Here is a 124,771-nt window from a genome sequence, read left to right on the forward strand (position 1 = left end):
TCAGTCATATGTATTTGTTTTCATTGAAATAATACTATAATTTACAGATGATGTTGGTTAGTTTTTAAAATTCAATGAAACCCTGCGAAAACCATGCCATAATAGATAATAGTCAAAAAATATTCATCTATAAATATCTAAAATTATGCAATTAAATCATACATAACTTTGGATATTTTATAGACAAAATAATATTTTTTATCTTTTATAGTTTGGTTAGGCAGGGTTTAAAGAATTTAAAATAATGAACAAACAATATGTGTCATATTTTTCTTAATCCAACGAAAACAAATATGTATGAATGTAAAAGTGTGCACAATTTTGTCATATCACCCGAAGTATACCAAAACTATTAACGGTGTCGTTTAGTCAGAGTTTAATTGATTTTTAAAAACTAACCAACACAGTCTGTAAATTATAGTCTTAGTTCAATAAAAACAAATGTGTATGACTAACAAAGTTTAATGTGCACTATTTATGGCGGATCTTAACAGCCTATATCCACCCTTCGCTACTGCCATCATCACATCACCATCTTCAATTCTAAAAGTTTCACATGGGTTTCCAGAGTGGAGGTTGCAATAACAGGTTTTTGTTTTTATGAGAGATGGATGTTTATCACTTGTCAATATATTAAGTCCATACTCTGGGTCCAATCACACATTGAAAAACAACATGTCAGTTTGTTAGATTCGGGAGTCAAACTGGAATTCACGATAGTATAAGTCGGCACATAACTACTAGCTCATCGACAATTCATCACAAAATCTTTCACCCTCCTGCGCATCTGTGTTATACACAAGACTGCTATCGAGGGTAGTTTTGTATCGAAGTATTAGCACTTATTGTAACAATTACTACAATAAGTTACTTGTAATTGTTACAATAAGTGCTATGTTTTAACTGTACCTCTCTTGGGTGTGATAAATTTTAGAGCGAGATTTTCACTGTTTAGACGGAGTCAAAGTATTAGCACTTATAGTAACAATTATAATACTTCAATACAAACATAAACCCCCCCCCCCATATCACCTTCGTCACGAATCATCACATTATATCAGGCCCCTACCCCCATTCAGGGTGTGACATCATATATGGACGACCCCTAGATACATATAATTATATAATAACAAAACAATATTCCCATACATATTATTCTATGTGAGATAACAAAGTATAAAATGGTGTAATTCTTCTTCATCCAAGTCAGCAGTGATTCAGAAGCATCTTTAGGAATGAGGAATAAATTATTGCCACCCTGTAAAAAACAGAAAACACATTATAAATTAAGAGAAATGTTACCTTCTGTTCACCATTTGCCTAATTTTTTAAAAGCTTTTTCTGTGATCCATACGTGCGTTACGTGTTCACAATTTGCAAAAAAAAAATCACATTTGGGTCACCAGTGTCTCTCTTAAGGCTTAATTACATTGGCAGACGCGCAAATCCAACACGATCCAACAATCCACGCCGACCGTCATGACCAACGTCTTTACACTATAAGCAATTACACGCAACGATTCGATCGCGTTGGTCCTTGCTTTTGCTTGCTATTATTAAAAACATAGGTTGACCGAAAACTATTTCTTCGTTAGATTGGTGGCTACACTGAATAGTTTTCCCTCGCAATTTTACGTCAGAACTCAGCTGTCAAACCTAACCTCGCTAGCTTCAGATATTTTCGTACGTTCTCGGCAATCTTCGCTTGAATCTTCGTGAATCGTGGCAGACGGAAATAGGATTGGTTCCAATTTGCTCACGATCGTTCACGGTCCCGGAAAACCATAGATAATAGATTTTGGCAATCGTGGCAGATGATCGGGACAGACGCAATCTGCCAACGTAGTTTGAGCATTAGCATCCCCCCAGGTCAAATCCACCCCTATGACATCAAGTGCACACAAGTTGGTGTAATATACAGCTAATTGTATTTTTTTGGTCGGTATCGACTTTGTTTTATGTCCTGTGTAACTCCTGCTCTAAGGTCAAGGTAAGGAGAAGAGGTACTCACTTTCCACTGGTAACAGTGTTGAGTAAATTGACGATATACCGCGGGCACATGTCAGGATGCATGACGCGTGCGTGGTAGAGCAGTCCTTGGCACAAAGCGTACAGCAGCTCCGGCAGTGGCAGATGCTCTGGGATAATTTTGTACTCATACAGTCGACTGCACAGGATCTAGACCAGATTAAAATAAATATATATAATAAATCAGACATTCTGTATAAAAGTGACACAGAAGGTTCGAGAAACCAACTGCAAACGAAACTGAAAAACACAACCCCTAAAGGCAGACTGCCTGAAATGCCTGTGGGCATATACCATGACACAAAAAAGTTTAGCAGTCGTGCCGGGAGTAACCTCCCAAGATCTTAGTTGGTGTCTTAGTATCGTTACGATTATTCAACAAATTTCGTAAGACTCAGCTGCAAAGAAATGGCATCAGTTATTCAAGTTATTCCCGGAACAATAGACTAAAAGTATTTACAACATCTAATTGCTATACCAAACGGGTATTTTCTCAGATGGATTTAAAATGGTCAGATGCAAGAAACAGAGTTCTGTTGAGTTGATAAAATCGGAATTACTTATTCAATTCAACATGATATACTCATGTGCTAAATTTTACCAATACTTTAAGCGCAGCAGATAGAAACTCTTCAGCGAAGTACAAATAGGCGAGTGTCGGGAAAAAACATTGTTTAATATTATTATTTTGATAGTTAAAGAGTTTTGTAGTTTGTGTTGTGTCATTTATGATTGATATTATAGAAATATTGAATTATGCACTTTTTGGGTTGTCTCACTTTTTGCTCCTAAATCCCATCCCGATTTCACATGTCACATGGTAAAAATCTCAATTGCAATTCTCGACTGTGCGTAATTCTTATTATTCTTGTTAAGATTCAGAATTCTCGAAAAATTCTGATTCCTGTATATCGAGAATATTTTATTTTGAAACTTCGAAATGATTTCCTAAAGAGCACCTAAACTTGAATAATTGCAAATAATTGTCCATGCATTTACACGTAAATTTAACATATTATAGTATGTGGCTCCACTATAAAAATTAACAGATTTAATCTTAAAAAGTGCGGTGAAATATTGAATCAGCTATCCGACTAATGACATTTAAGATTTAAAAAACCAGGTCCTAACCCAAAGTTTTCAAATTGAACTATGGAGCAAAACACAGTATACATGCATTAAAATCAGAATAAACATGCTCATTTGGTGTAAGTAATTTAATTATAGAAGTCCTTACATGTAAAATGGAGGTAATCGATGCGAGTGATATGGAGAGGTTGGGGTTGAACCAGAACGCTGATCCAGCGAGGAATCCGGCCGGCAGAGCGTGCTTCGTGGAATCTCTTCGATGCCGTCGACACAATATACATGTCACCAACTGAAAAATATAATAATAATTTCCATCATAACGGAATACTTCTGATCTAATATAATATTAGGGTAAAAATGATCGTGTCCGGAAACTTGTACGTATGCAGTTCACCGTATCACACTTCACCGTGAAATGTATCGGAAATATATGGCCATATATTAAAGACCGTCCAAACTGTTTGGGTCGTATAGTACTGACATAAAATTCATGTCTAAATAAAACACCGTTCTTGTCAGTTTACACTTTACAGGAAGCCAGCAGCAAACAAATTTTGAAAATAGCCGATATACTGGATGATTTGTTAGGTTAGGTAAGGTTTTCATTCTTGAATTCATGAATTTTTCCAAAATCAGCTATGAAAATTGAATTAATGTTCATATTGAATCTAATAAAATTGGAGACATATAGAATATTGGTAAAGTGTGCCACGGTGAAATGCTTTACGTACAATTTACATGTAACCCTATCAATCTACCCTGGTATATTGAGAGTTAACTGTGCCTATATAAAACATTTTACTATGAACACAGTAGAACTTGCTATACATATAAAAATAAAACAGAACGCTATAAATAACAAAAATTCACAATAATTAATTCATATTGAATCTAATAAAATTGGAGACCGTATAGTATACGATCATCTCTTTCAGATAAGTAAGCTCACGGAAAACTGTGCCACGGTGAAATGTTTTAACTATAGCTCACATGTAACCAAAGATTTGAAGATGTGTTTTCTGAGATAATACTCTATCAGTATTTCCTTTCTTTTTATTATCGTCAGGGCCAGATTTTTCAAGTTCAACAAAGTGACAATTATTGTTATTGAACAGGTGTTATCAAGAATGCGGGGTCATCGGTTCTGATGTATTAAACAAATGAAATCAAATTTCAATTGAAGTTAATTAAACATTATTCCAAAAGACGAGTGGCGTTTATTACATTGTGTGGGCAGGATCAATGTTCTCATAACACATTGTAATGTGGGAAGACTATATTATCAAAGAATTTGAACTATACAGAATGAGTCTTAAGTTGTGATTATATTATGCTACACGTCGTGTACTATCACGTGACGTCACAGTAAGCTGCCGCTATGGGAAAAAAGTGTGTAACGTCGTTTTTCTTGGTGTTTAAAATGTTATCAGACTGATGCTCCCATCCCGTAGCACATTTTGAATCTTTAAACGAACATTGTCAGTTGGCAAAATCTGTCGAAATCACCACAACAGTAATGAGGTCACCCCATGTTGTACTGCACTGCATCGACACCTGCATAGCTCAATGAACGTTTTTATCATTTTCTACATGCCTACACATTTTGACTCATGTCGAAATCGTGTGTTTTTTGTTTTTAGCGATTGGCACTATGTATTTTCTAAAAGAATATTGTGCATTATCTACGGTCTGCAGGTTGGGTTCTGTTCAAAATATTATTGAATTTACAGTGATCGTGTTTGTTCAAAATATTCTGCAAAATGATGAAACCATAGACTAAATTTGTTGCCATGACAGCGTGACAGTACGCGACATGCATCTCAATATAATTACAACTTTAAACACTATTTCCATTACGGCATTAGAACACATTTAAATACTGAACAAATGAAGCATAGTTAAGTTGGTAAACTGCACAGATGTTAACATCACTAAGTTGGCATTTTCGATTTTGTTACTCAACCAATGGTTTTACAGATTTTTTTCAACTAAATAATAATGCCGAAGTGTTGTATTATTGGCTGCTTATGTACTAATCGTGACAAATTGTCTTTTCATACACCCTGCAAATTGGCAAATAATCCTTATAGTGGAAATATGAAGTTCTCTTTAAATAAATCTGCAATATGAAGTAACTTCCAGCTAACCTAACAGTAGACAGCAAGACTATTCTAAGATTAATATGATAAATTATCCTCGATAGTCACCGATAGTAGCCTTGTGTATAGAATAGAATATGCGCTGGAGTCTATATCAAATATTACAATACAAAGAATTCGGTAGGCTTTCATTTTATTAGCCCAAAATAAATAAATGTCCATGATAATAATATTATGTTAAAAGTAATTATATTGAAACGAAGATTAACATACCCGATAGATTCCAATGTATCCTCCGAGGAATAGTCCGAGGCTGAAGTGCTTTCTGGTGATGGTCCGGAGGGCTTTCATGGGAGAAGCGAGACGCGGAACCACTGTTCTCAGCATGGACATGGCGCATCCCAGACCAAACATTTGTACTGCGCCCTGGAAACACATGTCAAAATAATTGATAGGTATTAATTTTATCAAGGAAGTAAAACTATCAGTCGACGATGCAATCAGTTATCGATCTCTCGTAATTAGGTAATCACAGACAAGTTACAGAATCCATTGTCAAGAGATAACGTAACAATGTGTATTGCGGCATGAAGTGGACTTCCAACAATATTTAATTGGGAAATTAAAATAACTTTGACAGAATAGCAACACTGAGTTGTATTCCACGCACCGGAAAGAGGCAGCTGCTATCTTTCTTCTCACACCAGCTCTCGAGCAGGGCGGTCGCATTCTTTCTTCTTTTAACCCTTCAGTGGAACAGACGCATTTATCATTTTAGTCCGGACATATGATATACCAAGATTTGATCAACTCACGGTGCACACAATGAAGGCATGCAACCACGGTAGTCGGAATTAAGGAATTGTCCGTGTCGTTCGATTTGTAATCTGTGTATATTTGAATTGATAATGTTATTTGCTTGCGTGAAGTCCAGGATACGTAATTTGAATATACAAGCTAAAGTCAGTTTTATGCTGAAAGCAAGCTAATCATTCTGTATTTATAACTTTCAAAGTGTAAAATTGGTAGATAGTGAGTGTTTGTTAGTTTTTAAAATTCAATTAAACTCTGCGTAATCTAAGCCATAGTAGATAATAGTAAAAAAATATTTGGTTATCTATAAAACATCTAAAATTAAGTATTGCATTAAGCCAGTACTTCTCAAACTTTTTTATACCACGGCCCCCGAAATCCTCAAAAATTTTAGTCTTTAGGAACCAACAGTACTTTATTTAACATTAATTATTGTTATATGTACATTTTTATCATGATTTTTTAGATTATGGTGGATTTATTCCTTTTGGTGTCCCCAAAAGTTCCCTACAGAAAAGCAAATGGTCATAAATTTGGAAATCATACTGATATCTTACAAAAACAATTAACTGTACGTAGTTTGTAATATCAGTAGATTCAACGAGTTGTATTGAAAAGAAGTTGCTCTGTTTAATGCGAGATATTAATCACGTTTTCATGATTTTTTTCTTCAAATACTGAAATATTTCGCGGCTCCCTGGTAGGAGGTCCAGGGCCCCCCAGTTTGAGAAGTACTGCATTAAACCATACCATAGAGGAATATTTTTTATCAATTATCAATTAAGGGCTCAATGGATTTGAAAAAACTAACCAGCACCATCTGCCAATTGTATCCTTAGTTCAATGCAAACAAATAAGTGTGACTGACAAAGTTTAGTGTGCACTATTTATGTCGGATTTTCACAGCCTACCTCCACCCTTTGGCCACTGGTAGGTAATATGGTTTTTTTGGTTACATGTAAATTGTAAGTAAAACATTTCACCGTAGCACAGTTTGCCGTGATTCCATCGGAAAGAGATGACCGTATACTATACGGTCTACAATTTTATTAGATTCAATAAGAACATTAATTCAATTTTCATAGCCGATTTTGGCAAAATTCAAGAATGAAAACCTAATCTAACCTAACATACCTTAACCTAACAAATAATCCTGTATGTCGGCTATTTTTTAAATTTGTTTGCCGCTGGCTTATTGTAAACCGACAAGAACCGTGTTTTATTAAGACATGAATTTTATCTCAGTACTATACAAGCCAAAGAGATAGGACGGTCGTTAATATATGACCATATATTTCCGATACAAACATTAATTCACGGTGAAATGTGATACAGCGAACTGCATACGTAGAAATTTCCAGACACGGTTTTTCTTATATTGAATAAATTTATTACGTAAGCAAGAATTAACTGTATTCGATATCAGTGCGTATTTACCTTTGGTGTGTGTGTGTGTGCGTAGTGCCTGAAATTGCCGAAAGGCAAATCTCGGATCGCAAAAAAACGACTCAAATGGAATAGTACAAAACTTAAACCGTATTTTATTTACGGCAGAAATAAATTATTTTAAAAAATCTCCTCATAAAACTAATTTATTGTAAAAAAACCACACACAATAGCGAGTTTCTTATGTTGAGTGAGAATTATACTTTGGACAAAGTGAATATACATAATATAATAAACATTATATTTCTTTATAATCCGCAGAGCAAAGTTCGGCAATAATAATATAGTAGAAATAATAATTACTGTCAATATATTATGACAAGATATTTACAAAAATATCTGTACCACAAAGCCCAGTACCTATGTCTCAAGTCCGATTTTGTACCTAAAGGATCATATTATTATAAGAGACAATTCACTTTTTGAGTATATCAGTTGGTCTATTCTATACACAAGTCGGCTATCGACGGCTAAAGTGATAAATATAATCACTTTATCATATTTATGTATTGAGGCGTTTAATTGTTACATGTTACATCTAAACTGTCAAAAAGTGGTATGTTTTAACAGACCTTCTCTTGGCTGTGTTAACTTTTAGAGCAAGATAGACAGTTTTGACAGTTTAGATCATGGCCCCCACAAGGGGGGGGGGCTGATAGGGCTCTAGCCTGGGGGCCCGGGCTCATGGGGGCCCCGGCATGGCGAGTCAACCAAATAAGTGAGATAAACACACATCACAAATTTGCTCTAATAGTAAAAAAGGCTATTTCCCTTTAATAATGATTATATTTTAAAATATCTGATAGTGCGATGTAATTTTGAATTGTGTCATTACTTGATAATAAACTTCACAATTAGAGTGGATGTAAGTATTAGAAATACACTAAATACCCTTAATTTTACCGTGAACGCCATTTGGAAAACGCTACTGTAGTGCGTCATACTGCCTTTAACCTTGGCGATAGGTAGGGGGGCCCGACAAATATCCTAGCCTTGGGGATGCAGGGGCCATGGTTTAGACGGTTAACAATTAAATCCCTCAATACATAAATATGATAAACTACCGTCGATAGCCGCCTTGTGTATAGAATACCTTCGCTGAAATTTTTAAAATCATAAAGACAACATCATCAACCAAACATCAAACGCCTTAAAAATATTAAAATACATTTTCCATTTTGGCCATTTTAATTGACAGTGTTTTGTACTATTTCATTAAAAATTCTTGACCAATCAGAATTCAAAATCAATTTCTATTCGTCAACATATGGTATTAATTATCTACACAGAGAATCGACGTGACCTCAACTCAGTCTAAACCGTGTCTGGAAAATTGTAAGTTCACAGTTCACCGTGAGCTGGCATTGAGATTGTGTTGTTCGAAACAAGATTTTTTGTCTAAGTAATTTTTAATACTAATATGAACTGTCAAGTATTGGTGAGAAAACATTGAATTAATTAAAATTTATATAATAATTTTTTAAACTTTAATTAGTGTTTACAACAAATAATTCTAATCTGTAAATTTGTTAGTATAAATAACAGCACAATCTCAATGCTATACGGCCATCTGTTCTATTTTCACTAAACTGCATACGTACAGTTTACATGTAACCAATCTGAACTGAGCTGATTTATTCTGTATGTATGTTTGTTTGTCTTGTTTGTCTGTATGTTCAAAATGACAATATATCGATACAAGCGGAAATAATGAGTATTTACACCTATTTGTTGATTAGATATTACACGGGTGTTTCTCTAGTTAAACAAAATGTTACTAAAGTTGTCAGCCATTACCAAGTTGTACATTTAAGAGATGGCATACTGCCAACTACAGCCAATAGCGACAAAGATGCCACTTTACTACCAAGTCTGTATGCGTCACTGCGTTAGGTTACATGTGTTTTTTGAATGTCAACTAAATTAAAGTTGATGAGTTGCAGTTTCGTCGAGTTTGTATGTGCGAGCCCGCTAAGACTAAAATAAACAAAGTGACCAAGGATGTCATATCAAAAGAAAAAATGTTAATACTTCGTTACCCTACTTTGAAAAGGTTCTAATTGCGCTTGACCATGTTTTGAGCTATGAGCATTTGAAATTTGGAATGGTCATTATTTTGAATATAAAAAGACATGTAGATAGAACTTTGGCATACTGCTAATTCCCATATTTAACAATAGATGACTCTGAAATGAACGCATATGATAGAATATGGCTAATGGAACCTTTTCATACCAGAATGTCAGTTAGAACCTTTTCATAGTAAGGTAACAACTTGGTATCGGTATATCATATCGACACCAATTTTCTATACCCGCTTAGTATCTAAGATTCTTCTAAAACACATTTTTGACATCTTCGATGTATTGGAATCTGGCTTCGTTTAATCTACAAATGAGAAGTAATCAAACAAGAATGAGGCATTACCGTCATGACGTACTCCGTGCACTTCCCCGTGTGCGGACAGTATGAGGGGAATTTGTTCTTGGCTTCTTCGACCTGGCCATTATCAGAGGCAGGACTGCGGTTTACTTTCGGGGGTGTAAAGAACCTAAAAGGCAGTAATTAATATTATAATAATTTCCATCAGCACTTTAATGATATGAAATGATCTTCACCAATTGTCAGTATCATAAAATGTTACTAAATCCATTTGGAAAGTCTGGGAGATACATTAATGTGGCAACATGATACAAGAAAAATCAATAGACCATGATAAGGAATCTCTATTATACAGGTTGAGTACAATGTATAACACCAAAAACTCAATGGTTGGGCCCTATCATGGTCGCTCTCATCCTTATTTTCCCACCTACCTCAAATCCCAGTTATTGTCGCAAGACCAGGCGACCAGCAGTCACGGGTCATGAATAGCATTCAGTTAGCTCAAGTTACCTTAAGACAACGGGCGCGCGTAAGCTTGGTAAAGCTAAGCCGCCGTTTATACAGACTGATTCAGAAGTAATCCGTGGACCACGGTCGGGTCAGCTTGATATAGTGTGACCATCGTCCAAGCGATAATTCTGACTACCTAGCTATAATACCGGCTCTTGTCATTCATCAACCTCATTCATCAAAAGTGTACCGTCAAGTACCACGCAACAGGTAACCCAACAAACAAACCATACCAGCCAGCCTCAACATCAATAAGGTTACCTGGCACCCTAACATAACCCCCTTCCCCAGCATCCACATCCACCATCACAATCATTCCATCACAAAATTACAGCCCACTATGGAAAGCGCAACCACTCAGATGTATTTCTTTTTAATAATATATTACATACATCAGTAACGAAGAGTGGAGGTAGGCTTAAGATCCGACATAAATATTGCACACTAAACTGTGTCAGTCAGATGTATTTGTTTTCATTGAACTAAGACTACAAATTGCAGATAATGTAGGTCAGTTGTTAAAATTCAATTAAACACAGCGTAAACCAAGCCATAATAGATAATAATCAAAAAATATTCATGCATCTATAAAATATCTAAAATTATGCCATTAAATCATACATAATTTTGGATACTTTATAGATAGAAGAATATTTTATAATTACATATTATGGTTTGGTTTAGTGATTTAATGAATTTTCTGTGATATTATGTATTCTTAATTCAACGAAAACAAATAAGTATGACTGAAAAAGTATGCACTATTCTTGTCGATCGCCCATAGAACACCTAAAATATTATGGTTTGGTTAAGGCACGGTTTGATTGATTTTTGAAAACTAACCAACACTATCTGCAATTTGTAGTCTTAGTTAAATGCAAACAAATATGTATGACTGACAAAGTTAAGTGTGCACTACATCGGATAATCCCCACTCTTCGCCACAGACTTACATAGTAAGAATAATGATCCAGGTCAATCCAACCACGAAATCCAAAATGACTATTGACACAGTATTCACAAGATATTTGAATCAATTTCAATCAAGAAAGTTTATGAATACCATAATTTAGTTTTATAAATCAATTGTTTCATTTCTAAATTCAGAATCGATAGAAATTTACATGTTATTATTATCAACTGTAGAAAGGAAAAAGGGCGTAATCCTCAGATTTTTCAAAATAGGTTTTATTGCATAATAACATTGCACGTGACTAAATACACTTACGTCCAAAGGATGTAAGCTAAATTTAGCTAACAATTTTCAAAAAAAAGAAGGAAGTGACGCAGGAAAAACGACTTATCCAACATTTTTGTTGTTTTTTTTTTAATTAACTAATAATTAATATCAGATTAGTGATATAAAAACCAAATTATTAATTATCATGCACTTCAAGGTTTTATCTATTTTGTATTTTAACTTTGACCAAAAATCATATTTTCAGATTTTTTTGCCTCCTGTATAATTTGATTTGTGTTGATTACGTCCTTTTTTCTTTCACAGTCGATATATTTACATTATAGTATAGTTTCCTTAAATCCATAGTCAAGAAGTGTTACTTCTGTAGTGAACACAAACCACACATTATTTTTTTCAAACATTATCTATGGTCAAATAATACAAATAAACTTGCACAGTAATAATATTCACCACAACATGCGAATATAGGTCTTTTAAAAATTACCACAAAGTAATATTATTAATACATGCATATTGTATTGTTATCACCCACCACAAAAGTGACATCCGTTTTGACTTGTCCCTCTCTTGTCGCATTAAGTAAAATAGGAATGAGCTACCGATCATGAAGAGGAGCGTCTCTCGAGCTGGAGTCCTTTTCAAGAAACCTTTATATTCTAGTGTTCGCACCCAGTATTCCAACACCTAGAAATAGGTCAATGTATATTATATAAATGTTAATTATTAAGGGCACATTAATAAGGGATACAATATGTAAATCGTACCTATACAGTTTGCCGTAGCACTGTTCACAGTTGTTTCGAAAAGAGATGGGCGTATAGCATTGTTCGTGGAACATTTCACCACAAAGTAAATTGTATGTACATTAAAGGTGAGTTGGAAATACTGTCACCAGTTTGTGTACTCAAGTCTCGGATGAAACTACCCATACTCAGTATGTGTGGCCCAATAAACTTATTCCAAAAAACTTTTGATGATATCATCGCGAGTTGCTGTTCTGTGCGCCCGCCAGACTTTCAACACTATTCACATTAAATGCGCGCGAACGAGATAGCACTTGAATATAAGTATATTTTAATTTATTAGTCTATTGCATTCGAATGTATAAACAATAGATCATAAATTTTGTGTCGCAGCACAGTGGTGAGATGATGCACAGGCTTAGGCTTGTTATAATTATGACCGCTCATCAAAACATGTATAAAATAAAAAAATTACTGTTATTCATTTTTGTTAACAAAAATATTATAACCTAACAGAAAAACAACTCATAAATTTAAAATGTGTTTAAAATTTTATAATAAATGGGACATTTCGAAAAGCGGAGCTCAGCGTATTTTTAGCGATTCTATTGAAGCCGATACACAGTCTTGAGTTCCATGAGCCGATACGTATTTCAAAAATACTAATATGGAGTTTGTTTTAGTTCCAGCACGCCAAACGCTCTATATAGTATTCCAAATAAAGTGTGTTTTTTTTAGAGGTATAGAACTTTAAGCTGGCAGCACTTTTTTAATTGGTGGCCATTTTGTCAGCTGTTAAGTGATTTATGTTTAGTTTGGTTTGGCATTTCAACATGAATAAACTGACGCCTGAACAACGCTTCAAAATTGTGAAAATATATTTTAAAACAAGATTGCCGTTGATCCCGATTTTCATAAGCGAATTTTGTTTAGCGATGAAGCTCACTTTTGGTTGAATGGATACGTCAATAAACAAAACTGCCGTATTTGGAGTGATGATAATCCTCAAGTGTATGTTGAGACACCGTTACATCCAGAAAAATTGACTGTTTGGTGTGCTTTATGGGCTGGTGGAATAATTGGTTCGTACTTCTTTAAAAACGATGCTGGCCAGAACGTTACAGTCAATGGTGACCGCTATAGAGCCATGATTACTGACTTTTTCGTTCATCAATTGAACAACCATGATGTGCAGGAGCTGTGGTTTCAACAAGACGGCGCAACATGTCACACAGCTCGTGCCACAATTGATTTATTGAAGGAAACGTTTGGAAACCGCATAGTTTCACGTTTCGAACCCGTGAATTGGCCTCCAAGATTGTGCGATTTAACGCCGCTTGACTATTTTCTGTGGGGATATGTGAAGTCGCTAGTCTACGCCGATAAGCCCGAAACGATTGACCACTTGGAGGACAACATTCGCCGCGTTATTGCCGATATACGGCCACAAATGTTGGAAAAAGTCATCGAAAATTGGACCTCCAGATTAGACTACGTCCGAGCCAGCCGTGGCAGTCATATGCCAGAAGTCATATTTAAATTATAATGCCAGAAGAGCATCTTTCGAATTAAGTAAATTTCATGTCAATATAAAAAGTCATCTTTGTTTTATTCCATTTAAAAGTTCTATACCTCTAAAAAAAAACACCCTTTACTAGTAAGTATTTTGGAGCAAGTTTCGATACTAAGTATTTTTTTATACTGGTAGTAAGTATACTTAGTCTTCAAAATCGACCAGTTTTCCCACCTCTAGTGTACATTACAAAATTAGATGCGCTTGTTTGCAGACAGTAATGTTCAAATTTTATTAGATTCAATATGAACATTAATTTTATATTGATTGGTATCAAATATCTGACAATAACGCTGTCATTAACATTAGATATTTGGCAGGTACCTACGACTTGATATGAGTACATACTTGCTGGTAACCTACTTTTGAACCATTCAGAATTCTATATAAATACATACAATATGATCGTATTTTTAGTTTATTTACCGACCTACTTTTTTCTGTCTTTTGTCTGTCCCTTTCTTCTGGTTTTTATTAAGTATTTTTAAGTTTCTTTTATTTTTTTAACTGTTGTTTGATTTAATAATAATAATAATTTTTGTAGTAGGTACTTATTCCACTTTCAATTAATTAATTCATTAAATCGCACCGTGAGTGTAGAACCAAGGCATCTGCAAATTTTTCAATTTCGAGATTAAATGCAAAACAACTGCAAAATTCGCGAACTTGATAATGTAAAAGTGAAGTAACTGAAAGAACATGCAATATAATGTAGATATAAACCAAATATTATGGTTTTTTTTAGAAACTCTATTTCTCCTAACAAAACGAAGACTTCAAACCCTAATAGGTATATCCAAAATATGTCTTTTGCCGATGCCTTTGTTTTACACTCACGGTGCGAAATGCTTGCAAATTAAATTATTCATACCTTCCTGATAATTATCTGACAGCGTTAATTCTTAATTATCTAAAAATCAGTTGACTAGTGCTTAAGATAGTTTATTTAAATATGTAAGTAATACTATGCATATGGCTCTTACATTTTAGAGATTAATATTTGAGTCTTACCAAATTAAAAAATGTGCTGATTACAAGGTATCTTCGATGGGGGGGCTCAAAAAATATGCCAACGCCACCCAAGAAGCTCGGGAGGAACACAGTTGAGTAATAGTGGAATTTGCTAAATATAAGATTTCTGGAAAAAGAAAACATTTCATTATTTTTTTATTTAATAGTTTGACAGCAAAAACAATAATAATTGATCCTATGGCTGGAATAATAGTGTTATCAAAAAATCTTCATTCTACGATAATGGCAGTTAGTCGGCTCGCACATTGGAACTCGTCACGCCTAAAAACGTGTCGAATATGTCGATGTGACGTCATCGTTGTTTGTTGCCAAATGGAGCTTCGCAGATTGATCGAATGCAAATGTTTCGTTTGAAAAAAACATCTGGCTGTTGCATTCGACATGTTGCATCCTTCCCGGGCTCCGAGTCGGAGGGTCGAAGTCACAAAGAAACACCTACGAATTGGTCATTCCTATACTGGCTCGCCGATCACCGCATTGAAATATCAATACGTTTTGAAGGCTACGCGCGACTGAAGCTAGATAGATGTGTGAGGTTGTGTCATGCAACACTGGCCGCCCGTTCTCGGAAGTTTTGATTTATGGCGGTCAGCCACACGAGGCGAGTTGTGATGTGCGAGCCGGCTTAAACGTTTAGTCGTCTATGTATTATAGAAATAATCTTATATCAGATCATCAGCCAAGGTAGATCCACTGCAGGATGAACGCCTCCCCTAGGTCTTACACTTTTCTCAGTCCCTAGTTCTTCACTGCCACGTACATATATCGAACTTTATGAGTTTGCCTCTGTGGTTATTTATTGCCCCTTGGGTACCACTGTATGACAGCATTTCTCCAGCAGTCGTCCACTTGCCGAGCAAAATGTATTTCGTCTACTTGGCGACCTCTATGTATTGTGTATTTTTGTCTGCCTCCTTATCCATTGGTTTATTTTGTGGTTTTTCCGCATTACATGCACCTTTCCATGCCATGTTTTGATAATCGTAATTTAATTTTGATTTCTCTTACATTAATTAAAGCAAAATTCGTAATAAAAAACACTTAATTTTTGTTATTTTAATAATGACATTATGAATTCTCTTTAAAATTATTATATGGCATTAAGGTACTATTTATAGTATTTACTTTGATTCATAGCCATTTTTCTATTAGGTGTGTTTCTGAAGTGTGTCCAAATTATTTGCATCTGTACATGCATTATTTAATCTAATTTAGTTTAATTAAAGTATAATCCCACCAAATACCGACCATACAGATTTTCGTGGGGAATCTTTCTAATATGTAGGTACTGAATATTGCTGCCAAAAGTTGGTAAGTCTCGAAATCATGTTATGGAGTAATTGCAATTAAAAAGTTTGACGTGCCCTCCAAAATCAGACATAATGCTAATTTCTTTGCGTTATATGCGCATGTTCTATATATCAGATAACCTTGAATTTTTTCCCTAGCGTACATATTTATATAATATAGACACATAATACATTGTTAACTCTGAATACCTAAATTATCGACTTAACAAATTTTGGCAGCAACCCCATAATTATATTATTTATTAGTTTTATTTACCTTAATAAACAGTTGAATGTGACGAAAGTTGTGCCTACAAATAGACCGAACGCTCCCGAATATAAGTACGATTTGAATTGTTTCAGGAGATATTGTTTGTCGTTGATTTTCTTCCCTTTCAATATTAACTGCACCTGTAACAACAAGAAAAACAACCATTAGTAACCAAGTAACTGTACAAAATATTTTGATCTTTTTATGTAAGTAAGTAGTTAGGAGATCATTTGAATCATCCCAAAGATCCATTTCTGTCTCACATAATATAATGGCACAATTCAGGCAATCCACATTACGTATTTTTTTTAAAGAGATCATTGTGCCACCGCTGTGCAATTTGTATTTTATAAAGTTTCAAAGTAACTACAAATGGTATTTTATAATATGTTTGTTTGTGAAATGTACCAGTAGAAGTGTATTCTCTCTTTATCATAGGTGTTTGGTTTTTTAATTATTTTCATTGAAATTATGTTTAATTTATTTTTTATTATAAACTATCAAGGGATTCTTTTAAATTTAAATGACATTATTTGCCTTTGAATTCATGATGATTGATTTAATTCCTTATAACATACACTATTAATATTTATTTTATGCAATTAGGTGCATTTATGTTTTTTGAAAACCTAGGAAAATTTAATTGAATTATTATTGAACAGACAATTTCTTATAATGTCATAGAGTAGAACCTCGGTAAATCCAGATAATCGAAAACTATTTTTTTAGGAAATGTCACTTTTTTAATTACTTTTTTAATATATTTTTTTAAATCACAACTTTTTATTATAATCAATCATGCAAAACTGATGATCATTTAAATCCAGATAATCGAGGGTACAGCTGTGTTTAATTATTGCCAATATTATTTACATTAAATAACTTTGTCTTATAATCTGCGTAAATATTAGCTGTAACATTTGATAATGTCCTATTGAAGCGGACGAAATGGATCCGGGTTGATTTTAGTATACTAAGTATTTGAAATAAGAACTACATACATATTATTTTATTTTAATTAATAACGACCCATCCTTATCTGTATGTATGTACTACATAACGCGGTCTAGACTTATAGCGCCTGTACACGTGCATGGATTTACTTGCACCAATAGTGTGTATTTTAAACTATCGCAATAATAACTTTTTAGACGTAAAAGTACTGACTGTCTCGCAAATCTCATTCTTCAAGAGTGAACGAGACGAAATGTTGTCATTTTATTATACTATTTGACAGTCGTAAAAATTGGTTAACCTCAAAATGAGTCTGCACGGTGTAGTTGGTTTATTTCCGGCAGATTCGTCACTATCGTTCTACTGCGCAGGTTCAGATATCGAACAAATTCCAATCAACAATTCAGAAGCTTCCGAACTTTTTTGATTCATGCATGCAATTTTGCAACTCGCAGGATAATACATGTTTACACGTGCATTTTCTTGTAATACGCAATAATACGTACTGTCAGCAGTAAAACCATGCACGTGTAAATGGGGTTCAGCTCTTACTGTTTAGCTCTATAATTAAATCCATTATCTCCCAAATGTCTTTTTAATATACTAAGTATGTGAAAAAAGAACTACATACATATTATTGTATTTTATTTTAATTATTAACGGCCCACGTGCTCGTCGTAGGTCAAAATTGAGTTTTTATTGTATATTCAAACCATGATCCTGGACACTCCTTAAACGTTGTAGATAATCTATTTATATAATTTTGAAGCCTTATTATCCTTTATAGTTATTTTAAACATTTGATGACTGCATAAAGTATTTTTGTTACATAAAATAGTATTCTTTTAAACCTCTCGCTCTAATGTTTTAGAATATAGTCATATTTCGGTACATAATTGTGCAGTGGTGTTAAGATTTTTTACATTTATTAATTTTTAAACGCATTTATGAAACCATTAGTATAATTTATTATGAGATAATTTTTGTAAAATATTCACGATAAAAAATTATATTGATAATCTCTGTGATCCCAAATTTGACAAGAATTAGGCATTTTATTATTCAAAAAATCGGCAAGATTAACACATTTGAAGATGATTCTAAAGATATTTATTATAAGCTATGTCTTTGACCATTCAAGTGTGATAAACATCTTATGAATAATGATTGCTTTATAATAATTATTGACCTAAGAATAAGGTAGTGTTATTTTGAAATACGCCATTTCTTTTGTCATTCCCTAGTAGTTAAGCTACAACATACGGCCGTAGCCATAAATTGCCAAACTATAATTAAAGTAGGGAGTAAAATTATGTTAACGCGCGTGTTTGAGCATGTTCGACGAGCATGTCCCCCCTTAATGATCTATCCTTGTCCCTCCATACCTAACATATGTGTACCCGTCTGGTAAGGAGGTTACACAGAACAGATAATAAATAGAATTCCGATAGACCAATACAGTAAATTTTGAAGCAGAGTTTTGAATGTGTGAGTGCCCTACGAAAATGAACCACGCATTATAGACGTGCAATAGTGTGTGTAATACACCAATATTAAATGAGCGTCAATGCATAAACCGAGACCAGTTATCAGTATTCGACGTATGACATATTCTTGACACGTGTTTAAATTTATCCCGTATTCTTCCTTACTCGAGATCAGTTGCCTGCTTCTCCTTACGCGTTAGGTATTTCAGTTCCCATTATTTCTGACTTCCTTGGGAGGTTACTTGGTTGTGATTCGGTATCTTCAAAGAGTGTCTGAGAGGTGGGGTATCAGTATCTATTATCATTATGGTCCATTACATTTATGTGATCAATTAGGTATGAAACTATGCATTAATTACTTTGGTAGATAGGTATACAATATACTTAGATAAACAAATTTTATCATAGTAAGTAATTGAAAAGTAATACAGATAAGTGGATCACCACAAAAAAATTGAAAACAATAAAATAATGACAATAATTCAAAGATAACCTATTAATATTGTCATTAGATAATACTGCTTACATAACTATTATACTATTAACAATTTAGTTGACATTTAAAAGCATATTAGTTTAATGATTTAAGTGTACAATTATCATCATTTGCTTGATGAGACACTTTGCAAGAGTCATAATCATTAGTCTGTAAAAATTCAAGATAGATTTAAATGTTCACCAAAGCAATCCGAAGATATTGAGATAAATTCCTTCAATACGATAATTGTAAGCAGTGGCGACAAGTGGTTTCTAGTTATTTTTTATTGGTAGTGCACTGAAAAATGCTTACTTTTATCAAGATCTAGTTGGTGTTTTTTGTGGTGGATAAAATGTTTATAAGTCATCCGGAGGCTTCAGATTCGATTACTGGTTAAGTCATAATACATTTATGTGATTTTATCAAAGCCTCGGTGATGTTTCACTTTCACTATTATGATTGGGCCTTATGACATCAAAAAGAATATATGTGTCGCTGAGTTTCAAAACCCGCTATATCACTTTTTCATTATGTTGAGAAAATCAACAAAAACTTTTTGAACTAAAAAGGTTTTTGCATGTTTCAGTAGTGTTATAGCGGGATTTGATAGACACATTGATTTTGTTTCATAAATGACAGTTAATCGTAGCGGCTTTTGAAAGAGGCGATAAAATTTTCATGTAGAGATTTTAATAACGAATCCAACGATATATATATATCTTAATTATTTAAAAAAAAAAAAAAAACTGTTATAGCGGGTTTTGAAACTCAGCGACACATATATTATAATATCTATAAGCTAATAATGGTGATTCACTTGAACTGATTTTGTTATGCAAGACATGTGAGAGAACTTTAATTGGATCAGTTGAATATGTCCCACTGAAGCGGAAGAAACCGGTACTGACAATTAATTAATCATGTGGAGTAAGTACTACTACATAATATTGTGTTTTATTTCAATTAATACAATGTCTTTCCACTAATAATTGATAGAAGTTCACACCATTAAAATGCTAATTTCAACATTTGTCTAGTAGTCCTTTTTTTTACCTTCGTTTTCATATATTTTAATATTAAGAGAAAGGAGGTAAATTTATCAAAAATTCATAATAAAATTTAGCAATAAAAATAAATTTTCTAAATCTCTTTTTATGTAATCAATAATAATAAAATGTAAATTTGGCTAAAAGATAGTTTTAACTATTCAAAATCTGACAGGTACACGTTTCTCAGTCACTTTTGTCCTACATTTATTTTATATAACTACTTTCTACATAATGAAGCAAATATATTTTTTAAACTTTTTTCCGTATTTATAAAAAAATTACTATTAATGGTATTTTCGATGTGATAAATTATAAAAATGGCAGGTTATATAAATGATGTGGGCTGGAGGTTAGCATGCTCGCATCACAAATTGTCAGTAGCGCGGGTTCGAATACCGTGGCTGGGTGAAATTCAAATGTTTAACAATACGTGTTTCGATCCAAGGACTGGACCTAACGAATTGAATGAATAATTATTAACTACCAACTTCTACAATTAACTGAGGAGATTAATAATGATTTACCTATACTTTTCTTAAAACAAATTCAAATTCAAAAATTCAAAAGAAATCTTTTACTCTATAATAGATGTGTCGTTATCATTTATTTTAAATTAGATTTATAGTATATCAAATTCTCCATATGACACTTGATGCTATGATGCTGTCTTTACATTTTTTTTTTCGACCATGTCCGATCCTAATAGGATCATATGGGCCTCCACAAAGTAGAGGTTTGTATTGACAGATTTTTGTTTTTTACGAGAAATGGATGTCAGCCACTTGCTCAACCTATTAGGTCCATACCCTGACTCACACACAAATTGAAAAACAATATGTGTACTTGCCAGACCCAGGATTCGAACCTGAGACCCACGGCGTGATAGTCCAACGCTTATGCCGCGCGGCCACCGTGGGACATTTATTATATCAATCATTTTCTCTTGAATTTACAATAAATGTGCATGGTAGCGAAGAACTAGGGACTGAGAAGAGTGGAAGGAGGTATGAGGTCCGACGGTGGATCAATCTCAGCTGATGATGTTTTTCTTGAGTTACCGAGATATTTAATACCACCGGTCGGAACTGCTTACATAGGTTCTTCCTCACACTGGACCGGTTGGTTATGCAAACTCAATTTCAACGACAATTACATTTAGAAATAATAATCAATGTCTCATGAAATAAGTGGTGTATATTTGCTATGCCGTATGAGCGTATGCTATATAAAATGAAAAATATCAGCCAAAGTTAGAAGGGTTACCAAGTCAGGTATTACTTATTCAGGTAACTTTGATCAGACAGTATAACTTTGACTCATGTTGTTTCATTGATTTATATAGGATAGGCTTTGAGATAATTTCGCAAGTGTATATAATTGTTGACAGAAATGTTATGAAAATAACAACATTGACCAAAGATAGACCTATATTATGTCAAAGTTACCCATGGTTCGGGCGATTTTGGCCATTCAGTATAACTTTGACCTAAGTTGTTTTTATTATAAAATTCTATGAATATAATATTATACTTCAGTACACAATAATATCTTGTATAATTGCAACAATGCAATAACAATATGGGGCAAAGTTAGACAGATGTGTCAAAGTTACCCGGGTAGGATGTAAATCAATTTATTGAATGTGATCGTGTCCAATGGGCAAGAACTAACTAATCATTCATCATGGAGTCAATTTCACTCGGCGATAGTGACATAATGGCAGAATCAATTGATTATAACAGGGGCCATGGAATTGATTATATCGGAAATAGATTGGCGTCTGTATTAGTTATTCATTTTATTGCCGCAAGCATGTAACGCAAAGCAGCGACAATAAATTATGAGATCTTTTACATATTATGTACTAATGATTTTTCTTCCTTTTTTACAATTTAAATAATATAAAATATTATTTTGCCTACATAATCATTCAATATTTATTTATGTTTTTAGTGAATCCTTTCCTTATCTTTCTAGACATTTTTTTTTTGAAATCATTATCCACTAAGCATTAGTACCTATTAATGACGGAAAAGGTACATGTTAAAAAGACTAGCGCACAGGTAAAGCGACATGCATCGAACCACTGTAATTATATACCGAATCGTCCTAACATGCATGTGCTGTAATGTGGCCATGTAACAGTGACAGGTTTCGCGCCTTCATCGGCCGTCCATTGATATGTTTTTTCTTTACCTTTAGAATGTCATATGTTCCTGGAGAAAATCTTAGGCCCGTTTCAGACAGGACACCGGTGTCGCGCTCGATATAATATAGGAGGCCTTTGTATTCGAATAAAGGGGCCTTTGTATTATGTTTATTAACGCCCCAGAGCTAATGAGTCAACGCATAATTTCGCGCTATAAATTAGAACATAAAACTGGCTGCGGTAATAAAAACAAATGTATCGGCGGCTTGAGAATGTAGCGGCCGTCGGAAAAGTGTACCGGACACTCGTTGACTCATTGCTCTGGGGCGTTCATAAACATAATACAAAGGCCTCCTATATTATATCGAGCGCGACACCGGTGTCCCGTCTGAAACGGGCCTTAAGCTACAGAATTTGAATTTGGATTTGAACTGAGACATAATTTTTGGTCAACCAACAACCCTTATATTCAGGATTTTCCCTCAATTATATATCAATATTTCTACTATCTTTCAGGTAGTTTAAGTATCTGCTAGAGATTCGTTTTTCTCGTAATCGTAATTATTTACCGATTCAACAAAGTACCTATATAGTATGTGAAAAATTACGACGAACATAATATTTAGATGAACTATCATAGATATGTCAAACACGCGAGTCATTCGTATTGGAAAGTCAAAACAAAGACAATGGCTACAAACAAACCGGGGACATGGGTCAATGAGAAATTGGACAGTCTCAGAAAATAAAAACAAGAGAGACAACTTTCTCAACATGAGACGCATCCTTAGCAATCGAGACACAATCCTTTTCTATTGCATGGATGCTAAACCAGGAGATGTCACGGATGTGGCTGTCCAGTAGCGAAGGGTGGAGGTAGGCTATTAAGATCCGCTTAAAAAGTTTAGTAGACAAACTTTAGTGTAGACTATTTATGGTGGATCTTAACAGCCTACCTCCACCCTTTTCCACTGGGCTGTACATATACATCCTCAAGATTCCTTGCACTGACCGGGTGACAAATGTTGACGTTGAATATCTGCGTTATATCAAAAACAAGAAAACTACAGTACCTCGCCCACATCATGAGAGGACAAAAAATTGTCATCCAATGAAAGATTAATGGTAAACACAGCAGAAGATGACGCCGCATTACGCGCCTCCGTGATTGGTAAGAGTGCAGCTCAACCGAACCGTTCCGGGTAGTAAAATGATGAAGCAAAGGTAGCTCTGATGGTGGTCGACCTCCGTTTGGTGATGGCATGACAAGAAGAAGATGATCAAACCACCGTGCATCGATTTCAATCCGTCGACATACAAAATATTAATTTAGCTCCGGCTACCAAATCAACTGCATTAAAAACGATCCAAAAATGTCCTAAGTATTTCACTCACAAAACTCTACATTCTATGCGTAGGTACATAATATCATTGAATATTTAAAAAAAAATTAGGCATGCTTGATTTGTATGAATAAAATTAATTATTGCAACCAATCAATTATCCGAACATTTAATATTATGCAATTTATCAGACATAATGCAAAATTAATTTATTCATCTGCATTCAAATAACAAACCGAAAAACTGCTACATTTTTACCTCTAACTACAATTGCGACTAGCCGTTTGTATGAGATGCGTATTAGTACATGTTTCGTCGGTTTTAGGTGGGGCATAATATTATGGCGTGACATGCCGTGACAAACACATAATATTAATTATATTTAACGCTTACACTGAGTCATAGAAATGTGAAAAGATTGGTAATTGGCCCTACACGTGATTCGGCCAAGCCACGGTGACAATGTTTTACATGCGATTTGAAATAATTCATCGACGAAAATAATTGTTCGCAGTCGTATGTTTACACCTTACACAAAGTTGGTCATAATAGGGATTGATAATTTTTCATTGAATTAAATCAGGTAACGCTGGTAAAGATTTGTAATAATATGTACATTCTGATTCTGCAATAATAATATAACCTTTATTATTCGCATAAATTATATATTGCCATAAGTAATATATCGATAAAAAGTAATATTCAAATTATAAAATAAATAATCTGTTCGAACGTTGACAAAACAAGATACCTAGGTCTTGCCAGATGAAAATATATTTTTTCAGTAGATTATAAATTAAGCATAAAAACTAGGTACGTACCTAGGTACTAAATTTTGCAGACAAAATTCAAACTGTGCTCGCATGTCACACAAAAATTGCCTGGGCGCCACGTTCGCTATCTTGGACGTGCGACATAGTGTTTTATGAAAGCATCCATAATAGGGGATCCAATCCCGGGATCACGGACAATTTTCGATACCCATGGATCCCGGTATTAGTAAACATAATCCCGAAACCTTCGGGATTGATTTTTTTTATCAATCACAATCAATTATGTTAGTGAAGTTTATGTACCTGCACATGTCACAGGGGGAATCGTCGGATGCTCACGGATTATAAATAACCATTTTTTTTATTGCCATACGCAATCGTAAGAACATCAGAAATAATTACAAGATAAAAAGAACTTTTTATATACAACGTTTTTAAATTTTCCGTTGAACCATATAAACTTGACTTGACTAGCTTAAACGATCAAAAAAAATGTACTTGACATGTCATATTGATTTCCATAGTAACGCACGTATATATTAATAATTTAGTTGCTAGGACCCCAGACCCCTAGCAACCAATAATGGTGTCGAAATAACTTTTCATACAAAACAGAATTGACTGAAAATGAATTCAATTCTACTTAAAGATGGCTAAAAGTATTAAAATAATGCATTGGCACCGTGTTCTGGTATATTCTAAAAGTTTCAAATGACTAGCTAGTCGGGAAGTTAGTTAAAAATCGATTGCAAGATTTGTACCGGACAAAGAACCACCGGACAAATAAGAATACGAGCTAAGAAAAACGTTGTAAAATAATAAATTCGTTCATTTAAAATTTTAAAACCAGCTAGACGCCACTAACGTTCTGGCACGCGAACGGCGTCTAACCGCCAGTGCCACGGACGTGCAGGCAGGCACTTGTTTCTACTCTGAATTTAATGAATGTTATCTTTTTTTAAATAAATAAAAAAAAACTGTTTTACTTTCACACTATTATCTGTATTCTAATATTATTTACTCCATTAAACCCACTTATTTTCAAGATTGAACGTACACAATATTAACATTAAATTTCTTAAATAGTATAAATTATAGTACCTAATATACATTTTTGACCATTTTATCAATGCTATATAAAATAATAATGCTAACTATCGAAAAAAACGACAATCCCGGGATCGTCAAATTGTAATCCCGAAATTCCGGGATCAAAATTTTGACTCAGGGTTGGATTCCCTAATCCACATGATGTAATACTGCAGAGCTACATGTCTTGCTAAGACATCACACGACTGGTGAGTGACAGGAATTCTTGGCGATGCCGTGTGGTTGTCCATCACAGGCGACTCTTCAAGTTATGTCTTTTAGTGTCCATATTCCCTACCTGCGCAGCGGACATGGACAAATAAAATACCATAGTCCAACTCCAACGTTCTACCCAAGCAGTAAAACTTTTCGTTTTCAATGCTGTTGTTAATTGACTTAAGAATGTTTACCGGCCATTTTTAGCAGACACTCGATGCATTTACCTGTAACTGCGTGTTTAGAGAATTACATACTTACGTCAATATTGTTGGACATCTACGAGAAAAGTAAACGTTACCAGATACTCGTAAAACGATTACAATGGAAACTGGCTTGTACCTTTCAGAATAAAATCAACAGTTTTTTTTTCTGTTGAAGTTATGTTAGAATATTTAATTGTATTACAATGAGGATAATAATTATTAAAAGATTTCAAAGCACATTTTCAAGGTTTAGTGATTTCATCTAACCAAATAAATTTGACTTTAAATATGAGTCTTGTACACATTTTGTATTGGGTATTTCGAAAGACAGTTCGATTTTCGAATCGAATGATTCTATGTGCCGTTGTATTGGTAACAAGTTCATTATTTTTCTTCTTCTATTGGCAGCCCAAAAACAAAATGTCAGCTCGCATTCTGATTCAAATTATTTTTTTCACATATCGTGAACATTATGTTCACAACGTAACATTTAGAAACAAATAAATATTATTACAACTCAGTATTAAGTACATAAAATGAAATAAATCAGTATTTTAAGTTATTAAACAGTAGAAAAGTGTAAATACAAAAAAAATATAAATTAGATACAAGGAAGTACACCGAATGAGCGAAGTCTATAGCTTTTTAAATCCATTAGAATTTAAATTCAAATTCCATCAAGTAGGCACCCTCGATCGATATTATTAATAGTCTATAGTTTTCTTTACATAAATTTCTCTATTTTGTACATGACTATCTTAACAATAATGGTTAATGCGTTGCCTTTGGTGAAATGCATAAAATTGACAAGGAAGTATTTTTCCACAGCTATATTTTATATTCAAATGACTGCTTTGATATGTGAGATATATAAAATGTCTAATTGAAGTCGAAATGAATTTTACACTATCCAATCTATCTATATTTATACATCTATGATCCAATCCTATGAATTTACGTAGGTATTCCAGACATACATAATATTATAATCTAAAAATTATAGTGAAATATCTAATGTTTTAGAATATAGTCATGTATAGTATGACTATATTATTCTAAAACATTAGAGCGAGAGGTTTAAAAGAATACTATTTTATGTAATAAAAATACTTTATTCAGTCATTAAACGTTTAAAATAAATATAAAGGATAATGAGGCTTCAAAATTATATAAATAGATTATCATCTACAACGTTTAAGGAATGTCCAGGGTTATGCTCTGAAAATACCATAAAATCTCCATTTTGACCTACGCTGAGCATGTGGGCCCTTAAGTAGGTACCCACTTATGACAATAATTATTATACTTTTATTGGACATTAGACGATCAAACAAAAAAATTAAGCACATTTTTTTTGGAATTCAATTAAAAAGATGACAACCTGCCATTTATTAGATAATTATTAGAGAAAATGCCAATTTCATGAAATATTCAAATAGAAAACCACGGAAAACAGAATTAATATTATCGATAAATCATTGCCAAACCAAAGGTCATGCACAAAGGAAGCATTTAAAACCGATTGCGAGTTCAAACTGGTTTTACAAACCGACAACCTACTAAGAATGATGATAAAGCAATAGTAGAAATGTGTGAAAAAATAGCATTTATGCTAGTGACGAAGAGTGCCTGTTGGCCCCTCCAGCGATGTTTAACCTAAAATCCCAATTATTTTATTGATTAACATATTGCCTAATAATCAACTAACTATATACATGTACAATAATGTAAGTAGGTACTTAATTTTTATTTAGTAAGTTTAATAATTGGTATATTTTTAATCATATTAAGTAATTTGAATATATTTCATAAATTATTTTAACTAAGTATAAAATAGCAGCGACGAAGAGTGGAGGTAAATAGCGAACACTAAACTTTTTAGTCACTAAACGCCAATTATAGGCGAGTGGCTTACGCGTCGGCTTATAATGTTGTGGATCCCAAGTTTGAATCCTGGGTCTGGCAAATATACATATTATTGTTTTTCAATTTATGTTTGGAGTCAGACTATAGACCTAATAGGTTGAGCAAGTGGCCAACATCTATTTCACGTAAAAACAAAATTCTGTTAATACAAAACCTTCACTCTGTGGATGCCTATATCATGGCCCCCACATCCTGAAGCGGGCCCCCAGGCCACGATATTTGGCGGCCCTCCCAACCTATCGCTAAGGTTAAGGGCAATGTAGTGTTCTATAGTAGTGTTTCCCAACTGATATTCCGTAGAACTCCAGGGTTCCGCGTAAAATAAAGGGTTCCGTATTCCGTGTATTTTTTTAGCGATTTTTCGTATTTTTAAATAAATCTGCTTGAATTGTTGGCACTCAGCGTCATATGATGAAGCAATGAGCGCGACCCTCTTTTGCGATAGCCAAGTTACATCTGACCCTTCGCCATGTTGGATAAATAGTCATTTTCATTAGTCAGGAGACACTAAAAATAATTATAAAATAAAATTCTACTTGTCTTATAGCGCCGCAGGCGACTTTTTAAAAATTTACGGTGTGTTTATCTCATTTAACTAGTTGATCTGCCACGTCGGGCCCCTCATGAGCACGGCCCCCCAGGCTAGAGCCCTGTCAGCCCCCCCTTTGTGGGGGCCATGGCCTATATTATGATCTTATTAGAATTGGACATAGTCAAACGAAGAAACTTTTTTTAAAATTTGATTAAGCCCTGCCTTAAACCAACCCATAAATCAGGGAGGGGCAAACTTTTTGGATGGAGGGCCAAATTCAAGAATTCCAAATGAGCGGCGGGCCGCAAGTAAAATACCATTTTTAGATATACACTATTTATTATCACGAAAAATAAACATTACAAAAAAAATAATGAGAAGAATGAAACTATTGTACATTTTTGAAAATTTTTTAAAATTTAGGTGTTAATTTTGTAGTTGATATTCTCAAAACTGCTAGTAAATGGGCATCGGAGATATTTGATCGTAAAGAATTTTTATTGAGGTTCATGATCGAAAATGTTTGTTCACTTATATAGGTTGATCCAAAAAATTACGAATATTTTTCTTGCATACCTACTCTTTAAGTTGGTCGAATTTGTCTGAATTAAGGGCATTATAAAATTTGGAGATTTCTTCGCGACTATGCTATTCTCTTAAATCAGTGTCACACTGCAGATTAATAATCTCATGTTGTAGCTCTGTCGGTACACTATCAATATCTATTGAAATCGATGTTCAACGTAGAAAATAGTGGTTACATAGTGTGAGACGAGACGCAAGGAATACGTACTGAGATAATGCATTTACGAAACAACAAATTCTTCAAATTATGATCTATTGTCAATATTTTTAAAAAATATATAAAAAAGTTATTCGTAATCACAAGTACAATTATCGATGGCGGGCCGCGAAAAAATACCCGGCGGGCCGCAGTTTGCCCTCCCCTGCCATAAATGATAAAAAATACACTACAATCTATAAAATATCTAAAATTATGTATGATATTATAATGCCATAGTTTTAGTTATTTTTTTAGAAAAGAATATGATTTTCCTAATATTTATTATCGTTTGCTTTAGCCAGGGTTTAATTGATTTTTAAAAACTAACATATTGGTTACTTACAATCTGTAATTAATTGTATTCTTAGTTCAATGTAGGTATTAACAAATAAGTATTAGGTACTAACTACTGACAAAGTTTAGTGAGTAGTGTGTACTATGTATATCGGATTTCCACAGCCTATCTCCACTCTTCGCCACTGGTATGCATAGAGGTCATAATTAGTTTTTCATAATGTCGACATCTTTGCATTAGTTACCTAGTATAGAGTTTTCATCGTAGGTACACAGTTAAATTCGTGTGTGGTATAAATGAGGCTTCTGTCATTCCCACTAGTGTACTTTGTCCTTGATACATATCTGATCAACTGTACCATGTAATGCATTTGTAGAGCAAACAAAGTTATCAGAAACCCAGTTGCGTGCGCTGACTTTTGAGAACGGGGATGCTCTATCTTTATTTTATATTATTATAATTTATAACGATGAATAATTTTATTTATCAATTCAGCGATTTACGAGATCTCATTAGCTCTGGGGCATTCATAAACAAAATACAAATGCCCCTTTATTCGAATACAAAGGCCTCATATGTTATATACGTCAACGCATAATTTCACGTTATAAACTAGAACATAAAACTGGCTGCGGTAATAAAAACAAGGTATAGGCGGCTTGAGAATGTAGCGGCCGACGGAAAAGTGTACCGGACACGCGTTGACTCATTAGCTCTGGGGCGTTCATAAACATAATACAAAGGCGCCTTTATTCGAATACAAAGGCCTCCTTATTATATACGAGCGTGACACCGGTGTCCCGTCTGAAACGGGCCTTAGGTCACCCGTATTCAATTAAGTCATTGCCCGTATTACACTCAGGATATTATTGTAGTCCTTAATTTTTATTATGCATTTTATTATGCAATTGGCGCAACATGAAACTTTCTTCCGTACGCAAAGGTGAAGCCGTGCCGGACAATAATGCCATACGGCAAGCCAACATGAATGACGACATACGACATTTCGGAATTATCCCTGCGCTGCATGTTAACTGAAATTTGTTGCAAACTCGACGTGTTGCAGTCGGACGAGTTTAGATGTGCGTGCCGGCTAAGGGGTAAAAAGTGACTTGACTACTTATTCAAAATAATTTATTTTGCATTCAGAGATGAAACTCATTAAGTTCCATTAGCCGAATTTCTAAATCTTTCAGGTAGGTACCGCAGGATGGGTTTTTGTACATCATGCAAATTTTCTCTTCAACGCATCTATTCTATACACAAGGCTGCTTTCGGCGGCTATCAAGAGTAGTTTATCATACTTATGTATTGAGGTGTTATAATTGTTAAAATAAGTTCGGCGTCTAAATCAAGCTCTCATAATTCATACAGTCTATCATCAACATTCATTAACCTCATATATCATCCATAAACAGTGTACCGTCAAGTGCCGCGCATCGGGTAACCCAACAAACCATACCGCGCGAGTGATAGTGCAACCAGACCACGAAGCCATCATCAACTTCATAAAAGGTCAGTGTCTGGCTTCCTGGATCCGGAATCTACCATCACCTTAAACTTATACAGTCCACTGTTGAAAGCGCCACCAGTATCGACATTAAATGTTGTACATATTATTACATTTATTAAAAGTAGATTTAATTGTTTTTTTTTTATAGTAACATAGTTTTTTTTAAGACTCATGAGCCGCCACTGTAACTGACTACAGAGAAAGTACCGAAAACCTTAAAAAAATATATATCATTTTTATATAATATTATTATTTACCGATAATCGGCTAAATCAGTCCTTCATAAGTAATCATTACACTGTGTAAATATAAGTATTATTTAAGTGATTACCAAATTGTACACACTTAAGTCACCGTTATCAAGTTATCATCATTATCTATAAATTAAATACACTATAAATATACTTAGAAGTAGATTTTCGGCAGAAATTAAGTACAAAAAAAATTGAGGTGATAAACTTACTAATATATCGATTAATACTACGATTTTTTTAATCTGAAGTTAGTCATCAAAAGTGTATTGCATATTATTCAACAAAGCAATGTAACCTACTGACTTACATACGGTTAAGTACTTTCAATGGAAGGCAGAAAGCTACAAGGGGGTGGTCATTTTGGCACAGTGGCGAAGGGTGCCTGTTGAAGGTATTTAGGCAGTGGTAGATAACTGAAAAAAAATACCTACGACAACCATAGTTACACAATATTATAAACTTTGCTTATCTTCAGTATTTTCTTCTTCGACCATGTCCGATCCTAATAAGATCATAATATAGGCCTCCACAGGGTGGAGGTTTGTATTAACAGACTTTGTTTTTACGAGAAATGGATGTCAGCCACTTGCCCAACCTATTAGGTCCATACCTCGACTCATACACAAATTGAAAAAATAATATGTGTACTTGCCAGACCCAGGATTCGCACCTGAGACCCACGACGTTATAGGTCGACGCTTAAGCCGCGCGGCCATTGTGGGTGTATTTTACTAAACAAAAAATATTATATTTTACTTTTTATAATAGATATTACACGAAAAAAGACAATAGGCTCTACGAAAGTAATGCTCAACCAGGCTTGAAAATTGCACTGTTACGATAGTTGAGCGTTTTGACCGCGAGACTGTGTGGCATCGAATTCAACGCTTCTAAATGAATGTATGTATTTAGAAAAATTACGTCACCGTAAGCAGCGGAGGGTCCGATAGGCTTAAATACCAACATCATCAGGTCACGTTATAGTATGCCATTGGTTTTGATATTGAGTAGGTGTGTTTTTACAATACATGTGTCATCGTATGTATGTGTTGTATGCGTTAAATTACTTGGAACCTTTTTTTATTGTATTAGTCTATTATGTAGTGGTATAGCTGGTTACGTATCTGTGCTTACAGACAGCTGCCGTTGGCACACATTTTATTATTGTTTGTCAAATGTAAAATAATGAAGTAGGTACTTAATTAATTATTTAAATACGTTAATAACCAATTAAAAATTATTTTTCTTAAGAAGTTAGGCTTTAAATAATCGACTAGTATTGAGTCTTCGCCACTGCTAAACGCGAGATATCATACTGTTATTCAAACTTAATTAGAAACGTCGGGGGGTGCTAGGAGTATACTTAGATATATATCCCCCCTAGCCTCCGGAAAAAATGTATGTACATAATTTTCATTTTAAAATATTTTATATTTCTCTCACGCGTTGCAAATGTTTTGTATGATTGTATAATTAACTATGTGTACTTATAGTCAAAATGTTATCCCATTCATAATATTCGTCATCTTTATTTTACAGTTTATAATAATTATTTACCTTTTGACACCTTCTCAAACGAGTAGTTTCCGACTAACTTTCTTTAAGGCATGGTCGCCTTTCATTCTCTTGAAACTCGTAGGTCACTTCTGCTCTTAAAGCATTTTTCCCTGCTCTCACGTCGTATCGTTTTCAATCCCGATATTATAGAAAATTTGAATTTTACGCACCCGTCAATTACATGCGTGGTCGCAGCCATGACCTATTTTGGGTGAAAGCTGTTTCCTCATGTCAGGCTCACCAGGCACCAATAGCGAGGGCTGTGCGGCTGGTCGATGCACTCCCTCCCTAGAGATGTAGATATTTTCGGCGATCCATTATATATTCTGTTTTTTAAATTATATTTTATTGTTTAATTTATATTTTTTTGAATCATTGTTGTTTTTTTTAGTTTATTTCTTTTGTATAAAACTATTTTTGCTGTGTTTTTTTTTTCTCTAACTGATTAGTTGTAATTTTTATTCTAAATGACATGTTGTGAACGTCCTGAATTAATAATTTGTTATGTACTCAACGTGTCTTTGTCAAATAAATAAATAAATAAACTCTGTTAACAAACCTCACCTATGTAGTAGGTACCTAAAATGATTATAACAGTAAATAATCATTTCAGTTATACGTTATCACAAAAAATATATTTGTATTTTTAAAAAAAAGTTGTTTCTACAGGTCGATGGTCAACCTGTTGAACAAGTTTAGAAATATTTGATCTGTTTATTACAAAGTAATCCGTTAACTGCACTCGCCGTGTGTTGTTAACTAGTCAGAAATCAATAAATTAAGCCATGAATACAATATTATATTGAGTTCTTAACCAGCAGAACAGATAAAGAACTGCAGAATTGACTGCATTTGCAAAACAGTTGACACAGAACAAATCCTTAAGCATTTACATAAATCAATGCTTGAGATAAAGGTCATTAATTATTGATGTCTATTTTTAAATACCGACAAGTCGATATTATACAATATTTGTAAGTAGTAAGTTAAATAATAAACAACTAATAATTGAGTCGTACAGTATCAAAGGTAGATCTGTGCGTTATTCATCATTTCGAGAAAATGACGAAAAACGTTATGTTGGGATTTTTAGTGTTATAATAGCATGAAACATGTTTCTACATTTAGAAATTAGAAATTCAATTCAAATTCAACAGTTCTACTTTTGTTTCCAAAGTATTGAACAGTTCTAATTCTGATACCAAGCCCTATTTTCCATCACAATTTTATACCACACAGATATGATTTTGATTCGAATATTATATTGCTAGTCGTACATTATGGTCAGAAGAATAATTTGGCATACTTAGTTAAATTTCGATATATTTGCGACAGTTCTACTTTTGATACTATACGACTCAATTATTCTATGTATTGTATTATATTTTTAAATTAGAACAATATCACAGTAGGTATTAGGCATCGTATCCGGAAACTTGTACGTATGCAGTTCTCCGTATCACACTTCACCGTGAAATGTTATATCGGAAATACATGGCCGTATATTAAAGACCACAGAATAGATAATAAATATAATACTGAAAGGCTATATTCAATACGCTGCATCTTGATGCAGGGTTTTGAATGTGTGAGTGTCCTACGAAAATGAAGCACGCATTATGCACGTGCAATAGTGTGTGTAATACACCAACATTAAATGAGCGTAAAGGCACGGTGGCCGCGCGGCATAAGCGTTGGACTATCACGCTGTGGGTCTCAGGTTCGAATCCTGGGTCTGGCAAGTACACATATTGTTTTTCAGTTTGTGTGTGAGTCAGGGTATGGACCTAATAGGTTGAGCAAGTGGCTGACATCCATTTCTCGTAAAAAAACAAAATCTGTTAATACAAAACCTCTACTCTGTGGAGGCCCATATGATCCTATTAAGATCGGACATGGTCAAAAAAAAAAAAAAAAAAAAGGCATAAACCGAGAGCAGTTTTAAGTATTCGACGTAAAACGTATTCTTGACACGTGTGTAAGTTTAACCCGGATTCTTCCTTACTCGAGTCGGTTACCTGCTATCGCCTTACCCGTTATGTATTTCAGTTCCCATTATTTCTGAGTTCCCTGTTAAAGACCGTCCAACCTCTTTGGGTTGTGTAGTAACGACATAAAATTCATGTCTAAATAAAACACGGTTCTTGTCGGTTTACACTTCACAGGAAGCCAACGGCAAACACATTTTGAAAATAGCCGATATACTGGATTATTTGTTAGGTTAGTTTAGGTTTTCATTCTTGAATTCATGAATTTTGCCAAAAACAGCTATGAAAATTGAATTAATGTTCATATTGAATCTAATAAAATTTGAGACCGTATAATATCTATACGGTCATCTTTTTCCGATAAGAAAGTTCATGGCGAACTGTGCCACGGTGAAAAGTTTTCCGTAAAATTTAGATGTAACCATTAGGCACAATCCACTGTATTGCAATAAATATAAGTAAAATAAAAATTAACAAATCCGATAAATTCTGAACATATGTGGTCTCACTTGCTTTATATTATTAAGAATGTTTAATAAATAATGTTACATTCTTAAATCTTGTGAATTATTCGTTGAATATAAAAAAAAAGTTTATTAAATTATTAGCAAGTGCAAGTACGTTATAACAAAAAAATTGAGATCCTGACATCGGTTAGTAGGTAATTACGATAAAATGTTATTATTTTGATTTAAAATACATAAGCCGATCGCTAAAGTAATAATGCAATTAGATATGACACACGTAGCTTAGCGATCAGAGCACATGGGCGCGAATCCCGAGTAGCGTGGGTTTGTATAAAAAAAAGGTTTTTTCTAGTGGTTGTACATTGTGTTTTCAAATAATTTATGTTCTATAAAGAATGTTACATCTTTAAATTTTATAAATCTTCGTGGAAAGAATAGTTTATTATATTATAGTTGAATAAGTCATAATAAACTATGATAGGCATGGGCCCCACATGGGTGGGCGGCTAACGGGGCTCTAGTCTGGGGCCCTGGCATAGGAGGGGCCCAGCTAAGAGACATTAACATACATCACAAATTTAGTCTAATAGTAAAAAAAGGCGACTGCGGCGCAACTTTCCTTCAGGGTTATTAAATATTTTAAATACATGGTTATGTGTTGACATTATTTAATGTGATATGATGATTGATATAAGTACTTGATTGATAATTCCCGTGTAGAAATTGGGAAACACAACTGAAAGGCATCACACTGCCATTAATGTTGGCGATAGGTAGGTGGGCCCGCCAAAGATCCTGGCACGGGGGCCCGCTTCAGGATGTGGGGGGGCATGATGATGGGTGTCATAGCTACATACTTTACAGTAGGTACCTAGTGAAGTAGGTACCAATCTTTTTCTTTTCTTCTTTCGACCATGTCCGATCCTAACAGGATCATATGGGCCTCCACAGAGTGGAGGTTTGTATTAACAGATTTTATTTTTACGAGAAATGGATGTCAGCCACTTGCTCAACCTATTAAGTCCATACTCTGACTCATACACAAATTGAAAAACAATATGTGTACTTGCCAGACCCAGGATTCGAACCTGGGACCCTCGACTCTATAGGCCTGCGGTCCGCGTTTAAGCCACGCGGCCATCAGGTACCAATCAATTAAGTATTAAACATTTACCTTTATCTGCGAAAAACTGATTAAATTACGAGCATTGAACTGTTAATCATAATAATATGCGTAAAGCACAAACAATGCAAATCGATTTATTCGCCTGTACTAAAATTTCAAGCATGGTTTACGAGCCGAGCGTTCGATAATTTTCCGAAAATATTGAAGTGTGTTCGATTATTTTTGTTACATATAAATAGCTAGCTACCTTGAACGGATAAATTCAATTACGATCTTCAAAGATCTCAGATGCATATCTACTGAGTTACTGTAAAGTTATTCAACAATGCAGCAGGCGAAAAAAATGTAATTTCTGTAAAATATAAGTGAAAAATGTATTACAATAATTACAGGTATATTTTTTCCCCTTTAGCTACTCAAAAGCAGGCAAGGCCCACCAATGGCGAAGGGTAGAGGCAGATTGTGGATATTCGAATATAAATAATGCACACTAAACTTTGTCAGTCATACTTATTTGTTTTATGTGGGAAAAGAAATATCCAAGTGTGTACAATATTTATATTCAATGCAAAAAGTGATGTAAACATTTGAATATATAATGCATAATTCATTGAATAAAACGGAAAAGTACAAAAACATTAAGTAAATAATATTTCATGTATTTTGTTGACGTTATCAGTAACTGACATGTCTATTGTCAAGTGTATTGCACTTTATACTATGGGTTAATGTGCATCAAAATTGTATTTTATTTAATACTAAACAATTATTTTTTTCATTTGTCAACTGGAACACTTCAGTTGAAGAGGATTGAAATCGGGTACCTAATAAATGATTTATATATTGAAGTATTGAAGAAATATTGAAGAAATATTATCTTCCTGGGTCTGCTTGTTGATTTTACTATTGGTAAACTACAATATAGTACCTACTTACCTAAAAGGACATTTTTATCATCCTAGCAAAATTGGAATAGCATAATATTGGACTAACTAAGGAAAGGAAATGTGGCACCAAACTCTCTTCATTCAGACTCGTTTATAGCGTCATAGAAGGCGGGCGTGCACAAATCGTGGCTGCATATTACATGACCGGTGGAGTTGGAGTAACTCAAATCATACAGAATTAAGTAGTCCGGATAATCGAGGTTATAAGTACTATAATATTATGAATAAGGTTTGAAAGCAAAGCTTTGATTTATCAATTTTATTGGTGACATACTAACTTATAAATGGCAGCATTGTTTACGTAAGTATACTTAATCAACTTTATTGTGTATTTTTACCAACATATAAATACTATGGTTACATAATAAAAATGTAATTTTTGGTCAGTAATGCATTTTTAATAAGGGAGAATTTATTACACTATTACTAACGCCAGTTGATGATAATTGCAATCATTTTCAATATATACAAGAATGGATTTCAGTAAGAGTTCATTATGTATTAGGAAATGGCATCATTTTCTATGTCAACTGTTCTCGTCATAATAAAAGTGACTTTTTATGGACAGATAAAAATTAACAAGCCTTTATTTGCTATGAATAAATAACCGTTGATAAAATATAACGATTAAGTATTTCCTCGAAATATAAAATTTAACTGGATATATCTGTATTATTTGTTTTGTATAAGTGGCTTCGATGAATCATGCGTTTTTTTTTTGTTTTTTTTTTTTTTTAGAATTATTAATAACCATGTCCTTGCTTTTTCGTACAAGGTGGTTGTTAGTAATTTTGAACAGTCACAAACACCCAGGCTTTGAGAAAAACACATAAATGTTTTTGTCATGACCGGGAATCGAACCCAGGAACTCTCGGGTCTATTAAATTAGATTAATAACCAGAGCGTTGGAGCGGAGCTCGGAGCAGGAGCACTGGAGCAATAAGATTTTACCCGGAGCAGGAGCGGAGCCGGAGCACTGAACTTCTAGTGCTCCAGTGCTCCGGATATATTTTTTTTATTAATATTTTCGTCCTAAAATCCAATGGAAATAGAATATTTTGACACTTCGCAACACTGGACTTATTTGAAATATGGCAACACTGCCGAGTGATAAATAACCTCACTTGACAGAGGAGGCAAATAATGAAAGACGATTTGCTGCCGTGATTTTGTTTAATATTATATATACCTAATGAAAATGAAGATTATTTTAAAACTAAGTAAGTATGTACTTACTTTCATATTTTTTTAACATTTGTATACCTACTAATATTTATTAAAACTTTTTACCCGGAGTGGAGCAGACCCTGGAGCGGAGTAACTCAAATAAGGGTCCGCTCCAACGCTCTGTTAATAACTACAATAGGTAATTGATAATTTACTACTACTTACACATATACCTCAGAGGAGAGGTGTTCATTTATTGAATATAACATAATACCTGTGTCCTTTTTAAATTATCAACATTATGTTTTAAAGATACATTGATGCAATATAACATTAAGTAGTGTAGGGCCATTGAATAAAAATTTTAGGTCAAATCAATATTAGTTCCAATAATGGTTATATTTCTTGTCACTACTAAGCACAATATTTACAATAAATTATGCTTTCAATCTATTTTTATTTTTTGCCTACGTAGGTAGGTAAATTAGTAATAGACAAATGTTTCTAATTTACCTATTTAATATTGCTAATTAATTCATGCATTGGATATACATGTTCATTTAGTAGCAATGAGATAGGTCATTGCCGACTCAAGTAGAAAGCCGATAGATTCACAACGACTGGTCCTACTTTTTCCGCCCCTCCCGTTGTTGTCTATGGATGACCTGTCATTGTTCTATCTATAGAGTGCTCACACTGACGCGTCAGTCGTGTTCACACAGGAAATGGTTTGATTTGGATAGATGAGTTACGTGATAAATAATACACTAGCATTAACACACTCTCTACAAATGTAATGCATAGATCAATGCTACATATTTTTTGGAAATCAATATTACCACCGGTTTTTATGTGAAGGACTAGTCTGACTTTGACAGCTGATAAATAACAGGAATGTATTCTATTTATAAATAGCACTGATAGTTAATATATTTGCTTTGAAATATTTTTATAATTCAATTTGAAACGAGAAAGGGCGAATAAATATGTCAAGCAATCTGTGATCTGATTTTGACAGCTGAACAGTGGACCACTCGTTGCTTGTGCAAAAAGATATGCTCAGGCTTTATTAATCTAAAGATGGCGCTGGGTAGACAGATTAGGTGTATAAATTATCTTCACACTTACCAGATATAAAGCAGCGTAGAACTTATAGCTTCCCTTGACGGAACTCCAAAACATTGTCAGGGTTCCATCCACACAACCCTTGGTCCAAGGGTGAATAAGTTCGCAACACTTTGTTCCCGCCGTAGCCGTGTCAAATAACATTTTGCTAGCCTCAACCATCTTGATTCAGTTCGTTCTCACTTGTTTTTAATGCGATAAAACAAATAATTTAACTAACCGCCACTCAATTCTACTATAGTTCTTTCAATAATTGACGAAACGATTTTGGTAAACTTTGACCGCACGAACACGACATTCCGATGCCAATCGGAATTATAACACGGCTTTAATAATTATCCATAGCCAAATATTCTTTAAAACAAAAAAGCGATGTTCTATTTATTTTTAAAAGTACAACTATCTTTTGGGGACTATGTACACGAATTTATCAATATCACAATGAATTTTAAGGCTAGTTTTTTGTACAATTCCCACTGTATTGTAAATGTTTTTTACTCCACGATATCCATGCTTGAAATTTGCAATAAATACATTGTTAAATGTGTTAAATGTGTAAATATATTGTTATTTTCGTTCAAAATCACGAACATTTGCAATCAAAGCTAGCTGTCAAATGACAGAAGATGAGTATCGCGATTCTGACATATACGGCAACGTTGCATGCCGACGCAGTGTTGCCATATTTTCAAAATGGAATTATAGTACAGAGCTTCCAAAATTATAGTATTTTGGCAAAAAATATAGTACGCGTTAAATGACGAATACTTTTCTGCATTTTCGAAAATGTATGCGTAAAGTAATAATTACCATCTCGTTTTTAAGGGGGATCCTATATGCCAACAGAGAACCTAGAGGAAAAATACGAAGCTAGTAATTTGAGAATTAATTCTTTTTGATAATTAACAATTTCAACTGTATTAATTATTAATAAATATTTATTAGAAAACATTTAAAAGATTTTTTTTTAAGTCAAAGATAAACTTACAATTGTAAAAAATATGTGAATTTTTAACATATTTGGTACATAGGTTACATTATTATTAAGTACATTATTTTTATGGTTATATTTATTATTAAAATTTAGTTTATTAAGTTTTCAATTTTTTCCCGTTTAGATTTTTGAATAATTCATAGTTTTAACATTTTTTATACCTATTTTAAAAAACATCGATTTTTATGAAAAGTATAAAGTATAAATGTGTATAACTTGAAATCCTTTTTATTTTTTTATTTTATAAAAATCGATGTTTTTTAAAATATATATAAAAAATATTAAAATTACAAGCTTCGTATTTTTCCGCAAGGTTCTCTGTTGGCAGATAGGATCCCCCTTAAGGCAATAATTCAAATGGAAAGTGATTAACGGCTCGTTTTTTTAGAGAAAAATTCAAATGTTAAGTATTTTAGTTCTCCCGGACAGCTTTAGCGCTATTTTTTATCTTTGCCTACTTTTTCCGGATTTTCAAAATTATAGTATTTTGGGCGTACTATACCTGTTTTATATCGTACATAGTACGCCGACCAAAATTATAGTACAAATACTATAATTACAGTACGATTGGCAGCACTGAACAGACGTTTCAACTATGTTCTATCCAGTGACTGCTCGCATGTATCGTAAACCAAAGAACAAAGTGTGCAAAGTCCAATGTATAAATTTGACTGCAAAGCTCAGCTGTACAAACTAATTTATCACTTCCATAAATTACTGGTATTTTTTCTAACAAAAATAATTCAGTTCACTAAATATATTGACCTTGTTAAGCAGCTTCCTTTTGGCTTTTGGCCACAGTCACGGTGCTGCTTTTGCATGAAGCATTGAAGCAGATAATGAGGTCGCTTCGTCAGAAAAATAACCAATAATTCAAAAAAAATATATACTAGTAATGTAAAAATCAATTGAATCAAAACAATCCTGTGGTGATAACTAGGCATAGGATTTGTATTTTAACACTCAATGACAGTTTTTATTGAATAAGCAAAAAACTGATACCTAGGTATAAGTCTATTTACTGGAAGCCAGGCGGGAACAGTGGCGATTTTTTATAGTTGATTTTGGCAAAATTCAAGAATGATAACCTAACAAATAATCCAGTATATCGGCTATTTTCAAAATTTGTTTGCCTCTGACTTCCACTAAACAGACAAGAACCAAAAAAATGTTAAGCCTGTCAGCGCCCCAAGGGAGACCTCCAAACTAATCAAAGTCTCGGATTTTCTTTTACCTTAAACCACTACTGTTTGACCATAATATTATTATTAGTGTAAATAACGTGTAGTATACTAAAATATCCATAAATATCAGACATATTCAATTACCCTTTGGTCAGTAAGCTATAATATTTCTCCTAATATTAAACCATTAAAGCACAAACGTATGTCTATTATTACTCTCTTGTTTTACAGCATATCTCAGATTGTTTATTAACATAGTTAATTATTTAATACCTACTTATAGTTAACGTAGGTACCTACAGACCTACAAACTTATTTGTAGAATGGCCAGAAATGGAACTACGAACTACCATACTATAGGACGCCATTTTAAAAATTTCATTTGAATGTCACATTTTGTTCAGTTACGAGTTTTGATTGGGCAGTTTTCGACAGTGGCTCAGATAAGTTTGTTGGTCTGTAAGTAGGTATTTATGTCATCAAGATTACAATACATCACCAGCTATATAATATATACCCACCTATTGGTCAATTAGGCAAAACATGGATATTTATAATGATAACATGTCTACGCAACGCAATCTGATTTTTACTTCAATAATAATTATGGAAGTTTTTCTCATTTTTGCAATTCACGTTACGACAGTTGACTATACATGACATTCATTATATTGTTGTATTGCCATTTCACTTGCCAAAGAGATGCATCGCTTTGTTGCCGGAAGAAAAATGAAATTTATAATTAAATGGCGGTAAATTTGTAACAGTAGAATACGTATTATTATTGCAAAGCTGCGTTTGAACTTATTAATGCTTTGGAAATTACATATTAATAAGCTAATTAATATAAATAAGGAAATAAATAGACATTACAATGGTAGAATTAAAATGAATGTTCTATTTTTGAAATGTCTTTCGTTCGTTAACAGTAGGAATGTGATATCACGACATACTTATGTATACGATTTACCTACATCTTTACGACATGAACAATAAAAGCTAATTTCGTCTAATTCGGGTGCAATATCCAGCGGTCAACCGCAAATAAATTTTATCTCGAAATGACATGCTACAACCCAATTTTCTTTTACAGGAGTGTCTCCTATTTAGGTATTTACTTGAGTGTCGCATTGCGGTGATAAGTATATTTTATGGCGGTGATCATAGACTAATACTACTTCTACTATCCTCACATTCTTAGCATGTCCGTTGATTTTCTATAATAATTATTTCGAAATGACTAGAATAGGTAAAAGTATCTAATTATTATTTCACATTTTACACAACGCGAATTGGAAAATAACACAACTCCTTGTTTTTTTTTAAAATTCTTTATTTTGTAAAATTACAGGGCTTATAAATACGTCAAATAAAAAATAAAACACACACACATTATAATTACCATATTAAAAAGCTAAATTAAAATAATGACAATTTTGGCAATTCAGAGAGAAGCAGTATTTTTGTATACAAACTAAAATAATATTTAATTCTAATAACTTACTTACTTTGCAGTATTGTAACAAAAATATTTTACTAAAATAACATAGAAAAATAAAATGATTGAACGTGCAGTGACATCTATTAAAAAATAGTAAAGTTAAGTAAAATGATAATGCAGAACTCTGCATGGTAGAAAATAGTAATTAAAACCACAAGGTAACGAAATATTTATTATGAAGCACAAAAAGAGATATAAAAACTATGTATTCAACGAATTATTAAAAAGATTAAGTAAATAAAAACATTCACAATTACAAAAAATATTAATAAATAAAACAAGCACTCATCTGGCAGTAAAAAAAGTTTTAAACTTAAGTACCTAATTGAAATAATAGTTATTTTAGATTAGATATTATGCCTTGCAATGGAAAGTCAGTATTCTGTGTGAAATAAAAGATGGCTATCTTTCTACAATCAATTACTGTACTACAAAGTGGTGAAATATAACTGTTTTGAATTCATTTTTACAACTTTATTGAGTCATACTATTATTATAGAGATATCCTTAATTATTCTTTCCCTAATTAGCTAATTAATTGTTTAAATACACCTTCAATTTATTAGGTATTATCAATAATTTGTAAAATAATAGAAAATGTGATAGCTGGGAAGGTCTTGCAGTGACGGATGAATGTTTTATGTTTGGCAGTACAGACAACAGAGTTTACAACGATAGTGAAATGGCATGAAATTGCTCCTTAGATTCGGCGAAGACGTTGATACCACTCATATCATTCACTGACTTTTGGGATTCTTTGAATACAACAGAAAGTCAGTCAATCACAGATCCTGCCAAGCCAAACTTATGCGTTATGCATCAATGCATGTCACTCTGTGAATGGCTTTGGTCTTTACTACATTCAGATGAAGAGTTGACGGTGAGCCTATTTAATTATGCCATCAGAGTACCTACTCCAATTCACAATATTGAAAATGACCCTATCTAACTCTGCAGTACTAAAAGAGCGATCTACACGCTGCACGGATCATGCTCACTCTATGCTTTGATGCTGGAGAGTGAAAGGGTGAAATAAGTAAGTAAGTAACATAAAGACTTTCCAATACATCGGGCAAACTAACGCAATGTAATGTTTAATCGACTTCCTCAACGGTGGGTCCCCCCTTTCCTCCGGGCGCGGCGCCTCCGTTGCCACCTCCACCACCGTGCAACTTCATCATGACGGGCTGGCACTCTCCCTGTACCTCCTTCAGCTTGTGCTCGTACTCCTCCTTGTCGGCGAGGCTGTTGGCATCCAGCCATGACAGTGCTTTGCGGCATGATTCGATCACTTGGTTCTTTTCCTGGTCAGTGATCTTGCCACCCGTTGCACTCTCCACCGCCTGTGAAAAGATTTATTGGAGAATTAATGCTTTGTCACATGAGGCGCCCAGTATCGAAGTGGGCCAAAGGTACCTTGATGTTTTTACAGGAAGGGCGATAAACTGTAGTTATACTTTTGAGAATGTATATTTAAGTATTATATTTTTCTTAATATACTATAATCTTTCCTGAAAGTGTAACTTTACAAAGCTCAATTTGAAATCTAAAATATGCTCTTGGTCACTTTTGATACTGACTATTCAGTTTGGCCGTTTTTGATGCTAGAAAATTATAAGAGTGGTAGATATCGATATAAAGAATGTTTTGGCTTTAAAATGTAAAAAAAAACGCTGAAAAGCGCCTTTGGCCCACTTTGATACTGGGCGCCTCATATAAATATTGACAAATAATTGAGGGGCTGAGGATTAAAGAGATCCAAGTGCATGGGTAATAAAGTTCAGATAATTAACTTCAAAGTAAAGTTATTCTTCATTTTTCATTTTCAACATTCAGTAAATGAGGTCATGTCAACGTTGATATTTCTTCATTAGTGGGTGAAATGACACAATATGGCAAGGCCGAGATATTCAAATGAGATATATTGCTATGAAAATAACAACACTATTACTTTATAGACAGCATGTGGATAGATTTCACCACAGGGCATCCCTAGAAAAGGGGAAATGTAGTAAATCCATTCTACTATCCCCACGTTTGGTGCCTTGGTTTGTAGAGTATCCTTTGAAGAGAAGAGAAGAAGAGCTTAAGCTAATACTGAGGCGAAGAACTGGACACACAATAGATAAAAGATTTGATGTCCTCATGGGAAGAAGTCCTCATACAGCTCTGCGATGAATGTGATGTTTTGGAGGACGTTGTAGATATAGCAGTTCAATGCCCTAAATATGAACGTCACAGAGTACAGTTGCGAATTGCGGATATCTTTGAGAATGTCGACGAATTGAAAGGTGTCCTGGCAGTGGGTAAGACGGAAAAGCTTGGCAAAATTGTAACGTTCTTTAACAGAATTGGAGTGAGGACCTGATCGGCGGATCTTCGTCTAGATGAGAAGAGGCGATATGATAACGAGTCGCAGTCAAAGCCTCGGTAAAATCATAAAAAAAAATACTTTATATAGTACAGTTCATGAAATGTAAATGCTGGGAATAAAATCCTTATAACTTTCCAAGCAAATTACTTAAATATTTGAATGCCTTCTTCAAGCACGTGAATACTGGTTGTCACTTTTGTAACAGCCCTAGTTTATTCTATTGAACCACTCTAAATAGGTCTAGATATAAGATTTTGGGCAGCTAGGACTTTAATCATGAAGATTTGTAAACTTCTTAGTTGGTAGGTTAAATATTTATATCATTATGATACCCTATCCTTTCTCGTCATATGAATGAATACTGAAATGAATGACTGATGAAAGAAAAATTAATGAAAAACTGCCGAAATACAAGAGAAAGACAAAAGAAAATAGGTAGGTAAGTAAATTAGAAATATAATCCTATCTATCTATATATTATTTATTATGTATATATAATTCTGAATGATTCAAAACTAGGTTGGTAAATAAATGCTTGTAAGTATCAAGTCGACCTATCAAATATCTGATAATACCAAATTAATGTCCTGAATTGAATCTATACCGTCTGCAATCAAATGCATATGTACAATTTACTTGGATGCTATTTATAAAAAAACTGATTTGTGGAATTAAAATAATATACTTATATAATAATAAGGAATTTTATTAAATAAATACTTTCTCAGTTAACAACAATAATTACAAGATAAAAAGAACTTTTTATATACAACATTTTAAAATTTTCTGTTGAATTATTATGCTCAATATGCTCAAACTTTTGTTATGAAGTAAATAAAAAACAAACAAACAAATAAATATAGAATAGGTACTGAAATGTCATTTTGACATTTCATTTTGATTTCCATAGTAACGCACGTATATATATTAATAATTTAGTTGCTAGGACCACCCCCTTAGCAACCAATAATAGTCTTTCACTTTTTATCGATTCTTCTGAAATAATTTTCCATACAAAACAGAATTAACTGAAAATGAATTCAATTCTACTTAAAGATGGCTAAAAGTATTAAAAGAATGCATTGGCATCGTGTTCTGATAGGTACATTCTAAAAGTTTCAAATGTCTAGCTAGTCGGGAAGTTAGTTAAAAATCGATTGCAAGATTTGTACTGGATAGACAACTACCAGACAAACAAGAATATGAGCTAAGAAAAACGTGGTAATAACTTTGTTTAATAACTATTGTCACCTCCGAAAGGGGGGGGGGGGTAGGTAAGAGCGCTGGACTCCCCGTGAGGATGATGTAATGTCACGGTGATATCGTCTGCTGGCTTCTTTCGGGGACATGCTTATGTTGATTGACAACGCAGAATTATAGGCGAAAACAGGGCGTTTATTTGTCGGAATACATTTACAGGGAAGTAGTACAGCGTAGAAAATATTTAAAAACAAAAAAATAATTAAATACAAAATGGCGGGTGACACCAGCGGCCGCGGCCGACGTCTGCAGAGAGTAGAGACCAAAAACCGAATGAATCAACCTTTTTGGAGTAGGTTAACTCAGGCAAGAATTAAAAATATTACCTACAAATTCTGTCACTGAAAAATGACAAAAGGACAGCCTTTACACCCTATGTACCTGGCTGGTAGGTACATTGGGTGTCATATTTCTGAGAATTTTTGCTAACCACAGAAATATTCAACCAGACCTTTTCCAGGTACATGCTTTGAAAGGGACTGCATTTGCTGGGATTAACATTACTGCACTAAATTACAGCTTGCTTGTATGTTTAAAATTGAATAAGTATAAAATTTATAATGACGCTAGGTTTTACTTTGCTTGCTTCTAGAATTAATGTAGGTATAAAGAAAATGCAGGATTTTACATACATTAAGGGCTAGAATGATTTCATTAAATTTTGTAGAACTTGCAAAAGGGTGACTATAAATTTTCATACATCTAAGCTTACGGGCTAGAAATTTGCCTCGCAGTCGATCTGTTCATGTTTGCATGAATCAGCCTGGCAATCAACATGGCCTTAAATCCTCTGAGGATGCCATGGTTTAGGCGGTATCACTATCATAAAAATTTGATCTGGCTTCAGAGTTGACAATGTTGTGAAAGCAGTTACCTGTTTAGCGCTGAACAAATATCCTTCTAGCTGGTTTCTGGCCGTGACCTTTTCCTTCTGCTTATCATCTTCCTGCTTGTACTTCTCGGCATCGGCCAACATCTTGTCAATGTCATCTTTGGAGAGACGTCCCTTGTCGTTGGAGATGGTGATGCGCTCCTGCTTGCCGGTGCTGTTGTCCTTCGCCGACACATTGAGGATGCCGTTCGCGTCCAGGTCGAAAGTCACCTGAAGAAGATAATGATTACATTATTAGCATTACACAAGCGAAGAGTAGACTGATGTGTTGTAGATAAATAATATATAAACCTTCCATAATGGTAGGCAGATGTGATTGCATTATCCGCACAGGAAATCATGAAAGCAATCAAAAAAAATCTAATAATCTCTCTCTAATTGCCCTTCAAAACTAATAGACGTTCTTATTATTATCAAAACTCCACTTCGATCAAATGTATTGAATATTCTTTCAAATGGAGCCATCTGTGGTGTTTTCCATATATGAATTGCTGAAGGTAATAATTTCAGTTTGAAGTGCCTTTTTTGTAAACGAGGATATCAGAGGACGGTTCATGCAGCCTTTCACCAATATCTTAAAGTGGAGGTGCAACGTTGGATTTGGCCTGCCCTTTCTTCAAGCCCAGCAGATTTTAACATCCCGAAAGGCCACTATTTATTTTGTAGAGCTGCATAAGGATGCTGACATGAACTGGGAAGACGAAAAAAGGCTGGCGAGATAAATATTCCTAGAGACGACATGTGGTGTTCATATTTTCACCTTAGCAAGCTGAAATGTATAATGAAGAAATGATACTGTGGTATACTGACCTCAATTTTGGGAACACCACGTGGTGCTGGAGGAATTCCAGTAAGATTGAATGTTCCTAGAAGATTGTTATCCTTCGTCATGGCCCTTTCTCCTTCAAATACCTGGAAGAAACAAAACATTTCATAAAGCTTCAAAATTTACACATAATAAACTTTCAGTGACTTTAGGTAAAGTGTGAATACAGTTTTTATAGTCGAGAATTTTCAAAATGATAGTGGTGTTTTGAAGACTGATCTGACGGATTGCTATAATGTTTTACCTGAATGGTGACAGCGGGTTGGTTGTCAGAATAAGTGGTGAAGGTCTGCTGCTGCTTGCAAGGAATTCTGGAATTCCTCTCCACCAGTTTCGTCATCACTCCGCCGGCTGTCTCGATACCAAGAGACAGAGGAGCCACATCAACCAAGAGTACATCTTGAATCTTGGAGCTGAAAACAAAACAAGAACAATTAGGTAATCAAAAGAAATAAAAATGTGAATTTGATTCATGTCATTTTCGAGTTTAACTTAAGAGCGTACTTCGTGCGTGCGATGAAATTTTGGACTGGCTGCCAATCGAAGAGTGAAAGTCGAGCTGTGAACACGTTAATTTGTTTTGTGATGGCGTCGGGGGAATTAATTCTTAAATCGTGTAAAGATGACTAAAAAACGTTACCCATTTACTTGAAAAAGAAAACATGTCAATGAATATATTATTATTATTACTAATAGAACAATAAACTTAGCATTAAATGGACGCATGTTGAATTTTTATGACAAATTATGTTTCGTTCTGCACGTGTTGTTTGCACAATCTTCGCGACGCGTAGTCACGATCGTTTTAGACCGTGCCCCAGCTGAAGTATAGTCTTAATGAAACTAAAAGAATGACGCCATTTAATGTCGACTATGATCGAAACTCACCTTGTATCTCCAGTAAGAATAGCAGCCTGGACCGCGGCTCCATAGGCGACAGCCTCGTCAGGGTTGATGGACAAATTGAGAGACTTTCCTCCGAAGAAATCCTGCAGCATCTTTTGCACTTTGGGGATGCGAGTGGATCCGCCGACCAACACAACTTCGTGGATTTCTTTCTTGTCAATCTTGGCGTCAGTCAGAGCCCTCTCGACTGGAAGTAGCGTGGACCTGAACATGTCCATGCACAACTCTTCGAAACGAGCTCTGCTGATTTTAGAGTAGAAGTCGATACCTTCGTGGAGAGCGTCGATTTCAAGACTGGCTTCAGTGCTCGAAGAAAGAGTCCTCTTTGCCCTTTCGCACGCAGTCCTCAGACGACGAAGAGCTCTCGCGTTGCCTTTGATGTCCTTTTTATGCTTGCGGAGAAATTCTTCAGTGAAGTGGGTCAAAAGACGGTTGTCGAAGTCTTCGCCTCCCAAATGGGTGTCACCGGCGGTGGACTTGACCTGGAAGAGTGATCCTTCATCGATGGAGAGGATGGAGACATCAAAGGTGCCACCGCCCAAGTCGAAGATGAGGATGTTCTGGTCTCCCTTGAGGTTCTTATCGAGGCCGTAAGCAAGCGCGGCGGCTGTCGGCTCGTTGATGATGCGGAGGACATTCATGCCAGCGATGGCTCCAGCGTCCTTGGTGGCCTGACGCTGCGAGTCATTGAAGTAGGCGGGGACTGTAATGACAGCGTCTGTTACCTGGAATTCAAAATATGTAGGTACTAATTTATTATACCCACAATCAATGACTGAATAGAAAATGGAGCTTCGAGAGATGCTCATAATTATATTAGTTAACACGTTAGTCAGGTACTTATTTCGGTTTTAGTATTTTTCTTTAGACAAATTGAATGCATGTAGGTATCTAATTAATTACCAATGACTTTTGACAGTTTCTGCAAAATGAATAATATACAACATACGGACTAAAATTGTCACTAATTCGAAAAGCGTGGACAGTGACGTCCCGTGGGGGTAGACAGATTGAGCGTCGCTTGGGGGCGGCACTTACCCAAAGGGCGGCAAATTGAGGAGAATCATTAGGTATATATAGAAATGGCTACTTAAACTTAGTAGTAACGGAATTATCTTTCCATTAAAAAAATCAGCTCTCTGATTAGAAACAAGATGTATTAATTACTCAGTATAATAGTTTTAACAGGACTTTATTTTTTTGTCGGGTTCGCTATGTCTAGTTTACTTCCGTTGTCCTTGGACGTTACGTTCTTGGTGAACAGCAATGACACGTGTAGATTTGCGAATCATATTAGAATTATAGGTACCTAGGTACATACTTACTTAATTTAAAATTAATCCAAATATGTTTGCCAGTCACTCGCGAGTTTTGGAAGTTGTCAGGTGTATTTTTAAATGTACCTACCTACCTATCTGAAACCGTAGACTCGCAATATTATCTACTGAAGTAGATATGGCATTTAAATTTGATTTAGTGGTATATATCTTGTTAGTAATGTATCCATACAACACGTTTCTTATATATTGGAGGCATGAAAGGATGATAAAAAATACTGTATAAAAAATGTGGCATTTTGTCAAGCGACGTCGCTGAGCGTGGAAGTCGCGAGGGGTTTACGAGAGTTTACTAATTTTGTACTTTATAAAACAAAAAATGCAAGCCACGCCACGCCACTTCTTGTGAGATTTGCGGCTCAGATATGCGCCGATCAGCAGGTATTTGAGCGTGGTTCAGGACAATAATAAAAGCAACAGATTCACCTATAACCAATATCTGTGGTGGATCCTATATATTACGAAGAGTAAGTACTTAATTGCGAATGATTGTGATTGCTCACCTTTCCGCCAAGGTAAGTCTCGGCGACCTCTCTCATCTTGGTGAGCACCATGGAGCTGATCTCTTCGGGAGCGAAGGTCTTCTTCTCTCCCTTGTACTCGACCTGCAGTTTAGGCTTACCTCCGTCGGAGACTACGGTGAATGGCCAATGCTTCATGTCATCTTGGATCTTTTCGTCGTCAAAACGCCTGCCGATCAGCCGCTTAGCGTCGAACACTGTGTTCTTTGGGTTCATCGCCACCTGGAATATAATGACTCACTTTTATTTGATTTGCCATTTAGAAAACTTTATTCTAGACTTGTATGACAAGGGTTTTTTCCATGCCAAATGAGAGCTTTCGGAAAACTATTGAAAGTTGAAGGTGATTTTGGGAACTATCAATAAATTCCAAATATGCCAATGTGTCATATCTATGGAGTGATCTTAGGGTGACCATGGACAGGGACCAGGAAAATAAAAAGGATTTCAAGTTATACCAATATTTATAGTTTCATAAAAATTGATGTTTTTTAAAATAAATATTAAAACTATGTATTTGTCAAAAATCTCTTCATTACAATATAGAAAACTTAATAAACTAAATTTTAATAATAAATTTGACCATAAAATTAATTATAATAATAAGATGGGACCCTTTAACAAATTCACATTTTATTAAGTACATTTAAAAAAAAATGTAAGTTTATCTTTGACAGACTTTTGAGAAATGAATATTGTTTAAATAATTATGAATTATCAAAAAAATGTCTCAAATTGCAAGCTTTGTATTTTTCCGCTAGGTAGAGATATCGCCTTGGCCGCAATTTGAGGATCTATCACAAAATATATATAAACAGGTACCTAAGTAATAATAATCCTAATTGTGAGTCATATGCATCACAGCTGTATAACAATATACTGAAAAGCATTCTCTTGAAGACTCAATGGAACGGTTCGGTGGTGTCCTATCATAATATGGATAAAGTGTTACCTATATCCAGAAAATTAACTGTGTCATAAAGCAATAATATTTGAAGGAGTATTATTATAATAAATTGGTCGAATAGTAATAAATTCGCTTGTGGCGCAATTGTCGTTAATTTTATAAAACATTGTAATAAAAAATATCAAGTAAAAATTAGTTCTATAATATTTAGGTATCTACTTATACACTTATAGCTTAGTTATCAAGAGCACATGGGCGCGAATCGCTATTATTTCGCGAATATTTCTCTGACGTGTTATGATGTTATGTAGGTACTTATACAAATTATGTATGTTCGATGTATATTATGTTAAACTCTTATTAATTTTATACACGTGTGAATTATGAAAAAAAAATGTAATTTTCGCGCTGATTTTTAGTGATTCAAAACAGCTTTTCGCATCCTTAATAAATAATATTTTACGATGACGAAGAACAGAATAAATGGAATCTACATATTTTTTTATATTCTGCTGAAAACATAACAGTGGTAATAATATTATGAAGCTATTAATGTCGGGTGTTCGCTTTTCCGTCTGATTTTGTCACGTCACAATAAGTTTTCATCATACGAATAAAGTTTATCGGACGAGAACTTCCTCAATAAATATAATACAACGTAATCATAATAATTAACAGTAACTATACATCTACAATTTTATTCTACAACGTGTGAAAATAACTTAATGATGGGTGGGCGATAATACCTATCAACTTCCTCTCAGCGCGATTCAAAACATTCTTTCGACAATGTTTTAAATATTATCTTAGTCTAGATACTCTAGCTCAGGGGTAGTCAACCTTTTTATACCTACCGCCCACTTTTGTATCTCTGTTAGTAGTAAAATTTTCTAACCGCCCACCGGTTCCACAGTAATGGTGATTAATAAAGTAGGGAAGAAACTTTACTTTATAAAATTTATAAAGCAGTTACAGCAAGTTAATAATAATAATTACTTACCAAACACTTTATATCAGACTTTCGCTAAGTTTGGTAGAATAAATCTTTATAAAACAACTTACTGTAGTTAAATCTATCTTTTATTTATACTTTGCATGCATAGAAGCATGAAGTCTGATGAAATTACATGTAATTATTAATGAGATCATCGAGGCTGATGCTGCGAAACTTGTCACGTGGAATTTTATGAAAACATAATAAAAATGTTTTTAAAACCCCTACTGCCCACCATGAAAGCTGAAACGCTGGACCAGGTTGACTACTCCTGCTAGGTCGAATAATTTCCATGCGAAAGCTCTCGAAATTGACGCAAAAGCTCACAAAAATAAAGATAAATTATGATGAGCCAAATCAATAATAGGTAGGTGTAGGTATGTTGATATTATTATTACTCCCATTCATTTTCCAATTTAAATACATAATCCTGTAAAATATTAAAACCTTCTGGATTATTTATTTATTTGTTTATTAGAAAGAAGAGTATAATAACATATAATGGTAGTAAGTTTAGATAAGAAGAGACAGAAAGATTTTAAGTAAGTATATAAATATTAAAATAGAAACAATTTAAATTTTAATGGATTTAGTTTTGCACTATTCCAATTGAGTCGTTTTTTTGCGACCGGGTTTCGCCTTTCTGCATCTTCAGGCACTATGTGCACTCACCAAAAGGTAAATACACACTGACAACGAATATCTATAATTAATTCTAACTTATATAATAAATTAATACAATAAAGTAGGTAAAAACTTTATCATCTACCAATTAGGTCAAGGATCACAATAAAAATATAACCAAAACATTATGAAAGTGTTTGTAAAACAACCCCTATCACTAATAATACAATCAATAGGCGTATACATCGTCAAAACCATAATAATTGATCATTAAATACTAATCAATAAATACTACATTCAAGAGGTGTAAAATCGTCAATACTGGGAATTTAATGGAGTTAACTAATGAGATATGTCAATAATACCTAACAGTCTTTAAAAGCTTATAAACACATATTCTTACATGCTACTTTTTCAATAATATATATTATATACATATATAACAAATCCACAAATAAGCAGACATACATACCAGGAATAGTACAAAACTTAAATCCATTAGAATTTAAATTCAAATCCCATCAAGTACCTAGGTACCTTCGGTCGATAGTATTAATATTAAAAACAATTTAGCATATTTAAAAGGTCCACAAAGTTTGTGGTACAAATTATAAAAAAATAAATCAACCTTTACAGTGCTAAATAGGCTAATCGCATGGTACACAGCATTATGAAGCGTCAAACCGTCCCGTGACGGGTTATCATGAAGAGAGCAAAATTACGAGTGATATTGGCGGGAATTTCTTTTCTGTGGGCGGGAACATAAAAATTAATAGATCCCAACCAGTACAGACGGATAGCCAACGAAAATGTAAAATTGATCAAACACAGAACTCGAATTTCATATACTTACCTACTACGCGCCGACAACGTCGTAAAAAAACACTTTAGTTATGGGGAAGATGCAATGACATTAATATGGACGAAGCATCTAGAAAATAAAATGACACTCACTTTGTGTCGGGTCTGCCGGATGGCGAAATTCATATTTTAATATCGGTATCCTACGCTCAAATGAACATTCTGCTTGCAAGCGGTCTGGCGACACCGCTGGGTCTGCCCATACAAAATTCCTGACTGTCAGGTTTCGACTCCACCGTTATTATTGTGTTACAAAATGCCAATGTGCCTAGTTAAAAATTGTAAAAAAATCTACTAAACACTCCAAAAAAGATGGGATATCACTTTGCATGTGTTAGTATTATTTATTATTTATAAAATGCCATTTTAAGATATTGATGAATGTTTATTCAATGCAATTGAATGACAGGAACCATTGGACAGTCAGTCGCCTGTGATTCGCTGAGCTCACTGGCGTCTAATCTCCGAGAAGTCGTAAGTAACCGAGAATCTGTTTCTAACGCAATGAGTCATGACACTAATACGCCATTACAATAAAGGTTATATTACTATAAATTCTCGAAGCTTGTATCGCATAATGGAAACGGATACGTCAATGGTCACGTGACATCTACCTATACATCTGTGAATGACTTTCATGCACAATTTCTCGTGCGCGCCGGGTATGAAGTGAGTCGTCCATTTAATATGTCATTGGGAAGATGCATGTAAGATGACATGTAGACCTCAGAGTAATGACATAGAGAGCGCATATTATTCGACAGAATGAAGCCGTGTATCTTGCGTATAACGTACAGTACTGTGCGAAAACATCTTCTTGGCTAACGCTGTTGTTTATAAAATGGGAGGAGCTTGTAGTTTATGATGGAAGTGCGGTTAAAAATGGGAGGAGCATGTTAGTTCACAGTTTTAACACGTAGCCAAGAAGATGTTTTCGCACTATAGAACCTCGATTTTATTATTGTCAGCTTAATTATGAAACGTTATACCTACCATCGTGTTGCTTCTCAGTACGGCTACCAAATTTATACAAGATCCCAGGGGCGAAGGTTTGGCACTATTAATTTCAGATGCATCATCTACCTATCCAAAATATTTTTTTTTTGTTTTTGTTTTTCTGGTTTATCTATGAATCCTCAGTGGTCCAATTATCAGAGTAGTAATAATAATAATAAATATAGTAAAATTAAACCACTTTTGGTAATTAAACCGGAACTAGTTTCTGACAGTCATATAACCAGGTTTAGCTGCAATTGAACTGAGCTTAATATTGCGTTATGTTTCTGTAGGTAGATATTTGATTAGCTTTAAGAACTGTACGATGTACCAGACTATTTGCTGAGACAAAATTTTCTTGCCAATTCGCCAAAGTAATATATTTTGCCGGCTTCACGTTCTAAAACCTAACTACTGCATTCATATATCTTCTATCTTACTCTAACGCATATTGAGGAGAATGCTCTGTTACTTACACTTAAGGTTACTTTTTTTCTGGGCCCAGTACATATAATAAAAAAAACTTAATAATATTTTATATTATGTGGTGAATACCAATCAATTAGTGTTAAACATATTATTAATTTATAGATTATCCCGAATCACCAGCAAGTAAACTATTGCATCGCGTGAAAAGAGCACTGCTTTATCATTATTTATCCGAATACCAGAAAAAAGCTTTCATAAATAATTAAAGATGAAATGTAGGTACGTACGTGTGGGAAAGTTGGCTTAATAAAAGGGAGGACAGATCGCGCAGCCCGAAAGTTTATGAATAATTACCACGAAAACACAAGATGAGCTTTTTCATTATGAATGGAGGAAAGCTTTCAGGAGCAATAAGATGCGATAATATATTACTGCTATTGTTGTGCGAGAGGGATGGCAGTAATCGCTGAGTTATTATTACATCGGTTTGTAAACAATGCGGTCTCTTGTGAGTGGCTAGTGGTGAGAACGGAAATAAAGCAGAATATTATCGGAACCATCACAGAGACTGCTCAACGCGATAATAATTTACGGCGTCAGTGTTGATATCGTTGCGAAGAGCTTTCCGGCTATAACGAGGAACAATATTGAATATCGCATTTCACCGACTGCTGCGAACTTCGGAAAAGCTTAGTTAGATAAATAAATTTTTGAGAAAATCCAGTAGATCGTTTATGATCTCAATTATGAACACAATAGTGACGTCTTAATACCTACATTTTATATACAATAAGGCATTGTCTCGAAAGCCTAATATTGATAGATAATATTATTAGGTATTGAAAGAAAATTTAGAATTTTTTTTTGAAAAAAAGCCGTTGACGATTTGATAGCTAATTAACAAACTTGACTCTGACGTGAGCATGGCCCCCACAAGGGGGGGCTGACAGGGCTCTAGCCTGGGGGCGCGGGCTCAGGAGAGGCCCGACGAGGTGAGTCGACCAGATACGTGAGATAAATACATATCACAAATTTGCTTTAATAGTAAAAAAAGTAGCTTGCGTGCTATTTTTCTTCGATAGTATGTACTAGTTTTAAATTACGTGGTTGTACGATACAATTTTAATTGTGTATCAATACTCGACTTCTCCATAATTCAAATGGATGTATTAAAATATACAATAAAAAACTAAATATACACATTAATTTTACCGCGTACACCATTTGGAACGCTACTGTAGAGTGTCACACTACCTTTATAATTAGCGATAGGCAGGGGGGGCCACGGTGGCCGCGCGGCTTAAGCGTTGGACTATAACGCCGTGGATCCCAGGTTCGAATCCTGGGTCTGGCAAGTACACATATTGTTTTTCAATTTGTGTGTGTCAGAGTATGGACCTAATAGGTTGAGCAAGTAGCTGACATCCATTTCTCGTAAAAAACAAAATCTGTCAATACAAACCTCTACTCTGTGGAGGCCCATATGATCCTATTAGGATCGGACATGGTCAAAAAAAAGAAAAGGGGGGCCCACCAAAGATCCTAGCTTGGGGGCCCGCTTCACGATGTGGGGCCCATGGACGTGATTGTTCATATAAATAATAACAGTTCAGCATCTCTCACACCTGTAGACTAATAATTGTAACATCAATTATTGATGCCGAATTGTAACAATATTGAATTATTCAAAGAATACTTATATCGGTATCTCTGTAGCAAATACACATTGTACGAATGTTACTACGAATTAAACTACTTAGCTAATAATGGCTTTCATATAATTTAATTATTCGCTCTAGTAACCATTTATTCAGCTTCACTTTCATAAAATACAAAACCTCTGTGTAGAAGATTTTTTTTAACCTATGACTTGTATCTTATTCCCTTCCCTTGACAATTTATCTAACTAATTTTAGAGACAATTATACATAACCTAAATCGGTACAGATTTATACCCCGTTTACACGTGCATGGATTTACTGCTGACAGTACGTATTATCGCGGCCTTAACATGAAAATGCACGCGTAAACATGTATTATCCTGCAAGTTGCAAGATTGCATGCATGAATCAAAAAAGTTCGGAAGCTTCTAAATTTTCAGATTCAACAAATTCACATTTTATTACATTTTTTTACAATTTATTATAAGTTTATCTTTAACTTAAGATAAAAAATATTATTCTTTTTAATATTTTCTGATACATATTTATTAATTAATACAGTTGAAATGTCTCAAATTGCAAGCTTCGTATTTTTCCGCTAGGTGCCTCTGGTATGTAAAGACATCGCCTTAAGCCGCGCGGCCATCGTGGGTGTAGTCGGTACATATTATTATCAACCATTCATATCGACACCTCCTACGTAAAAGGTCGTAACTGCGTTTTTGGCTATTTTGACTTGATTACTTGACTTAAGATTAGGTAAGTATCGAATTTTTGAATCAATATTTTATAGACATAACTAAAATATTACGATTCCAGCTTTTAAATTAAGTTTGTGGTGTCATAAAAAATATTAAAATCGTATTATTGAAAAGTTACCATTTTGCAGTTCCGACCTTATACGTAGGGGTGTCGATAGTATTATCGTGATTTCAGAGAGTACATTACACAGTGTTACATTTTTACGTGAAATCGCCCACGGAAAATTCTTGCTCGACCGTTATACAGTGAATCGAGACGACAGGCCGGAGGCGATTGGGAGAGGAGTCATTTCTCTCCTCGTGGAGAAGAAGTCTGGCCAGGAGAGAGAGACGAGGGAGTGGTTAGGAAAATACACTATCGTGTAGTTATTCTTAGCGAAAATAACTCTGAAATATTTCTGAAGCGCGTGTTTTACTGGTTTGCTGTTTCGCTGGACTCGCTGACTCGATCTGACATCGATGATTTTACTGCGATATGAATAAATCAATAATTAACGCTGTCTCTAATATAGTAATCTGTTGGGATACCAATCCCGGGATCCCGAGCTATTTTCGATACCTATGAATGCCGGGATTGATAAACATAATCCCGAAACTTTCGGGATTGATTCTTTTATCGATTTTTATTGAAAATAAAATAAAAACGAAAATATAACAAAAAGTACTTTTAATAACAACTACATTAGAACTACACTACATTAGAAATAAACTGAGTTTGAATGAAGTTTGATTTATACCCATGTGTAAGTTGCCGATTCATTTTATTTTTTCACACAAATTAATAAAAATGAGAAAGATTGAAAAAAACAATGGTTCGCACTTTTAACAAAGTACTTCCACCTCTCATACGTTTTACGGCAGTTTCATATTTGCTGACTAATTAGATTTATGAAGCGGAAAGGCCATAAGTACACCATGATTATTTGCTTTACTATTTTAAATATCACTAATCCATTCATTAACTCTTTACTATCAGAAACAGCAATCTCATATTAAATTCACATTATTATTTATATCACAATATTATTTACTCCATTAAACTTATGTATTTCCAATATTCAACTTATACAATATTAACAATAAATGTCTTAAATAGTATAAATTATACTAGATTTATTTTTGACCGATTTTATCAATGTTATTATTTGTAAATATAAAATTTTTATATTAATAATGGAAAAAATGCCAATCCCGGGACCTGTCCCGGGATCCCGGGATTGTCAAATTGTAATCCCGAAATCCCGGGATCAGAATTTTCGCTCGGGATTGGATTCCCTAATCATCTGATTATTCTATTGAAATGCACATTGATCAATTATAAACAAATAACACATACTATAAATTAACTGCCTGATAAAAACAAAAAATTATAATGCAATTCTACTCTCATAATAAATATCAATAGGTAGTCATCTCATAACTCACATGTTTGCCAAAATAGAGTTAGAATATTTATTAGGATGTTGTGTATTTTCCGTAGTTTTGCAATACTGCTAATCAAGCCACGTTTTCACGGTTTATAAAAAAAGCTTTTTTAATAATTATTGATAGCTGTTGAAAAAGCCTTGCTAAGCGGATAAAACCGGACCCGGTTATTTATATCATTGATACCTGAATTAAAAAAAAAGAAATAATCAAATTTATAATTATTACGTTCTGAAAAACAACGGAGATATTAAAAATCGTGATTTATCCTCCTGCAGAGCCGATGCAATTTCTATTAGGAATCTACATTTCATGAAAATTATTGTTCTTAACACTAATTTTTAGTTATAATAATATTATTATGTCAATATTGTTTGTTATCGTACATTAAGTAAACAATGCAAAACCGTCTGCCTACATAGATTAATTATTATTTACCAGGGTCGTCATATCTTTCCATGAAGGATCATGCATTCGTATTTTTTATACAATATAACTATCATATTATTTAGAAATATAAATTCAAAAATAAATACAATACAATCATACGTTACATCACAAATTATAACAACACATCAAAACGTCCAGTCTAAAGTATTGTTTATAGCCGCCGTATTTCAATGCACCAACGTAGGTACTACTATTTATCATGTTTTCTATTTTAAATATCTATTAACAAACAATTATATTATATTAATGCTATACCTCGGTTGAGGCATGGTCTAAAAAGATCGTGGCTAGGCGATGCGCGGATTGCGGGTCGCGGGTGCAAATGACGCATGCCGAACGAAATATAATTTGTCATATAAATCCAACATGCGTCCATTTAATGTTATGTTTATTTAGAAAGCGGCCGTGCATATCCACGGTTGTGCATATATGACGGGTGGTGGTGGGCACTTTAACATGTTCTATTAGTAACAATAATAATATATTCATTGACATGTTTTTTTTTTCAAGTAGATGGGTAACGTTTTTAGTCATCTTTAGAATTTTCTAAGAATTATAACCCCCGTCGCCATCACGAAACAAATTGACATGTTCCCAGCTCGACGTCCTCTCTCCGAATGCCAGCGAATCCAAAATTTCGTCACGCCTATAGTTGAAAATTATTTGCCGTTTCACTGATGTATCGTCTTAAGTATATACATTCGTTTTAACACTGCAACAAGCCATTAGGACCATTAGGTAATGACGGTAGTGTAGTGAAACAGTAACGTTGTTAGTAATTAAGTGAAATATCCAGACTTAATAAGAGAAAATCACGTACATATATTGTGACCTCATCAGAAATCAAAACCGCTGCCGCTATGAGCATGAATGGCCATCAATTTCAACCACACTTAAAAAGTTGTGGAATCATCATCAATTAGTGTTTAAAAACAAACAGTTCTTAGGACTCCCACTAGTTAAAGTCTAATCGATATGAAAACTAATTGGTAATAATGACTAATATAATTTATTGTTGTATGAACACACAAAGTTTCTCAGAGTAAACTTGTGATGTAAAATCACCGATGGCATTTGTATACAGCATATTATAAAACCACAATAATAGTAAGTACATATATGTAGGTAGGTATACCTATTCAGTAGAAGTCATTAAAGTTATTTTCATATTACGAATATTATAAAATGTAAATACAAATTATAACAAGTAGAGATGCTGCGATTTGAGAGACGCACATGACTGGATCGGTTGCCAATTTTGTTTAAAGTATGATAAACCCACCACAAAATACAACCGGTCACGGTTAGCGAAAAGATGAATATGATTTAAATATTACGTTCTTAAACTGGCTTACTGGAAAACTGAAAATAATCAGTGAACAGACAATAATTCTGTCAGGCAGTGCTTCGAACCCTTTCGTCAAGGCACACTATTCAAATTTCATGAATTTCGCTGTACAATAAATATTATCAGATCAACGACTGAATTACGGTTGTTTGGAAGATATTTATTACGTGCAGTTACATCCCCAATTCACTTATGGAATGAACACAAAAGATGAATTATATTTCCAATAAGTATATCTACACCTGTCCGTAAAGAAATTAAACACTTCGTCAGCTGCATGCAGAACTATTCTAACTTACATTTGAAATTTTTGAGGAGAGAGTTTTTTAAACAACTTACTGAAATTATTTATTATCTAATGGATGCATCATATTTTAGTAGGATTATTGATGAAAAAATGGTGCATACATTTGTCTATATAAATAATAACTAACTGAAGTACCTAGGCTGTTTAAAAAAACTCTTCTGCAAAATATTTCAAATGTGAGATGGAATAGTTCTGCATTCAGCTGACGATTTGTTTCTTTTTATTTAACACTACAACAGGCCATGTAGTCAAATGACAGTAGTGTATTTAGTAGGTAATATAAGAGAAATATATTATTGTGACCTCACCGAACCAAGCTCGGGGCCCCGTGATAAAAGACCAGCGCCTTACGCACTGGACTACGAAGGCATTTGTTTTAAATTCAATGCATTTTCACACCTGTGAACATTTCTATCAAATTGATTGTAGTTTAGATAGTCTGTGTTGTAAAAAATTACGAGACTTAATCAAAACAAGATTCCACAACACACTGAGAACATCGTTATGCATGGAAATTCGTATAAATACAATTTCGGAGCATTGAAAGCGAGGTAACATTTTTAGTAAGTATACCGGTTGCATTGACTGGCAGAGCTGTATGACTAATAATTGTAATATAATATGAAATACCAGCACCACGACATGTAGCACTGGGAATTGGCATAAATTTCGTGGTATTTTTTTTCGTAATATCTGTTTATTTGACTTAATCTGTGATAAATACATAAGGTATATTTGTAAATAATTTTCTATAACTTTAATATAGTTTTTATATACAATGGTAATTTGTTTAGCTACGCGCAGATGTATGTCTGCTTTCGTGTCCGGAAATATGTGCGTATGCAGTTCGCCGTATCACATTTCACCGTGAAATGTTATATCGGAAATATATGGTCGTATAAGACCGTCCAACCTATTTGGGTCATATAGTACTGAGATATAATTCATGACTAAATAAAACACGGCTCTTGCCGGTTTATAGGAAGCCAGCGGCAAACCAATTTTGAAAATAGCCGATATACTGGATTATTTGTTAGATTAGGTTAGGTTAGGTTTTCATTCTTGAATTCATGAATTTTGCCAAAATCGTCTATGAAGATCGAATTAATGTTCATATTGAATCTAATAAAATTGGAGACCGTATAGTATACGATCATCTCTTTCCGATAAGAAAGCTCACGGCGAACTGTAATACGGTGAAAATGTAATACGTACAATTTACATGTAACCGTCTGTCATTGATGGTGATTGCCTTCAATGTATTAACGTTTATAATTCTATCTACCTGAATACGATTCATAAAAACTAAATACAATTCAATATTTTAATCCACATATCCTTACAACTTAATCTGTAGTGTACTGTGGATCGCATTACCATCAAACTATGGAGTGGTTTCTCGAATCAAGCCATACTGCTATTCAATTTTAAATTGAATTTTGAGCATACATACCTACATCAAACCATTATTACATAGGTCATAGATACTAAATACCTACATACCTATATCGTAGTAAATCATTTTTGAGGCATTATTTATTACTTATCTAACGAGAAAATAATATAATAATTGCCTCTAAGTAGGTTAGATTTATTTTAAGATCAAAATGATATTATGATTGAATGCTTATTAAAGATCCTAATAAGGAAAGTTTTATTATCTTTTTCAATCGAAGCCAAAAAGTTTTGTATTTATATTCACATATTTTATTATAATGAATATTTTTTTATGGGACTTAAAGATTATATTATTACCTAAGTATATCAATTTTAGACAAGAGTTACCTACAATTAGAAAAACACCGAGGTTTTAAACGATAATAGTTTTAATATTAATACTATCGACCGAACGTACTTGTTGGAATTTGAATTTAAATTCTAATGGATTTAAGTTTTGTACTATTCGAATCTGGACAAATCTGGATTCAAGTACTTGGGTGCCACGGTTGCCGATGATGGTGGTATTTCTAGTGAGCTTGGAATCCGCATGGGTGTGGCGGGCTCTGCGTTCAACCAACTTGGAGTCGCATGGAGGTCAAGGCTGTATTCTGTGAGGACCAAATGTCGTTTGTTTAACGCGTGCGTGCTATCTGTGCTCCTGTATGGCTGTGAGACATGGCATCTTACTAAGCTTCAAGAGTCACGGCTTTTGAGCTTTGAGAATCGATGTATCCGCAGAATCTTAGGGGTACATTGGTACGACCGCGTTACAAATATCCGAGTTCGTGAGCAGACACAACAGCCTTCGGTGATTGAAGTTATCACGAAGAGACGATTCACGTGGCTGGGACATGTATTCCGGATGCCGCCAAAGAGTGCGGCACTTCGTACCCTTGTGGCACAGCCTCAAGGGTTCCGTCGCCGTGGCCGGCCCTCCCTCACCCTGCAGCGATGCTACAAAAGCGACCTACGTGCTGCAGGTCTGACATGGCGGGAGGCACAGGAGTTGGCGATGGACCGAGGGAAGTGGCGCCAACTTGTGCTTGCCCTATGCCCCAATGTTGGGACGTGACAGGGTGAAAGAAGAAGAAGACTATTCGATTTGAGTCGTTTTTTGCGACCTGGGTTTCGCCTTTCGGCATCTTCAGGCACTATGACATACACTCACCAAAAGGCAAATACACACTGACGTCTGACTGAAAAACGACTCAAATGGAATAGTACAATTAGATAATAGTTTTAATCGATTTAATTATAAAAAACTAAAATGATTAATATTTTAAAGTACCTATTTATTATTTTATGTCTTTCATGATTAATTAACGTCATTGAATTAAAAATTAAAATACAATACATCGACATAATATTATTATAGTCTATCAACGTCAAATGGCGAAATCAATCCCATATGTTTTAATCAAGTGTGTGCTCAGATATTATATAGAATAGTAGTGATAGTACGAGTACCTTGCAACTAATTGGCGTGAAAAATAGCCCATACGTCAGTTAATATTCGGCGACATAATATGACATGACATGACACACATTGTATCGATTGAAAGATGCAAATATGGCAAGATTAATTATGTACATCCGTTTTATATGGCAACATACTCAAAAGCTTAGTAACCAATTATTTAAAGTTCAGCCAACATAGGGTGGGTGCTATAGTAATTGGACAGATTATAGCAATAGGGCACTCCAATTTTCAACTTGCATAATAACACTACATTAACATAAGTAGAGTTGGGTTTCGGGAATTTCCCGACAGGAATTCTCGAGAAATTTTCGAGATTTTTAATCCCGAATCTCGAGAATAGCAATTTTTATCATTTCTTTATTATCAAATATTAATTGAAAAAACGATTTTCTATTTGAAAAAAGTGGAGAGAAAACACAAAACGTTCAAAGACTGATCGGGGCATTTAACACAACGTTGACTCAAAATGAGCGCAATTTTTGCAACATCAGGGAATATTGTGTTTCAAAAGCGTACGCGATTGTCCGTGTTTTTTGAAATTCCATTTTAATAAGTAATGTTTTCAATTATTTTTGTTTTCCTACTTCTATTTTGTTTATCTTCTTACATAAATAAAAAAAAATCATATTTTTTTGGAATTCGTCTGTCTTTACACTGATTTTAGGATTATTACAGGTTTTTTTTTAAATTTCCCGATATCTCGAGAATTCTCGAGAATTCTTTTCTGGAAATCCTGAATCTCGAGAATTCAAAATTTCTTCATTTCGGGAAATCCCGAATCTCGAGATTGAGATTTTCTCGGTAAATGCCCAACTGAGTAAAATTTTTATTATTGTGTAAGAGACAAATCTATCCGCTTTTTTCGTCCGTGCGTCATGACTGCAGTTTAAAAAATAATAATAACAGGTGGTACTTCTGACAAAAATCACGTAAACATATTGAAAATACGTGTTTTATTAGCAACTCACTTGAGAGATAATAAATAAGTGTATATTGATTTTATGGTTCATAACTACATCTTGTTGTAGCTTATACAAATTCTACTTCTTTACATATGTGACATGCTTATATCTTTTTAGTAGGTACACTAATTAAGAAAATACTTTCCTTATGTGTCCAGTAACTATATCAGTCACGATATGAGTAAATTATTTGTATTTATTATTTTCTAATAAATTACCTAGTTGTTATTATTAATTACGACCTTCTGCTCCCTCTTATGTAAAATTTTAATTCTTCCCTTATAAAAACGTGCTGGTTGTGGTGAAAAATATAACACGAGGTGAACTTGAACATCACCAGCGAAATACAGGCAGTAAGTTTATGTTTTTGGTGCAGGGGTATTGCATTATTATTATTAGTTTTTTTAATTTTTAAATTTTTATAATTTTATTTCTGTATCTGAGAGCCAGTGTATCTTATATACAAAAAGATCACGCAATGAGTCTGAAGTACAGATTTTAATTTATTGTTGGTTTGTAATACATACTTTCAAGCAATAGCTGTTAAGATCCGCTATAAATAGTACAATTTTTTTTTAAATATTAATAACCATGCCCTTGCTTTTTCGTACAAGGTGGGTTGGTCGCATTGGTGTGGGGCTAATTAGGTTCCTCCATTTATATCTTTAATTTTCTTTATGGCCAGGATTAAATATTTTGTGTAGTGTTCTTGTGTTGTTCTATTGCATAGTACTTCGTGAGGCTTTTAGAGGTCAATTTCATGATTATGCTGTCTACATCGAGTCCTGAGAGTCCATCGCTCCCTTTCTAGTATAGGGCAGTCGTTGATGACATGCCACACAGTTTGAGATGTGTTGCCGTCACATGGACAACAGTCATCATCCCTCAATTTAAATCTTTTTAGATAAGCTCGCACCGTAATTACACATGTATTGCATTGTCGTCCTGCAGTACGTATGATGCGTTTTTGCTGACTTGTCTAAATACTTTTCCGATTTCCATGAAGTGTTTTTGCACTGTCGACCAAGTATCCCCGAGCGTGGAAGGTACTCTTGCACGTCCGAATTCATATTATCGAATTCAGCAGGACGTACGTTTGGAAAATTATATAAGTCAAAATCGCCATTGACACTAATTAATGATTGACCTTCAAATATAATAATCCCTTTAGATATCATAATTTTTAATTATTACAGTAAAGTTGTTGCGTTAAATCCCGATCTAAAAAATGAAATAAAATGCAATGCCATATGAGGTTAGCCATGTAGATAATCAGATAAAATCATCGAATGTTGTGATAATTGAATTTCAATAGTTGGTAGGGGTTAGCTTATGTAGTGGCGAAGACTGCTTGTCAGATGGAGGTAAACTACTACATACGAGTTTATCACACGGTATTCACCATACTTGACATATAACATTTGGTTTAAGACACTTGCAAGTGATAAACTTATTACAACGTTTTTTTTTATAAATTATCATGTCGAATTACCAAGTTAACACTATTATGTAGGTACTCGTCAACATTCTTGTCGATGCGCTCAATCCGTTTTTAATGTTTTTAATGCAGACGGAGATAGTGCGTGTGTGTCTGTGTGCTATGCTGCGTTGCACTGCGTTGCACTGCGTTACAGACAGATACATCAAGACAAATATAAATGACAAAATGTGTTGAGTTTATTTAAAATATTATTTTTGTACATATATTTCTGAACCTTTATCATGTCTCCAAAGTGTGACGCTAGTTATCTTCATACAAAAATTAATTCCAACCATAGACTTAATAATGTCATGTTATTTATTTATGGTTATTTCATTTACCTACTTATGGGTAGAATAATATAATAATAGATTCAAACTACTTGTGGCAATAATTGCGCTGTACTTTCAAACGTAATACCCCGTTTACACGTGCATGGATTTACTGTTGACAGTAAGTATTTTCGCGGCCATAACAAGAAAATGTACGGGTAAACATGTATTATCCTCCAGTTGCAAGCTTTTCCTTGCTGCTTGCCTTGTTGCAAGAATTTTCATGCGACAGTAGGATTTTTTCGATCGGCGCCTGCGCAGTAGAACGATAGTGCCAAACCTGCCGACAAAAAAACGAACTACGAACGAATTTTCAGGTTGACTGATTTTCATTACCTGTCAAATAGTACGAAATAGTAAGTACCATAAAATGACAACATCGCGCCTCACTCACTCTTAAAGAATGATATTGGAGAGACAGCCAGCACTTTTACGCGTAAACAGTTATTGTCACGATAGTTTAAAATACGCACCATTGCTGCCAGTAAATCCATGCACGTGTATAGGCGCTATTAAGGCATTTTTATCAAATTCTAGTAAGTACGCACATATTTAAATTATTTTTACTTTTCGCCGATGTTTTTATAAATGTGTAAAATATAAGAACGTTCGCTGTCAATGAAAAGTAAGTACCTACCAAAAATAAAGGCGTGACTTGTCCAATAAAATCGGCATTGCTAAAAATGCCATGCCTTGCTAACAGTATTGATAAAAGCAAGAGTTAGTTTTTTACGGTCGGCTGATTTTTCGTGCAAGTGCCGCGGCGCTAACTGCCTCTCCCATATCGAACGGAGTTCGTCACCAAATACGGTGTGGGCAGCGCACTTCCATCTGGCCATATTGGGCATCCCACAGCCGCAGCACACCGATCAAACGAATGAGCACACATTGGCACATTCGATAGCCAGCTGCGTCATCATTGGAGCCATCAAGATTGAAATACAATATTATTACCTTTCATTCCTTTGATGCGACAACAATGCAACATGGCTGACGAGTAACACCAATTTCTCCAGCCGGGATTCGAGCTCAAGGGTTACATAACTGTTATAACTACTGTCATAGTCAGTGTTGTCAATTATCATTCATAAAAATTTGCCAGATTGGGAAAGAAAATAAACTAAGTGTCGTTAGATTTCAAAATCAGCCTAGTCCACCTTTAGGTATTTTTGATGTTTTTGTGAATTGCTGAAGAACTACTGCTTTCTAACATTTCTGCATTATTTAAATGTGGATCTTATTAATTTTAAATATTCTATACTCGAAATAATATAAACTTTCACCCCTGTGACTGTGTACTTGAGAAAACAGAAAAGGCTGTTTCTCTCCTATTTATTCATTATGGACTTGGCTGATTTTTAAATCTAGCAACCATTGTGACATAAAAATATCCTAAATTTTCTCAAGTTTAAAAATTTCTAGGAACTAACATTTCAAAAAAAGTTAAAATTATTAACATTGTTTTTAATAGAACTAAGATTGGAAAAATGTTTATTGTTTCACAACTGATAAATTAAGTCATATAATTAAAAATTGACGTACTTAGTTGCGGAATATGGTAGTCGGTGAAATTACATTTATTTTATTGGTAAGATATACGATACAAAAGGCCAGCATGCTGATTTTAAAGAGGTTTAATTCTGGTGCAATATTCTAGCTTTTTTAATGAAAAGTTTTAAGCTCTGTGAGGTATCAAAAAACGTTAAACTTAAAACCATACATCAGATACAAATTTTGCAAGCCAGACGCCCATTAAAAATTCTGGATCTGGTAAAAAACGCTAAATTGGAAACGCTACCTAGGTACATTTTCTTTTAATTTCAAAGCAAAATATGTTACCCTAGTGTTAATAGTGGTAAACTACCAATTCTTGTAGAAAACCGTTTTATTATAATATCGACAAGACAAAATGTGTATAAGGCGATACCCTCCCTCGTTTTGTCCGCTATCTTGATGACAACGTGTATATTATATTCAAAGCACGAATTAATATACGTATTGAATAAATAATAATGCCTCCGTTGTCTCACATGTAAATGTGGAGTATCTTGGTGAGTTGAGCCATGCCTCAATGCTAGATTACACCTAACTACCTGATGGGTTGGGATTCTAGACTGAGGTGGTTGATGGTATAGAAAGCGACACAACATACTTGCCAATGAAGGGTAGATGTGCCGATGATGAATATAATATAAAACTTTTTCAAGTGACAAAAAAGTCACAGCTGTTTTCAGATTTGGCCAAAAATTCTTTTATGCCAACAGTTTCAGAGGAAATATTGGGAATAATGTGTTGTATAAAAACTGTTTCTATGCGAATTTAATTTAATCATAAATAGAAAACGTGTGAACGAAGCATTTTTGAGATAAGCCGAAAACAGCCGTGCCTGTTGATCGTCTATTTGCAGAAGTAAGATGATTTTGTACCTACATTTTAAATAAGTAGTAAAAATAGGTGCTAAGGAGATTTTACTATGGTTGATTATACGTCGGGGCGTAGCACACTAGGAAAAGGGCAAAACATTTAAAATTATTAGAAAAATTACATTTTCCTACAATAATACTTTCAATATCTTCATTCATTATACTTTTCCATTCACAATATGAATGTTACATTCAAGCATACATCGAGACGCTGCAATTTTTAAAAGAAACAATATTCATTTCACAGAATGAAAATTTAACACCTACCTACAATGAATCAATCACTCTCCCATAGAGAAAAATGTTATTTTAAACACGCTGTTTATTACAGTTTTCATAAATAACTATTTGGCAGCTTAGTTGGCTCGTAAAAAATGACGTGAACTTAATACACGGTAAGGTCAAAATATTGACATACGAATTATGTTTCCAAAACAACTGTAAAAAAAATAAACAAAATATCAAATATTATTTATATTCAGCATTTACATTTGAAGATTTCGCAAGGGGAGCCCTTAGTAACAAAATAAAAACTACCATTCTGTAGCAATCATACCACTAAGCATTAAATGAGTGACAAACTCTAATAATAAATATAAGGTATGTTTTGTTGACAAAACAAAACAATGGAGCGATAATAATTGTCAGCATTTCCTCAATCATAACTAGATCAGTAGTGTCTGTTCTCATTGGTAATTATTGCGATACACTCTTGTAATACATTATGTACTGCATTTGTATAAATTGGAAAGACATTGCACTCAACTCATCGAGTCAGCCACGAGACGCACTACTAGATTCTAATGAGCGGTCCATGTATCAAGAATGGAATAGCGCCTATCCGCCGAGGAGTATCCTGAATACCAAACCGGAGATCGACTGGTGGGTGGACGGTGTCAACACGAATGCTAGAGCGGCCGGTGCAGACAGCTAGATAACACTAATCCAGGATATGTGGAGATGGAGGAGGCTAGGGCCTGCCCTGAGTTGTTAAGCCACTGATATTTATATGGGATCAAAGTGTTATTTTCTCTGTTTTTATTAGCCATTTGAAACAGTAGACAGTCTGGCAGGTTTGTGATAAATACTCACGTCAGCGTGTAATAGTAATTAATACGGACGTCACCGCCCGAGACTACGCATGGCACACATGGAGAAAAGTAAGTAAGAACTGCTTTGATAGAAAACGAGTTTTCTTTGAAAGCATCCAGAATGTGTCATCAAAATATAGGTCAGCGTTGGACGTTTAGAATTATGACATTTTATTCGCCAACGTGCCATTTCTAAAATTTCAAAAGTGACAGGCCTATTTAAAATATATCTCTTGGTAGGTATTCTAGAATCTAGAACGAAACTGTAACCAACTCGGCTGTAATATTATAGATACACGATAATAAATTGATTACCAACTATGGTTGCTATGGTGATTATAAATAACAAATATATGTATTATAAACAACTCCCTTTCAGGGATCGATTCAAACAGCTGGCGAAATATAAACCATCGATTAAATTTAATATTTTTTTCATAGTATACGGAGAACAAACTGAGTATTTCACAAAGGAAAATTAGCAGTAGACATTATAATCATCGATAGGGTCGCGATTTAGTTACTATGCAATACGGCTATTTTTTTTTAATTGCAGTATATCCCCAAGATGGGGTAGTTTTAGAGTGACCGTTTTTCACATTTAGCAAAAAACCACACGCTGCTTTTTCAATATATTTGATATTTTTGCTGCAATTTGATTTGAAATCGTTTGTTCCCGAGCAAAGACCCGATAGGTTGAGCGAATCGCTAATAACAGATTATCGTAAAAAGTATAATTAATATAACATACGCTCAGTAGAGGCCCATAAGTAGGTATACGTACAATATGTCTAAGACGAATTCTGCAGTTTTTTGGACATATTGTCAGGCGCGGACCAGACAACCTGGAGAGACTGGTGGATTTGGGTGGCCTCCAGGGAAGGCGAAGCAGAGGAAGAGCGTCTGTGCGCTGGAGCGACCAAGTGAAAGAGCCGACTGGGGGGGGGGGGGGCACCATTCATTCTACCCTGCGAGAAGCGGAAGATCGAGAAGGATGGAAAGTCTTGGTCGCTCAAAGGATGACAAAATTTAAAAGTGATCACGATCCTCAGCTATGAGTGTACGATCAAGAAGAAGTCGCACTTATGCACCAAAATCGATGATGTATTTTAAGATGTTTTTCTTGAATTTGCATCGATACAATGAGATAAATCTGATTATGTTTATCTGAAAACAAAATGTTTTCCAAAGATTTTTCCAGAGAAAATAATATATCAACGATGTCAGATGTTTTAAAACGAAAAATCATTGGCCAATCATTGTTTACAAAATGAAAATCTTCGCGAAAGATTTTTTTTTATTTTTATTCTCTAAAACTCGACAGCATAGCATTACGTTATGTTTATGAATCACCCCAATTAAAATAAGATAGGAGATTCCGCCCACTTTGAAATCTAGTAATTCTGAAAAATACTCAGAATAAATGTTAGGTTTAATCTGTCATTTCAATATAATATAGAGAGTTGAAGCCTTCAAGGTGTGAGTTATCCTAAAAACTACCACCAGAAACAAAAAAGAATTTGCATATTAGTTATTGTTCTTTGTTAGCCTTCTCAATGAGTAGGCCCCACTCCTCTCGGCATTATACAACACGCCAAGGCATGTGGCCACTTGAAGACTATCTGGGGCATCTATTGTTTGCTTAAATATTCCTCTTCGTCTAAGACACAGGGCAGCGCGGATGATATAAATGGACACTGACGATCCTAATAATTATGACTGTTACGCCATACGCATCCGATAGGAACTTGTGGATGCGACAGCTCGTAATAGCACGTGGGTGAAAACCCGTAGTTATACCTGCATGCCAGATGGAACCTTTGGGTATGAAGAATGTACTGGAAAAAGTGTAATATTCTGTGATTGAAACGACGAGAATCTATATGTACCTAAGTAGTAGGCGGGGTAAATGTGGAATTCAGTGGAACAACCTGATAGATTTTGTTAACCCCCGCCCCCTCTCGTCGTATTAAGAATCAAAAAAATCTTATGGATATTTTTTCAAAATTAACCCACCCTCCAAATCATTTTATGTGTGCGCCAGGGTGATTAATTTTGATATTCTCAAACGAATAAGAAAGGGCTGAGTAGAATCAAAACTGCATCACTATGAGTGGACAAAAGTACCTACAGCATTCCCCAGGTTATTTTCCAAAAATGATAAACGCTGTGGGTACATAACAGAGGAAGCCGCCACATGACTTGATTTAAGAACCTCTGTGATTGGTATGAGTGCAGCTTCATCGAAATATTTAGGGTTAGTAGATGGCACAAAGAAGAAGAGCATGTAAATCAATCAATATTAATTTAGTGACGATAGCTCGTCATTTTACAGACAGTTAGTTGATCACACTAAATTGCAAATTACTACAATCTTTAGTACCTACGTTGATACTTGGGCCTTCAATGTTTTATATACTTATTTTACTACTATAGTGTGTATCTATGTATAGTATTTTTTTTCGGTATGATAATAATATATTTGTCCAGAACCTAGAAGAATATTTAGATGATTTCATTATATTTGATCGTAATAAAAAATTAATGTACTTGGATAATTTTTAATTTAACAATAAATAAACATACAATTTTAGAATGACACATTCTTTTAATCGTAAATACCTAGGCACATAATTTGGAAAAGTCTCTGGAAAATAATTCGAAATTCGAATGAATTCTTACCTAACAAACAAGTGATCGTATCCATTTAACCTATTAAAACAAGACAGTCTTCTTCTTACTAACTACTATGTTATGCGATGTATTTCAAATTCCGAAAAGAAATTACTACCATTTTATAACGTTTTTCTTAGCTCGTATTCTTATTTGTCCGGTGGTTCTTTGTCCGGTACAAATCTTGAAATCGATTTTTAACTAACTTCTCGACTAGCTGGACGTTTGAAACTTTTAGAATATATCAGAACACGATGCCAATGCATTTTTTTTTAATACTTTTAGCCATCTTTAAGTAGAATTGAATTCATTTTCAGTTAATTCTGTTTTGAATGAAAAGTTATTTCGACACCGTTATTGGTTGCTAGGGGTCTGGGGTCCTAGCAACTAAATTATTAATAATATATACGTGCGTTACTATGGAAATCAATATGACATTTCAGTATTATTTCTATCAAGTACACATTTTTTTGATCGTTTAAGCTAGTCAAGTCAAGTTTATACGATTCAACAGAAAATTTAAAAACGTTTTAAGTATATAAAAAGTTCTTTTTATCTTGTAATTATTTATAATTTAAATCAAAGTGACATTGATAATCAGATTTATGGGGTCATTATTACTCAAAATTTTAACAATGTACTTAATATGTAGGTATTTCAAATTATTATTAGTTTCAGATAGTATTTAAAGAGTTTTGTAATTTAAGGTATAAAATAAGTTTTTTCATAGTATATGCATGGGCTCCAATGGAAAGCTATTAGGCAGTACCTACTTAAAAATAAATAATTTGTAATGTATTTGTAAATATATTCAATGAAAAGAGGTTGAATAAAATTATATTAAAATGTGAAAAATAAACAGAATGGACATATTAAATTTTCTGCATTCATTGAATGAAGTCAATAGATGTCTGTCTTCCTTGAAAGTTTGATGATTCTTTAATCCAGTAGTAGATAATAAATGCTTGTTGATAGTGTAAGGAAACTATAAGAATTCATTCCTACCTGATTCTTCGCGGCATCTCCAATCAGCCTCTCTGTGTCGTTGAAGGCCACATAGCTTGGGGTAGTCCTATTTCCCTGGTCATTGGCGATGATTTCCACTTTTCCGTGCTGCCAAACTCCAACGCACGAGTACGTCGTGCCCAAATCGATTCCCACCGCGGCTACTTTACCCATTTTGAATTTATTACACCGGTGTTTTTAACCTAAAACAACACAAGCAAACTTCTAATAAAAACAAACATATAAAACAAATGCAATAAAACTTAAAACGTCACTCGATTAAAATTATTCAAAATTCGAACAAGAATTAGGTATCTATGTTCCGAAATAAGCACTGAATACGTAAATAAGAATAATAAAATTAATGTGGATACTCTATTTTAGTTTGGTAGGTATTAATTAAATATTTATTTAAAAAAAAACTTCAAATATGTAATTGTTATTTACCGAATTAATTAAAATTGAATGAATGCAAATTTGTGGTTATGGACGGTCAACAAAATTATTTTGTTGATGTTACAAAATTATGTTAGACGGCCAAGCGTTTGTTGGACTGGCCGTTTTCAGAAAGACTAAACTGAATTCACTGAATCTGTGTTCCAATTTTAACTTTTACGCGACTGCGTATGGTATGACATGTTTTTTTTATTCAGCGATCGAGGCGGACGACTGACAAAATGTCGGCATTTTAGAATATTATTAACGGCCTGGAAATAAAATTGTACTGGCGAAATGGAAGTGTGAAAGAAGTGGGTCTTGCCTTTTATGTCGCGGCGGTAAGGTCAGTTATTATGAGGTATACCGTATACGAATTTAATTTTGCCAGTAGAGTATCCTCCAGATAACCTTGCCATTGTATACACTATTGACTATACAGTGACAAGGATTTGTATGTATACGCAACCGTATAATTGTATTAGTGAATTCCATGCACTTGATTGGTTTACTCACGTTTTAATTTAAAAAAATCTATTCCAAATATCAAGGTTAGGTGGCGGTTACTCTACTATCATAATAAGCATCGGTACGTCAAATTACAGCATCAGTACATATAAATGCATTGTTATGATTAGTAGAAACCAGTGGCGAAGGGTGGGGGTAGGCTGGATCTGACATCAATAATCGACAATAAACTTTGTTAGTCATAAGTACGTGTTTTTATTGAACCAAGTCTACAATTAATTCACAGATGGTGTTCGTTAGTATTGTAAAATTTAATGAAACACTGCGAAACCAAGCCATAATAAATAAAATATAGTCGAAATATAGTAAAAAAATAATCTATATTTATAAATATCTAAAATTATGCCACTAAACTATATATTATATAATGTTGGATATTTTATCGATAGAATAATATTTTGTGTCTACTATGCTTTGGTTTAGGCAGGTCTTATTGAATTAAAAAAAAAACTAACCAACAACATGTGTCATATTATGTATTATTCAAAGAAAACAAATAAATATGAATGAAAAAGTGTACTTACACTATTTTGTCGAATCGCCTATAACATACCAAAACTATTATGGTTTGGTTTAGGCAAGGTTTAATTGATTTTTAAAAACTAACCAACACCATTTGTAAATTGTAGTCTCAGTTCAATAAAAACTAAATAAAAAAGCTATAACTAAGCAAAATAATACTAGATCTGGCAAGAAAAACGCTACGTTGGTAACGGTGGCATGAACGTTGACATGTGGCACTGCCACCTGGTTATTCCTTCCAGTATATAATGTCTATATTATAAATACACCTTCAATACTTGCAAGGCAAGAATAACAAACTAGGATGACCGCCTGAAAATACGTATAGTATTTAGTCAGGGCTCGACGAAGAAAAAAATGGTTGTTAAATCTCTCCTTAACTTTATTTAATAAAGTTTGCCAATCCCTTGTTTAAGCTATATATGTATCTGAATAATGCTTATTGACTCACTCTTTTGCTGGAATATTCTGGAAAAATCCAAAATATAAACAGAATATTTTTTTAATTCGTCGATAATTTAAAAATGCTTTATTTTGTAGCTAGTATAGCTTACCTAAATTCATGACACTGATTCAAAAATAGAACATTGTGCGCACATATGTATTAGATACAAGAGGGACTTTGAAACAAACATTGTGAAGCAAAATATCTCTCACTGTCAAACTTAACTGATAAGGTTTTCAATTAATAATAAAACCACATCATATTATTTTGTCAGTGATTTTACATTATTAGCTGTCATCAAATTCGAAGAACACACATTTTTGTAACGATACACTTACATGACCTTCTGTCTTTTCAAACATATCCGGTAAATTGTACGAGTAAATACAATATGGCTCAAATCATTATTTTGTACCCATTGCGGAAAGTAAAAAAATATTGAGAGCGAATTGAATTTTCATTAAAAAGCATTTCGCCAAGCGCTAATTTGTATGAATCTTCGAATGAGATATTACAATCACATTGGATTTCTAATAAAATTTAATACTCTCAACAGAAATTTAAATTCTAGTTGATATAAGTTTTGTACTATTCCATTTGAGTCATAACAGTGTTTCTTAATTTTTAATTATCGTTGATATTAATTTGTTATGTAAACGAGAATTAACTGTATTATGTCAGTATACATTAATTTGCCATTGGTGAATGCGCATAGTACACAAAGATGCTCAAAAATGACTCAAATGAAATAGTAAAAAACTTATTAAATTATAATTTATATAAATATATAATAATGATTATTATGTTAGATACGCACGACTCTTTCACGAAATTTTTAAATAGTTCCTAAAACCAGAATATACACAATATTGTAATATTATTGTAGCCAGTCAAAATAAATGATAGATTATGTCGATTATTTTATATATCCCTATATGAAGCCAAATAATAATATATTAGATGTTGATATATTCCACCTACGTGAGGATGAGTATAGGTAGGTGTTGTTTTATAAATTATTAAAATAGGGTCCACTTATATTTACTTCTTCTTTAGATCTTTAGATCTTCTTTAGATTGTTTTAATACCATTTCTTTATTATTAAATGTTATGTTCAAATCAAATCAAATAAAATTTATTTATTTTACATAATATAAGGAACATAACAAATTATAAATTCAAAGCGTTCTCGACATGACATAACATAATTAGTGTTACAATTTTTAAAATAAAAATACAGAGAAATGTAAGTTAATAATACAACAAGTAATAAAATAAGAAAAGAAATAAAATAAAATAACAAAAATAAAAGTAGATGTTAGCACACAGAGTTAACTATTGATAGACCTTATCTTAAAAACTTATAAAACAACGTCCACCTAAATTCACATCACGTAAGTGGAATATATCATAATCCGAAGCGATTTCATTAAACATGGTTATTGCCCTCCCAATTGGCATCACTAATGGCAGGTTAGTTTTGCATCTTGGGGGAACAAACAACGGATGCCCTCGATTCCTAAGATAATTATTAGATACACACGAGCCAACACCAGCAAGAATGGCAGAGTTCACATTTACGCCGCGTATAAGTCGGAAAAAATATGTAGCTAAATAAAGATCCCTTATAAATTTTAAGCTGTTGTGAACATTTTAAATTTATAATTTGTAATGTTCACCGTATGTAAAAATAAATAAGTTTGAATTTGAAATACATACACTGAATCATCATTAGTTAGAATATTTAGATGAACAATATTTACCCAAACAGATTTCATACGTAAATACATTTATTATTACCGAAACATCAAAATAGCTTACTGCCAAGGGAATGGAATAACTGGACTCCGGATAATTGGACGCCGCACTGTCGTAGACACGTATACACAACGTAGACGAGGTATTTTAATCAGTTTCTATCTACTACTAAGTAGTTTTAATTCATTTTACTCTTAATATAATGTATTCTTTATTGCGGTTTGAGAATTACCATGCCTAAGGCTTTATATAAAATAAAAAACTCTTTTTTCGTTGGAACTTAAACATATGCACGATTAAATCATTATTTACGTCTGCATATTTACATTCTCACAAACTATTAAATCATAATATAATCATTTAAATATAAATAATAATATTAAATATTTTTTTAAAGTACCTATAAGTACCTAACGTCTATTTATTTTCGAATTTCGTGGCGTCCAGTTGTCCCGGTGCCAAATCGTCCTAGACCCTACTGCCAAAGGTGTGGTATAGGGATCGAGTATTGTAGTGTATTAAATCTTCATAGGACTCTCTATAGTAACTGTTATAGTCCAAACTCTTAATTTACTCTGGGTGTTTTAGATTTTATCGCAAATGTGGCTAAGAATAGGGCGCCTCTATTATCTCTAAACGTTATATAATAATATGAATAGGCGGAGAAGTGATTTTTGGCATTATTTTTAAACCGAGCGTGGGAATTCTTACAAACTCGTTGGATACAGAAATATATATTATTATGTTTTCGAGATTAATATCAAACATTTCTGCGTTTGGTTTTCTGTATCGTAAATTTACGTATTATCGTGGATTTAGAGTAGACAGTAGAGGTGAGTTGGAAATACTGTCACCATTTTGTGTACTCAAGTATCGGATGAAACTACCCATACTCAGTACGTGTGGCCCAATAAACTTGTTCCAAAAAACTTGTGATGATATCATCGCGAGTCGCTGGCTAGTTGGTAGACTTTCAATATTATTGACATTAAATGCGGGCGAGCGAGGTAGCACTTGAATACAATCATATTTTAATTTATTAGTCTATGCATGCGAATAACATCATCTTATGTATGAACAAATAGGTCATAAATTTTCTGTAGCAGCATATTAATTATTCCCTCGGAAATATGGTGAGGTGACTGAGGTGATGACATGACCCGGCTCACGGCTAGCTCAATAATGCTACCGGGCCGTCACTGAGGAGACTAGTGAAGAACTAGGAGAGGTGGATCTCCTTTGTAGTATCACAACTTTTGAATTCCCGAATAAAACTCTCAGCTGGTGTGGTGCCGAATTTATTCAGGTACTAGAGTTCACGGTCACACAATAAGGTTAACTGTCATTGTTCCCGTAATTAAATCTCATTAAAGTATCAGCAAACTATTTATTTGTTCACTATAGGATCTCTGTGAAATCTTTCACAAGTTCCCAAAAAGTCACACCTAATTCAGAGAATGTATACGCAGATATTCTTTGGATATTTTTAATTCATGAAATATTTTCCCATAAGAAAGAAAATATAAATTATTCTTTGGTCACACAGTATTAGGTTTATAAAAGAATAGAATTATTTTATTGTTGTTTATAAAGTTTATTTATGTTCACAGTGTATTTACAAATATTTATTTGTGTTTACAGACTTGTTTACAAAAGGTTTACTTAATGTTTACAAATTTATTTACTAAAATTTGTTTTATGTTTATGAATTTGTTTACTAAAATTTATTTTATGATTATGTTTACTTAATAAAGTTTCAAAAATTTATTTTATAATCCCGAAAAGATTTGTAAAATTTATTATTACAGACTGAGTTTATTAATTTGTTTTTATAAAACAAATCCGATCGCGTAATTTATCCCGATTACGTCACCTCGTAGGATGAGTAATGAAAAATAAAATTACTCCGCGAACGCGTCACTATCGACAGATACGTGGTATTCGTGCTACGTTTTAGCGGCCGACGTCACTACCGACAGATACGTGTTATTCGCGCTACGTTTTGCCCGTCGAAGGGGGACTTACTGGTACGTAGGAATCGCGAATGTACTGAGAACCATGTCTCACAACTTTGCAGTGAGGACTGCTGCTTGCTGAAGATCGCTGGTGAAGAGTGTAGAAACTAATGATTTTACGGGAAAAGTGGTCGCCTTTTATACCCTTCGGATAGAGGTTTAACAGGAAACAGTCCGTAAGGGATAGCAGATGTATATCTTTCTCTCACGGGATAAATTTACGTATATCTCCCGTTCCTGGCAACTTTCTAATAGAGATATCTTCTAATTTAGTCGGGTTAAATTTACTCTACTTTATTTTCGCAAAATTAAGACTTAATAGGGGTGTTTCAAGCACCCTCTAGAACATGTCCCTTAAATGCGCAGTTAGGATGACGTAAGCAAAATAGTTGATTTTATATGATTTTTCGTGTTCAAACGAAGGGGAAAGTTTCTAGCTTTCCAACGAGGTATCGGAATAGGTATTCGGGTACTAAATAAGGGAATGGCAGTCTTTAAATTTAAAATGTCAAAATGAAAGGTTGACACCCACGTACTAGTCCTTTCCACCACTCTTGGCCTTTTTAGGCCAATAGAATTTTACTAAGTTTTAATAAAACTGTTTGGAGCCGCAGAAACTTTCTCATTCGATATTTACTTTTCGGACGAATATTATTACGAGAAAATACTATAATATTATACTTAACATTTCAACTTAAATATATAAATGCTTAATCCTAACAAGATGTTATACACGAACAGTTACTAACTTATTTAATCTTGCATAGTGACTTTTATATAGTAATATGGATGTAACCTTGAATCTATTTTTACCTCGCGAGCCAGCACAGCTGGGCCGTAAATTCTAGTCGGACAGAATTCAGTTAAAGTTCAAGGTCACACGTTAATTTGTATTTTTAGTCGCAGTATTTGATTCTTTTATTACTTAGGATGCGATTAAGATTTATTATTGTTTATGGGTAGAAACCCATCTATACCAGAATCTTAAGTTTTTCCAATTGTTACTTTTACAATATTCATTATAGTCAGTAAGTTATAGCATTAACAAAATCTATAATTATAATTACGCGTCTATAAGTATAGGTACGCGTTTACAGTAGTTTTATAACGGTAGTTAGCTTCTATCTTGTATTGATAAAATTAGTATTAAAATTCTTTATTCACAATTATACAGTATATAAATTTATAAATATTCAATTTTCTTTTCCAATTTTCATACACTTCCATTATTGCTATAAAAGTTATTGAAGCATGTACTTGCTAAATTTTACGTAAACAATCTCTCCCATAACTTATTTCCTAAGTTTAATGGAGATTTCCCGGAAATTTATATTAAAAATTACATCGCGCTGATATTTCACGACGTGACATTTCGAGGTCTGTGGTCACAGCGTTCCAATTACACTGGAGCACTCTTAATTTTCGGAGGCGAAAATTTTTTACGTAAAATTTTATTACATTTACAAAGAAAAGGTTAACAACATACATTTTATTTCCTAATACTAAACGATTACGCTAGTGGTTACCTGTTCATGGTCTTTTTGACCATTTCGTTCTTGATTCTTCCATAGTTTAGAACCATGGGACTTATATATCCTGTCTGAACCGTGTCGTGAGGTTGTCGCATGGCTATTGAGAAGTAGAATTGACTACAAGGCTAGATTTGTATAGTTATGTCGTTAAACCATACTCTGCCCCAAACACTAACTGAAGGTCGGCGTTTTTGTTCGTGTCAAATGCCCACCCTTAATAAAGACATAACTGTATATGTCTAGTCTCAATTCACCATTGCAACACCTCAGGACACCGTAAAAATGCAAAGCGATAAAACAACAGTAAAGCATATTCAAAATAAAATACACAAAATCTGCGCATGCACACAAAGTTTTTCTTTTACTTTTTGTAATTAATATTCGCCCAGATTCAGGTCTTAAAATTCTAATTAATAAAAGAAAATTATACATTGTAATAATTCTGAAGTTAAAAATTTTATTTTGAGGACGGTGAGTGCTGTATGGGACGGCTACTGCTTTTCCTGCTGAGGGACAACCGCAAGGAAGAGGGCTCACGGAGACGCTCCCTTTACGACCCATGGACAGAAGTAGAGTTCGACTTCCCGTCGCGAATCACGTTCCCGCTTACTAGAAAATACGGCATAGTACCATGATATGCCAGGGAGACTCCCCTGACAATACCTTTAATATTAAATTACATAGGGTCATTTAAACCTATTTAATCTAACGCCCAATACTCCTAGCTATATATTACATTCTACAAGAATTTGAAATCAATCCCAATCAAGAGACTTATTTCTCGCAGCTCCGAATACCAATAAGGACTTAGCGTGAAAGTTACGAACTTCCCCACGCCTAAATTAGCAACACTCTCTTCATTTCGCAGCTCCGAATACTAATAAGGACTTAGCGTGAAAGTTACGAACTTCCCCACGCCTAAATTAGCAACGCTCTCTTCATTTCGCAGCTCCGAATACTAACAAGGTCTTAGCGTGAAAGTTACGAACTTCCCCACGCCTAAATTAGCAACGCTTTCTTCATTTTGCAGCTCCGAATACTAACAAGGACTTAGCGTGAAAGTTACGAACTTCCCCACGCCTAGATTAGCAACACGTCTTCATTTCGCAGCTCCGAATACTATTAGGGGCTTAGCGTGGAAGTCAAGGACTTCCCCATGCCCTAATTAGCAACACTTTCTTCGTTTCGCTCTCCCCGAAGACTTATTTCTTTTTCGCTTCGAGAAAAGACTTGTTTGCTTCGATAATAGACTTATTTCTTTATCGCTCCTCTCGAAGACTTGTTGTTTGCTTCGATAATAGACTTATTTCTTTATCGCTCCTCTCGAAGACTTGTTGTTTGCTTCGATAATAGACTTATTTCTTTATCGCTCCTCTCGAAGACTTGTTGTTCGCCTCGATAATAGACTTATTTCTTTATCGCTCCTCTCGAGGTCTTGTTGCTCGCTTCGATAATAGACTTATTTCTTTATCGCTCCTCTCGAAGACTTATAGCTCGCTTTAGTTAGAGACTTAGCTTACAGGCGATGGCGGTAGCGATCGCTTGGAGCGACGCTTACCTGATCGGCCTATACGCTGATACTGACGTTTGGGGGGCGCATTCCGGATGGGGGCGTCTCGTAAGACTGCGTCCAACACATCCCGCCACTCGCCAAAGGTAGTACCTTGATCTTTGCTCCCGGACGTCGGGAAGTCGGTCCTCGCAGGGCGCCGCCCTCCCGATCGTCCCATCCTCCTAAATTCTCTCTTGGGGGGCGCTATCTTGATGGGGGCGTCCCGTAGGACTGCGTCCAACGCATCCAGCCTCTCGCCAAGGGTCATCTCTTCATTTGATATTGTCGAGTCAACAATTCTTTCCACTTCAGCTTCTCCATCGCTAAGTTCGGAATCTGTTCCTGAACTCGCCAGTAGTTCTTCCCGCGCACATTCCTGCGCATCCACACGACGTTCTGACAGGGCGTGCACTCCCTCGTCTCTGCCGTTGGTGGCTTTGGAAAGCGGCGTAGGTGATACCACCGGGTCGTCTGCTCTTTCATTAGCCAGATTCTTCTCAAACTATTTCGCACCGCAGCTCCGAATACTAGTAAAGGACTTAGCGTGGAAGCCATGCGCTTCCCCATGCCTTAACTAGCAACACTCTCTTCGCTATTAATTTAAAATATATCACACTTATCACAATCATATATATCAATTTAACACTAGTATTTAAAACACTTTTAACACTAATATTTTTATCAAGTTTAATATTTAAATCTTTATGAGGTAAACTATTTTTATTACGTGCAATTGCAGTAGTTGGTAATTTCTCTTCACCCGGCGCATCCAACGTACTACCTACAATTGTCCACGCACTTCTGACTACGCTATTTGGACGGTCTGCAGTCGTTACAGATGGTAGTGTCTTTTGACACGCCGCAAAATTCTGTCCCCGACTACACCTGTCCCTAGGATCTAAAATATTTACAGAACCGAGAAAATCCGTAGAAATTTTGCTTTGTTGGTTATGGGCAGCCGTAGCTGAGTCCCATAACTCTTGTTCTCCGTTATTGAGTATATCACCGCCTTTGAGACGATGATCATACACAACAACTCTTTCGTCACTATATCTAGCTTTATCTATGTACATTAAGTTCATATTTCTTAATTCAAACTTAACACTATCAAAATTAATCTTTTTAAGCTTACATAACTTATTTTTAACATTCTTAATACTAAAGGACTTACATTTACTTGATTTTTGCTTAAGATAACGATTATAGTCATCTAATGCTATGAGCTCTTCTCCATTAAGTTTATTTCGCCTTAATTTACCGAAGGTATTAATGTTTTGTAGTCGACGATTAGTTCGACTTTTCCTAATAATATTCTTAACGTCAGCCTCGTGGGGTCTGTTCGCTAATTTAAAAGGTAAGTCCCTTCCTAAAGCTTCGTTGCTCGATTGCAACGACGATCGACTATCTAAACTACATACATCGCTATTAATATCAAGTAAACTGCCAGCTTCGGCTTTAGTATAGTTAGTACTATTAATATTTTTACACAAATGGTTAGCGGAAGCACAATAATTCGTTAAATTATTTGTTACAAGAGATCTGTCGTCAGTATCGACGAAGCTACAGTTACTTACGTTTGCCGATGTTCTCAGCACACCAAGAGCGCCACTGCTTACACCTTCGCCGCATCCACTGCTAGCTGTCTTTAACTGCTTATCTTGATAACCTTCTTCCTTGCTGCCAACATTTATTTCATAACTCCCTAATTCTAATTTATCTAAAAACTTTTTATATTCTATTTCGCCGCCGGTAAAAGGATTAAAATTTTCTACTATTTTACTAGCAGGATTCTTAATATCACGTTTGCGATGTTTCTCCGGTCTTACGCTATTATCCTTTACAAGAGGACCTGTACAAAGATGAACTTGGTTACTGGGGCCAGCTTCGACCTCACAGTGAACCTTAGGGTTAAATGATTTCACCGGAAGGGTGTCCTTCAGTTCACTTTCACAGTTAACCCTATTCGCCAGAAGAGCGTCTATGTCACTAGCTAGAACTCGGCTGAACGGCGTTCGAGGAACGTTCGTGTCACCTTCTTGAGTCTTCTCTTCGGCGGTCCGCCAGTGTTCGTCGTCTTGGAGCCATCGACGATCAACCCGGTCCGCGAGCCGTCTTCATGGCTCCTTTCTGGTCTGCTGAGCTGCTTGCCTGTCTGGGCAATCCTTGTTTTCATGGAAGCCAGGACAATGTTGACAGCGCCTTTGTCTGGCACCGCCTCGCTCTTCAATGCGAGGACGTGGGCGGTACGCAGGTCTTTCTGAATCGTTTTGCTGGTCTGATTGCCGTGGAGGCCTTTTATCAACAGCCTCCGTGGTCTTATCAGATTTCATGTTAGTCTCTTGTACCGAACGCGGCTTCTCGCGCCAAGTATTTTGTGGTCCGGGTCTCCTTTCATTGTTCGCCTTGACGGCATTTGCTGGAGACGGCACGGAAGCCAGTGCTGACTTTAATGGACGAAGTGTATGAGCTACTTCAAGCAGCTCGTCCATCGTCTTCCATTTCTCTTGATTAACCCTTATCTGATCGCTCACAGTGAGTAGGTCATAAAAGGTTGAAGCCAGGGTTTCCGACTTCATTTCTGGAAGGAGTACCTCGGCTAATTCCATCTTCTTCAGGAGGAAACCATAAGCTCCCTCTTGAGGTCCTTGCTCTTTATGTTCGAGCTCCGTTCGTTGAGCACGACGTCTCGAAGGCGATTCGAAGTGCTCTTTCAGGTCGTTACTAAACGACCGCCAACTGTCCGATGTGTCAATATTCTTGGCCCAAGTCTTGGCCTCTTCTCTGAGCTGACGTATAGCCAACTCTGTCCAATTCTCAGCTGGGTACTTCACAGCTTCGCAATATTCTTTGCAGCGTCGGAGAAAAAGCTCAACGCTCTGCTTTGGGCTACCCTCATAGGTGGAATGGAGTTCCGGCTTAACATGGCACGGGGTACATACGGCTGGTTCTGGTGGTGCCATTTTTTGTTTGGGAGCCGACGTGCTTACTTGCAAAAATAAATCCTCTTCGGGGAATACTTGCGCGTTTTGCAAGCCTTCTTCCAATATAAAGTCTTCTTCCACACTCGGACCCGGAACAGGGTTCGGCATAATTTCTTCGAATTCCTCCGTCCCCTGGAGTTGGAAGAAGCGGACCTTCGACCGTAAATTCATATAAAAATTCAGCTATCGATTGCGCCAATTTTCAGCTTCCTACGACCACCCGTTCGTCCGCAATCGACGTTTAAAGTTTTTGGAGGGCATGCGCTGCTTGTCGCTGATAGCCCTGAAGGCTTGCAACTCCCGTTACAAGTGTCCAATCTTCTCCGTTTAAAATCTTATATTGTAATAGGTACAGGCCTTCATGTACCTATACCCATGACGTCACGGTAATTATGATAATTATCGAGATTTTAATGTACAAAGTAGTATAAATTTATTTTTTTCAAAATTTTTTTTCTTTGTCTGGGTTCTTGTACCTATACTTGTATGGTACTCAACTTTAATTTAGAAAAAAGCTTAAAAATTCACACGAAATTTTTATTGTGCATTTTATTCTTAATTCTATTATTTCTGTTACGGTGAGTAACACAATTTATTTTTATACTTTCTTTGTGGTTTAAAAGGGTCAGAGAGATCCTTTGGATAGTCTCATCGACATACTTTTGCTTAATGTCGGTATCTGACTCTAATAAATTACCAAAAGTATTTATTTTATTTATTCTTTCCTTTCCCAAGTATATCAAGAAAAGTATTCTATATATAGTTGCCTTTACGTATATATTCTTCTCCAAATTATATTTTTCAAAAGTATTCATCACTGGTTCCTCGTTAATGCGAGTTACACTTTATTTCATTGTACTCACATTTATAAAGTTGAGGTAGATCGCTCTTGTAGCTCCGGTATAAGGTTCTTAAAACCTCTCAGGTAACCACAATTGATTGATACACTTCACAATATATTGTTTTTAAAATCTTTTAGTAGATCTTAGTTGTAGGATCGTTCAGGTTTTCGCAACCTGAAGATGCCGCACGCATTTGGGCGCCATAATGACATGACCCGGCTCACGGCTAGCTCAATAATGCTACCGGGCCGTCACTGAGGAGACTAGTGAAGAACTAGGAGAGGTGGATCTCCTTTGTAGTATCACAACTTTTGAATTCCCGAATAAAACTCTCAGCTGGTGTGGTGCCGAATTTATTCAGGTACTAGAGTTCACGGTCACACAATAAGGTTAACTGTCATTGTTCCCGTAATTAAATCTCATTAAAGTATCAGCAAACTATTTATTTGTTCACTATAGGATCTCTGTGAAATCTTTCACAAGTTCCCAAAAAGTCACACCTAATTCAGAGAATGTATACGCAGATATTCTTTGGATATTTTTAATTCATGAAATATTTTCCCATAAGAAAGAAAATATAAATTATTCTTTGGTCACACAGTATTAGGTTTATAAAAGAATAGAATTATTTTATTGTTGTTTATAAAGTTTATTTATGTTCACAGTGTATTTACAAATATTTATTTGTGTTTACAGACTTGTTTACAAAAGGTTTGCTTAATGTTTACAAATTTATTTACTAAAATTTGTTTTATGTTTATGAATTTGTTTACTAAAATTTATTTTATGATTATGTTTACTTAATAAAGTTTCAAAAATTTATTTTATAATCCCGAAAAGATTTGTAAAATTTATTATTACAGACTGAGTTTATTAATTTGTTTTTATAAAACAAATCCGATCGCGTAATTTATCCCGATTACGTCACCTCGTAGGATGAGTAATGAAAAATAAAATTACTCCGCGAACGCGTCACTATCGACAGATACGTGGTATTCGTGCTACGTTTTAGCGGCCGACGTCACTACCGACAGATACGTGTTATTCGCGCTACGTTTTGCCCGTCGAAGGGGGACTTACTGGTACGTAGGAATCGCGAATGTACTGAGAACCATGTCTCACAACTTTGCAGTGAGGACTGCTGCTTGCTGAAGATCGCTGGTGAAGAGTGTAGAAACTAATGATTTTACGGGAAAAGTGGTCGCCTTTTATACCCTTCGGATAGAGGTTTAACAGGAAACAGTCCGTAAGGGATAGCAGATGTATATCTTTCTCTCACGGGATAAATTTACGTATATCTCCCGTTCCTGGCAACTTTCTAATAGAGATATCTTCTAATTTAGTCGGGTTAAATTTACTCTACTTTATTTTCGCAAAATTAAGACTTAATAGGGGTGTTTCAAGCACCCTCTAGAACATGTCCCTTAAATGCGCAGTTAGGATGACGTAAGCAAAATAGTTGATTTTATATGATTTTTCGTGTTCAAACGAAGGGGAAAGTTTCTAGCTTTCCAACGAGGTATCGGAATAGGTATTCGGGTACTAAATAAGGGAATGGCAGTCTTTAAATTTAAAATGTCAAAATGAAAGGTTGACACCCACGTACTAGTCCTTTCCACCACTCTTGGCCTTTTTAGGCCAATAGAATTTTACTAAGTTTTAATAAAACTGTTTGGAGCCGCAGAAACTTTCTCATTCGATATTTACTTTTCGGACGAATATTATTACGAGAAAATACTATAATATTATACTTAACATTTCAACTTAAATATATAAATGCTTAATCCTAACAAGATGTTATACACGAACAGTTACTAACTTATTTAATCTTGCATAGTGACTTTTATATAGTAATATGGATGTAACCTTGAATCTATTTTTACCTCGCGAGCCAGCACAGCTGGGCCGTAAATTCTAGTCGGACAGAATTCAGTTAAAGTTCAAGGTCACACGTTAATTTGTATTTTTAGTCGCAGTATTTGATTCTTTTATTACTTAGGATGCGATTAAGATTTATTATTGTTTATGGGTAGAAACCCATCTATACCAGAATCTTAAGTTTTTCCAATTGTTACTTTTACAATATTCATTATAGTCAGTAAGTTATAGCATTAACAAAATCTATAATTATAATTACGCGTCTATAAGTATAGGTACGCGTTTACAGTAGTTTTATAACGGTAGTTAGCTTCTATCTTGTATTGATAAAATTAGTATTAAAATTCTTTATTCACAATTATACAGTATATAAATTTATAAATATTCAATTTTCTTTTCCAATTTTCATACACTTCCATTATTGCTATAAAAGTTATTGAAGCATGTACTTGCTAAATTTTACGTAAACAATCTCTCCCATAACTTATTTCCTAAGTTTAATGGAGATTTCCCGGAAATTTATATTAAAAATTACATCGCGCTGATATTTCACGACGTGACATTTCGAGGTCTGTGGTCACAGCGTTCCAATTACACTGGAGCACTCTTAATTTTCGGAGGCGAAAATTTTTTACGTAAAATTTTATTACATTTACAAAGAAAAGGTTAACAACATACATTTTATTTCCTAATACTAAACGATTACGCTAGTGGTTACCTGTTCATGGTCTTTTTGACCATTTCATTCTTGATTCTTCCATAGTTTAGAACCATGGGACTTATATATCCTGTCTGAACCGTGTCGTGAGGTTGTCGCATGGCTATTGAGAAGTAGAATTGACTACAAGGCTAGATTTGTATAGTTATGTCGTTAAACCATACTCTGCCCCAAACACTAACTGAAGGTCGGCGTTTTTGTTCGTGTCAGTGACGCAGTTTACAATAAAAAAAATCATTGTTATTCATTTTATGGTAACAAGAATATTATAACTTAACATAAAAACAACTCATAAATTTAAAAAGTGTTTAATAAATTTTATAATAAATGGGACATTTCGAAAACCCCAGCTCAGTATATTTTTAGCGATTCTATTGAAGCCGATATTTCAAAAACTAATATAGAGTTGGTTTTAGTTTCAGTTGAGTATGAAACTTTTGTCGCATACGCACGCCAAACGCTCTATACAGTATTCCAAATACTAGTAAGTATTTTGGAACAAGTTTATATACTAAGTATTTTTTTATACTGGTAGTAAGTATACTTAGTCTTCAAAATCCACCAGTTTTCCCATCTCTAGTAGACAGGTAGATAAGAGAAGATATACAACTTTACCACTGTTTTTACCTACATGCCTTTATTGACGGTTACATGTAAATTGTACTCGTATGTAAAACATTTCACCGTGAGCTTTCTTATCGGAAAGAGATGACCGTACCGTATATATACCAATGTTTATTAACCTTTTTACATCCGCGGACCACAAAAAAATCAAAAAATGTTTTGCGGACCATCAACATTGGAATTAAACAATAAATATGTATATTTACATTATTTTTGAAACAATTGTCGAAATATAATACAATCCCACTTCAAATGTTGGGTTTCTAGGTAACTATTTTTGAACTGCAGAACATTTTTGCGGCCCACCCAAAAATCTTCGCGGACCACCGGTTAAGAAACTATGCCGTATACTTTACGGTCTGCAATTTTGTTAGATTCAATATGAACATTAATTCAATTTTCATAGCTGATTTTGGCAAAATTTATGAATTCCAGAATGAAAACGTTACATAACCTAACAAATAATACAGTATATCGGCTATTTTCTAAATTAATGTGCTACTGGCTTCTTAGTGTACATGTGTACACCGACGAGAACCGTGTTTTATTTAGACATGAATTTGACGTCAGTACTAAACGACCCAAAGAGGTTGGACGGTTTTTAATATACGGCCATATACGGCACAACCTTTCACGGTGAAGTGTGATACGGCGAACTGCATACGTACAAGTTTCCGGATACGTTTATGGATACGCCGCGTTTACTATCGTCTTTATGGATTTTGTCATGCAAACTACGTTATTTGATGTTAATTCAAAAGAAATAATTACACGATAAAAAGAACTTTCTATATACGTTTTTAAATTTTCTGTTGAATCATATAAACTTGACTTGACTAGCTTAAACGATCAAAATATTTGTACTTGATAGAAATACTGAATAATGAAATAAATGTCATTTTATTATTTTATTTAATAATTTAGTTGCTTGGACCCCCTAGCAACCAATAATGGTATCTAAATAACTTTCATACAAAACAGAATTAGCTAAAAATTAATTCAATTCTACTTAAAGATGGCTAAAAGTATTAAAAAAATGCATTGGCATCGTGTTCTGATATACTTATTCTAAAAGTTTCAAATGTCTAGCTAGTCGGAAAGTTAGTTAAAAATCGATTGCAAGATTTGTACCGGACAAACAACCACCGGAAAAATAAGAATACGACCTAAGAAAAACGTTGTAATAATACTAATATGTGCTGGCTGAGAGAAATGCATTATTTAAATCTATAATTCGTCTACCCGCATTGGGTATTGCTAATTTGAATTCGTCCAGGGGCAAGGGCAATGAAACAGTCTTGTAAAAACATAACAATTGAAAACTCTGTACCTACGTGATGATTCAGATTTCGTATTTATTGGAAAATGAGAATTGTTTTCTCCGAACTGCGATGTATAGCCGTATTGTTTGTAGTTTTTTCATGGAATAATCGCATAAGATCTGAACTTCTGAGCATAATCAATATGATGTTGTGGGATAATGGGAAATGCCAATAGAAATGGCGTATTTCAAACACTACAATTACAAAAGAATACTACCTTATTATTAGGTCAATAACTATTGTAAAACAATCATTAATTGAGGATGTTTATCACATTTTAATGGTCAAAGACATAGTTTATAATCGGTATCTTTAGAATTATCTTCAAATGTGTTAATCTTGCACATTTTTTGAATAATAAAATGCCTAATTCTTGTCAAATTTGGGATCACAGAGATTATAAATATAATTTTTTATCGTAAATATTTGACTATAATAATGTCAACATAAATTTTACTAATGGTTTTATAAATGCGTTTAAAAAATAATAAAACTAAAAAATCTTAACACCACTGCACATCGATGTACTGAAATATGACTATATTCTAAAACATTAGATCGAGAGATTTAAAAGAATACTATTTTATGTAATAAAAATACTTTATGCAGTCATTAAATGTTTAAAATTAATATAAAGGATAATAAGGATTCAAAATTATATAAATAGATTATCAACAACGTTTAAGGAATGTGCAGGCTAATGCTTTGACAATTCCAAAAATCTCTATTTTGACCTACGTTGGGCATGTGGGCAGTTAAAATAAAAAAATATTTTTTTAATGTTTTCAGATAAGTTTATTAATTAATTGGGTTGAAATTGGAAATTATCAAAAAAATGTCTCAAATTGCAAGCTTCGAATTTTCCCGCTAGGTACCTCTGGTAGATAAAGAAATCGCCTTAAGTGCATATTTGAAAAGTAAATTATGCTTAAAAATGTCTCAAACAGCAATTTTTAAATAAAAATAAATATATTGAAATATTATATCAGTAAATATGTCATTAACTTTGTTATTAGTAGGTATTTATTTGTTTAATTATGAAATATAATAATTCATTACGATAACGGTGTGAAAACATTAAAATATGATAACGAATAAATGTAATCAGAGGGAAGTAATCTTTTGTATGTCTGTTCTTTTAAAACCATACAATTTATAAACGGTATAATACTTTTTTTATTAAAGTTATACTTCTTTTGGCGCGTTTGGGAAAACAGATCAGAGTGAATTTTTCGCGTGTGACGCGCCGATGTAACGTTTTTGGCGTGTGACCGGCCGCGATGTAACACATAATTTTTATAATTTATATTGCATTCGGGTTGCGTAATACTTTGAAATATTTATCGTTGTGTTAGGCGGGTTCAAATTTGTTTCTGTTAACTTTCCTACCGTTATTCATAAAACTTTATTTATATTGGAGTTTATATTTATTTTTCGCTGTAAAGATTGTGTATCAAGATTTGAGGCTATGTTTATGTAAGTATTATTTATGAGTACAATTATATATCAATAAATAAATAAATTTTGTGAATGTTGAGTTGGTAAATAATTATTATTATGATTATATTCATTTCGGTCTCAAGGGTACATGTTAAACCAGCAGCGTTCCAACAATCGGCTCTTTTCTCGAGTGTGTAATTTAACAAGATAATTAAAATAGTAATAGTAAATAATATTACTAATTACGGAATGAAGCAATAAAATAATTTTAAACCAGCGGCGCTCCAATAAGCGGCCATTTTTCTGAGTGTGTAATTTGACAAGATAATTAAAATAGTAATATTAATAATTACGGAATGAAGCAATAAAACAATTTTAAACCAGCGGAGCTCCAATAAGCGGCCCTTATTCTGAGGTGTAATTTAAGAAGATAATTAAAAATAGTAATAGTAAATAATATTAATAAATATGGAATGATACTTTAATGAACAAGATAATTTTAAACCAGCAGCACTCCATTTCAACTTCATACCAATAAGAAAAACAAATAATTTGGATAGTTCGATGAACCAAAGAAACACTTTTATTTATTGTGTGAACCTGATTCTAATTCACCACACCAGAGCTAGTCGAAGAATCCAGGTTATCACAAGTTTTTGTTTTGTAACGCCAACAAAGTATAACTTCTAACGCGCGTACACACACCGATTATTTTCAACAATAAAGTAAGACAAGCATGAAAATAAAAATATTTCTGTCTGTTAGATAGATAACCATAGATAACCACGGTAATGGTGAAATTACACACAATGACGATCTGGCACATATATCCTAAGAGCGTTTTAGTGTCTATGATCATATCTATGCCTTTCCGAAATATTATACATAAATGTATGACAGCTATGGCATCGTATGTACACTCTGTGATATAGGACGCCAACATAAGAAACGGGTTTTTCGGCATTTATGTGACGGATCGTCATTGTGTGTAATTTCACCATTACCGTGGTAATCTATGGTTTTAGTGGAGGTTGCTAGTTTTCATTGTGCAACGGCCAGAATCTGACGGGTAGGCTTTCGTACATTAGAGCCCACGATTGAATTCAGTCACGCATTATAATAATATATCCGTTTAAATCCACGCATTCGTTAATGCCTAACAGTGGCGAAGGGTGACTTTTGGAAAGAGATAGGCTGTGGAGATCTGATAAAAAGAGCACACTTGTCAGGTATACTTACAAAAATAGTACGATATTTACTACTAATGAATAGGTACACACTAGTAAATGACAATGGCACACTAATTCAATGAAACTTCAAAAAGACGACATAAAAATGAGCGATGTGTTTAAATTACGTATTTTTCAAAACAAAACCCATCAAAAATCATTAGATACAATTTATTTTTATTTATAAAAACAATCTATACTTACTCATTTATTAATATTCGATTAAACGCCGTTGAAATTATTTTTTTAATTATCTAATTATTAATGATTTTGGACAAAGTGCGCAGTCGTGACAACATTATTATGCGCGAATGTTTTAGGCTCTGCGATAGGAGCTTACTTTATTTCGTACAAATCAGCAGACTTGCTGAGGTTACGAGACGTAAAGTCCATACGAAAAAAATTTAGAATTATTTCACACATAATCGGAGATTTATTTACGTCGAGACGTCGCGGCGTTTATTATTTATTTACGGCGCGCTGTGGTATATTTTTTAATACCTTTGCAGTTGTTTTGTAAACTGTGTAATACTGTAATACATTCCTACATATACGACATCTCTCGTTGGCGAAATAAATTATTTTTATATAACATAAAATAATGAAGTGATTAAGTATATAAATATGTCAATATGCAATTAAAAAATATTTTTCTTAAGAAGGTAGGCTTCAAATAATCGCCTAGTATGGAGTCTTCGCCACTGATGCCTAATCATATAGGTATTTAATAAAAAGAGGGGCAAGGAATCGGCTTTCTCATACAACTAAATGAAGTAGGCCAACAATAGCCGACAACTTACGAGAAATAGCGACGTGATAAAAAAATGCAGGGCCATCAAGGAGGATCTACTTTGGCCTTTTAACCGTCATTATAACTTATTATAACGTTGTTTTTCAATTTTTGTGTGAGTCAGGGTATGGACCTAATAGATTGAGCAAGTGGCTGACATCCATTTCTCTTAAAAACAAAATCTGTTAATACAAACCTCTACTCTGTGGAGGCCCATATGATCCTATTAGGATCCGATCGGACATGGTCGAAAGAAAGAATAGCGTACCCATATAATATAATAATGTTAACTTGGAAGTTTTTCCGCAACTTGATTACCAGCCTGCCACACCATACTTTTATATAACCTGCCTGCTTCACCATACTTTCATATTCAGTGGCGCACCCAGGGGAGGGGGGGGGGCAAGGGGCCCTGGCACCCCCCAAAATTATCAGAATGATTTTAAACATTGAAATTGAAAGCCAATAAACTATACCTTGGGGCTTAGACAAATAAAAACACGGCAAAAAAATGATGTGTAATAATTCTCCAGCACCCTTTTTAGAAAAAAATCTTAGATTTTAATTTCTAACACAAAAATTTCGAAACACTAATGTCAGGGTTTTTTTAGAAACCCAATCCCTAATGGAACTGTCAAAAAATTCTCGGTGTCCACCCGAATTCCGGAGTGGTGTAGGTCATGGCTGGGGAGGGCTGACAGGGCTCTAGCCTGGGGGCCCGGGCTGTGGGGGGCCCGGCGTGTCGGGTTGACCATATAAGTGAGATAAACACACATCATAAATTAGCTTTAATAGCAAAAAAAGTCGCCTGCGGAACTATTATACTTCATGGCCATGAACATTTTCAATTATATAATTGTGCAATATATTTTTTGATTATTATGTGTCGATACTCGACAGCTCCATTATCAAAGTAGATGTATTGAAAATCGGCAATAATTCACTGTATGAGTACCCTTAATTTGAACTAAAACACAATTTGAAAAACGTTAATGTAGTGTTTCACACTACCTTTAATCTTGGCGGTAGGTAGGGGGCCCGCCAAATATCCTAGCCTGAGGGCCCGTTTCAGGATGTGGGGACCATGGTGTAGGTACACCGAGTGCAATAGACAAAAGGCCGATAAACGAGAAATTAGGCTGTGAAGAAGAAAAAGATCCTATGGGACTAATTTACATTCTCCTCCTTGGGCCCTCCCCCAATATTAAATCCTGGGTGCGCCACTGTTCATATTATAACCTGCCGCCCCATGGCCGTAATCCTAATTGCAGGTAAATACAAACGAACTTTGGTACTTTACACACTGAGAATGAGAAACACAGGCCCTTTAGGTCCTGTTCGTTTTATAAAGTGATGGCACTTATCACCGATAGTAGAGAGCACTTATCATTTTTCTGTGTGTGCACCTGCACTTGGAAGATAATTGAAAATGATTGTGTCCATGAAGAAATCATAAATACGTATAAATAGCTGTTGATCTACGATATACGTTCAATGCGAAGGCTATTCAGGCAAATCAATAATATATTTTAAGTAATTGTCATTGCGGTTGTGGTTTTTAAATATATTATGGTTGTCAACTAGATATATCAATAAAATATCAAACAGCCCATTGTTCGTAAATATATAATCTTTCAGAAGTGCAAAAACCTTCCACGGTGAGCTCCAGATTGAGATTTATATGGTATTTACCAGAGCAATGTTTCTTAACCTTTTTACATATGCGGACTACAAAAAAATCAGTTTTGCGGACCATCAACATTGGAATAAAATAATAAATATTTATATTTACACTATTTTTGAAACAATTGTCGAAATATAATACAACCCCACTTCAAATGATGGGTTTCTTGGTAACTACTTTTGAACTGCAGAAAATTTTTGCGGCCCACCCAAAAATCTTCGCGGACCACGCGGTTAAGAAATTATGAACCAGACGACAACTTGTATCTATCGTCTTTTTCAAGCACTTAGCCAGGTTGCACATACAAACTCGTCTACATGGAACACATCAAATTTGTCGATGTGATATTTTTGTCATTCAACAACTTAAAATGTACTACTGCACAAATATAGCATCGATGTAATGATGACGGTGTGATAAAACAAACATCTGCTTGTCGCATGTAATGAATTTCGCTCGACATGGGCCGAGAATAGAAAAATGTTGCATAGACGATGGCTTTCGTCGCGATTTTTTTCGATTAGTCGCAACCTAAATAATTTCAGGTTTGAAATTTGACGTGATGAAATCAGGCTGCTGCATGCTGTGGTAACGCACACCATCGATTCGACAGCATACATCAGTGCAAGAAGCGGGATACTAAAGCGCGAATGAGGTGCATGTCGCCTACATGTCGCCTACTAACAGTCACGCTGTCGCGAAGACAAATTTAGTCTATGGTTTCGTCATTTTGCAGAATATTTTGAACGATCACCATCTCTGTAAATTCACTAATGAACGACAGTGATGATGAGTGCCAACTATAATGTATTAGTAATTTGAATTATTATTAATTATTCATGCTAATTGCAATTCATTTTAACAGTTTCTACGTGTGCGTGCGTTCAAATCACTTGCGACATGACATCCATAGATAATATTTTGAACAGAGCCCAACCTGTAGACCATAGATAATAGACAACATTCTTATAGTGCCAATACATAGAGCCGACCGCTAAAAACAAAAAAACACGCAATTTTGACGTATGTCGAAAAAGTGTAGGCATGTAGAAGATGATAAAAAAGTTCATTGAATCATGCAGGTGTCGATGCAATGCAGTTCAACATGAGGTGACCTCATTGTTGTTCTGTTGATTTCGGCAGATTTTGCTAACTGACGATGTTGGTTTAAAGGTTCAAAATGTGCTACGGGATAGGAGCATCAGTCTGATGACATTTTAAACGCCAAGATAAACAACATTACACACTTTTTCCCGTAGTGGCAGCTGTGATGTCACGTGATAGTCAGCGATATGCACCTCAATTTGGCTCGCGCTTTATACACAAAAAGAAGAAGGTGGAATATAAAAGAATCACATTCATCGAATTTTAAACCTTAAAAATATGGTATTGCCATTTTTGCATCAAATTATATTATTATGTATAGCTATAGTTATTTTGTAAGTACGCCAACTTTGCCCACTGCAGAAAATTTCATTGAAACAAATAAATTATAATGAATAATATTAGTTGTTTTTTTACCGGAAAGCATAACTAAATTTGAATTAAAAGTGCTCTCTATTATCCCATTGACATACATCTTTATTGAAGTATTTTTTGCGTCTTAACCCAATTTATTTTTGCATGTGCATACATTGACGTCATATTGGGTTCATTATGTTCTGGAGTATCAAAATAATATTATGCCAGATCGGTCATTGGATTTTGCCGAAATAACTGTAGACCATATACCTTATTGTCAAGGTTACTTCGATGTTATCCTTTGCACAAACACGAAAAATACCCTTTGTTCCGACTGTATTGGTCTTGAATTCGAATTTGTAGCCTGTTTGATGGAAAGTAGTAAAAATGGTATAAACAATTAAAACGGCGAATAAATGAGTATAAGTCTCGAGTAGGTACAACGTATATAGACACGGGTATTTTTTAAAGTGTTGCAATCACAGAACAGATAATAAATAGAATACCGATAGGCTATATTCAATACGCCGCATCTTGAAGCAGGGTTTTGAATGTGTGAGTGTCCTACGAAAATGAAGCACGCATTATGCACGTGCAATAGTGTGTGTAATACGCCAACATTAAATGAGCGTAAATGCATAAACGAGAGCAGTTTTTAGTATTTGACGTATAATGTATTCTTGACACGTGTGTAAGTTTAACCCGGGTTCTTCCTAACTCGAGTCGGTTACCTGCAATCGCCACCCGTTAGGTATTTCAGTTTCCATTATTTCTGAGTTCCCTGGTTGCAATATTAATACAACTTTACCGTTCTCGCATAAATCGTTTTCCCGCACGGATCGTTCATTTTTGAAAGTCCCGCCAAACACTCATAAGAACAATGTTAAATAAACCCGCATTAACCGTTCCCCGATTTATCGTTTTCCTCGATTTATCGTTTTTCTCGATTTATCGTCTAAATATTATCCCGATTGACCGTTTTCGTTGAATATTTTTCATATCGCTTTCGTAGAACCTTTACCATTCAGTCGCCTCGCTTTGTTTGCACAGGTCGGTCGGCGCTCAGGCTTGCCTCCCATCTCGTATTACGAAATTTTATAAGTCGCAACTAAAATGCCCCCATGAATAAAACTAGAACTCGAGTTGAGAAACTGAAAATAATTCAAGACGCCGAAAAAAATCCAGGAGAAAACGTATTCCCGCATTTATCGTTTATTTTTTAGGTCCCTTGAAAACCGTAGAATCGGGGTTTCATTGTATTGAAAACCATTTTGTAATGAGATGAAACATATTACACCGCCATAGACACTCGAATTAATGAACAGCGATATTAATATTGTAGCCAGCAAATTAATCGACAACATTATTTTAATGTTATTATTATTAATAATACCAACTCGATGTAGATATGTATAATAAAATAAAATAATAGACAGATGTGATGTGGTGTAGGGTTATACGTAAATTGTACATATTACATTTCACCGTAGCACAGTTCGCCGTGAGCTTTCTTATCGGAAAGAGATTACCGCATACCCGTATACGATCATCTTTATAGCACCGAGATAAAAAAATGCGTTGTTCTGTATTTCTAATTTAATTACATACCTATTTTCTACGGTCTTTCCCTTGTATTTCGGTAGTTTTTATTACGTATTTTGTAAGTGTTTTAGGTACAAGTTGGTTTACAGGAAGCCAGGCGGGAACCGCGCCTATTTTCATAGCCGATTTTGGCAAAATTCATGAATTAAGGCAGCGATTTCCAAACTGGGGCGCGGAGTGATGCGAAGCGAGGCGCGAAAAGTTTCACACAATTATTAATGTAGCCACAGGTTTACAGTTTGCAAATGCTTATTACTAATGCATTCACTGATTTAAAAAGACGACGTGAAGACATTCATAGAATATTGGAGCTTTGGAAATCAAAATCACAAAAAAATAAGTTCGCCACGTTTTCACTTTTAAATGATTTGTGCGTCAGATACATTGTAGTAAACAAAAATCTATTTACTGAGTTCTTGGTTAGTTTACTAATGCACTTTTTACGTTATTTTATTAATAGTAAAAAAAGTCGCCTGCTTTGTTTCGAGGCTATTAAATATTTTAAATATGTGGGTGCGTTGCAATTTGATGTGATACCTATATGATGATTGATATAATGTTAATTTTTGATATATGACGATATTTAAAATGGTGTCTGTATTATTTAATAAGCTAAAGGAGGGGAGGCGCCAAGATTGGATTTTTTTAAAAGGGAGGCATAGTGACATAAAGTTTGGAAACCACTGAATTAAGGAATGAAAACCTAACCTAACCTAACAAATAATCAAGTATATCGGCTATTTTCAAAATTTGTTTGCCACTGGCTTCCTGTAAACCGACTAGAACCGTTTTTTATTTAGACATGAATTTTATCTCAGTACTATACGACCCAAAGAGGTTGGGCAGTCTTTAGTAAATGACCATAATATTATATTTCCAATAGGTACAACTGTTCACGGTGACGGTTACGCAGGGAAAAGTTTAATCTAGGTAGTTATTTACTTATATAATGTAAACTTATTTAAATAATAATGGGAAAAAAATGTTCTGTGCTTCTGATGCAGATACGTACAAGTTCAGTTTTTTTAATATTTAGGGTAGTTCCAAATGAACATGTACAACTTAATATTATAATGTAATTTATTTAATAGTATGATAATACTCTCCTAAATATAATCCCACATTATAATATTGTAGTGGCATTGTGTAAATTACTATTGAAATTCACTTTAAAAAGTTAATAATATTTGTAATATTTCTCCTATAATATTAACAGAATTTATTATGAATAACGGTTATTGCTTATTTGCCAAATCTATTGGACTTTGCATTGGATCAATTGTTTACATTTTACACGTTGAAAAACATCAACAGCTGGTGATATTGCCAGAAGTGAGAATAGAATCTGTAAGTACACATATTGTGTAGGGAGACGGACGTCAAATGGCTACCTCGTCATGGGAGTTCATTAAAAACACATCGTCTCTATTGATTTAGCATTTAAGTTATAATAATTGTAAGCGTCCTTATTTAATATACGGACAAAGATTTATCCTAGTTTAAAACAGTTTATTTACCTACTGTTTTTTTTATCTCGATGTAGGTACGTAATGTTAGGTAAGATTGGTTATATGTGTCGCTACATTTCAAAATTAGCCAAGTCCACCTTTAGGTATTTTTGACTTTTTGTGAATTGCTGAAGAACGACTGCTTTCTAACATTTGTGCATTATCAAAATGTGGAATTTATTAATTTTAAATATTCTATACTCAACATAATATAAACTTTCACCCTTGTGACTGTGTATTTGAAAAAACAAAAAACTGTTTTTCTCCTATTCATCTATTATGGACTTGGCTGATTTTGAAATCTAGCGACACATATCTACTTTCAAGAAAAAGGGCAAAAGTAACATGTGGACTGGAATTACTAGAGGAGTAGAGAAGCTTCACATAATGCATGGTAATGACGCCTTCATCAAAAGCGCTAACGTAAAATAACGTAAGAAAGCAACAGATATTTTGACAATAATTGATGCCTTTGAAATGTGGTGTTGGCGCCGAATGCTTCGTATTTCTTGGACGGAGCACAGGACTAACCAGCCAATCATCCAGAGACTGCAGATATTGGAACGGCTCTCAACATTATGTCTGAGACGAATTCTGCAGTTGAGCTGGAGAGACTGGTGGTTTTTGGTGACCTCCAAGGAAGGCGAAGCAGAGGAAGAGCATATACGCGCTGGAGTGACCAAGTTAAATAGCTGAGTGGGGGGCACCATTCATTCTGCCCTGCGAGAAGCGGAAGATCGAGAAGGATGGAAAGTCTTGGTCGCTCAAAGGATGACAAAATTTTAAAGTGGTCGCGATCCTCAGCCATGAGTGTACGACCAGAGAGAGAAACGATGAGATAACTTTATTCTCGTTTCTCGAGAAATTGTAATTGTGTAAGATTCCCAAGAATTCCATCAATTTTCACCACATGTAGGTATACATTGAATATTCAATAAAGATCCTTCAATAAAACATAGATAAATTTGAAAATAAAATTTAAAAAAAAGCTTTCGTTGGAAGAAAAAGAGAATGTTGAAAAAAGCTCTCGAGTTTCACTGTGGGCAGAAATGGACAAATTTATTCATAACAACCCTCGTATAAGAACTTAAATTAAAATAATTCTCGAGAATCAATAAACGAATCTCGAATGTGAGAAAAGTATTTCTTAATAATTATCGATTCTCTCGAAGATGTGTATGATTGGTTTCTTGAAATGTATTTTATATTTATATTTACACCCACGGTGGCCATGCGGCTTAAGCGTTGGACTATAACTCCGTAGGTCCCAGGTTCGAATCCTGACTCTGGCAAGTACACATATTGTTATTCAATTTGTGCCTGTCAGGGTATGGACCTAATAGGTTGAGCAAGTGGCTGACATCCATTTCTCGTAAAAAAAAACAAAATCTCTTAATACAAACCTCTACTCTGTGGAGGCCATAATTATGATCCTATTAGGATCGGACATGGTCGAAAGAAAAGAAAAAAAATATTTATGTATGTAAAAATAAATACAATAATGATTACACCAATATAAAATATGAAGAAAAAGTACCTGTCTATCTTGAACAACTCGAGTATGTATGTAGGTATAATATAAACAAATTTCGACATTACCCATTCAGTTTATCAAATACATCGTGATATAAAATCGTTTTAGAGTTGAAGAAAAAATCATGATGACGTCGAATCCACGGGTAACGGTTAACCAGGGGGTGATTGAAGGATTGGCAGCTGTCACTGATGCCGGGAAACAATACTTCAGTTTTCGGGGGATCCCATTTGCAAAGCCACCTCTCGGAGAATTAAGATTTAAGGTAAATACTAATTACAATAACTATGTATAAATGTATAATAAGTCATCAGCAAATATCAGTACTTATCTGATTTGCATATGTTAGGAAGAAGGGTAATTTTATTTATTCTCATCATAAGTCCCGTTTACATGATTCACTTTTGACGATCATCGCGGAGGAATCATCCCCAGTGACCCGTGTAAACGCACATTTATCAACGAATCATCGAAAGTGATCATCCGGAATCAAAAGTGAACGAAGTTCAACTTTACTGGTTCTACTTTTTGATAATTTTTTGATCACTACGGATGATTCCGCGCATGCGCACTGCGCCCCTGAGTACTGTCATCATATTCCTCATGATATTATGGTTTTACCCACTAATGCCTCTTTTTCCCATCCCTCTTTCCCTCGATGAAATTTCTGCATTCATATAACAAATTGTATGAATTCTAACCTACACCACAATTTTACTTGACGCCATTTTGGGTATTTCACTTTCGGTGATGCGTGTAAACAAAAAGTGAATGCCTGGATTCAATTCTCTGTGGATGATTATCCGCAGTGACTCGTTTAAATGAGCTTATACTTTCATGATCTCCCCAGTGACGTCCCTAGACAAAATGCCGCCCCTGGGCAGCGCCAAAATGTTGCCCTATTTTTTATACAGTATTTTGTATCATCCGAGCACGGTGTCGTTTCTCGTCACCATGGACGTCGAAGGTCAACGGAAGTAAACTAGACATCGCGAACTCGAAAAAAAATTACAGTCCTGTTAAACCTTTTATGTTAATTAATACATTTTGTTTCCTGTGAGCTGAATTTTTTAATGGAAAGATATTTTCATTATTACTAAGTTTAGATAGCTATTTCTATATAATATACCAGGGCTTGAAATGGAACGGAACGCACCGGAGCGCCGTTCCGGCTCGTGAAATTAGTAAAATTATCGCTCCGTCTCGTGGAAAAAAAATGTTGACCGTCTGAGCTAGATAGGCCATAGAATAGAAAATCTGACACACTTATTTTCATAAAATATTTATAATATATATATATTTATAAAATACACATACGATTTGATGACTATGTAAATATCTTCAGAAAATTTTTCGAGCGCTCCGGTTCGTAAACTTTTCCATTTCGAGCGCTGTAATATACCAAATGATTCTCCACAATTTGCCGCCCTTTGAGTAACTGCCGCCTCCAAGCGACTCTCAATCTTCCTACCCCCACGGGATGTCACTGGATCTCCCTATTATTCATCTTCTGTGGCATACCCATTATTGGACGTCAGCGATGTTTTTGGCTATCTTTTCCCAGTCTGTCACTGCTTGGAACAATGATGGAAAGCTGAGCTGAATCCAGTTTTTGAGCCAGAATGTTCTTATTCTATCAGGCCTCGCTTACCATAAATTTTCCTTTGATTTAAATGATAAGGTGCAAACGTATATATATATACTATTATGTTGGAATGACATTCCGTTTACTTTGCACATTCTGTCTTCTATCGGAGACTTGCTGATATCTGCTAATGATTTTTTTTTATCTTTTTGGTATTCTGAGAAATATTTATAACCGCGGGAATAAAAATTAGAATAAAAACATATTTATTTAAAATATGTAAGAGTTTTTAGTTAGCAATTACTATCATACAATATGAAATAATAATTAAAAAGTTGGGTTTTTGGATGTCCGAATAAGAATTAGCTCAGGGCCCTTTTAAGAGTAAATCCAACCATATCCAGAACTGTTCATCTCCTTGCTATAATAATATGTGACTTTTGTGGCATTTTTACCTTAGCCAAAATATCTATAACCAGTTTAAAACTCAATCAGTCAAAAATCAGTCAGTCGTGAAGAAAATTAATTCGTCACCTCAATACTAGAACTAGTTAACTCTGATTTGGTCATTGTTGTGAAAATGAATTTTATACTTTACTTAAATCTAGGCTAAAATTATTGTTTAAAATAAAAATGGAAATTGGGTACTATACGGTTATCCTGGATACAGCGGCAAACTCATTTTGAAAATAGCCGATATACTGGATTATTTGTTAGGATAACCTAACCTAACCTAACAAACCTAGCCTAAACTAACCCAAACTCACAAATAATCCAGTATATCGACTATTTTTAAAATGCGTTTGCCACTGTATCCAGGATAACCGTATAGTACCGGATAATGTGCTTGTCTAATTGGGAACAATCAAATAATGTTCAATTGTATGAAAAAATATTGTAGATATATATTATTTTATTTATTTAATGCATTTATGGTTTTAAAGTTATCTAATATTTTCAAACACAAAATTAATACAGTCCCCATTAACTTCTGACTTACCTAGTTTTATCATTTTGTAGAAAAGGAAATGTAGAATAATATTCAATAGCTAACTCAACAACAGTGAAAATCAAGTTATCTAGTTGTAGTATTGAGGTGACAAATTGTTCATGCCGGAAAATATAATTGTGTATTTAACATATTATGTTATAACTCCAAAATGTCTATGTTCATTCGGTACCAGGCACGCATACAGGGGGGGGGGGGGGGGGGGAGTATCGGCTCCGGACCGCCCCGGAAACTGAACAAATATAAATTATTTTGGTCACACACATGCCACAGCTCGCAATAACTCTTAGATATACGTGCAGACCAGGTGTTTATCGCTAGACTCAGTGTGGAGTGTCTGGGTATGAGTAATGTACCTGGAAAGTGCTGATGTGCAAGATTAAAGCAACGATACGCTATAAGTAGTAGGCGGGGTAAATGTGGAAGTCAGTGGCATCAGCTGAACTTTTCTATATACAAGACGGCTATCGACGGTAGTTTATCATATTTATGTATTGAGGCAGTTAATTGTTATAATAAATTAACCGTCTAAAATGTCAAAAAGTGCTATGTTTTAATAGACTCCCTCTTGGCTCTGTTAACTTTTAGACTAGTTACTGTAAAGGCGGTTAACTTATTGTAGAAATTACATGGCCTCAATACATAAATATGATAACGTGATGATATTTATCACTTTAGCAGTAGATAGCCGCCTTGTGTATAGAATAGCTGCGCTGGTAGATTTTATTAACCCTAATAAAAAAAAAACAAAATTTTTAAATCAATAAAACATTTTTAATTTTGTTTTCGAAATTGTATTTTTCTTTATAAAATTGTACTTATGTTTTTTTTTTAATTATTATTATTATTATATAGTATATTTTCTTCTTTTTGTGAGGGTAATATTTGTTATAATGTAAATGTCATGTTTTGAACGCCTTGAATTTAGATTTGTTATGTCCACAATGTTTTGTATTATAAAATAAATAAATGATATTATGATTTTTTTTCACATTTGACCTCCTTCGCAAACGATTCCGATTTCCGTGTGCGCGCTAACATTTACAATAAACTTGCGACCCTAGTTTGCAATATTACATAGTAGTATCTGATTTTAAAACTTTGTAATAACTGTTGTATTATTAATACAAGTATTTTTTTATATTTTCTTATAGCCCCCAGTTCCACATCCACCATGGACTGGTGTGAAAGACGCAACAAAAAATGGCAGCAGTTGTGTCCAAATCGATCATTCAACCCAAGAATTAAGCGGCTCCGAAGACTGCCTCTTCCTAAACGTATTCACCCCACAATTGCCGTCGAAGAATGCCATGAACACCCCATTACCTGTAATGGTATTCATTCACGGTGGAGGTTTTGTCTCTGGTTCTGGTACTTCTGAAGAATTTGGTCCTGACTTCATAGTAGAACAAGATACAATCTTGGTTACCATAAACTATAGACTAGGTCCTTTAGGATTCTTCTGTCTTGATATTCCAGATGCACCTGGAAATATGGGATTACGAGACCAGAATTTTGCATTAAAATGGGTTCAAGAAAATATACGTTTTTTTAACGGTGATCATAATAACGTCACCATTTTTGGAATCAGCGCTGGTTCGGCTTCTGTCGAGTTTCACATTATATCACCAATGTCAAAAGGATTGTTTCACAAAGCGATTCTACAATCGGGATCTGTTTTAAATCCATGGGCTATTACAAGACATCCTTTAGCACTAATTGAAAAAGTAAAAACAAAATTGGGTGTGGACATTAATGATGTTAAAGAAGTATTAAAGTATTTTAAAAATATGGATGCAGAAGAGTTGGTACGAGCATCTGTAGAAAGTATTGATGAACAAAATTATATATCTGCTGAATTATGTGCTTTTACACCAGTTGTTGAGAAAAATTTCGAAGGTTTGCAACCATTCTTGAACGAAATGCCTGTGGAATTATTGAAGACAGGACGTTTTTCCAAAGTTCCAACGATTACTGGAGTATGCGAGGATGAAGGGCAGTTATTTTGTAAGTTTTTCTACGAACCGGCTGTTGGAAGGCTTACAGAAGAAGTATTCATCAAGTTTTTGCCACCCTCTTTCAAAGTGGATAGAAAAAAATACGAAAAAATAATTAAATCAGTCTACAAACGAGAAGAGAATAATTTAGAGACGCACGTATATGATTATATCTCTGATATGGGTTTTATTGGTGGCATATATGTCGCACTAATGAACAGAATCAAATTCACCCCAGAAGGTCAGAACTATCTATACATGTTCAGCTACAGTGGGAATTTGAATGTTACTAGTAGTTTGTTTGATCCTGAATCAACCGCGAGGGCATTGCATGGAGATGATCAGGGATACCTTGGAAGGCACAATCTGATAGACCACGTAGCAGCCACCACGGAAGATAAACTCGTGAGAGAACGTTTGGTGAAAATGTGGACAAATTTTGCTAAAACTGGGTAAGCAAAAATCTCAGATTCAAGACGATATGTATTTTTAAAGCCTTTCTATATTAGCGGTTTTTTACCGCCACTAAGTAGTACCGATAATGAAATGTATATATCGTATCTGTTCTGGCAGAACACACTAACTGGAGAATAGGTACTAGTTTTGAGTAATTTGACTTTGAAGTTGTTAAAATGTTTGAAATGGTCTATCATGTGAGTTTATTAAGTAATCGTAAGAAGGATGACTTTAAAATAAAGACTGTTTATTTATTAAGACGGTTTCCAGACGGTAAAGTTTGAAATAAGGAACATTTTGGTATAACTAACTCAATATGTCATTTTTTCGAATTAGTGTCTTCTGCCAGAACAGTGAGGATATTATGGGCGCTTCATCAACGCATGAACAATAACACTACTGGCCATGTGTTAAGTTAAATTAAAGGAAAACTACATACACGTAATAATATAACAGTTTAATTAAATTCCAAATTGTGTAGCCAGAAATGCGCACGGGTCTTCTGTGGAGCAAAAAAATATTTTGAAGTCAAATGATGACATGAATGATATATAAAATAACTAAAAATAGCAATGCCGTCACTCGAATTACACACTTACAAAATAGTTATTAATTAAAATTATATAATATACATAATTTCATAGAAGGTTTTATAGAATATTTTTAACATTTGGATGACTATTAATAAATTATCAATGTAATGATTTTACGAGTACAATATATGGAAGACATTTTCCTTCGCAGTGGTATCAAAATGATAAAGGTGTTAGGTACCAACTTTACAGGGGCAATCTTTTCCTGAGGATCGTGCCTAAATTATAAAAAAGTTTAGGCTCGGTTCAGACACGGCGGATTCCGCATGTGGAGTCAATTTGCACTAGCTTCTATATCCTCTAGTCAACCGCAAAAAATGGATCCCGCGCGGAATCCGAAAGCTAGTACAAATTGACTGCGCGGTTAAAACCGTGCGGTCCAATACGCGGGGAATCCGCCTTATCTGAACCGAACCTTAACCTAAAATGTAGAAAGTTTCTAATAATTAACAAGAATTTAGATATATCATAAATCCTTGGAAGGGGTTTAAACCTAGTTATTTATAAATATTATGTATTATAAATGTCGTCGGAGCATTTAAAATTGGAGAGGGAATGATTATAATAGTACCTACTAATTCATTCTTATTACAAAAGATACTTCAATGAGAAATACATAGCTATTAAATTTAATTAAATTAAATAAATAAAATGTAGTATGATAATAATAATAATTGGAAATATAAATAAATTGAACGACACTACTATATAAAAATATGTTGAAACATAATATACATACTTAAACCATTATATTATTATTATTATATAAGTAAACTTTTACATGATTTTCTTTCAGAAATCCAACACCGGAACTATCTCCAATTATACGAGAAAAATGGCTCCCGATAACAAATGAGAGAAAATTGAACATGATGACTATCAGCAAGGATCTTCAGATGGAAGTTATGCCATGGAAACAAAGAATGGATATGTGGGAGAATTTGTATAAACACAATACGTGACTTTAGTTGTTAGTGCTAAACGATATGTACTATTGGTTTAATTAATTAATTATTTCTACAAAATAAATCATTTAAGACTAGTAATGTAAATCATTTCAAATATTCAATACAGTGACGGCCATAGACAAAATGCCGCCACATTTTTTTTATAGAGTACTTTTATCATCTTTTTATGACTCCAATATCTCAGAAATGTGTTGTATGGATACATTACTAACAAGATATAGGTATATAGCTAAATCTAATTGAAATGCTATCTCTGTTTCAATAGACAATATTGCGAGTCTACGATTTCAGATAGGTACATTTAAAAATACACCTGACAACTTCCAAAACTCGCGAGTGACTGGCAAACATATTTGGATACATTTTAAATTAGGGATGCACGTGTCATTACTGTTCACCAAGAACGTGACGTTCAAGGACAACGGAAGTAAACTAGACATCGCGAACCCGACAAAAAATAAAGTCATATTAAAACTTTTATAGTACCTAATGGCTCAAATAGACTCTATGACGATCGTTCATATAAATGCCGAAAAACCCATTTCTTATGTTGGCGTCCTGTGTCACAGGATGTCACAGAGTGTAAATTCGATGTCATAGCTGTCATACAATATGTATGTATAATATGTCGGAATGGCATAGATATGATCATATACACTAAATCGCTCTTAGTACCTATATATGTGCCCGATCGTCATATTATGGTCTATCTGCTATGGTAGCTTTCTAATGATTCTCCTCGATTTTCCGCCCTTTGGGTAACTGCCGCTCCCAAGCGACACTCAATCTGCCTACCCCCACGGGACGTCACTGATTCAATAGAATATAACATATTCGTCTTCCTCTAAATAAATTGTATTCTATTCAAGTGAAGCACACCACCCTCGTGGAAGGGGTGTTGGGGGATGGTAAAATACTATGAAAAAATCATTTCTAGATAATATATATATATTTTTTTGAATTATTAATAACCATGTCCTTGCTTTTTCGTACAAGGTGGTTGTTAATAATTTTCAACAATCAACAATTTGAGAAAAACATATAAATATTTTTTCCTGACCAGGATCGAACCCAGAACTCTCGGGTGGAAGGCAAGCGCCCTACACATTGCACCACGAAAGCCGCTCTTTGATAATATATTATAAACCAATATATTCTTTTTTAGGATGTCTATGAGTTATGAACTGTATATCCAGGGAGCACATAATTAATTGCAACTGGCTTACCTTATCATTCCAGTGCATCTATTCTATACACAAAACTGCTATCGGCAGCTATCGAGGGTAGTTTTTCATATGTTTGTATCTAAGTATTATAATTGTTACAATAAGTTAGCCGTCTAAACAGTCAAAACTGTCTACCTCGCTTTAAAATTTAGCACGCCAAGAGAGGTGCTGTTAAAACATAGCACTTATTGTAACAATTACAACTAACTTATTTTAATTGTTACAATAAGTGCTAATACTTCGATACAAAAATATGAAAAACTATCCTCGACAGCAGTCTTGTGTTTAGAATAGATGCGCATTTATGGTAAAACAGGGTACAGATTTCAAGTGTAGAAAAATATGGAATAAACTTAATACTCAAACACGATGTTATTTTCAATATTTAAGTCTGTTTCATAATATGAATGAAAGTATGTCACGTAAACATAACACGCATTTCATATTTGAAGACAGTCGTCGCGCTGTGTGTCCCTTGGTTTTGTGTTCCCTATGTAGGTATCTACACCGAATTTAATTTCGGTACGGTCACAATATTTCAGCTATATTAAATTTTATATAAATAAAACGGATTTAAAGTCACACATATTTTATATTTTTAGAAGAATCAACATTTTTTTAAAATTAAATATAAAATAAATTAAAACCATGAATTATTATTCAAAAATATTTGCATTTGCGAAAAATTCATAAACTAAAATATTTGAACGATGCACATACCCATAAAATAATATACTTATTGTATTAATGATATGGTTTATTGTAATGAATTTGTTTTTATAAGACTTTAAATTAAACATAATTAAAACAATATTGTCAATAAATAATGTCTCAAATCCCAAGTTTCTCATTTATCCGCTCAGTGCCCCTAGTAAACGGGTTGCAGTGTGTACACTGTACATAGTGTATTAAATTTGTGTAATAATATTTTATAATACGAATATACTAGCATTGTATAAAAAAACATAGGTACAAAGGTTACTGCTAAAATAACGCAGAAGGAACCGTTTTCTAGGGGTAGATAACTGAAGCACTGGCTGAGGGCGGCAAATTTAATTTACAATACCTATAGCTTTAACCACTGTTAAAAATAATATGTTCTATCAAAATTTTGGCTGCTAATTAAATTAAACATACATATGAATATATTACCTATGTAATATAAACACAATAACATAATTAATATTGCCAATTATTTTAAAGTAATAAAACCACTGACATCTATGAAATTGATAGCATAATATTTTAAATTTTCCCAACTATGCACAGCTGACTTTTGATTTTCTATGGTAGATGGGAAAATCGATTGCATGATTTTAGTCCAAATATTAAATGAAACTATTATTGAAAACTACACAAGTATCCCAATGACCAATAATTATTGATATGGCACTAGCATGCTATGTTATACCTAGAGTTGGGTTTCGGGAATTTCCCGATGGGAATTCTCGAGAAATTTTCGAGATTTCCCATCCCGAATCTCGAGAATTGAAATTTTTAACATTTCGGAAAATCCCGGATCACGAGAATCTTTTCTCGGGATTCGGGATTTCTTTATTATCAAATATTAATTGAAAAACGAATTTCTATATGAAAAAAGTGGACATAAAACACAAAATGTTCAAAGACTGATCGGTGCATTTAACACAATTAAGCCAACGTCGACTCAAAATGAGCGCAATTTTTACTACATCAGGAAATTTTGTGTCTCAAAAGCGTACGCGATTGTCAGACGCAGCGATTGACAGTATGTGTTTTTTGAAATTCTATTTTAATAAGACTTACTGTTTTCAATTATTTTTGTTTCCTACTTCTATTTTGTTTATCTTCTTACATTAATAAAAAAAAAATCATATTTTTTTGGAATTTGTCTGTTTTTACACTGATTTTAGGATTTTTATAGGTTTTCCCCCCGATATCTCGAAATTTTTTTTTGGAAATCCCGAATCTCGAGAATTTAAAATTTCGTCATTTCGGGAAATCCCGAATCTCGAGATTGAGATTTTCTCGGGAAATATCCAACTCTAGTCATACCATGTCCGATTCGAAGAAGATTATATTATGGGCCTCCACAGAGTGTAGGTTGTATTACCTAACATATTTTTGTTTTTACGATAAATGCACGTTAGCAACCTATTAGGGCCATAATCTGGGTCCAAACACACATTGAAAAACAACATGCGTTTTTTTTCGCATACTTGGGATTCGAACCCGGGATCCATGACATTATAGGCCGTTACCCGTTCAGTCATCGTGGACACACAAAATGCCATTATTCTTCTTCCCTTTCCCTTAGCTGGAGAATAAAGTCATTTAATAAAAATAATAATAGTGGAGCACTAAGCACTTTCAGAAGGGCCACTATACATTATGTATGACATTTATGTGAATATATTTAACAGCGAGGACGATAGAAACGGACACCAACGATACTAATACCTGTGATCGTTCCTATAACCACTTGTGCAATAACTCGTAGATGAGCACCATTGGTTATACCTGCAGGCAAGATGTTTATAGCTAGACTCAAAGTGCGCAGTATTTGGGTATGGGGAACGTACCCGGTTTAAGCGACGAGAAGCAATGTAGATATAAATATAAGTATAGCTATATAGCTCGTATAGAGTCTGTTAATATTCCATATGTCTAGGGTATATATTTGATTCATAAATTGTAGTTTAAATTGAGATAGTATTATGTTTATTATATATTTATATAAAATTGTCATAGTAACGCCACTATAAACACTCAAGAGTTTAATAATTATTTTATTACATAATGTCCGCTAGTCATTCAAACTCATTTAGTTCATGAATGCAAATGATCATCAATCTAAATTTGAAGTGTCAAGATAATAACAACATTATATGGATGGTAAGACAAGTTGTAAGTATGTAGGCCGGTGGTATTCAAAGTGTGTGTCGCGAATAATCACCGGTACCGTAGGCAGTGTTGCCAACCGTCGTTGACTTAAACATGCCAGACGGGGTATGAAAACAAGTTATTTTACAGGAAAAAAACGCTAGATTTTGTGAAAATACAATTGCAAGTAAATTTACTTATTCTAACGAAGTGAATATCATTACTTTCGCGTATCGAAAATAAGTGGAAAAATCGAAAAAATTTTGATGCGTGTAAAAACCACACATTTTAACATAAATGTATTTCAAAATTTACAATAAAATACCTATATTGTGTCAACGGCTTTCATGTTTCGTTTCATGTTTGAAGACGAGAGCTTCTTTCTTGTAGGACAGACATAGATAATTAAAGAACATACCTTTTAGATTTAGATGAATAATAATTAATAAACATTATTTCATATTATATACGTAGAGATTCGGAATAATATTTACAAAAACATTAAGGCTATACCTCAGCTGAGGCATGGAACGAAATATAATTTGTCATAAAAGTTCAACATGCGTCCTTTTTATGTTATGTTTATTATTATATTCGTAATAATACTAGTATATCCATTGACATGTTTTCATTTTTAAGTACATACGTAAAGTTTTTTAGTCATCTTTACACGACTTAAGAATATTTTCATCCGACGTCATGACAAAACGAATCGACGTGCACCTCGACTATCGCTCACCGAATGGCAACGCGGCCGTAATTTCGTTCCACATACAGTTGAAAATTATTTGCCGTTTCATTTATGTATGCTCTTAAATAATGCATGAACTTTTTCATTGTGTTTTATTTCTCACTAAAATAAATACCGACCTACCTGCACTAAGTATCTGATAGTCAGAAATTTGATGGGCATGACTTAATATCTAGCATTTTTTCAACACATTTAAAGCTGTTGGATGCATAAAAAATGCTAGTCAAAACGCCACAAGCTAGACGCGTTTTTTGCAAGCTAGATGCTTATCGAAAAATGATAGATCTGGCAAGAACTACGCTAAATTGGCAACGCTGAGTCCGTAGGCTTTTTGAGTAAATAATAATTCCAAACAAGCACTTGTACATGCTCATTACATATGATAGATCCCATTATTGCATCAGTTGGTGACCTTTAGTGTTTCCTCTCACGATATAAATATATATTTTTTTAATACTAATTAGGTATATGACATAAGCAACTGGTTTCAAAAATAGTTTCAATAGGTTGTGTAGGTATGTGCATCTGCCGTTTTTATATATAAACAATTACAAGATAAAAAGAACTTTTTATATACTTACAACGTTTTTAAATTTTCTGTTGAATCATATAAACTTGACTTGACTAGCTTAAATGATCAAAAAAAATGTATTTGATAGAAATAATACTGAAATGTCATTTTGACACTCATATTGATTTCCATAGTAACGCACGTATATATTAATAATTACTAGCAACCAATAATAGTGGATTGAATTACGGATTTCTTCCGAAATAACTTTTCATACAAAACAGAATTAACTAAAAATGAATTTAATTCTACTTAAAGATGGCTAAAAGCATTAAAAAATGCATTGTCATCGTGTTCTGATATATTCTAAAAGTTTCAAATGTCTAGCTAGTCGGAAAGTTAATTAAAAATCGATCGCAAGATTTGTACCGGACAAACAATCACCGGACAAATAAGAATACGAGCTAAGAAAAACGTTGTAATAATAAATATGTTAATTCGAACTCCATATTTACGGGAACAGCGTCCGGGTTACATGAAAAGGGATCTTGAAAAATATTAAAATTATAAATCACGCGGGACACATCAAAAAGTCACGCGGTACATAAATGGCCCGCGGGAGACACTTTGTGAACCCCTGGGTTAGAAGAATGGTTAACAAAATATTATATTCCTCGTTAAACGTATGTTAATAAGCCGAATAGCCACCCCCTTTGACCATTTTTTTGATAATTTATTTTATAGTGTTAACTGTCAATTCATGGTGGAACTGCATTGTATTATTTGTAATTAAATGAAACACAATTTTATAATACTTATTCCATTTTTTTAAAAGTAGAATAAGTACTATACAATTGTGTTTCATTTAATTACAAATATTTAATCAAATATTTTTTTTGGTACGCTAGTATAGAATGTTTGTGTGCGATCTTTATTTAAAAGTTTTACAAGCAATTACTAAATTACCTAAATAATAAATTGATGACGAGTGTTAGGTATAAGTACCAGAATGTTGTAAAAAATAAATGGTAAATACCACCGCCATCTTTAGATTAATAAAGCCTGAGCATAACTTTTTGCACAAGCAACGAGTGGTCCACTGGCATACTATTTATTGATAACGTACTTGCAAGCAGAGTTTGGTGTTTATGACTGAAGAGTATAAATAAGTCATTAGTTATTGTCGTTTAGAACCGACTGTCACATTGACAAACGTCCTGGTGTATTATGATATTATTATACACAGAAGAAGTTTACTTACTTTGATCGTCACTTCCAATTATTAATAATACATAACCACTAAATCAGATGAACTCCAAGGTCTCCAAGATACGTTAAAATAATCTGAAAGAAATCTGAAACTAAGAATACTCCGACAAGTGAACACGACAGCCGCGTCAGTATGGGCACTCTATAGACAATGACAGGCAATGACAGGTCATCCATAGACAACGGGAGGGGCGAAAAGTAGGACCAGTCGTGTAATGTATCGGCTTCCTTCTTCAGTGGGCAATGTAAATCCATGAAATAAACAATAAACCATTTCGAGATACCATATAAATGCAGTGATGATTAGAATTTATTGTTATGCAAATTGGGGTGAAATGTCGGCAAGAGCAAACAGATTTAATAAAACAGTGAAATAAACAAATTAAGTACTCGTATAAGGGTAAACGCCACAGGGATGTGAATCTGAATCCCTTAGTATTTATTCAGGGACTGATTCATAAAAAAAAATTGAGTCTAGCAAAAAGAAAAAAAAATGCGACTTAGCTAGATAATTATCGTCATGTTTGCAACAACTGGTTAATTGGTTGAAAGGGTGGAGTGAAAAGGTTTTGAAAAATATTTTTTTTTCAATAATTTCTAATGCCACAATCTATATTATAATCATATTTTATAACAAAAATTAGTAATTATTTTTCTTCAAACATAAATATTAAAAATTTTCCTGCAGGTATTAATTTATTAAATCATAATACTATTATATATAAATATAAATATCTAGGCAAAATATACACCGGTGTTCCTTGGGGGTAGGCAGGTTATGCGTTGCATAGAGGTGGCACTTTATAAAGGGCGGCGAATGAAGAAACGACTACAAATGTTACAACTTTTGATATCAGTAGCCAGAGAACTGAAATTAACGTGTGTGTGGAGGGCAACCGATCTCGAGTGTGGAAGAATATGGGATAAACTTAAACACGTGTCAAGAATACGCTTGTATTTCGTTCTGACAATTCGTCAGCTGAATGCAGAACTATTTTTTGAAGTCACATTTCAAATATTTTGTAGAAGAGTTTTTTGAAACAGCCTACTTCAGTTATTTATTATTTATATGGACAAGCGTATGCACCATTTTTTTATCAATAATCCTACTAAAATATGATGCATCCATTTATCCATAAAGATAATAAATAATTTCAGTGAGTTGTTTCAAAAAACTCTCTCCTCAAATATTTCAAATGTAAGTCAGAATAGTTCTGCATTCAGCTGACGAATTGCTCTCGGTTTACGGTTTCTTTTCAATGAATTTCAATTTTGCATTATTAGAAAGTATTGACATCTTAGTTTAAAATATTTTCGAAGCATCAAAAAAATCCTGTCAATATAACTATTTTTGTATTGTAATGGCGGTTTATCGCAAAGGCAAAATTTTCACAATAGTGCCTCCAAACCTATTAGCACCACAGACCTCCACGTACCTAAAACCATCACTGTTTGAGAGTAGGTTTCGTGAAACTCCGATGCCAATTTAAAGATTTTTGATGTATTTTTCTGTTTAAGATAGCCAAAAATAAATATCAAAATAGGGAAGTAGACTCAGTACAAATTTATAAGACGGTTTTGTGTAGCTTTATGTGCTCAAAAATAATAGTTGAAACTAAAAGATTATAATATACAATAAAATTTAATTAAAATAATTGATAATACTGACTATATCGGCCAATGGGTAGCCATATAAAGCAAATTCTATCGGATAACAAATATTATATTGGTGTTATTGACCGTCTTAAATATTAAATTCACGTCTACCTATCTAACAAATTCGCAAACAATTTGAAACTAAAAATGGTGGGGCGGCATACTAAATATGCTTAAGGGCGGCAATTTTTCTAGGGACGTCACTGAAAATATAGATAGAAATAAGACGGCAAAATGTTACATTGTTACGACTCATATGAGTTCCAATAGAAAGTGTAACCAAAAATAATTTACAACATAAAATAAAAATATCAACTGATATTATATAAAACGACATAAGTAATATGGCTTTATTCGAAATTAAAAAAAAATATTTAATACTATTGTCTATGTATTTTAATTATGTATTTTTAATGATGAAAAGTTAAAGGGTTTTTCAAGTTACATTTTAAACCTATTTAGGGCACGTCCTCTGTTTAGATTAAGACAGAATGAAGTGATATTTTGACTAGGTATCCTAATAATATTGAAGTGGAAGGTAACAATAAATACTAGTAATAAAAAGGAAATTTAATTTGAATAAAATATATTTAGACTCCACCCCACTGATTAGTGCAGTGATGTAAAAATTGCATTAACTGCATACACGACAAAATGACACGACCAAAACAACTAAGTTCATTTTTTTTAATTCAAACATACTAACTGTATATAATATTATGGCTTCATATTATTTGATACTATACTTGTTAGATTCAGAACGAGATGAAAAGAGGGTTTACTAGGGTTTCTAAACCTATTTCGACCGATGCTCTAATGTTGAGCTTTTTTTTCTGCATACTTAATAATAGATATTACTTGGCTTCCTTCAGACTGGTGCAAACTAGTAAGTTTTATAATTTTGAAGTTTTTTTGGAGTGAAAAATGAGAATGTTCATACATTGCAAACTTCTAAGGAGAGTGGTCTATTTAACGGAAAGATTCATTTTTAATTGTACTATTTTCTCTATGATAATGTAATCGTTTTCTGACGGTCTTACAACCATGAATTGGCTGATATTTAGCTAAGATTATATTTTGATAGAGTGTATTAAACTACTTGCTAATATAAATGTTATTGTCAAAAAACTCCAAGAACACAAGTTCAAGTATTTGGCCAGTCGGATCCAGCCTCTTGTCAGAGTTAACTGACGTTAACGCTTTTCGAGTTAAATTCATCTACTTGGATAATGTAAACTGCACTCTGCTTATATTATTCTGTAAAATATATCGTCACTGTTCTGGCAGAAGACACTAATTCGAAAAAATTACATATTGAGTTAGTTATACCAAAATGTTCCTTATTTCAAACTTTACCGTCTGGAAACCTTCTTAATAAATAATCAGTCTTTATTTTAAAGTAATACTTTTTACGATTACTTAATAAACTCACATGATAGACCATTATTTCAAACATTTTAACAACTTCAAAGTCAAATTACTCAAAACTAGTATTCTCCAGTTAGTGTGTTCTGCCAGAACAGAGACGATATAAACTTTTTTCACCCAAGTTTGGTTATTGGAATCGTTCTACCCGACTGCAGTAATATTTGTTTACCAATCTTTGTGACTGATAGACTAATAAATTTTTATTTTATTTTGACGTTTTGCGGAGTACTAAAACACAGTGGTTTGATGACACTTTGATGACTCAAATTTCATTTCCATTTGTATTCTATACGATTTTTCCGTGTTCAGTCTTTATCAAAGTTCTAAAGACTCCAGATAAAATAATGTCTTTCGACAACATGTCTGAATCGCGTTAAGTTTTTCTTGACAATATTATTCGGTGTAGACCGGATAACCTGGAGAGGCTGGGAGTTATGGGTAGCCTGCAGGGAAGGCGAAGCAGAGGAAGAACGCCAGTGCGCTGGAGCATCCAATTAGTGAAGGAGCTTACTGGGGGCAGTCTTCACTCTGCCCTGAGATGAGCAGAGGGCCGAGAGGTGTGGAGAGCAGTGGCGAGGGTTGTAGGTAGGCCATGGCCCCACAAAGGGGGGGGGTGTCAGGGTTCTAGCCTGGGGGCCCAGCGTGGCGGACCGACCAACCAAGTGAGATAAACACACATCACAAAATTGGTACTATTTCACATCAAGCATACTAAGATTTCAAATACCTATGTACCTACTTATGCGATACAATTTTCGATTATTGTTTGTCGATATTCGATAACTCCACAATTCAAGTGGATGTATCAAAAATAAAAAAAACGCTATAAAATACCCTAAGTTCCACTATTTGTATTACACAACTATAGATCGTCACACTGACTCTAACCTTACCGATAGGTAGGGGTGCCCGCCAAAGATTCCATCCTGGGGGCCCGCTTCACGATGTGGGGGCCATGAGGTAGGCTGTTAAGATTCAACCTAAAAAGTGCACACTAAACTCTGTCAGTCATATAATTGTTTTCATTGAACTAATAGGTATGTAATACAATTTGCAGATGGTATTGGTTAGTTTTTATAATATAATTAAACCCTACCTAAATCAAACCATAATAGTTTAGGTATGCTATGGGCGATCTGAGTAAATTAGTGCACATTTTTTCAGTCATACTTATTGGTTTTCGTCAAATTAAGAATATGTATTACATATAGTGTTGGTTATTTTATTTTAATTCACTAAGACCTGCCTAACCATAGACTGCTGACTGCAAACCATAATCGATAAAAAAATATTATTCTATCTATAAAATATCTAAAATTATCTATGGTTGAATGGCATAATTTTAAATATTTTATAGATAAACGAATATTTTTGACTATTATCTACTATGGTTTGGAATAGGCAGGATTAACCCTGCCTAAACCAAACCATATTAGTTTATGTAATATGTTATAGGTGATTTGACAAAATAGTGCACACTTTTCCCGTCATATCTATTTATTTTAGTTGAATTAAGAATATAAATTACATATGTATTGGTTAGTTTTTAAAATAAAGCGAACCATAATCAATAAAAATATTCTTCTATCTATAAAATAACTAAAATTAAATTGCATAGTTTTAAATATTTTATGGATAAACGAATATTTTGTTTGACCATTATCTACTATGGATGGATTAGGCAGAGTTTTAATTAATTGAATTTTAAAAACTAACAAACACTATCTTCACATTATAGTCTTACTCACGGCCCCCACATTCCGAAGCGGGCCCTCAGGCTAGGATCTTTGGCGGGCCCCCTACATATCGCTAAGTTTAATGGCAGTGAGACGCACTACATAAGCGTTTTTCAAATTGTGTTTTAGGATGAATTAAGTGTACATTCAGTGTATTAGGTACGAGCGATTTTTTGTATAATCATATAATTTATAATGTTAATGGGTATGAAGTATGATAGCGTCGCAGGCGACTTTTTTAGGATTACAGCAAATTTATTATGTGTGTTTATCTCATTTATCTGGTCAACCCGCCACACCGGGCCCCTCTAGAGCCCCTCCCCCCTCCTTGTGGGGGCCATGGTCTTACTTCAATGAAACAAATACGTTTGACTGACATAGTTTAGTGTGTAATATTTATGTCAGATCTTAACAGCCTACCTCCACCCTTCGGTACTGGTGGAGAGTCTTGGTACCTCGGAAGATGACCGACTTTCAGAAGACCAAGAAGTAAAGTACATTGAAAGAATTTAATTTTGAAAAATCTCAGATACCTAGCCATTAGAAAAATTTGTCGAATTCGACTAGACATTTTTCACTTTCAAGATGAATTTTATCAATCAATAATTACGCCATCGATTCAACTGAGATTGGATTAATTGGATCGGCAACTTGACGAGAAAGTGAATTTTTATAAGATTACAGCAGTATGGTATGAAATTTTTATTTCCAATAATTTCTACTTTGTTAAACATATAAATTAATTATAGTTGCATTCACCTGCAAATGGCCTTGCAGTGTACCAATGCTCGTCGATCATTGCTGTGTACCTATTGCACGGATTGATATGCTATTTATAACAGGGTTGGTGAACCTTTTTACGTACGCGTGCCAAAATTTACCAAATAATATTTTTCGACTGTCCGAGGTGCCAAGCAGTTTCCCATGGTGAAAAAATGAAAAAATAGTTTTTAAGAATTTTATAAAAAAGTTTAAAAATTAAAATTGAGTTCTCGATATTCTATCTTTCATCGTATTTCTAGCCGAAGGCATAACTTTTATTCTTTGAATATTATTTCCTTGTTTTCTAAATTTTCAAGGAGTTCGTGGAAGCATTTAAACTACTCTTCTTTTATATATTCTCCATCACTGAACGGTTTTCCATTTTAAGAGATTATGTTTGAGGCAAAATAACAAACAGTTATTATATTTGAATTACTGCCTTTTTTGATTAAATATTTTCATTTTTAATTGCCCGATACTAAGTAGGTACCGACCTATGCAAGATATAGTTGTCTAAGATATAGTTATTAAGTCTCTTATATTAAGATATAATTACATTAAAAGTACCTAATGATTATTCTTGAAGAGGAATTGCCTGCTGTTTTAATACAATGCGATCTGTAATTTATGAATGAATTTCGTCATTCCGATTGGTAAAAATAATAAGAAATACGCATGGCTATGTCGTCATTATTTTTGAATACATATTATATTATATAAGGTAGTTCTTATATATTTATTTGTAAAACTTTTTTCATAAAAAAATTGAAATTATTATACTTAATAAGTAATTCTTTCTTCTCTTCAAAATGAAATATTCGCGCGCCATGCAAAATCATCTTGCGTGGCACGCGTGCCATATGTTCGCTATCACTACTATATTAGGCATTGTAATAATACCAAGGTATTTAATAATATATCTCTGTGGTTAATCATTAGTGTTGCCACATCTACTGAAATATCATTGTACATAAATATTTTGATCGACAATTTTTTTCCCACATAATATTGTCATTTTTATAACTCATTTATTAAGTAACATGAGAAATTATATTAATATGATTGCGTTTTTCAAATTTTCACCTGGAATTCATACATACCTACTCGCCAGTCGTTATACGTATTTGGGTTGTCTTCTTCATCTTTCTGTTGCTGCATAGGCTATTCTGAAGATATTATGTATTGACGTGTACTAACTGTTAGCTTAGTCCCAATGATCACATTGCCATTAGCAATTGGTAGAGGGGTTCTCCAAAGATCCTAGCCTGGGACCCCGTGTCAGGATGAGAGGCACATCACTGTTAGGTTAGGTTAGGTGTATAAATGTGAACGCCGGCCTAAGTATATCGAAAAAAGTCGGATTTACTTAGGAATGCGAAAGGTCAAGGAACGAAGGAGAAAGAACACGCGGTGATAACTGAAGAATATAATATTACGATAATAATTAATCGTGAAAGTTTCAAACATTATAATTACATACTCGTCAGTCTTTTTTCATCTTCACGCAGGTCATGCCAATATCTCCCAAATACGTTTTATGGACGGCATTTAATGAAATTAAAAGCTAACTTAAAAACAGGTTAGCCAGGTTAAAATTATTTTGGAGGTGACTGTAGTATTTATATGTCCGAGCCAGGTCTAACATTGCTTCTTCACGTTAGATGTACTGAGAGGTCAGGGCCGTTGTCGGGTGCAATTCTTGTGGCTGGAGACCGGCTCACGAAATAATTATTGTCTCTTTACACCGGTCAATCATTCGTACCAATTGATTTAATGTAAGTTCGTATCTACAAGTATGTATAAACAAATGAATGTAAAATCTTAAAATATTATTTAGTTTTTAAGACAATGTTTAGTTTTTATTCTGATTACCGCTTAACTGCCACGTATTTTCCCGACTAATACTTAGTGTATCCCTAATAACTATATTATAGATCAGGAGCACCAGTTGTGTATTCTCCAAGGTGCAAGGTGATGCCAATTGGGAGGGCAATAACTCTGTTCAACCAAATCGCTGATATATTCCATCATATATGTGAGCGTTTTTTTTTTTACTATTAGAGCAAATTTGTAATGTGTGTTTTCTCACTTATCTAGTCGACCTTTCACGCCTCACCCCCCTGAGCTCGGGCCCCCAGGCTAGAGCCTTATTAGCCCACCTTGTAGGGACCATGGTGCTACATATTTCATATCGATGAAGGCCCTGCGTATCGC

At 34.2% G+C, this 124,771-nt stretch overlaps 3 protein-coding genes across 3 annotated transcripts; 1 reads left to right on the plus strand and 2 right to left on the minus strand.

Moving 5' to 3' along the window:
• Positions 1-602: 602 nt before the first annotated feature.
• LOC147073109 (transmembrane protein 135-like) lies at positions 603-40,539 on the minus strand. The gene is made up of 9 exons (XM_085945328.1): positions 39,908-40,539; positions 16,486-16,619; positions 14,899-15,025; positions 12,104-12,255; positions 9,903-10,026; positions 5,490-5,642; positions 3,266-3,406; positions 2,012-2,178; positions 603-1,258 (listed from the first exon to the last, which is right to left on the minus strand). Exons 1-9 carry the CDS (start codon positions 40,064-40,066, stop codon positions 1,207-1,209), a joined length of 1,209 nt encoding a protein of 402 aa, XP_085801454.1. The 5' UTR covers positions 40,067-40,539; the 3' UTR covers positions 603-1,206.
• Positions 40,540-43,405: 2,866 nt separating this feature from the next.
• Positions 43,406-75,922, minus strand: Hsc70-2 (Heat shock protein 70 cognate 2). The gene is made up of 8 exons (XM_085945512.1): positions 75,796-75,922; positions 75,349-75,551; positions 51,682-51,921; positions 49,824-50,566; positions 49,180-49,348; positions 48,920-49,021; positions 48,092-48,319; positions 43,406-44,926 (listed from the first exon to the last, which is right to left on the minus strand). Exons 2-8 carry the CDS (start codon positions 75,520-75,522, stop codon positions 44,678-44,680), a joined length of 1,905 nt encoding a protein of 634 aa, XP_085801638.1. The 5' UTR covers positions 75,523-75,551; positions 75,796-75,922; the 3' UTR covers positions 43,406-44,677.
• Positions 75,923-103,819: 27,897 nt separating this feature from the next.
• LOC147073111 (juvenile hormone esterase-like) lies at positions 103,820-110,834 on the plus strand. Its single transcript, XM_085945513.1, has 3 exons — positions 103,820-104,013; positions 107,497-108,791; positions 110,185-110,834. The coding sequence occupies exons 1-3, from the start codon at positions 103,873-103,875 to the stop codon at positions 110,348-110,350; spliced, it is 1,602 nt and encodes a 533-aa protein (XP_085801639.1). The 5' UTR covers positions 103,820-103,872; the 3' UTR covers positions 110,351-110,834.
• The last annotated feature ends 13,937 nt before the right edge of the window (positions 110,835-124,771 follow it).

The sequence above is a fragment of the Rhyacophila brunnea genome, unplaced genomic scaffold, assembly GCF_057557595.1.
Source record: "Rhyacophila brunnea isolate RB1 unplaced genomic scaffold, BYU_Rbru_1.0 scaffold_18, whole genome shotgun sequence".
Taxonomy (NCBI): domain Eukaryota; kingdom Metazoa; phylum Arthropoda; class Insecta; order Trichoptera; family Rhyacophilidae; genus Rhyacophila; species Rhyacophila brunnea.

What these genes read in the sequence shown, in the direction of transcription:
- LOC147073109 (XM_085945328.1), bottom strand. Translation starts at nt 40,066, where the DNA reads ATGGTTGAGGCTAGCAAAATGTTATTTGACACGGCTACGGCGGGAACA. An exon ending in AAACGGATGTCACTTTTGTG is followed by an intron (nt 10,027 to 12,103) that starts GTGGGTGATAAC and finishes ACTGCCTTTTAG; the next exon opens with GTTCTTTACACCCCCGAAAG. An exon ending in AACACTGTTACCAGTGGAAA is followed by an intron (nt 1,259 to 2,011) that starts GTGAGTACCTCT and finishes TGTTTTTTACAG; the next exon opens with GGTGGCAATAATTTATTCCT.
- Hsc70-2 (XM_085945512.1), bottom strand. Translation starts at nt 75,522, where the DNA reads ATGGGTAAAGTAGCCGCGGTGGGAATCGATTTGGGCACGACGTACTCG. An exon ending in AGACTTACCTTGGCGGAAAG is followed by an intron (nt 50,567 to 51,681) that starts GTGAGCAATCAC and finishes TTTGAATTCCAG; the next exon opens with GTAACAGACGCTGTCATTAC. An exon ending in ATTTGTTCAGCGCTAAACAG is followed by an intron (nt 44,927 to 48,091) that starts GTAACTGCTTTC and finishes ATCTTTTCACAG; the next exon opens with GCGGTGGAGAGTGCAACGGG.
- LOC147073111 (XM_085945513.1), top strand. Translation starts at nt 103,873, where the DNA reads ATGATGACGTCGAATCCACGGGTAACGGTTAACCAGGGGGTGATTGAA. An exon ending in TCGGAGAATTAAGATTTAAG is followed by an intron (nt 104,014 to 107,496) that starts GTAAATACTAAT and finishes ATTTTCTTATAG; the next exon opens with CCCCCAGTTCCACATCCACC. An exon ending in ACAAATTTTGCTAAAACTGG is followed by an intron (nt 108,792 to 110,184) that starts GTAAGCAAAAAT and finishes ATTTTCTTTCAG; the next exon opens with AAATCCAACACCGGAACTAT.